This window comes from Apteryx mantelli, chromosome Z (assembly GCF_036417845.1).
Source record: "Apteryx mantelli isolate bAptMan1 chromosome Z, bAptMan1.hap1, whole genome shotgun sequence".
NCBI lineage: Eukaryota > Metazoa > Chordata > Aves > Apterygiformes > Apterygidae > Apteryx > Apteryx mantelli.
In genome coordinates, this window is record NC_090020.1 from 51034020 (window position 1) to 51156395 (window position 122376).

Genomic DNA, 122376 nt, shown 5'->3' on the forward strand with positions numbered 1-122376 from the left:
ATTGAAGTATAGATGCAAATAGATCATGTTAAACAGTGTCCTGTTAGGGTATCTGTTCTAATTTTTTATATGTTGTTTTAAAAGAAATTTTATTTAACTCTTAGGATTGATGCCTATGAGAAGCTTTCTTGAACACTAACCTAGAAATCTCATGCACAGTTGCTAGATTTTTCTGGAGCCGCTGATGCCTGCAGCAGTGGGTGCATTATAAGTGTATGAGGTTAAATGAGACTTGTAGGGTAGAGAGGTTGCTACTCAGTCAAGAATCTCCTTTGTGATTTCATGTGGGATACTATCGAAAGCTACATAAAGAATCTGACGGACATCTTTCCCCTTGCCTTCTTTTTTCTTCACTCCTCCCTCTTTAGGTACCGCTGCCAGACCACGCTCATGCAGCTCAGCCTTCCCTGCCCACCCTGCTATCAGCCCCACCACAGGGCTGCCTTCCCACTGACTGCTGCTGTCCTAGTGCTGCATGGAAAACTGGTATTGCCTGCTAGAGAGAGAGCCTAAATATTTCAAATCTGTCTAGTATATTCTTAAAAAGACACCTCTGGCATGTACAAAAAATATCTTTATCGCAAGTTCAGTGGCACCAACTCAGTGAAGCTTTCCTGAATACTCTACTTCTTGTAATATACTCCCCTCATTAGGATTTACTCACCAGTATGGTTCACCCATCAACACAATTATGTGTGTTTGCAATCTAAATTTTAGATTCTGGAAAACTATATATTATGTGCCATGAATATTACAGTAGACATTGGTGCCCTTTAGCAGTGATTTCTGAGGAGTCTTTAAGCCATTAAAGCATAGTGGTCTCGTCTTCCAACTGCAGATGTAGGCAAAAAGATTTCTGCTTTCCAGGCCCCCTGCTACACATATGCATTTTTCCTTCAGGGATCATTATTGTGTTGCTTAATGATTAGTTTGGCTGTGAAAAGGCAAAGCTGGGAACTGTTATTTTAAGGAGACTTTCTCAACCACAGTAAAATCAAACCCAGCATGGACGGAAGCAAATAGGGCGAGGTGTAGTCACCCAGATACCTGTTAAAAGAACATATTCTCTTCATGTTATATAAAATGACAGAAATACAGAGAAACCCCTGTGATGAATACATGGCTAAGGAATGATTGTTAGTAGCATAATATTTCAGAAGGCAGGTAATAGGATCTGGAGCTTTGCATGTCTGTATCCCCAGGTAAAATCTATTTTAAATCAGCCTGGCTGGGAAAAAAGGGGTTTTGGCTTCTGTCAAGTAAGATGGTGAAACTTGTCCCCTCTAATGGAAAAGCATGTAGATTTAAAGAAAATGCTGAAAGTAGATAAACTGTAAGCCCCTTTCCCCCTCCTATCCCCCCAGAACCCATCCTATCACATGCAGAGCTAGCATAGGCACATTTGGCAGAGCACCTTGCTTAAGCCACAGTCATAGCGTCTTCTGTAACTTTGCTATAATTGCAATTGTTACTTGGTGATGCAGGCCAAGAAAATATTTAAGACCTAATCTGAAGACTACCAAAGTAACTGGGAAGAATCACACTGATTTTAAGTTGCATATGGTCGAGGCCTTAGCAAGACAGATAAGCAGAGTAATGCTTTCTGTCAAGCTGTCTCATTTCCTGAAAAAAAAAAAAAGAAGATAAAATCCTCAGTGCACCTTGTGGTAAGAGCAACGGAATTAGAATTAGTACCAGAACAATTTGTTTGACAAATACAGACATTGTGAAAGAATTCAGATCAATAATCTGTTTTGAAAGCTGGATTTTGGTACAACAGGTTATTGGCACAAGAAGTTCACACTGTGCACACTCACTTAATAATAACCTATCATATTCTGTCTCATACTCATCTCTGTATAATACCAGAATCATTATTTACCAAAAATAAGCTCTGCATTTCTTGTGCAACTACAAGGTTGCTGTTGAGATCTCTGTAGGAATTTCTGTTTTTCAGATAGGAAAAATGTAAAATAAAATCTAAGTCTATATTTTTTCAGTAAAAGATTGAGAATACATGTGTTCTGTAATGCTACAAAATAAGGATCATTATTTGTAAGAAAATTACCAGCCACTTTGTCATAGGGATTTACTAGAGCAGTGCAAGATGACTCTTAGTTATCAATGTATATGTTCAGTTGAAGGCCACCCTTCATTCTACTAAGTGTTGAATGAAGCTTTTGAAAGATGAAGTCTAAACAAAATCAGATATTTCACTAAGAGAGATTGTCACAAAACACCAGCAGTGTTTGCACATATTGATCTCAGCAAATGATGAACTAAGTAATTTTATGTTCACTATCGCTGGTCATAGCAAAATTATTCATAAATATGATGGTGACATATATGTTTGCATTACTCCAGTTAAAGAGGGAAGTATTTTACTACTGAAGAACTAAAGAAAGACTGAAGGACTTTCCCAAAGTCATAAAGGAAGTTTAGGGCAGAGCAGAGAACTGAAGGTTAGCTGGCTCTCTGCTTAGTTCGTCTATCACTTTGACAGGGGACATTTTCCTTGACTGAGATTTGCTGCAAACCATCACATGTATGGTAGGTGATTGGCATCAGGCTCCTGCTCCTGCTCCCTGTCTCGTGTCACCCTTTTACTCCCGCAGTCTCCACAGCTCCTTTCCCATGTTGCACAACTTCTCCTCCATTCCAGTTCATTGTTTTTCCTCTGAAAGGGGGTGGAAGAATGAAAAAGGAAGGAGAAAAAATCAGTTGTTAATGTAATGAGCAAACCTGTTTTAAAACTTTTGGGGGTTAATTTCCTTCTCTATCTGTGATAACGAAGGAAGATGCTCATACAGAACCAGAACATTCAATTACATTAAAAGAATTAAACTGCCTTATGGAAGATTGTTGCAACGTTGCATCTGTTATGATATTAGATGGCTAGTGTAAAGTTAGGGTTTATGCTATTTTGCACTTACTACTTTGTATTGTCTTTATTACAAAGTGTATTCCCAGCAGATTGTGGAACTGTTTGTCAGTCTTTTCCAGTTTTTGGACTGCTGAACCTTGTGCAATGCTAGTGTGAAATTTTGTGTATATAAATTGCTGAATGGCATCTGTGAACTTCATACTGATTTCTAAGTTGCTATTCCTAGTCAACTTCTGTGGATCTCCGAGAAATACTCAAAGATTTGTGGGGGTTCATAGACAATGATCTTAAAACCAGCTTTCTATAACTTTGCCTGAATTAAGATTGAAGCATAAGTTGACTAACATATATGAGCACTTTCCTCAGTTTCTTCACTTTTCTCTGCAAAATGTAAGTGTGATGGACATGGAGGTGGGCAGACCCAAGTCAGCTTTAAACTTGTTAGTGCAGGGAAGAGTAACAATGAAAGCAGGACAGAAATAACTGGAGTACATGTCCCAGACAGACATATTTGCTTGTTACTCTATACTGATGTCAATGTTCCTCTGTCTTTCACTGAGAAAGATAGGGTGCCATGCTACATTTCCACCACAATTTGCCATGCAAACACAGCTTCAGATAGTACTAAAGATAAGGCTGTGTGTCCTGTAACACTTACTAAACTACTCCTGTTAAAATTTTATGGGAATCTAGGAAAGCATTCTGCAGGCCAAAACTGGATCATCTTGGTACTTGTTAAAGCTTTGTCTATGTTAGAATTTCAAAATGTGTTAGTTAGTAGATGTGCAAACAATGACATCTTCCATGCTAGAAAAAAAGCTTTATTTCTCTTTCTAAATATTAGCAGAGAAAACACATAGTGATTTTAGCTGCAGCATAGTTAGTTAAGGTAGCTAGCTAAGTTAGGAATAAGCTGGCAATGGCATCGAGGCGAAAATCCATTATTTCTTTTCTTCAGTATTTTATATCAAGACAAGTAACTTGATATAAAAAAGGTATTTAAAACAAATTAAACATTAAAATATCTTATTTTGCAATAAAAGTGAGGCATAAAGCATAGAATAAAATGTCTATAAGGGTCTTCTTTTTTAGAAAAATATATTTAAATCACAGTTACTTAAAAGTCATTGTTATGTTACTAATACTTTACCAGAAGGAATCTTGGTATGCTTGACTTTGCTGTAAGCAATAGTGGTTGGATTTGTCAGCTTATTTAATGTAGAAATATACTTGTTAGTAATTTTTTATTTATTTTTGAATTCTGCTGAAGTGTAGTGAGCCACAACTGTGCTTGCTTTAAGCACCTTCGTTCACTTTTAAGCCACATCAGCTTTTATTATAATGTATACATTCTTCCATTCTGATGCTAATCATTTCAAATTAGAGTAACTCTGAAAATGTTTTTGAATGAATCAAGCACTTCTGTTTGGGAAACAAATAGTGCTTATATCATTGAGTCTTTTACTGAATCATTCCTCTTGTTTCTGCGTAGTCACATCAGGAGATCCTTGACTTCTTTGCTTTTGGGGGGAGAAGGAGCATTTTCAGTTTTATCTCATCATTTTTTGAGTCAAGGGAAAAACTAGATGATACAAAGCATTCCAAAAAGAGTATCTCCTTTGATGGGGGAGCTATGTATGAAGTGTCAAGTTCAGGCCTCTCCTAGATGAAGAGTATCTGTTGGACATCAATTGCCTCTCCAGTAGCAATATATGTTTAATTAAACTGAAAGAATGCTCCCTTGCTCCTTTTTCTAAGCACTCATTTAAGTCTCTGTATCTACACACCACTGTGTTTGTGTTTTGTTTCATGCTGGTTTCATAGTCTTATCTGATGCTCTGGCTGGCTTGATTTCCTCCTTAGTAGCTATTGAACTCTTGGGCAAATTTTACAGCCAGATTTGACTATGAGGGAAAAGTCCTAATGTGGATAGGAAAACTGACTTGGTAGCTCTCTTTTGGTGTAATACTACAGGATGAAATACTTTGGGACAGAAGAGGTTGTTTTTCACCTCCCTAACCTTCTGTCCTAAAAGCCATACTGAGCTGGAGAAAAGCCAAAGCCTGTGAAGGGAGCAAGAGCCTTCAAATGCAATGGTATAGAGCTAACACTCAAAAAAGCTGTTTCTACATCCACTAATGAGGAGCACTAACAAGAGTCTAACAAGACAGATCACTGTAAATACATTTATATTAACTGGATGAAGTGCTTTTTGCAGTGCTGTCTTAAAAACTGCCTAGGTCTCCAGTGGTGTCTATGACTGGCTGTAAAGCATGCTTTTGACCTTGGCAGTTCGGTGAAATTTCCTCTTCACTAGTTCCCCTAGTTGCCTTTGTCCTTTCCAGAAACATGTTTGCCTCAGCCTGGGTAGGAGCCAAACTGTCTGTATCCTGGCACTGTCTGCCAGCCTCTTGGGCAGAAACACAGGCCAACTCCTTACTGAACACACGTGCATGGGGAGAAGGATGAACCAACTTGTTTTTCCCTTCTGTGTTTTTGTAATGATGCCTCAGCTTCTTGGGTTTGGCACAGAAGTAGCATCTGTCCTGGGATTATCCCTTCTGCCTTTTGTTTAACTTAGCCACGAAAAGATGTAGGCATTCCAGCGACCTTTGGAAAGATGAGACTGAGTTTATACCTCTCTCGATAGCTCAAGGGTATCCTGGATCTCCTGGTGTGACCATGCAGACCTGAAAAGACAGGTAGCAAGGTTACAGGGCCAGGGCCATTACAGCCACAGGAACATAAACCTTGGGTTCCTACCAAGTTTCAAATGAAAGATTATCTACTCAAGGAGAAGGCACTAAGGCAACCACAGAGGTCAACCCAAGACAATGCAAATTGGATTAGCTGGCTGAAATGGTGTAGTTCATCAAAATCCATGCTGACCTTATAGCAGCATACCCTGTTTTGAAAAAGAGTCCAAAGCAAATTCACTTCAATGAAACAAAACACAAGATTTGTGGGGGAGATGATCATTTGTGTGACAATACAAGATGGTTTATGTCCAAAATCATTAAGACAAGATTCAAGACACTTTTTGTGTAGAGAAGGTTTCACAGCTGGCTTAAAAGAAGTCTAGTCCATTTACTGAATTGCATCTGCATTTTAGCAAGCATAAATGTGGCCCTAGATGTGGTCAAGACTAGGCACTGCCTGAAATCCACATGGAAATTTCCATGTTTCAGTATGACAAATAAGCAGCTGAGTCTGATTCTAATTTTTTTAAATAGATTTAAAATTAAATGTTTATAATCAGATGTGCACTGAAGACAAGGCCTCCTACATTTTACAGCTGAATGAAGAGACAAGTTTCACAGTGAGTCATGCCACAGTGCTGGATATTTTCAATGACAAATTCTGAATGCCTAGAGTGCCACTCTTCCCATTATAGACTGGAACTCAGGTGTCTGATCAAGTCATAAGCACAGATTTGTCTCTCTGTTTGAGAAAAGCTGATTTCATCAGCAGCGATCTCAGCAGGATATATTTGGAAACTCAAAATCCATGCTGCCAGTGAATCGATTTCAGTCACAATTTGCTGTGGATTTGTCTTTCCAAAATTCTGAAGTGAGAACACAAAGTAATGAGGAAAGCAGGATAATAGACTCTTGAAATTTTGTGATTTACTGTTTCTGCCGGAAGTAAATAGCCTGTGCAAAGCCTTTTTTGTTTGTTTTTATTTTAATTTGAAAGAAGTAAAAATGAAACCCACAAATAAACATGTATAGTAGCATTAGTCATTATTTTTTATTATTATTTTGAAATTCTTCAGAAAACTGCTGTGATTTCACTTCCTGCCTTCATTACTCATAAGACTTTGTGAAATAATTTGGACAAATGATTTTCTGTTTCTGGGTTACTTACAAGCTGTTTATTTTAAGTATTTTCTATTCCTTCAGTATTGGCTATATAATATACTGTATTGCTTCTGCTCCCTTATTTAATAACGGACGTGCCTTATACAAGAAAATAATGTCTTGTGGTTTTCCCATCTGCATTTTCAATGAATATTAATTCATGCTATATATGTATTACACTGAGAATCTTAATATGTTTTCTTAAAATACTTGAGAATAAAGCTGGTGAGGAATTTTCCTTTCTGTAAGAAAGTGCACATTCTTTAAAAAAATGGCAGAAACAAAACAGCTTCAGCAAGGCCTATTCTGCAAGAGATTATTCAGTACGAACAGATCTTTTGGGGAAGGGAGAGGGAGAGGAAGGGCTCCCTGAAGTAAACAATGACTTGTGAGAGGGACGTTCATGTGGGATGTGGGAAAAGCAAGTCTGAGGAGCTGCTCTCCCTCATTGAGACAAGTTTTTTCTGTGCAAGACAGATACACCAAACATTTTACAAAAGGTCAGTAATTGTCTGTTTCTCATTTTTTGTGTGCCCAACCTGAGGTAAATAATCTTCCCGAGGCTTCTGTGTCATTCTCTGAGGCACTCGCCTCCACCATCATAAGCATGAGACAGAAATCAAGCAGAAAAAAACTGCTGTGAAATCAAGCAATGAAAGATTGTATCAATGCCCCCTTCTCACGCTCCTGGAAAAGTTAAAAATAGGATTTACCTAATGACAAAATAAAAATTAAGCAGCTTTCCCAGGAGAAAAACACCTGCCTGTGCATGTGATTCACTATACATTAGTAGCAGCATTGAGAATATTTCCTTTTGCACAAAATATTTATGGCTAAATTTTCAAAAGATGATGTTTTAAAATGAATTCTTAAATTCATATATACAGATACTGAAATATAAAGTCTAATCTTCAAAAGCATTCAGCAGCTTTTGTTACTTTTAGAAATTTTTGTTATTACTCTTTACTTGCATGTGTGATACAGAACATGCCTTTTATATGAATACTAGCTAAGCAATACATGAACAGAAGGTTAACTCTGGTCTTTGAATTCTCCCCATTTAAAAAGAGAGCTGGGGTCGTCATGAGAAAAAGTATTTTCCTCAGAGGTAAATTACATTCTGTTTAGAAATAAAGTTCAGAGACATATGATGAAAAAATTCTAGCAATATGGAACAGTTTCAGCAGCAGCAAAACATGGTAATCTTCTTCTCCTCTTAGGGACTGGGTAAACCAGATATGCAGTACATGATGATGTAAAAGTCAGTTGGGTTTCTTTACATTTTGCTTCTTTTAGCTGAAAATCAATTTTTTAAAAAACATGATGTGCAAAACAATGCCTATTTTAATCCAGTGTTCATATTTAAAAAGTAGAAAAACACACAGAAGTGAGAGGAATTCAGAAATGAGCTATCTTTCAATAACAAAAGCTGATCTACATTATGCATATGTAGTAGGTTACAAGATAGGAGACTGGAGTTCAGGACCTTTCTCACACTGATTCCATCTGCACTGCATTTCAAGCATGGGCCTGAGTCTGCCTTTGAGTCCAACGAATGCATTTGTATCTAGCACATCTAGTCTGCTGGAGATGTGTTGAAAATGTGATCACTGTTTACTCAACAGATCTTTGTGCCTTCTGCAGGAGCCAGAAAAAAAATTTGTCCTTCCCTCTCCTTGATGATCTTTTTTGTCTTCCTCTGCAGAACAGGAGGTGCTCCTCCAAGGAAAAATGTGATGATGCTCCAAATTAGTACATCTTGCCGTGTGCCCAGGATTGTTTGATAGTAGTCAGGAAGGCCTGGCCCTTCTCTGCCTCTCCCCAGGCAAACTGACGGCAGATATTTGGGAGATTTATTGTCTCCCGCTGAGAATTTCTGCTTGCTATTGAAAGTATTTGTGCCTTTGGCAGTGTCCTAATTTTCAGCTGTGGGACAACATAGTTAGAGCTTTTAACCTCTTCTCTAAGTTTTGCATGTATTTCATGACACTGGGCAGTGACCTGAAGCTTGTAGTGGATGAATGGCTGTGGCATAGATGCTCTGTAGTCCTTCTGAGCTAAACATCTGTTTCCTGCCCGTGAGAGGAGAGACTGGACCCACTGGTACGGGTAATCCCTTCAGTCTCTGTCCCTATCTGTCACCTTCGACCTTTGCATAACACAGTAGGTAGTATGACAATAAAGAACATATGTTGCACTCACCAGCTTGTTTTCACCACGTTTTTACTGATGCTTTCTAAAGTTGCAAGAAAGCTTGGCTAATTTTCTGCCAGTCTTTTACCCTTCCCTGTTTTGACTACAACTCTCTCTTCTAATGGCTACCAAACAAAAACAGAGCTGTCAAAGCAACCGAGCACATTCTTTTCATTTGACCTAATAAAAATTATCCTCCTCCCCATTAGTTTTATTTAAATATATCCTGACTATCCTGTCAACCCACTAAAAATTATCACACCTACATGAGCAAAGGTCTTGATATATCTAGAGCAATCTTAGAGACAGATTAAAGGAAGGTAGAAGTAAACACAGATTTAGATAAAGACAATTGGGATGACATTACAAGGCTGATGAATATGATTTTACCTCTTCGCTCTTCCTTAAAAGCAGCATAAAAGTACTGGATGATGGTGCACAACTCTTGGTTCCCTAATCTGCCAACGGAAAGAATGAGGATCTGGAAAATACATATTCTGTGTTTGCAATATTTTCTCAGATGAAGATGTCCTGTTTACTGATCCTTTTTAGCATTCTGCTCTGGATATTTGTGAGTCATTAGCTATGAATTTTCAAAGGACAGATGTTTAACAGAAGTTAATATGTATTAGCCAGTTCCTCAACTGATATAAGCTGAGGTATCCCTATTGAAGATTTTCCCAGGTCTCCCATGTGAAAACCATAAAGTGCTTTATAAATATGAAATAATTAAGCCTCAGGATCAGTCCTACAATGTCAAACCTATTTAAAGTCTAGCATATTTAGTCACAGAAGGATTAATATATCAGGCAAAAAATGTATTATGCCATTCAAAGGCTGAGCTGAGACAAAACCCCATAAAATCTTAGCATGCAGTTCTGCACTTTAAACCACTGAGTCACTGTAGGGTGAAAAAATTCTTACTGTGCTGTTGAGTCTTTCTGGCACAATCACTATGATTATGAACTGGTAAGGCAAGTATCCTCCTTTATGTAAGCAGTCACAGCCTTCTATCAGTAGCTACAAACTTTACAGTAGAAGGTAGAAGATGTTGGAATACAGCTTGCTAAGGCATCCTTTCACTGCTAGCCAGTCATTTAAAGACGATGACTGAGTTATTATCTTCCCATTTAAGCTATAAGTTATTAATCTTTCCAAGATTAATTCCAGTGTAACCTTTATGGTAACCACGGTGTAGTATATCCTACTGAGCTGGAATTTGTGTCAAATTGTACTTTTTCTGTTTTTTATCGTCTTATTTCATGTGGCAATTTTGTCATCCTGAAAAAGTACATTAGAAATCTTGTATTACTTGTCTCTCCTGATAGACTTTATAATGTGGGATCTTAACATACCTGCTTCCAAAAGAGAAAAATACCTTAAAATAGCTGAATTAGTCAAACTGCAGCTCAGATTAGCCTGGCGATGCTCACAGTATGACATCATTTCAGACCCTGACCCTCTGTGTGATATCATCCCACTAGTGAGGTGGGGTGGAGCACTGTGAGTCTTCTGGAAGACTGCTTGGAGGACTGTGAGGAAAGCTCCAATAACTCTTTGAGGAATGTATATACTGACAGTTTAATAAGGCCAACGTGGGAGGCAGACTTACAATGAACTGAATGCCCTGGGTGGAGATGTTCACAGTCCAATCCCAGGAGAAGATGCTTGAAGCACAAAGAGTTTCTATGACAGCAGGCTAATTTCAAAGGGTGATATTCCTGCTCCTATTGCAGGATAAAATGGTTGTCTGCTTGCTCTGATATCTTGGCTAGGAAAAAAACCCAGAGTTTCCAACAGAGGTTGCTGAAGAGCAGACATGTTTTCAGGCACTTAGATTAAAAGTCTAGTTTCAAAGAATGTTGATTTTGCTTACAACTTTGCCCTGTGCTTGCTTCAATTCACTTGGCAAATCACTCTAACTCTGTGTCTGTGTGTTTGTGACTTTCTGTGAAGAGGAGATAACATTTGCCTGCCTACCTGCCTGCCTGCCTGCCTGCCTGCCTCAAAAGTCAAATCTGTTCATTGGTCAACTGAGAAAAAATATCATACTTCCTTACACAAACCTAACTAGCTAAACAGGGAAGTTGGCATCAGTGAGGTGCTGAAGCTCCTTGTCTGATCCTGTGAGCCAGTGTGGTGACTCTGTGTCTTTTAAACAGCCACTGAACCCATGATAGGCAAATTCCTGAAGAGCTGGCTTAACTGTTCTCTGTAATCTACTTGATTTGATTTATTTTGAGTCAGTGCAGAGATCTTGTGCACAAGAGGTATAGAAGTTGCTCTGAGTATCTCTTGCCACAAGATACCCTTCACAAAAAAAACAAAAAACACAGGTACTATTAGAGTACTGGATGATCAGATGCTGAAAAAGATGAATGACTGTTGCCCCAATCATCTAAATCAGGTTGCTGAATTAGGCTAGACTCCTTCTTTAGTCAATGAAGTCTCTATAAAATGATTCAAAGGAATTCAGCTAGAAGATTACCTTTCCCCACTCACCAGCTACAGAGCATATGCTTCTTAGACACTTAAGCTAAACGTGTAAAGTTAGATAATGTAAATACCACACCTTTCCCAGTGTTAACATTGCTTCTTCCTGTCCATACTGAATATGAGTTATGTTGAACATAGTGTTAGTTTACGTGATTCCGTCCAATACAGTTCAAACATTGCCCCATTTTCTGAAGAGAAAGGCCTTAAGAGGTTTGAACAAGTTGTTAGACCTGGAATTCTCCCAGACTGATTTCCATGTGTAATATTCATATAAATAATTTGTTGATGCAGATGGAAGATGCTAGAAAACAGCAAGGGATTTCTTTTTTCTTCCTTGCTATTTCTCACATTTTGAGTTATGACTCAGATTCCGAGATCAGAGGTTCTGCTGTTTCAGATAGTTAGCCAACTAAATGAAGATGGCTTTCATCCCTCGCTCCTTGTGTCTGTCAGGCTTATTCCTGTAGGTGTGGCCCTGACAAAAAGCCCAGGTGAATGGGCATTGAGTCATCAGTTCTTATATCCAGTGGATGAATCAGAAAATGATTCCCTTAATCTACATTTGTGTTTAAATTATATGACTTGAAAGATGAACAAGGATTTGTGGCTCGCAAGGATTTAGCTTATGAGCGGAAGAACATAAAGAAATTTCCCTCTCTCATTTACATACCCAAATATTTTTCTTCAAATGTATTTGGAAGTGTCTGGGATGTGATTATATCATGGCTAAGTAAGGCATTTCTATAGGAAATGTGGAGGCGGGGTGTGATCAATTAGTAAAGTTCCCCTGTTGAGAAGGGGCCTATTTTTAGCTGGTCTTTTGTTTTCATGATTTTCTGCCCAGGGCTCGTTAAGTACCTCTTTCTCCTGTCACAAAGATATTCTTATCTTGTAGAAAGTATTCTGTCTGAAGTATGCCCCATGGACTCTGTACCGTGTTTAGGCAAAATATTTTACATTGCTTGTATCTCATATAAAATAATTGTCAGTGAGTAATGGGCAAGCTGCATGTACAGCAAAATACCTGCATGATGCACTGTATTTTACCAAGAGCTTTTGAATATTCCTTTGTTAGATGATGGAATGTGCATGATATTGCTGTATGCACATTATACAAATCTGAGATAAATCATAACTGATAAGGTGATATAATTCTACTGAAGTGACTTAAGCTGTGTTTAAAAGTAAATTGCTTATATCTTCATCGTTCCAGAGGATCTTCTCAATCTTAGTTCATTAAGAAATTGCTTTATCTTCCTAAACCTAAATTCTTCTATAATGTCTATTGGAAATTTATTCATTCTTTGTAACTGTAGGAAAGAATGGAATGAAAAAACTCTAAAGTTATCTCTCTTCCTGGATTTCCCTGAGTTGCCTGCCTTTTCTGGGTTTGCTTTTTTGCATAATGCTGTTCTAGGTTTCGGACACAGCCCAACACACTCTTGGCATTCAATAAATAAAGCTAAATCATCAGCTGAGGTAAACCATCGCCATTCCTCAGAGGTTGATGGGTTAACTATGCTAACTGAGGCTCTGATGCATACTAAATATTATCACCCTCTCCTTCCCCAGTAAAGAGCTATCTGCTATGAAAACTTCACCATTTTACGGACAGCACATAAATTACTACTTTTCATGTTAACAGTGGTGGTTTCCTATTATGCTGAGCCTATTTTAATATTACCCTTCACCAATGTGCTATTTACATAGGATGAATTCATTTAAAAGACTACAATTTGCCTCACTACAAAGAATCCTCTTATAAGCAGAAGGAATCCCAGGTTACTTAGGGAATATTAGTGAAATCTGAAGTTATGCATCGTTTAGCTGAAAACATTATATCATGTTTCAAGATGCAAGGTCAGTCTTTTGAGGCTTAGGCATTGGAGTCTAATTAAACAACTGTACCTCAGGCTGCTAAATTAAAAAAAAAAAAAATCAAAAGTGAGCATGGAGCAGAAGCTAAGATCTTGGTAGTTTAACCATCACTGCAAAACTAAGGCTAAGGCAACGATGTTAGAAAAAAAAAAAGTGTTAGTAGACCTTGTCCCCACATCTAGAACATGACGTTACTCCTCAATAGTAAAGAGTATTCTAGTAAGTTTACTTCCTTGCCATTACTAACAAATGACCTTACAATGGCTTGTTCAATGAGGTTTCTCTACAGGATGAAGAAGGTGGATGAAGAAATATTGGTAAAGAGGTTAAAAATATTTACAACTATAACACATTGGAAGTGTCCCAACTACTTGATTTTTCTGTTTTGTTTTTGTTTTTTGTTGTTCTTTTCTTGGTTTTGTTTGAAAGGGAGATTAGAAAAGGGCTTGTCTGGAAGTTGAGAAGTATGATGTAAAGAGGACTCACATCCTGATAAATACCCTGCAGACCTGTGATATTCACAGTCTTAACTGGCTACACTTCCAACTCTCATGCACCGCAGAGCTTCTATTCTCTCCATCTAAGTGGAGTAGCTAAGAGTTTCTAAGTACTCTCAGATCATTTAGTTTTTCAGTGCACCTCAGTATCCAGTCATGAGTAGAAACCCTGCACATTGTGCTGCCTGTAACATGAACTTGGGAGAATGTCACATGGTTGGCAGATTATTACATATTCACAGACAAAACCATTATTTAGCTTAAATTAAGATTGAAAGTGATACCCATATACATATATTACATATATATATTGTATATATATTCTATTGTCTACCATGAATATAAAATTAATCAATATTGTGTTAATTATATTCATTTGTACCTGTTCATACAAAGTTATGCTTTCTTCAGTGATTGCTGCTGAAGGTTCTGTCCTGCCCAAGATTCACAAATATACTCTCTCACAGCAGTTTGCAAATGTCAGCCACCATCTACCAGCATGCTTCCTGCACAACTTCAATGGTGTGGCAAGTTCCACAGCAGGCCCCTACCATCTCTAAGTACTACTGCTTTAGGACCGTAGTTTTCAACCTTTTTCAATTTGCAGATTCCTATAAGTGTTCTAGTGGTGCTATGGATCCCTGCTTTGCAAATTAAACCTACTAACAAGAGCCTTTCTTTCTTTCTTAGTGATATTTCACAAATCCATTAGAAGTAGTCCATTGGTCCCAGGAATCTGCTGAACAGGCACTGAATGGTCCTGCTTTAGAAAAAGGGATTTACTTTTGCACTTTTTCAATTTTTTCTACTTTTGCAGAATGGCATTTGGTAGGTAATCACTTGCTCAGAAAGTAATGGATGACATTTCTCATGTATTTCTTTCTGATTCCCAGAGGTGTGAGTAGTCCTGGCCTGTATCCAGAGATGGGACATTCCTCTGAAGATGCTGAAACATCATCATTTCGACTGCTTCTTCCCAGCTCACACAGCAGTCCCTTCTGGTGATAAATGTTCTTTGGTGAGGTCATCTGCAGAGCAGGGAAGAGGTAAGCAGAAAAGTATGATTTCTTTGTGGATGTGTAGGAGCCAACATTTACACAGGATGGGAACATCTTATTATGGTTTCCTTTTCTGTGGTTCTCTTCCTTGGGTCCTAAGATGCTAGTCAGAACAGCTGCCTCACTGCCTCAGTCCTCTCTCTCACTCAGGTTTAGTGTTTTCTGGATCTTGAGTTATTTCGTGCAGCATGTAAGCATGAATCTGTCCCTACTGAGTTCTGTAGTTTGTCTTCCACAGGAAATAAATGGAGCTGGTAATTTTCAAGAAGCTGTTTTAAAATCTGTGCTTCTTCCCTGATGATTGAAGGTCTGAAACACTGAATAATAAGAGATAAACAGCATAAAAGTGTTCTTTGTTCAGTTAAGGTGAACCAAATAAGCCTTTTTCTCTGAAACTGGAAGAAATAAAGTTTGCACACAGAAGTGTGCATCAAAGTTTACCTACACTGACTGAGTCCATGCGTTAGGTTAACTTGTTTGGCTTTCCTGAGAAGTGAAAGCCAGTTCAGAGGGTGCTACTCCTGGCCACATCGCTGTGCAATTAGGAACAGATTTCCACTTGGACTGCCTCACAAGCTAGTCTGTAGCTGTAACCGTGCAGCCAAGGTGAAGTGCTACTGCTTTAAGCAAATGCTCTGCTGGTTAAGTAGATATGTGGTCTCTTGTTTAGTCAGTTGAGAAAAGCAGCAGAGCGTAGTGCCTAATATATCCAAACGTCACAGATAGACAAGCTAATATGCCTTGCTAACAAGAGCTACTTGTGTTCAATCTGAAGGAAAGGCCTTCTGGTTCTTGTTGGGTAGTTCCTTTGCAGTATAACCTCATTAGCAGCTCCAGCTGCTATGTGTTCCTAAAAGATTAGTGTAGGCAACAGGAAACATCAGTGAAGGAAAATTAATGTTTTCATTATCCTTAAGGCCTAAACTGTATTTCACGTTTGAAAAACATTTACTCTCTATGTTTCTGTAGCCTTGTATATGAGGAAAGTTGCATATTAGGGATCAGATTCAAGTTACAAAATGTATTGCCCCCCTACTTGCAGTGAAGGAGGGCTTTTCTGTATTTTTTTTGTTTTTCTAAAATAATATTTCTCCCAGTTTAGCCTAATCACCAGAGATTTAACTGTTGTCTTTCTTGATCTGAACTTTATATCCCCTGCCCTCCTTCTCTGCAGTAGTGTCTGCACTGGAAAAGAAATCTAATTCAATTTCTTCTCTCTTCTGTCTCCTCTCCGTTCCTTCTCAGCCTCACAGACACTCACAAACAGGCAGAGACTATTTGTTCCCAAACGTTATATAACAGGATCTGGAACATAATATGGTGCTAATGTAGAGTGAGAACGATGAGTTAATTTCCGAATGGGGTGTCTCTTGCATCAAGCAATGAAGTGATTAAGTAAGAACTGTATTCATTTCACAGTTGTAGAATAGCAGGGATATGCATTGTCCTTAACTGTTTGTTTATTCTGTATTTAATCCTATTCACCTCTTTGCAATTCTTCATATCATAAATTTAAGAGAGAGATTTTGTTTCAAGTTGGTTCAAGTGGTGCTCTTGTAGTCTTAAAATTAAGAATAGCAAAGATGATAAAAGACAAGTCTAGAGATCCACAAAAACAGCATATTGTAGCAGTTTGTGTTTCTTGCACTCTTTAATTGTCCTCTGAAATAAGTTTAAGAAAAAATTTTGACCTTTGAGAACAATTTTGGTGTTTTTTTCAAAGAACTCCTCATTTTTATGTGATATTTACTGAATCTGTTTTAGGCAGGTAAAGGAGAGCTTTCTGATTTTAGGAATAATGCAGAAATTAATTCTGTTACTTTTCTGAACATTGGTTTTCTCAATGCTTACAGTTTAACCTTAGGTGATAGACTGTTGTTAAAACTGAACAAAACATCACAACTTCTTTTATTCCTTTCTTTTCCTGTTCTCATGTACTAAAGGTGAAATTTTGACTGTTCAAATAAATGTCAACAGAGCAGGGTTTGTCCTATGACAGGATATTCTCTCCATTTCCTTTAGAGTACCTGACTTGGATTCCATTTAAAGGAAATCAGATTCAGCCTATGATAAATGGAAGGATGCTGGGAGAGCAATTCAAAGTAGCTGAATAAGGTTTAAATAACTTTAATTAATATTCCCTTAAATGTTTATGTCTGGTAGCATATTTATCTTTTCTCCTTAAAAATAGTCTTTGCTGCATTCAGAAGGAAATGTTATTAAAATCCCATTTCTCTGCATATAGGATAGTGCAATGATAACAGAAAAAGGAAAGAATGCTTGTACCAATTTTCAGAAACCAAACAGAGGCAAAACTTCCGGGGACCAGAATGATTTGCTAGACACTTATCTCTGCTAAAGGCCAAGGATGAGGTGAAACAACAAGGTTTCATCACTGTGGTATGACAAATGTTACTCTCTGAGGGTCTCTCCCTCATATTTATACTTGCTATTCAAGCACACACAGATGGTTAATTTGGAGGCAGAGAACAGACTGCTGCGGAAAGAAATTTAGTCCCTGCTGTGATACAGCCTTTCAAATATTTTCCCTGAAATAGCCAACATGTAAGTCATAGTTATTTAAAACATAGTTTAGTATCAAAAGGAGCCACATAGCTGTTAAGGTAGTGTTCTGCTTTGCTTAACTCCTTTTACACCTGATTACAGTGCTGTAAAACTGGTACATCCAGGTTTAATTAGGAAGGGTGAATATTCAGTGGTCGGGATAGAGAGAATCCATCCAGGCCATTTGGAAAAAAGCTGAAGCATGTGGCATAAGTCTTTTTGCTTTCTAGGTCTTTAGGAACTGTTGGCATGTGGCAAAGATTAGAATAGCCTCTAAGCTGCTCTCACTGATACTATGACCAAGAGGTGGGAACTGGACAAAATATCATATAGATAATAAAACTGTTTAAGATCATGATTTTCAGAGCATAATCTGGATGAGGAGTCTGTGGCGTATCTGTGAAAGAATCTGCAGAATAGTGAAAAAAAGAAAATAATGGATCTGATCTACTATTTGTGAGTTTATTTTATTTCTCTTAGAATGTTCAGTTGACAACCATGGAAAAGTTTATCAATCCTGAAAGGTTCATATATTCATATTAGCATAGTTACTTACTATTTAGCTGTGGAACGGAAAGAGTACAACACTAACGACTCCATATCACAGCATCTTTATGGTGCTTGTATGGACCACCTAAGCCTCGTATTGATGTGCTTCCAGTTTATCTTCCGTATTTATTGTGAAAAAACAGATGTCTTCATATCTGCACTTTACAGATGAAGCATTGAAACACAAAGAGTACATCTATACTGCTGTTTAACAGTAGATTTAAAAGTGACTATGAGCATGGCACGGCATGGCACCTCTCACATTCATGGCTGTCTCTGGGACAGCCCATCCAGGGCTGTGCAGAGGTGTGCTAAAATACCCACCATGCTTGAGCAAGCAGGGTCTCATTGCTCTGAAAGGTGGCTGCCAGCTATGCTTGGCGATTTCACTGTGTAGACAGACAGTGAATCTGGTCTCAAAGAGTTCTCTGCATCTCTGTCAAAAAATGGCATAGGCATACTCTCACAGTCTAAATAATTTGTCAGATTCATGAAGAGGTTTGTTGTGAAGCAGGAGCATGAGTGATCCAGCGCTGAGCCCACAAACCCCTGCACCATCTTTCCTTTCTTCCTTTTAATAGTAAATAGTCAAATGAATGCTCACAAGCAGTGGGAAAAGTGCTTATATAAGCTCCCCAGAAAAGGCTTACAGCTGTAGAACACCTACTTCAGTCACTCGCTGGCCTATGAGAATATCTATCTTAAAAAAGCTAATTTTGAGTCAAGCTGTAGCACAGTTTCACAATGGATAGGTAGGCAAACACTAGACAAAACAAGCACTTAAGTACACGGTCAGTTTTGTTCCAAACCTGCCTGAACCACTAGCAATGGCTTTTGAAAACACTGAGCTCCAATTTGCAGCTCCAAATTTAACAAGAAATTCAGACACAGGCTTGCCAAATTTTAAGAGCTGAGTATCTGTGTAGTTTAGACCGGATCTATGAGCAAGCTGAGTATCTCTGATACAGGCTCAGTTGCACCTCCAGAATTTGGGGTGTCCACATCTGTGAGCTTGGTTCAAGTTCATTTCTAAATTATTTTAGTGATCTGTCCTGGCTATAGGCAGTTACAAAAAGATCCTCAGTGGCTGATTTTCTCATACATTTCATTTGTTAAATTACCGAAGTTCCTGGTATGTGGTTTAACGTGAATTAATTATTAAACATCCTGGCCAGAGCCTGAAGAATTTGCACCTCCGAGAGCCCACTGGCAAAGGCCGAAGGAATTCTCATGGACCTGTGAGGGGAAAATAGCTGTCGCAAATGAAAACAGGAAATGCCAGATCCCTGGAATGTGACCTTTTACACGCCGCAAAGACTTGTTTGCAGAGCATGAAGTCTATTAGCACACACAGAAAAAGTAGGTACAGTGACATCTGTGGAAGGCCATGTGAGAAATTACATGGTTCCAAGTCAATCTGAACTGCTTAGTAATGATGGACCAAAACTAAAACTCAGACAGTTAGGTCCAAACTTTAGGAAACTTGCAAGCTTTTCCCATACTTGAAAGCTAAAAACTAGAGCCATCTGGGAGTTGAAATCTATTTTCCTTCAGGCTTTTTCTGGTAAGACATCCTGAAATCAAGACTCTTTTCTCAGAGACTATCTCCTGCTAACAGGGACAGGTGACAACTGCTTTTTTTCTGCCTCGCCATTCACTGGGTAGACCTCCCTTCTCCCTTCTCCATCAGTTAGTTGCTTTCTTTCTCTCCCATGATTTGTCATTTTGACAAGGGGGTCATTGCTGAGGTCACCTAGGTGGGTTACTCGACACTCCCATAGCTACTGTTCTTCTGGAGAGGGAAGAGATTCAAGCATGTTCAAAATATATTTTATTAATCCCTTAAGAGGCTACTCTGATTATAAATGGTGACTAATATGATTTGGATCCATTATAGTGTTAGAAGCATTGTTTTATGAATGAAAATTAAAATTAGATTCTTTGATATTTCTTCTGAATGATGACAAACTTTTTTTATTAATCTTGCCTTTGGTTGTTTATTTGGTGGGTTTAGTGAATCAGACAGCTATGCTGCAGTGTCATTAGTTGTAGGTATTGAGGTAAGTTTCATGTCAGGCAGCTCCACTTCCAATTTTTTTTTTCCTCAAAAGAAGTGCCAGGAAAGATACATAATGAAGTGCTAGCTGAATAAATTTACTTTGAGAGATCAGTTCAACTAATTGAAAAATAAAACCTTGTACATATTTCTGCCTGGGAGGGAGAAATATCAAATAGTAGCCTAGCCAAGTCCTGCTTGTATTTCACTTGAACTTGCTACCCAGGTGTGCACCATTCTGACATAAGATTTATTTCTATCATTTCTGGTTCGTTGCACAGCCAGTGTTTCAGTCAGAAGGCCTGACTAGATAAAACACACAGGCAGCTTTACTTGTCCCAGCTAACTATTTCTTCAAGCAAGTTCCCAGTTATTCCAACTTGCAAAGATGGTTGTGGTAAAGAGATTAATGTCCCCAACACTGTAATGGAGACAGCACACATTGTTTCCTTCTACTGGAGGCATCAGCACAGACAATCATTTTCTATAAACTGACTGCATTGTCTTAGACATAGTTATACATTCAGCATCCACTAGTCTTGCTGGAAAGCTGTCCAAGAACCTCACTACACAGATGCTTGGAAACAGCTTCTAATTTCCAGGCTAAATTTATTCCTGTCAAGATCTTATCTACTTGTTCCTTTGGCTCAAATAGTTCTTCTCCCCTCCTGCTATGTACCCCCAACATATTTGTAGAAAACAAGCACAAGTCCTCACAGTCTTCCTTTTCCTAAGCAACACAAGCTAAACTCTTTTAGCCTCTTCTATTAAAGTGCCATGGTCAACTACCTAATGTGAATGGCGTTCGTTTACATTAAAATACAATATCTATAGCACTGACTATGAGAATTCATGGAAATAAAATGTAGTACATAGAAAACATGTTGCAGAGTTATGGGAAAAAGATGAAATGATGTCTCCTCATCATTTCATTCTGAAACAAACAGCAATATCTTTCTCTGAGGACTGGCTGTAACATAATATATTATCTCTTTTTATGGCTGGAAATCTGCTGATCTATTTCTTTTTCACAGTGAAAACTCAGCAGAGGTGCCACCTACTCAGCAAGTTCACAGGTCCAGATCAGATAAATCTACAAACTCAGATGCTTATCAATAATTTGTCCAAATTTAGCAACACTGTTTAGATCAAAAAAACAGTAGGAACTCTTGTGGGAACAAGTTCTTCAACAAATTTCCAGTAGTTGCCAGTTCCAGACAAGTTAGCATGCCCACGAAACAAAGCATATTCTAATAATTAAATCACAGGGCCAGTGTTATACTTATGGCTTTGCCATTCACTAGCTAACAATACATGAATTTGGGCACAACACTAATCTGCATTCACCATGGTCTCCTAACATGTTGACTAAGTAATGTAAAGAAAAAGGCTGCTGAATTCATGCATGTCTGGCATACATCAGCCTCATAGGACATTCTCATCTGAGGTCACTAATCATGAGATGCACAACCATGAGCTTTTCTGCACCAAATTTTTCATACCCTTCTGAATTCCCAATATCCCCTATTGGCATACACCATTGTTAGGATACAATTTGGGAAGAATTCCCTGAGAGTAATATGGTTCACGGTTATTCCCAATCAGATTAACAAAATGGAGGTGTTACCTCAAGACTTCAAATTTCGTGAAACAAGGAAGTTCAAAGAGAGAGGAGAAAATAAAGCCAAACAAGAACAAACATGCCTACACATACATTTGTAGAAGGATTCCTCACAGAGCCTTTCTCTGACCAGATCAGGGCTATCTATCTGATGAACAGTGCCTTGTACATCATCAGAGTGGCCTCCCACACTGTTAAAGTAGGTAAATGGACTTGAAGGAAAACCGAAAACTATATATTTGTTTGCCAGAAATCTGCATAAAGGCACCCTCCTTTTAGAGAACTCTCTGTCAAGAGGCAGAAAAGGCCACAAAAGACCACCACAGCTGAACAGCATTAGTCAATTGTTTTATATATCTCTGTTGTTGACTTCTTCTTCAAAGGCTCCCCAAATGACTTGAAAAGACACTTGCATGTGAATTGGTATCCTGCTTAAGGATATAGCTAAGGCCCACTGTTGCACAGTGGCTAGAGTCCCCAAAACAAGTAAGCAGTCGCAGCCTCAGACAGCAATGTATACCCTAAATCACACAGGGCCATTCAAGACAAATTCTCATTGTGACAGGCAGGCAACAGGTCTTACAGAAAGCAAAATAGGCCACCGCAGAACTGGCCAGATAATTTAAACAACCATTGTGTGTAGTCAGCTTTTGTGGTTTAGCTGACTTGCATCTATGTAAACACAGAGAGCTTGAAACAGTTCTCTTTTACACCAATATAAATCAGCACTGGCTCCAATGAAATCAGCAGAACTCTACATGTAAATCTTGTGTGTGTGAGGAAAGAATCAAACACATTAAGCACAAAGAAGTATATAGATATGCAAACTTTTCTCTCTATGGGAAATCCTAAACTTACTATTATTAGACACTTATTTAAGGTAGTACATTTTTTGTTACACTCATGTTAAACTTTTGTTACACTGGAACTGGCAACTACTGGAAATCTGTTGAAGAACTTGTTCCCACAGGAGTTCCTACTGTTTTTTGATCTAAACAGTGTTGTTAAATTTGGACAAATTATTGATAAGCATCTGAGTTTGTAAATTTATCTGATCAGGACCTGTCTACAAAAGTTCATGAGCACGGAATAACTCATATGATCAGAGCTCACCTGTAACCAGTCAAAAACCTTGACTTTACTTTAAAAATTTTGCAAAGAAAAGCAGGTAACATGCAGCTGCAGCCTAAACCATATTCTGACAGCTTTTGTTCTGCATAACTACTGTTTACAGCATAACAGCATACAAAACTGAGATCAGGAATACATTGTACTAGAAGCTGTATCTGTACCTGTGTATATGAAGAGACACACCTTGCCTCAAACAGCTCATTAATTAATAAGCAGAAGCACATCCATATTTTATATATAGGTAACTGAGACACAGAGCTCTGAAAATACTTGTTCAAGATCGCAATAGAAGTAGAGCTTGGAACAGAATGTCAATCTTGTGAGTCCAAAGTGGTATTTGAACTACCAGGTCTGCTCTCATTGCATCCCATGGTATGATCTGGTCCAGTCTTAAGGACAGTAGGAGTCTTTCCATCAAATGCAGTGTGGGCAACTGTGTTTGTGCAAAATTTCTATTGGCTGATCTCAGCAGATCACAGCCTTTGGAAATCCTGCTAATTAAAAATGAGTTTTCAGAAGTATGCAATGGAGAGAAACAACACCATGCACCTCCCTTTGCCAGTGCTTTTCTGATATTTGAAATAAGGCATGCACCATTTTTGAAGGAGAGTTAGAAGCTAATCCAACTATCAGTTAAATCTATGGGAATCTTCCCATTCTTTCCAGTGATCTCAGTAAAAGCTGGACAGGGCTCAAAGAGAAGCAAGAAAAGAAATATCTCGTATTTAAATAGTTCAAGAAAGGCATTTCTACCTTCAAGAAAGAAGGTAGAAATATTTCTCAGTTCATTTTTATCCTCTGGGGAAATTTCTCAGCCCTGTTCTGTAATACAGAGAAATTGTAAGTTAATGAAAAGTCTTGTCTTTCCTTCAGGTACATCTGAGATTGCTATACCCAAATTCTGCGTATCCCTGCCCCTTAAATCCTACTGACAAACCAGTTCCAGTTCAATCCAGCATCAGTTTAGAAGTGGTAGCAGCTGCAGTTACCTTACAGTTCTCTGCTATGATGTTTCCTGCACCCTTCTTAGAAGCAACTGACACTTGGTCGTAATGAGTAAAAGGAGACTGGATTTACTGTTTTATCCATCCTGGCAGTTTCTCTGTTTCTGTATAGATAATTTGTAGATTTATCAAATAAAATTCAATCTGTGGACTTCATTATAAATGATAAGTGTTATAAGATATACAAGGCAGCTTGTTAACCTGCAGCATGAGTTGTTACCAGTAAAATAGACGCCTGAAGCTGTACTTAATATATCATTATTAACATTCGGCTTCAATATCAGCTGCCATAATTTGTCATTGAAAAGAAGAGAAAGAAAACAGCAACAGACATATGGGCAGAGGAGATAAAAAGAGAGAGTGGGTTTGTGGGGGGAGGAAGTACATATGTATATATATATATCTATACACACACACACACACACACACACACACATATATCTCTTAACTATGCTAGGAAGAAGGAAGAGGCGGTGGAGAATGACATGTCCTGTTGTTCCCTGTTGGGAGAACAAGCTCCTGGAATACTGCCACACAGTTATATGAGTCCTGAGCCAGCGCCACCAATGTTTATCACCTCTCCCTGCCTCTCAGTTATTTTCCAGTTTATCACACCTAGAATTATGTCAGAGACAGGATTGTCACAATGTGTGAGGTGTCTTTTGGTAAGCCTAGAAATGGTTCCTTATATGTTCTTTGTTAGGTAAACATGGCTACGGCTCTTGTGTTTTAGTTAACAGATTGTGCAGACATGAAGGCAAAGAAGAAGGGGAGAGTGGATGTTCTTTAGCTGCCTAGTTTCCTTCCAAATGCCTTATTTTTCCAAGATTCTACTGGCTACAAGAGACACTTTAGTAAGAAGCATATGGCCACTAGGAAGATAAACTAGTCTGGAGAAGAGTAGTTCTCTTCAAGAGAAGAGAGTATAGGCATAGTGGTATATGAGCAGCAAGCAGGTCAGGAGAAATTATTTTAAAAAACAGAAAAGACAGGGCAGGTATACTGGGAAATTAGGAGAGTCAACATCAGAGACATTTATTTGCAGCTATTATTAAGGCACAGTTTACCACAGATGAATGTTTGTCTTTAGGGAGTCCTGTGGATTACAATAGTTTTGTGAGGCAGGCAACACCTACCAGAGTTGTACAGTGGTATGTCATCCAGACCCGGCACAGACAGGCTGAGAGCATGGCTCAAAGTCCAGTTTTACAGTCTTACAGAGGCTTAGCATCTACCACCTCCATGGCTCACAACTTACTGCCTTTGGGAGTGCAGATTCATATCAGAGGAATAAAAGAAAAAGAAAAAAATATCTGAACAACTTCAAATCAGTATGCTTTACCTGCTTTCACATTTCACTGGCAAATTGCTTGAAAAGCGAGAAACAGTTTTTGTCACAGAATTTTTTATTTTAAGCATTTTTATACTTTCAGAACCTAAATCTGCATGAGCGATCTATTTGTATGTTCATCCCATTCTCCAAAACCAGTGATATAGACAAGGCCTTGTGCCAGCTAAACTACTAATACAGCTGTGATTTCAAAGAACAGGTCATAAAGTCAATGAAAAACATTATTTTGAGCAGTATACTTATTCAAGAGAACTCAAAGCAGTCAGTGGTATCTGTCCTTCCCAGGAAGACTCATTGAGTGTTTCTATATTACTGGACACAAAGTGCTTTTAAGGTTTTGGGTCCAGTTGCATCCTTGCCATGCACAAACTCAATGTTAGTGCAAGAGTTAGGAGCACAGTATTTAAACTCTGGTTTAAGCTGTTTGAGAATGAAAGAAATTAAATTTCAGTGTGAATAGTATTATTTAAGAATCACAGATCATTATTTTGTAGCAACAATGACAAATGTAACACTAAACGTAGCTGCAGTGATAAGCAAATAATGGCCAAAGCAGACAGCAGTGCTTTTGAGTGCTTTGTTCTTCCAGGCGAATAGTACCATGCAGCTCAGCCTGTTTCCTTTAGCTTTATTTATTTTATTTTTTTTGTAGATTCCCAATTTAGCAAGCACATTCTGTTTTCCCTGGGTGTTGCTGTTGCCTACAGATGTAATACCTACTTGTAAATCCTTGATCTCCTGATGGCTCTTTTTGCAGAGGAGCCTAAGAAAAATGAGCAAGGAAAGTCCAAAAGCTAACACAAGGATACAAGGATGTATTTCTTCTAGAAGTGCTTCTTTATGCATAAGTCAGTGGCGCTTCCCTGAGAGCAGTGTGACGAGCGAGTAATAGTCACCTGTCTCCAGAAGCTCAAAGGAAAGGCATTATTACAAGGCCCAGTCTCTGTTCCTCTCATCTCCTGGGTGGCAGCTTTACATGAGAGAGAGGAAGACTAGTGCTGTGTGCTTGAGCATCCTCACTCCCTTGGGGAGTTTGACAACTGATAGCATTTTTAGACTCATATAGTTGTTATGCTTCCTTCAGTCCAGAGCCGAGGCTATAGATGGCTCTTCAGAAGCAGTAAGGTATATGGGCAAGACTCCTCACAGCCTCTCCTGTCCCTGAGTATCCCAAAAGGAGGACAACTGAGGTCTACTTAGTCCCACACTTTGCAAGTCCTACACTTCTCAGAAGGCTTCTGCAGACACAACACAGTAGGGAATCCTGAACCCAAAATGACCAAGATTCATCCACAGCTGTTTCATGTTCACATGTCTGCACTTTGTGCTCAGTTTTTTCTAATCAGCTTTAAACCACAAAGCTGTTTTATTGATCTGTATGTAAATTCTGGCTCACCAACATTTCACGGTTGTCCAGCAGAGCATGAAATGCAGAGTAAAGATGTTTGAAAATGTTTTCCTTTACTTCATGCTTCAGTAATCAGTCTTGTAGAAGTGGCAGTAAAATGCAAGCATTAGCTTGCCTGAAATAAGTGAGAAAAAGCAGACCTTGTGTTAAATGCTGTGTTAATTTTTGTTCTACTGTGTTTCCAGCTAAAAACCTGAGGATGCTGAAGATACTCTTTTCAGTTAGCTGTTGTTAGCGCTATGCGTTTAGGCTGAATCGTCCTCAGTTCCTGTTCTTTATATATTTGTGATGTTTTATGGCTTTTGGGGCACATGATGGCATTGAATTGGAAAGCACTGGAATTTCCTGTCTCACTCAGAGCTGTATGATCTTTAACCAATACAGCAATATTTTGCAATAGCAATGACTATTGGAAATACTCTAAAGAGGGTACTCCTAGAGACAACTACTCTACAGTTAGGGCAATTGACAGTGCTTATATCCCCTTTTAAAAGTTGCCAGAGATTTTACTCTATTATTTACTAAATAGAGGAAACTAGCACTGCTTTGCAAGATAGCGGTGGAGTCATTCTGCCAGCTTCAGGTTTTATGTCAAAATCAGCTATTAATAGCCCCAAATTTGGAGAGGTTTAGAGACCAGCTATATTTTAACACATAACCAGAGTGCCTGTCTTTGAAATTATGACCATTGCTATCTCCTTGCAAATCTTTGCATTTTCAAATAAGTTATTTTTAAGGAAATTTAAAAAATACCAAAATTGGAAAAATAACTCAGAAAGAAACTCCTCCAACAGTCAAGTCTGCCAGTCTTTGGGTAGTAGACATCTTAAAAGGCTGCGGGAAGGTGTGATTAGCTAGCTAATTCTAAGCAGAAGGTAAGAATAAAATCTGTTGAAGTTCAGAAAAGCCTTTGCATCCTAACGCACAGCGTATGTCAAACAGGTCAGCTTCCACTGACCTTGCGTGTGACTACCTGCACTAGCTTTCCCTTCAGAGCCAAAGTGTGCATATTCCATATGTTGTAACTGAGGTTTATCTCTCTTTTGGGAGTTCACTTGAATGGAGCATGGAGGTGATCTGTCGTTTACCTTCTCATGAAGCTCCAGAGCACTCAAAACTTGTGCAGTTACTTTATCAGGCAAGATATATTTTTTTTGACTCAAGATGTAAATTAGCTCATGGTCTAAGCACAAAAGTAGGACTCAGCTGCTTCTACCATAGCTTTCTAGTACATTTACTAATTAAATTGCTTTAAATCAGACACAGTATTTCACTAAAGTCAGGAATAGGGACTTTCCTATTGAAAATTCTAGGAAAGGACAATGTTTGTATGTATACAGCTTCTTGCTGGCAGTGGGCAAACAATACTTTTTAAATAGAGGAAATGTCAAGAATCATGAAGTAATACATTCTCGAGAGCCTTCTTTAAAAAAAGAATGGCAAAATGCCACAAACTTTGGACTATTCTCAGTAATGTTTTGCACACAGTCTGTACCCATTTTATGAGTGGGCTCCCATCCTCAGAAATTTAAGCTGACATGACAAAGAGAGAAAATGCTGGTACTTGTTAACTGCTCTTACTGAATTTGATAGGTCAGTGAAATGCTGATTCAGCAGAGTAAGCGGTTTAATCTGGAGGAATGTTTCTTTGCTAGAGCCATTTACTATCCTGAGTGAGTGTCATAATTGAAACATAACTGACTGAGGTGGTCCACAAGTCAGAATAAAATCAGAATAATTATTATTGTTTGGAGGCTAGATGTTTGGATCAATAATCTTTAGAAGCAGGTGAACTTTTGTATAGTGCTAACAATTTTTTATACCCTTGTTTATTGCAATCTGTGGAAGTCAGGCCAAAATGTGGTTTTACTTTGGTGGCACTAAGTCAAGGAATCTGCCAGTTTGGGCTTTGGCAAATGTTCATGGCCAGTTATAAAATATTGAAAAACACATTGTCCTCTCCGTCACATTTTCCATATGCATATACTTTCCATCTTAATTGCACTTTTATGGGAATTGCTTGATTTCTTTCTTTTGCAGTCCAGAGATGAAAAGTGGCTGAGAGTGATAGGGGACAAATACATGACGTAAGAGTCTTCCAGAAAAAATGTACAGAGTGTCACAGTGTTACTATGGAGCTGGGGAGAGATTTCTACATCTTGAAAAGAGAAAAAAATCCTCTAAACCAATAGCTGAATTTCTGGAAGATGAAAAGGAAGTAACAAACCACTCAATTGCTATTGCTCTTCTCTTAATTCTAATGCTCAGTCAGTTTTAATTTTAAATTAAAGGAAACAGAAAGACAAGAATGCTGGTGTGAGAGTACCCAATAAGAAACCCTATCATTGTGCTGCATTAATATTTTCACAGAGAAACAGCTGTCCGTAAATATGGCATTTCTCCTGTCTCCCAGGTGCAGAGGAACAGAGAAGAAAATACTGTTTTTTTAAAAAAAATCATAGCAACTAGCGGGGAAAGGAGAGTATGAAGCAGATATCACTTCTAGCAGCTATCAGAGTACTTCAGTGTTAGAGATATGATTTGACAGCCCCCCTGGAAACTGAGCAGAGAGGCAGACACTCGGAGGTGAACAGACCCAAATGTGAGGCAAACAGGGCCTCACTCCAGGACTGTGTTATCCCAGCTGTGTTTCAATAACTCTGCTGAACCAAAGCATTGCTGATTCCAGGATTACAAGTAGTTAAATGAACATAACAGTGGTGAATCAAGCCCACTGCATTCTGTTTTTTTTCTGGGGTTTTATTTGGCTTAAAGGTGTAACTGACACTCCTACTACAGTGTATTTGTCTTCGTAAAGGAAAACACTGGAGCTTGTAAGTAGTGTTTTGAGATAAGAGGAATAGTATCACCAAATAAGCTGTATTGCTTTCCTTTCAGTGAACTGCAGTCCAGGAGAGACTGAAACAATGTAAGGAAAAAAATAATAAACTAGCAGCAGGAAAGATCTCTGCTGTCATAAAAACAGCCCAAGTAACTGCATGATTTTTTCGGAAATGCGCACCTCAGAAAAGATTCAAAACTGCATATGAGCAGGTAATACCTTATAGGGGACATCCTTTCTTCTTTCCAAAACTGTTAACCATTTTTCTTTAATTTCTGCTTTAACTCTTTCTTTGTTTTAACTGAGGCATGGATGTACTGCAACAGAATCCACTAATTTGGCAAGAAGGGAAAACACAGGGAGCTGGTTTTTATTTTTATTTTTAATGCATCACACCTTTCCATGGAAACCCCACAAGCAAATTTGAATTGCACTTCTTTCTAAGATGTTTTCTAAATAATACTTCTTAAAATATGTAGAAAGCGAGTTATTATGAAGCCATCGTACTGTAGGGGGAATAGAAAGCCAACAGACAAACTGCAGCATGCCTTGCAACTCCCTTGGCCTGTAGTTTGCAAAGGGTTAGAGTGTAGATTCACAGCTGCAGATCAGTGGGTTCCCTGCAAAAGGAGGTAAGCAAAGGAAGAAGTCATTCCAAAGGCCATCTTATAACAGTTTCACTCTCAGACAATTTTAAGGTGATTCTGTTAGAATCTTCACATAAAACAAACAGCTGAAAGCAAAACCGTAGCGCACAGAGGGCTCCTAAATCACTTGGGAATTGAGAAGGATTTTTGAGAAGTGCTTTAAGACAAACTGCAGGACTAACCGTAAAGTTGTAAAGTAAAAACAGGAATCAAAAAATGCAGGGACTGACTCACAAGCCACTTAAGCAAATACAGATGCTGTAAAAATAAGCAGCAGAAGCCATGGCCACATGCTCAGTTCCAGCTTCGTTTTGGTCCTGGCTGCCTTGGCATGTTCCGTGCTCCTTCCTTGCGACCCCGCAGCATGACCCACCTCCCAGCGCTCCCCTTTGTTCCAAAGGAGAGAAAGAAAACTGGCAGCTCAGGAAGTGCAGAGGTCTTTCCTATCATGTCAGAACACTTCCCTTCCTTTTCTGACACCCCATCAACATAAACTCTTTCCAGGGTATTGAAATTATCCTTGGAATTTAGATCTGAGAGCTTTTCTCTTATTCCGGTATCAGCAGTTTTCTAACGTCCACGTGGAGTTCCTGTTATATCAACATCGTTTCTATGCAGTTCACTAAAAAGCTATAGAATGCTGCTTATGAAATACGTTTATTATTAGCTCTTGAAACACGTCTTCATATGGGTTAGTGCAGCACTAGCCACAGAGAAGTTCTGATTTGGATTTGTATCGCTGAACGCTGCTGTAGTATAAGTACACCTAATCCTTTTTGGGCAAAAGATCTCTTCCAGTAGGAAAGAAAGTTTTACAGTTATGAATAAAGTATACACACTTCACTTCTTTTTATCTGTGAATGAGACCTCCTGGAAGAGGTTCAATAATTTTTTGAATAAAGTTTAACTTACTGCAGCTGTATATTTGCCTTCAGATCCTTGTATCTTGCTTCATCTGCATGCTAGCTAACAAACGATGAAATCCCACTTGTAAATCTGCTGTAGGCATGTCTGGCACTAATAGCTTGCAGGTGTTTTTTACATAGTAGGAGTTTCAGCTGCACTGAAGTCATGCTTCATCCAGTTTAATGTTCAAAACAAATAAATTTGAAACATACACTTGTGCAGGTTTAGCCCCCTCCCCCAAAAGAAGAAACATTTGAAATACTGTAACTGGTAAATGCAGTGGAAAGTTTAAAAGGCTTTTTAAAGGAAAGTGTAATCTTAGTAAGTCTCTGACATTAACATTAAATGCTAACTAGCATCACAGTCTTCCCTTGCATGGTCTGTGGCCAGCTGTGCTTTTGAGAAGGAACAGTTAATACGTCTGTGATGCCAGAGCGCAATGACTTGTAGTGAGTATTGTGTCAGGGAGTGAGTACTTGAATCTCATGGGTCTTCAGATTGAAATGTATAAGAAAAAAATAACAGTCTTGAAATTATTTTTTTCAGATGCTTAAGTGGGAAACAAGAACAGAGGCTTCTATTTGGAGTGGTATCTATTCCTTTGGTAGCGTTTCAGCAGCAAGGGCTCACATTCACACAAACCTTCTGTATGTGACAAGCACCATCTTGGCCAGCAGAACTGAGTCACAGCCAGGGCTGGTCTAGCTGGGGCTCCATCAGCCTCTTATCTTTTGTGAAACAAGTGCAGAGGGCACCCAGAGTATATGCACGATAATTGCTTATCATGGGCAGAACAATAATGGCACATAAAGCCTGGGACTTAGTGAGGAATCTGAATAGGAGACTTCTTAGGCAGGAGGTCTTTTGGGGATACATTAAGAATGAAACCAGTATAATGTCAGAACTACTTCTGATACTCTGTAGATGGCTAGAAAGGATTAGTGGTTTATTAAAAGTATTCCTTTTTTATATCTTACATTGTTTCATCTAAAAAGACTCAGCCATGCTGATGGACACACTTAGTAGCAGGTCAGTGTAGCTGTGTGTTCCCTTCACTGTTTTCCTCACGCTTTTTCTCCCATTTCTTCCTGTTGTACTTCATTTTCAGTATTCCCCAGTTCTCTGACTGGCTCCTGCCCAGAAGCCAGCCCAGGAACAAACTGTAGGTGCAAGGCCATAGATATGAAACTGCCAGGAAAATATCTCTTATACTTCTGCAGTAACTGTAACACAGTGGGACTGTGTTGCTGGGCAGGTCTTCTGAATCCATTATAGTAATGACCACTACATTTCTAACTTTTTAAAGTTATGGTTCTATTTCCTTAAATAACAGAAGCTTTTGCATAGCCTACTTTTTAGTTATTCTCTTAGGAGAATCATTGTTACCAGCTTCTTTTCCGCCTGAGGCTGTTTGTTATTGATAGATCAAGTAGGCATAGTGTGTTCTCGGCATCCCTTAGAAGCCTTGTATTTCTTCAGACCTTCAGCTTCCTTTTTCACCTATTTTAAACTGGCTGGTTTACAGTTAGTGGAAGAACTCAGCAGGAGTTTTAATAAACATTTATCAGGATAAAATATTTTCCCATCTGTCTGCACACTGTTGTTGGGGTGTGCATTCCTTTATCTGTAATTTCAACATACTGCAGGAGATCTGGCTCTTTATCATGTTGTACCTTCTGTGGACATTTTGATCAGGACAAAGCAAGAGAAAATTCTGATACTTAAGCAGCTCCTGCCTCCTTATTCCCACTCTTCTGCTTCTCCTTACCTGTATCAGTGCAGCTGTTTGTAGGGTCATGTTATTAACTGATCAGTGTTAAAAATAACGGGGTTTACCAGTTTATTTTTAACCTGGGTCAGTTAGTTGACCTATTTTAACCTGCAGCCCATAAGCAATTGCACCTGCAAAACTGAAAGGCTGACATGGAGCAGGAACAACTGAAAGGCAAAAGATGAAGGAGGGAAGAGTCTCTTTAATCTGATTTTACTGCTGAAAGAAAAGTTCATCCACTTACAGGCTGAACACAAAGCAGAGCCATTTTGATGTGGTAGTACTCGCTCTCCCTTTGGTAGGTATAAATGCCATTACAGCTTCAGTATGTGCATTGCACTTTTGTATTGCAGTGAATAATCAGATTTGCAATTCATTATTTTTGAGTAAGGGTGGATCTATGACTGAAGGGGCTCCCAGTGCAATGATCTTTGAGATTATGAGCTCACTGGGGGTTATCCTGAGGCAAAATAGGGGTGAATATTCTGGACAAAAGCTGCCCTGTAGTAGTTTCCCCTGCACATGCTCTTGCACAGTAATCCAAGGTAACATACTCCCTAACTAAAAGAGGGATAAGCTCTCTCTTGTATAATGACAGGTAAGAGTAGGCCATAAGCAATTTTCACAGTGTATTTGATTTACTATAAATTCACACAGTAACTTATGTAACAATAAGCTATTCATGTGCCATTACCCTCACTGAGCAGCAGGCAGTATAGCCTGAGGGCATCTCTACACATGAAGGTCATTTTAGAATATGGCAGTGTGTGAAAATAAAGTAGAATAGCTACATCAGATTGATTCCACAGGTCCCTCTTGTTCCCAATAAATATGCTACTGACGTTGTTCACTGAAAAATGCATTAAGGTAAGACAGGACATTCGTTTTTCACATAAAGAATCCCAGAACAGAATTTTTCTGAATTACTATGCAAAATTATTTTTTCTGTGAAATAGCCTAAGTTTAAGGAGCTATCATGCTTTGCAAGCTTGTGAGCATATTGCAATATCACCTTTTAGAAGGGAGATAACAGACAGACTTCAGCCCTGAGATGAATCAGCCTGCTAGCTGTCTAGGAGTATTTGGAGGAAAGGGAAAATGAGAATGGATCTGACCCCATAAAGCTGTACTTTTCCCTTTTTTCATATCAGCTGAGTATAGATAGGCACTGAAAAAGTTAATTCACTGCTGAGATTTAAGGCAGACATAAACTATAAACATTTGGATACAACAGTGGTTAGACTTGAAATTCAAGACTGCTTTCTTTTTCTCTGTCAATGACCACAGCTGTCATTTCAACTTCAGATTGCTAAACAAACACTCTCTCCCTTTTACCTATTTAAAATCTAAAGCTTAATTGCTGTTCAACCTTATCTGCTAATTCCATTGCGAAGTACTGCAAAGTTTTGTTCACAAGTATTGTCTACTTTGCTCTCTGACTAGAAACTAGAAAATACATTTTTAATATCTAGACTGTGTGCTCATTAAGAGCAATTAGTCATCAAGAAGTCAGTGTTTAAACACAGGCCTCACAATGACATAATTACAAATAAGAAATCTGCCATTATAGAAAGACAGCATTTTTAGCATAACTTTTCCCAGCTAAGAACATCATGTCCTGTGCTACCGTACTTTCAGTTTAAAAGGTGATGGGGAATAGAGTTCACTGCAATTATTTCATGATTATCTTGTATTGTTAAACTTCTTAGATTCTTGGGTTAAAGAATGGTTCTTTCTACAGTATTCAATAGTGACTGCTCAAAAAGTGGCCCACATTTAGCAAGGACATTTTAATAGATCCAAAGAGCCTGAAAGCAAAAAGTAAAGAAATAATGTGGGAGCAAATTCTGATGATATGTAACAAGACTCCTGCGGTCAGTTAATCTTCTTCCCCATAGGACTCACTTTCACCAGAAAAAATACCTCCCTTAGGAGCTATGAATTAATGCACTTTTGATTGCAACCTGTCATTCAGAGGAGAAATGGGCAGGTTATTTTCATCATTATGTAGTTGATCCTGGCTAAACTCTACTTCCATAAGTTTATTCCCAGCATGTTAACTAGTAAAGGCCATTATCGCTGTCAGCAGCTGTGATTTCACCTGAAATTTAACTCCTTGTGAGTCATAACTTTTGATATTAATTAGCATCAAGTTTGAACAGTAGCACACCTTACAGATTTGTATCCTGTGCATTTAGCAAACACCTACTGGTGTTTAAGACATTGCGACTCACATTCCCTTCTGTTTCCACCCTCACGCTAGAATCCTCAAAACAGAATGCTTGTCTCTAGTGTGGCCAATTTCATACGTGTAGCGATTTAGCTTAAAAACTTCCTATGGAGGTAGGATTAAGTTAATCCAATGTATGTTGCCCTAGAGCAGTCGAGGGCTCTGATTCACGGTTCCTGTCCAATTTGGCCATAGTACCCACAGATTCACAGCCCTGAGCCACTGCAATTCCATGTGGATTTGGTAGATACTAGTCTATGCAGCACTAAGCTTTGAATGACCACAGTTCAGGATCAGACCTCTACAGGGCAGGGCAGACAGATGGGGCAGTAATCATTTAAATCACCCCAGTATGAACTGGCAAAGCTCACAAGCGAGGGCCCTAAGCCACAGGGACATGCATGGGACCAGCTCTGCTCTGCCAGCCATGCTGTGGGTGCGGGCCCTTCCAGGAAATGAGTGGGGCAGAGAGCTGGGAAGTTAGCCGCCTTAACCCCTGCAGCCACATTCCCTCGAGTTCATCTGGCAATGCCCCCTGCCACCCCACATCACAAGTAAGCAACCGCGCTGTGAGGTAATGGCAAACCACAAGCTGGCTTGTCTCTCCTCTCTCTCTCACTCTCTCTTTTTTCTTTCTTTTTGCTACCTCTGAATTTCTGCAGTGAATATTTACAGCTGTGATCGATGACAGCAATCAACTGATTCTTTGTAAGCCCTCAGAACTGTCCTTTCCTGCCATATCCTCGTGCTTCATCCCATGATCACAAACGATCAGCCTTCAGATAGCTCTATTCTCTGTTCAGCTTCTACCATTTCCAATCATCTTTGATATAGGAGCAAGAAGAATGCCTGTCAGGAAAATCATATATTAGTATGTAGCCAACTGGACAAACGTTGATAACAAAACTTAGTCAACAAACAATTGGGCCCAAGTAAGCAAAGCTCCCTGAGTTGAGCTGCATGACTAATACTGTTCAGAAGCTGTGCTGAGCAGGGGATTGACTGGACATGACCACAGTGGGCTGAAGCTGAGCTATGAGAACTGCTGAGCCAAAGATATTAGTTATAAGTCTAGCACATGCCCCATGACCTGTCTGCAAATCTTTATGTAGACCGCAAAGCATGGCTCCTTCTTGTCAGCCTGGACTCACCTGAGGAGCTGGAGTGGGCGCAGGCTCTGAGCCTGGCAGTGTGCAAGCACAGCTACCACGTCCAGATGAATACTCTGCACAGCACAGATCTCCTACCTCAGAGTTAGGCTGCAATGAAGACACAGCATCCCATATGCAGGCACTGAGAGTATGACAGCAAAAAACAGGGACAGCATGCTCAGTATTTTATTGTGGCCTGGTCTCCCTGCAAGTGTTAACAACAATCACTTAAATTAGGATGAAGCGTTTCAACTTATACACTGAATAAAAATTGTGGCTTACTATTCTAATTGAAATTTAGTCTCCTTTCCTAATTTAGATAAATTTTACAAGAGTCTCAAAAGTTAGCCATGGTCAACAAAAATATTTTTAATCACTGAGAGAGGATGCATGATCATAAAAACGTCCAAATTAAAACATGTTTTGAAGGGTATTTTAAAATGCTTAAATGTACTTCAGGCTGTCTAGTTAATGTGCAAGCCACTTCCTTGCTTCCTAAACTTTCTATTTGTGAACCTCTCTATAACATATAGCCTCCAACATATCTCCAGTGTCTTGGTTTCACAGCTCAGTACTGCCTGTCGGGTGGTAAATCAAATGGCAACATCATCATCATGGCCACGATTTCAGTTTACTCCTGCAAAACGTCCATTTTATCATAATATGGTCTGATTTATATCACAATATCTATTTGCATTCCAGTGTCATGGTATAAAATTCTGAGATGCTATGGAGACTGTATTGAAAAGAAAAACTTGTGGCATTCTATAAATTGTTTCTGGAGAACTTAAGATAAATCACTTAACATTGATTGGGCCAGTTTGGGGAATTATTATTAACCAACTGACCTATAGGCAGCATCAGAAAAAGAAAATCAGAAGTAGTATAGTTTAGGGGTGAAACACGTAAAGTAATTAATTCTGTTTTGCCATAAGGCAGATTTTTTTTAAGAGAGGACAGAAACTGAGTAATTTTAGAGCAATGATTCTCAAGCAGTGACTTGGAGCAAGTAAGTAATGGCCAATAGGGCTCTGACATATGCATAGACCTGTTTATATGCACTAATAGGGGTCTGAGTAACAAACCATTGGCTTTAGAAACAACTATTTACTAAATGTAATTCTCAGTGAGCAGAGCAATTAATTGCAAAGATTTGTCTCTAGTCACAGCTAAACTTACCTTTTAGTTTCCCCTCATTCTTTACTGATAATACTCAGTGAGCAACTATGCCATGGCTGGGGGATATCTTCATGGTGTCAGCAAGCTGGATGCAAATTAGAGAAAGAATAGTAAGAACTTAAGGTTGGAATTTTCAAAGAAGCCTCAGAAAGTGTGTGGAACAACTGATGTGCTTAGCATTTGTACAAATATAACTATCAGAGCTAGCAGAAAGATTTTTTAAAATTGTAATGCTGACATTTGTACAACACCTTGTTTGGCATATACAAATATTAGTATTCAAATTAGTATATATCTGTACTCAGTGTTGGGGGGAAAGGTCCCAGCATAGGACCTTTGGAAAAACAAAGCTTGGAAAAACAATCTGATATTCAGAATCATGGAATAATTTAGGTTGGAAGAGTCCCTTGGAGGTCATCTAGTCCAACCTTCTGCTCCAAAGCACGTCCAACAAAAGCAGGTTGCTCAGGCCCTTGTCCAGACTAGGACAGTTTACCCCTACACTAACAAAAAGAGAAAAAACAAATGCCAACATAGTCTCCTGAACTCCCAGGAAAGGCCGATGTGGTACAGTATTCATTCTACAGAGGTCTCTTTTGAACATTGCTTATGCTACCATAGCATGCTCTAAATATTGGGCTCTTCCAGACCTGCAGTTATATATTTAAACTAGATGGCTAAAGCTACTACTGCTCCTCCCTCTTTCCCATCCCACTGCTAGACAAGATGGGGACATCTCCTGATTTCATGAGTCAGCTCTTGAGCACCCTCCTCCTCTCCCCTGCTTTTAAGCTTAGCTTATAAAGATGAATCAAATCCTATTTGGGTTATTGCAATACCTCAAGCTGAAACCTGTCTATCAGAGAGATTGCCCCCAGATGGCTGGGGGCAATAACAGCTGCAGCTGTAGTTTTAACATACAGCTTCGTGTCTGTTCATATGCAAAGGCTATAGACCGAGGTCTTCTTTGGGCCCATTTGGACCAGTGGAAGGAGTTACTTCCTCAGCCTGTCCCCAGCCACTTAACACTCCACCACTGCTGGAGGGTGCCTATCTGTCAGATCCACAAGACTTTGTGCCTGGACTGCACCGTAACCCATCTCAGTAACATCTGCCAGAATAAGAAAATCCTACTGTTTTAACTCTCTAATCTATCTGTGGACAAACGGGACGGTTACTGTTTACTTACACTAAAATGATGAAAACAATACAGCTTTCTGTGTAGGTAAGGCCTAGAATACTACTTTTCCCTTAGTAATTCAAGCCCAACAGTATGAGTTAAGATGATTCTTGTCTAAAATTCCATCTTAGTTTCTGGACAATCCTGTCATTTCTTACCACTGTTTTAAATAACGTACCTGAACTGTCAAACACATTATTCACACTGTGTAAATTTATCATGAACACTGGACTTGTAACCTCTTGTCAAAATGACAAAAGCTGTTGTGATAGGAAATGGCAAAGGTTTTCAGTAACATTGCTAATGATCATCACGTGTTCTGGTTTTTCATGCATGGAAATAAAGCTACTAGTTTCTTCAGCTGGTGGATGAAGTATCACAGCATCTATTTAGTTTAACCCTTATATGTTGGTGCTATTTTTGTTCTCAGTGCTGTTGGAGTAAATGAAATTAAAATCTGGTCCTTAAGGCTGAAATACTTCTGTAAAATTTTATTCCATGACATTTTTGCAAGACCATGCCAGTTCAAGATAATGGAAACTTGTACGGAACAACTGGTTGCTCCACTCTTTCATGAAAGGAACAATTCTTTTGACTTAGAAATATTATCTTAAAACATATATGATCTCATTAAAGAGACATCATTTTCTTGACATCAGCCAAGGTATGTTTCACAGTTTTTACAAAATGTAGTTACCAAAACCAAAAGAAAAATTAGCTTATGTATGAGGATAGAGCATGGGGTGTCCTTTTATTCATTTTAGTGGAACAGCCACTGCTTTAACTGGTGACACTGAACTGCGCTCCTGTATTTATAGCAGCTGCTTTAGGTAACAAGTTCTTGAGCAATAATGACAGAATATGTTGCATGAACAGCTGAGCCCCAATTTATTTCTTTTTTAACATCTGAGATCAATAGAAAAACCTTTTCTGGATGTTTACTGTTCAAGCCGACCCAAAAGAAGACATAAATGAGTTTTTACTTTCTTATGATTTCCAGCTTAACTTTATCACAGCCAATTTAAATCCATTTGTTCTTTTGCCAACAATGCCCTTTAGCTTAAATAGTTCTTTTGCCTCCTGGACATTGACTCTGATCAACTTAGAGAGCGCAATCCCCTCGCACTGTCCATTCTGCTAAGCTAAGTAAGTGATGATTTCTTTCATATAGTTACCATTTCACTTCATAGAGATAACTGTCATTCCACACTGAACCTTTCCATGCATCTATTTTGATGTGACTTTTTTTTCTTTTATCATGGGTAATCAGATTTATACATAACATTCTGCATTAAGTCCCATTTCTATTGCTCAGGTCTTCAAATCCATCCATTTCATTGTGTATGGTATTCATAGTGATGCTCTCCAAAATGACTACAATTTTGCATCATCATCATCACCATCATCATCATCATCAAATTTCATTATTTCACTCTTCCTTTTTTGTGCCAAGATCATTAATGAAAGTGTTAAATAACACTGCTTCCAAAACCGATCTCTGTGCAACTTTGCTGGTGACAAAGCTTCAACTCAATAGTTCTTTCAGCACAAACCATGGTCATCCCTGTAGCCTGTTCCTTTCCCATTTTACAAGTTTATATACTAATCTTTGCAGTTGCCAGTTTATTATGTAATGATTTTTATTAGGTATGATTTTCAATGCATTGTGATAGGCAGTATTTTATTTAAGTCCAAGGAGATCAGATCTACTACACATCTTTTTCCTAAAACATTAACACTCTTATCAGAAAAGGATGGCATATAAGTTTGCCACAGTCTATGTCAGATAAAAAGCTATGCTGCTTATATAATTTTTCATTTACATCTATGCCTTATTATTCATTCCTTCAATTTTGTTCTAGGGTCCAGTATACTATTGGGATTGTATGAATGTAGTCTCTTGGATAACTAGACAGATACACTGTTTTCAATCACAAAGCACCACTCTCAATTTGATATCCATCTTAACAGCTTTGGCTACCAGTCCTGCAGTTTCATGTGCTAATTCTTCCACTGCTCTGGAATGCAGAGTGGTTTGACTTGTGATTTGAATATATTGTAACCTTTGAGTTTCATTTCCAACTTTGATATGGAGATTTTAAAGCGCTTTCTGGATATATATGAGGTCATAAGCCTGCTCATTCTCCAATTATATACATTTTCATGCAAAATAGACAAGGCCTGAGTCTCCAACTTAAGAATTTAAGCAAAGAAAGAGCTAAATTCACAAATATTTACATGTCTTCTTAGCAAAACATAAAAGCATGTTTTTTAACCTTTTTTTATCTTCCCTTCCCTTCCCTTCCCTTCCCTTCCCTTCCCTTCCCTTCCCTTCCCTTCCCTTCCCTTCCCTTCCCTTCCCTTCTCTTCCCCTCCCTTCCCTTCCCTTCCCCTCCCCTTAATCTACATAGTTAGTGGAAACTGAATAGACTGGGTGGAATCTGAGCCTGCTGAAGTCAAGAGCATTTTGTTATTGATATCAGTGGTCATCACTATAAACATCATCACTGCATCACCATATCACTTGGGTTTTCCTGCAGCAGTACAAACTTCCTTCATCCTTGTCCTCATCCCACTTTTTTCTGCAACAAAACATTGTTACATTGTTTACTTATGAAGAATTCCTTGGATATGTAAAAGCATAGTTGAATATTGTAAAACTAGAAACAAGTCCAGACACAACTCTCATATCTGACTATTCCCAAATTTAGAATCATCTCAGGTTCAGACAACATTCTTCGAGGCTCTTTAAATTACCAAAAAGAGCTGAACAGCTTTCCAAGAAATTGTTTTTTGAATGTAGGGTAAGATTATGATTATATGCACTATAAAAAGTATATGATAAAGGAATGTTGTTATTTAACACAGAGGTCAGTGTTCATCATGCAAACCAACACACAGAAAAAATAAACAAAATTAGTTAATAGAGCAGGCACTACTACAGTTCAAATACTGGCCTTAGGATATGTTTATACAAATCCAATTTCTTCAGCAGTATTTGTTTGAACGGATCTGAGGCAAAAATGGTTTGGAAAATAGGATGCTTTTAACTGAAAACTTTTCATTTGTGGTGAAAAACAAAATATTTCAATTTAAAAGCAAATGAGTTGATTTTGAACTGTTGCCATCATGAGTCACCAGAAGTAGTCTCATGTCTCTTGATTGTGTTCTCTCAGGGCCAAACTCCCTAATGGCTCTACCTCACCCATAATGTGCTATGACCTTAGTGCAAGAAATTTGGAAATCTTTGGTTTGGTACATCAGGGCAACTGGCTCCACTGAAAAGTAGAGACATGACGTATCTAGTAGCATATGCCAAATCAAAATATTTTGAGTGCTGTGTATTCAGTGCTTTGTTGAAAAATCAATATTTTTTCTAGAGAAAACTGTTTTGATGGAAAACTTTCAATTAGACCTCTTCTGAGGATAAAATTTCTCTTAAGACATCTAATTCTAGAATCCAGCTAAATAACTAAAGTTTCATCTGAAGAAAATACTTTGCATCACTGAAAAACTCTCCAGGCCAGTATAAGATTAGCCCTAACAGATTGTGAGAAGCTTTCCTGCCTTCTTCAGAACAATGAAATGCAAAACTTCTGAAGACAGTAAGCCAGAGGCAGACAGAAGAATCCTGAGCCTAACCTAGGAGATGTTATGTAAACAATGTCAAGGAAAAGTATGTGATCTAAGCAGGAATAATGTTGGTGAAGGATACTCTCCCAAGTACTAGAAACTGGTGGCTTCAGGGTATTTTCAGCTTTTATTGTTACAATTTCTCTCCTCTAGTGCATGTTCAAGGTCCTTGAGGATCCTTCCCTTTCCACATGAGCAGAAACATTATTTGAAGATAGTTTTATCTTTTATTCAGGCTTTTCTAGTAGTGCACTTGCAAGAGACCAAGATCAGTTGAGATTAGAAGGTACACAAGGAACCAGATTCTCACTAACCTCTTATATCCTTCCGTCACCTTTACTCCAAGAAGATGGTAGACAGATCAAAATATCAGTTTCAAAGGCTTTTGCCAATGTTACACTTCAAAATAATTCACTTCAGGCTCTAAAACTGCACAGCGATATGCAGACCAATTTCCCAATCCTTTATCAAGTCAGCTAGGCCTTGCATGAAAATACTAAGAAATTAAAGGGGGGAAAAAAGAGCAGGAAGATTTTCAGGCAGCTGGAAAAAACATCAGAGCATCTAGTTCACAGATCTTTGGTTTATCTGAACCTGAAAATTTTGCAACATATGACAGAGTAATTAATTAAACGAAGTTTTAAAGCTTGATTTAACTCTCCACTGTCAAGGGGCTAGTTGGGATGGAAAAATTAACCTTAAAAAGATTATCAGGTTTTTCATCGTGTTTAGAAACTCTGCTAACCTACTATGTAACTGCCAGTCATCTCAGAAACAACCAGAAAGGGTTGAACCTGCAGAACATCCCCAGAGATGGTTAATAAAAGAATGTGCATCTAATTTTATTTGAAAAAAAGAAAGAAAAGGAAAAGGACTTTTTTGTTCACCCTGGCACTTGAAAGACTGCTGGAAATGACAAGACTAAAAGTTGATTAGTTCAGAGGATAAAGAGTTTCAGTTACTGTTTTAATCTCATCCTTTTTTTCTGGCACTTATTAAGCTCCAGTATCTAATGAATTCTCTGGAAAAAGAGTGAGATAGAACAACAAAGAAAAAAGAACAAAGAATTATTTTTATTTGAGGACCTCATGCTCTCTTCAGTTATGGTGTAAAAGCCCACCGTTGCAGCTCTCAGACACACCTTTTCCCCCTACAGAGTTCTTCAGCAATATCAGGCAGGACTAAAACTGGTATTCTTCATACATTTGAGATTAAAAACAAGCTTAAAAGAAGTATTTCAAAATTTTTTGTAATACTAAAAAAGAGGAGCATAAAGCCCAATATTTTTAACCCTTATCCACAAGCAGTCTTAGAAGGATAAAATTTTAATTCTTATAGCAGTAAATGTGTGTAATACGGCATTTTGGAGGACTGACATTTCAAATCTGAGATATACTGGGGAGAAAGCGGCACAGTTTTATGTGCTGACACAGGCAACAGAAAACATTACACACATCTCAGGTTTCCCAGAGGAAAATGAGAAGGCCAGAGGGGAGAGAACCTGACAGATGCTTCTCTTTGGCCAAACTGGAGGGCTCCTTCCTTGGTGACTGGACTGCCAGGCCTGCTTCCAGGCACACTGGGCCTGCCTAGATGATGGAGAACTAAACATCCTTCTACAGAAGAGAAACAGAGAAAACAGGTTGCCCACACTCCCTTGAATAAATTGCAGCAGCAGAGCCCAATGCCAGATGCTAAAAGCCTCTGTCAGGACAATGCTGATGACCCTCCTGGAGTTACAGTTTTCAGAATTAAGATAATGATGCTGTTTGTTCTGCTTTCCACTTTATCATTTGTGTATACTCTTGGAGCCAAGGACTTCTCAATGTACTTTTAAATAGAGCCATTGTTTCGGTATACTTGCATGGCCATGCAGATATCAATTTGATGTTGTTAGGGTTGCTACCCATCTCAGGATTTCCTGTATTGCATTTTCAAATCCTATGTCTCTCATTTAATGTACACAGGATTTTAACGTGCCTGTCTTCTCTTAGCTCAACTGCTGTCATCTCCTCTGCCATGATCCTCACAGCTTCCTTTGGTTATTTGAAACTGCAGCTTCAGTGACTGAAGAGTCAGAAGAGGTTGCAAGGAGCAGGGGAAAGAAGAGGTGCTCACGGTGCTCCCACGAAGAACCCCACTGTCACTGCCTCCATAGCCTGCAATGCAGGAAGAAGCAGAGTCAAAAGAAGTTACAGGAAGGCTTCATCTACTTGTACCTTCTCCATCCAAGGATGGTATTATATTGGTGGAAGAGCACTGAATTTTTGTCTTAACCTAAAGCCTTCTTCAGCTGATACAGGCAATCTTACTTCCATAGAAGACTACACCAGTGTAAGTACACAAGTTTAAATGCATTTCTTGGCAATACAGGACAACTTTTCCATGCAGGCATCAGTTTATGCTCCATAAACATTTTCAAGCTTTTCTTCATGATGACTGACAACACATACTTTTATTATTTATTATTAATGAGACTGTAATCTCATAGTATGACCACAAGGATCTGGGGCCACAGGGGTTACTTCTATCTTTCTCCTGCTCTGGTCACACATTAAAAAAATAAGCTAAGCTTTCAGAAAATTCAGCGCAAATATTTGTGTTTGGGTTCTACTAAGAAGGAACAAGCACACAAAAAATTAAAGAACATTTTAAGTTAAAGTCTTCTAGATTAATTCATACAGCTGTCTTACTTTGTCCTATTTTCCCCTTCAGCTAAAGTGACAGAATATTCTGTGCAAATGGATTTCTGCATGAGAGCTTTGAATCATGAGAGTGGACAGATTCTCCTGGGTTAGCTTTTAGGTTTCACATTTCTGTGTTCTTCCACATCTTCCCGACATCTCCATGTCTCCACTCCTGCTGTGAGGATGACTCACCTGCAGCTACGGAAACAATGCAAATTACAGCCCAAGGAAAATCAAAATCAATTAATACTTTAGTCTGAAAACTACAGCAGTCCAGCTGCTGCTTCATGAGTAGCTAAGCTAATCCTCCAGCAACTAAGAGCAGGAACCACTTAAATTATCTTAAAGTAAGATACCCCCACTCCTGAATCAGAGTTCTAAGATTCTTGGGGAAAAAACAATTGGAAAAAGTATTTGTAATTTATGTTATAAAGCACAAAGAAAAAGAATATGCCTTTATTTGGTTTCTTGTCTGAACATATAGAATTATAATGTAGAAGCACCACCACACAATGAGGAATGTAACCTGCCACATGACCACATGATTATGAAGCAATAGCTGGATGAACTAAATCTGAATCGAAAGAATAACTTTCAGTTAGCCAAATGTGCTAATGTGCTAAGTCAAATGTTATGCACTGTAATATTTTCCAGTTTAATTCTAGTGTAGAAACTGCATTTAAATGCAGTTAAATGAAGGAAAAAGCCTTAATTTAATATGCCACGTAACGCACAGGTAATCCACTAACATTCCAACTCCATCAGCATTACCATTCTACCATGACTCAGAGTGCCACAGGCAGGTAAGCAGACTGTCAGATGCATGGAAAAATACTAATCTGTTGATCCTGTTTGCTGTAAATTCTCAGGTAGTATTTAACAGTGATCAAATGGCATCTCTCCGTTATATTTTTTCAGCTGGCAAACCAGCACAGTGAACTAACACCAGCTTGCTAGCTCAGAACAAGTCCTACATTCCACTTTACACTATGAGCAGGAAGCCTGATTTCAGTCTTTAAGGTATGTTGTCCTGTTAGATGATATAATAGAGCCTAACAGTCGATTTTGTCTGAAAAATCAAAATTTGCATTAAATAGTTTATTTTGTGTTTGGAAAGCAGATGTACATTCCTCTAGCAACTTTCCCCAGTTTAAGCAATAGAGTGAAATAATAAAACTAGGCATAAGTGAATAAAAACAGGAGGTTAGTTCATTTGCATGGACAAAGAATCACAGCAATATTTTTTTTGGATTGCTAGTTTTTTCTCTTCTCAAATACACATCATTATAGCTAATTATAATTCCCATTCTGTCTTCTTCTCACTGGAGCTGTTTCTCCATTCTCACAAACATGACTATGGAAGGATGGGGTGAGATGCACTGTTCCACCACAAAACAGAAAGCCTTACAACTATTAAAAGCATTTTAAAGGGATATAAAGAAAGAGAGTTTGGGTCTGTTTCCCTGCTATATCTGGAATCTGTGCAAGGCACAGCAAGGGCAACAGAAGCATCAGTCACAGCTCTTTGTGAATCTTTGTTTTGCTCTACCCATTTTCAGTCTCAGTTAGAAGGGGCCACATGCCAGTTTGGGAGAGCTGGACTGTGGTGTCCATGGCTACATCCTATTTCCACCATCAAAGAGAACCTCTCCTGACTGTACACCTTCTTCCCTGTGCTGGAGAAATCCAGCTTACAGAAGCACCATAAATGGTCTAGTCACAAATTAGTGCTTACATATTTAAAGGTCCTGGCAAAAATTAACACCAATATAAAAATTATCTCAGTGAACCCATCACCATTTTTCTTGCTGAAAGGAATAAAAATAGAAATAATTTTGCTTAAGCTTATATTTAGAGATGATTTCTTCCAGTGTGCTATCTGGTTGTTCATCAGCCTACAATACAGCTGCTATTTATCTCTTGGGCATATTGTGAAGCAAACTGAATAAGGATTTCTGAAGTGTTTGTTTTAACAGCAGCAACATATACTGCAGTCCAATACTTCATAAACAGCTGGAATAATTTACTATACACAGTATGTTTTAAAAAGATGATGTGCAAAATGGTTTAAAGCAACATGAGCCTTTAAAAAGCCAATCAAAACATTAACATAATATTTAATATTAATATTTTATACTTCTTCCAAATGAAACATAAATCACACTCATGATGAGGAATCAAACTAGCGCAATGGAAATATTTGCAAAAGCCTTAATATAACATTAAAACCATAACTAGCCCAGAAGTCAGGCTCTTTCTTTCCTTCTTTCTTTCTTTCTTGCTTTCTAAAAAGAGGCTGAAATTCCATCTTTAGCCCTGTGTGTCTAATTATTGCAGCACAAAGTATGTGGTATGTGAGATCGCCCACTGCTTGGAAACTACTGAAATCTCTATGCAAAACCAAATGAGTTAATCTTACCTCTCCATTTCCTGGCTTTTGTTGATTTAGATTAATCCACTAAAGTTATTTTAGCAAGCTTTTTATGTACATCTTCTTTCTCTTTTTTGATTTTTAAAGCCCATTCTAAAGCAACATTGCTGATGAATAAGCTCTAATGTGCTTGATTTAGCTCTGAAATACTTTTTTTGTCTTAAATTTTCTATACCCCACAATATTTCAAAAAATCTTTATTGTTTCTCCATGCTGTCTGCTCTTCTAAATGCTAAATCTACTTTTGATTTGCTTGTTTGTTTTGCATGTACTTTTGTACATGCAGACCCCACTCTTTCTCATTCTTACTCATATATTCACACCTCACATGATTAAGGATTGCAGGCTCAAAAGAGATACAGTCCATATATACAGTCTACAAACCCACTTGTAAATTAGTCGAATGTAATGACACACAGACATTTGCCTTGGCACTTCCAAGGTGAGGAGAGGGAAGACTACAGAAAAAATCCTGAGATTTTTACTAAAAGCTTTAAGTACACGCTCAAACAGGCACAGTTTAAGCAATTAACATTACTTATATCTGAAGATTTATTTCCTATTTTTAAAAATGAAACTCAGTATCAGTGTAAGTTCATCCATATTAGTGCATTGCATCACTTAACTATACCTGTTTAGTTACAGTGGTACAACTCACATTACAGAGGTGCTCTTACTATTCTGTGCAGCCTGGTACTTCCAAAAGCCATTAGCCTCAAATCTGACCTTTGACAAAGCTGCATTAGGCTCAGGCCAGGGTAAAGAGGAACAGGTTAAAGATACAGGTAGCCTTTTATCTCTGCCAGTGGCCTGATGCTAGAATAGCCAGGAATAGCACTGGTTCCTAGCAATGAACTGGGAAATATTTCAGTATTGCCATTCTCTCAGAGCCAGAACCAGCATTTTCCTCCTGCCATCATCTGAGGTTACCATCCCCTTAGATATCCCAGCGTGGCCACACTCTAAAGGAGATCTGTGGTGGTTAATATGACCTCCCACAACGTGATGGTGGAGGTTGACTCCCTCCTTTCCCTGGTCAGTGGGAGGGTACAGCTGCCCCCTTGGCCTTGCTGGGGAGGGGCTGAGAGGGGAAACCCTGAGCCGAGGGGGGGACAGCAGAAGCGAACAGAGAGGGCAGGGAGATGACCCGGTGTCAAGAAGGATTTAAACAGGACCTGAATGATCTGCTGGGGGAATAGTAATGGAGAACATGCCTTTGTGCGAGCTTCAGGGCTGTTCTGACATCCGCTTGGCTGCTTGCACAGCAGACTTCTGTGTTACTTGTACTGGAGAGCCAGGTAAAGCGTCCTAGCCCCATGGAGGCAGTTCTGCAGGAATCCTTGCACAGGGTTCTCCAGTCCTTGCCTCGTGCTTCCACACCCCATTGGAGACGCTGTGCCAGGGCCAAGGAGCTGGTCTAGCCACTTGTTCTCTCGCTTTTTTAAGAAGTCCTTTATTCTCAGACAGGCAAGTTTTAGCCATAGGCAAATTTTAACTATTGAGCTGCAAAGCTGTCAGAATAAGGCATAACAACAGAAACCGTGACAGATTTGTAGCTGCAGATACAGAAGTGTTTCTAGGATAATAAAATGAGTAATCATGAAATATCAGTGTAATATTATCTACTGGGAGGCAGTAAGGTTGCTTGAGGAATTTATTACTGTATGCTTATACTGCTGAACAATTTTTAAAAATATCATTTTTTCTAGTTAGCAGATTTGAGTACTACTACTTTATAACAATTTTGAATTACAGGTTAGATCACAAGACCTTATCTTCACGTATAAGGTATATGAGCCTCTGGCACATAGATCTCATTCATCTAGCATAGAAAAAAAGATGTGTGTATGAAATGAACTAATACCGCTGGACCAGATCCCACAATGTCAACTCCTGTATGAGAAAGCAGGCATGAGCTGGAAAGGTTTAGTGTGCTAGCTGGCTGTGGATCAGCCCATGGTTGGGTTAAAGAAGCCTCACACCCTCCTCGCATTGCCCCCTTTAAAGAACTTACTTGATTTCTAACCTGAGTTTACTTCATGGTAGAAGTAGTAGCACATTTGAAAGATACCTTACAGTTCTTCCCATTATTTAAAAACATTAAAATTAATTTATTGTAGCTTGTCTTTATAGTGTAAAAACTGTGGGCCAGGGCCATGGCTTGTTACACACTGGGAATATGCTAGTTGAATAATCCCTCAGCCGAGCTGCTAACACAATAGCTCTCAGCTATCACCAGTGGCAAGCAATATTCTCCCATAATTCAAATCATGCTGTAATAATGCAACACATTACTGGATAGGACAGTGGACTGGCAGCTAGGAAAACTGCCTTTGTTTGCCAGCTCTACCACAGATATTTGGGCAACTTTCTGTTGGAAGCCCTTCAGCTCTCAGCACCTCATCTGTCCTTGACAACAATGTAAACTGAAGCACTGTTATCTTTTGATCTGGCAATCAAACAGAATGAAACAACAACAGTAAATTGTGTGAATTTCTCCCGTACATGGAATTTTGGCTGTGAAGACTAATTATAACCATTTAATTGGCAATAATGTTAACTGTTTCACAGCACAACTTCATTCCAGAACTGGCATGCATTTGTTGCAGCTAGATATACTTGAGTGAATCATGCTGATCTTTTTGTTTGAAAGGGTATAAATATGCAGCTGCAGGTTTTATTGTAGGTTATAGGGAAAACAAAGGTGACAGGACTGTAAACTGAGGCATTCACTATTCTTCATTGTAAAGAGATTCAAGAACTCAAGATTCAGCAATTGTGTTGGACTTTATAGGATGCTGTGGGTTTGTTTACCCATGGCTTAGTGAGACAGAAGACATTCCTCTTCTCCTGCTTGGAGTGAATGTGTAAAGTAGTTGTGCTCTAATTCATATAAAGAAACTCTGATATTTCCTATAATGTGTAAATATTCAGAATTATCTCATTGCACTGCTCATTTCCACATTTGTTACCTAATGTATTATTTGAATTTATTTGAAATATCAAGAAATTAATGCCTTAACTTTTAACCCAGTAACTGGAGCACCACTAAACTAGTCTAGAATTTGCTATCAAAGTAACCTTTGATCTAGAGTCCAAAATTGAAAGAAAGGTTTTGTCTAACACTCAGATTTTTCACATTCAAATAAAGGCCCAACCTACAAATAATCATGCAGGAATATAATTTTAATATAGCTGCTATGAGCTCAGCTAAGTAGTAGCCAAAAAACAGTGTGGAAGCTATCCAATTATATCTTCATAAAGGTATGATTACAGTTTTTATTATCGTCCTCATCTTTGTTGATTTTCACAATGCAAACATTTTTAAATAGTCTATCCCACCACATGAGTTTGGAGCCTGCTGTAAATAGGATCTAATATCGATGCTAAATGGTTTTCTGATTTCTCTCTTTTCTTCCAATGTGAGCATATCAAAGGGAGTCCCTTACTCCCCTCACATGTCCAGGTCTAGTTCATCATCTGCTACTGTAGATTTCCAGGGAATAGCTATATTGACTTCACTCAGCTGTGATTATGCACCAGATCCCAAAAGGACGACTTTACAGTTGAAAAGCTCATAATCAAACTTACTTATATTATTTCCTGTATTGGCAAATGACAGCCCTTCTTTTTAATTAAACCTATATTTATATTCATTATTTTTATGAGATCACAATGTGCTGAATGCTCTCCACTTATAACGGAAGGAAGAGTCCATCATTTCACACAGGAATTAATCGTTAAAAATACCAAAAAAGAGTTGGCAATTTTTAGAGTCTGAGCATCTAGATGATTGAAGTTTCTAGAGAAAGACCACTGTCCTCATTAAAAATATTGCCAAGTTTTGCTGAATCATCCTCACACTTCACTTTAGCCCTGTCCTGAAACACTTTTTCTGCAATTAATCTTTCAAAGCTTAAGTAGCCAACAGAAATTTCCTATAGCTGCAAAACCCAATACCATATTACTAGCAATCTTTAGAAACTATTGCAAGCAATCAAATGGGTTGCCCTTTGGTGATGGGCTAGCAAGCGTCTAATTTTGTTATCATAGTAACCGCATTTGAGTTTGACATTTCCTGGGTTTTAGAGCAGAGGTGTTTCCAGAGGTTTGTCTGGAAACCTAGATGCCCACCTAGAGACTGCTGCAGTTTGGAGCAGAGGCAGCCAACATGTGGCTCTTGAGCTTCATGCAGCTCGTTAGTAGTTCAAATGGGGTCATGCCATGAGATCAGCAGGGATTGTTGGGTAAACCAAATCCCAGCTGTCGGAGGAAGTGAAGCAGCAGCAACAGCTTATTTCAGCATCAGTGATTACCTTCAGACTCAGTTGCACAGTCAACACAACCCCATCCCAGAATGGAGTAGGAACCAATTTTATCTCTTTCCTGTGAATTGCTCCCAGAGTTCCTCCTACAAACAGGTTTCTGGAATATGTAATATGTGTTTTGTGGCTCTTACACCTGCGAAAATATTCTATGAAAGCCTTAAGGGCAGTATTCCAAAATGATGGTCGCTCATTGGCTACAGTTAGCCATCTGCTAGAATACAACATACAATCTTTGAAACTGGTTTTACCAGTTCTTTTATAGGGGATCTCACACGAGTGATCACCTGAAAAGATAGTCAGCATCCACCAGATTTGTGCCAAAAGCATACCTCCGGGTAGCAATACAAAAGTTGTGGGGTTTTTTTGTTAACCTAGTTGTTGCCCTTACTGATTGCAATAGTAGTCAATGATTAACTGGATATAAGTTTACCAGAGTATCAGAAAAGGCTTTTGGCTCATAAGCCACTTTGCTTCAATGAGGTGTACTGCATCCAAACTCAAAGTGTTCTCTGCAAGCAATGTAGAACTTGCATGTTGCTGTCTCTACCACATCTTTTGCTATAGCTCCCTGATGCAAGTGCAGCTCCCTGAAGCAAGTGTACCTATCCACAGTTAGTATATTTTCACCAATTTCTATTTGTAGGCTTAATATGCTCCAACAGATGTTCCTGTTAGCTCTTTCATATACAAAGATCCATAGGGCTCTGCAAATACTGTTTTGCATTGTGCAAGCCTTGTGAATGCATTAGGCCTGGAAGCTCATGTTTGGGACATGGAGTGACATAACACAAGGAAGCAAAAGTGGAGGGAAATCACGGAAGAAAGTGAGAATCCTCAATCTCTTATGCTCATTACTGCACTCATTGCAAGTGCTGTAATTACTGTTCTTTATTTGCTTCTTTCTCTGGCTGAGACTTGTCAGTTACTTTAACCCTATCTAAATAAGGGCTACTAGTAAAGGGGATGAATGCATTTTCCTGCCTGGTCTCCAGCTGTGTATTCAAACCCTTTTACTTGTGCTTGCATCAGCGATCACTGGGGAGAAGGCGACAGGAGCAGTCAAGCAGCACGTCAGGAGCCCCTGGGTATGAACAAGTTGGCTTGACATGTGACAGAGCCAATGCTCTGAACTGTCAGAACTGTGACAGTACTGTCTGGAAAACTGTCTCTTTCCAATGACAGTATTTGAACAATTGCTCATGCTGCAGAAGAGTGACACCCATACAAAAAGTCCCAATAGCAGTTTACATGGCTCCTGTGCAGTTTGCAGAAGTGCATGGCTACACCAGATTTGTTGCAAGAATGGCAAGGTCTTTGGACAGCTGTTAGTGTATCAAACCGCTATAGAAAAATCAAGGTTCCAGAGAGTTCAATCTAAGTAAGCTACTGGCAAGAAGTCACAACATTCAGTTAACCATGGTTAGCTTTTCTCTGATACAATGTCTCTGACACATTATTAGGACAGCCCAAGTGAGGATAAACCCTTGTAACTGCTTATTCTGGCAGGGCTCTCTTTATAGTAGCCTTTTTAGGAGATGTTGAATGCTATCTAGAAAGAAAACTTTCTTATGGGGAGATTATGTAGGAGTAGGAACGATATTAATACTATTCGGAAAAAACATTTCTTATATTAAACATATATATACATATATATGCATATATACACAAATATATGTGCACACACACATATATACACATATATCGTGTGTATAAATATATAAAAAAATCTTTTATATCTATCTATATATATATACACATATAAAATTAGCAGTTCCTGGAGTCTGAACCCCTGCCTTCTCTGAAGAAAGAGCTAAACAGAGATTTGTCACCTGCCTGCTTGCACTGACAGGATGGTTGAGCAGCAACCCATCCTGCCTTATAAAAGGACTGGGAAGTTTGTCTATTCTACACAAGAAACTTTTAAATTGAAAAATTAGGCCATGAATGCCTGAAGGAACTACTGAGAGCTACAAGAGGAACCCCCTAGGAATATGGCTTCCTTTCCAAAGATTCCTTTAGAACAGAGTCTAGCAGTGTTTGTGTCCCCTAAATGCCAAGTGTCCTTGAAAGGTGAAGACATTAATTTTATCTTGTCAGTGAAGTCTTTGGTCCAGAGAAAGAGCTACAGGGCCCTTCTGGTTAACACCAAGAAGCTAATTAGATTTGCTTCTAACTTAATGAAATCCTGAGCAAAGTCATTAAGGATTTTGATGACACTAAGTGACTTAGAAAGATGCTAATGAGATTCCACAGGGACCTACTATGCAACTGAAGCTGTAAGATTTATTCCATGGGTGTCCTGGAAATAGAAAGCATATATATGGTGGCTCTTAAATGAAAGCCTGCAAGCCTGACATTTCTATACAAGGCCTTTTCAAGGAAGTGGTCCAGCACTGTTTGGAGGATTATGTCAGTCTAATAGTCTAACAAGGAATTTGCTTCGGGATGCTGAAGAAGAGCTAGCAGATAGAATGACTCAGTGTCATTTGTTTATTAATTTTCCTACACTGTTCATTTTGGCAATTTGCCAATTAGCTGCTTTTTAATTCCTACAGTGCTGCAGCAATGACATTCAGCAGTGCAAGATGCAGACTGATCTAAAAGGGATCTTTTATATCTTAATAGAAAAGGACATGTGCATTTTCCTTTCTTTGCAAAATTTTGCAAAATAAAACACCAGGCCACTCGTGAATGTCCCTTCCATAAGAAAGCAGCCCTCTCCCTGCCCCCACAACACACAGGGCAACAATAGTTCACTCAAGATTCGTATTGACATAAAGTCCCTTTCTAAAGGTTGGCCATTTCTTCGTGACCTTCTCACGGTGGCTTTCTAGCAATGAAACTTCTCTCAGAAATGAGAATTCACACATGAAAAGGTTTTCAGGATTAGGGCTAAATTAATTATTGTAATGTACAACAGTACAGTAAATACCAACCTATTGTTCTCTTCAGCTTAGCTTCATAATATAGCAGACATTTTATAATAAACATATTTTTGCATGTATAGGAAAACTTTCATTAGAGTAATTCAAGGCCAATGCAAAGGTAGGTAAATTACTATTATGTGCCAAGAAGCTGTGTTTCTTCTAAGCCACTGCCAGAAGAAGGAACAAGGTTCTACCATTTCTGTTATTGTATACTTGTATACCTGTAGCATATTCCAGCTCCTAGTCATAAGCCAGGTCTTCATATTGAGCATAATCAAAACTCTAGTCCCAAGTTAGATATTTTGATACTTTTGTCATCCAGTTAAATTGCCTTTGCCTCAATTTCTCCAAATCAGAAAGCGTTTTTATGGTGGATTGGGGTGTGGGAGCAGAAAAGATTGGAGAGTCAAGACAGCTGATTTTATCTTCTTTTGCCTTGTTCTGATGGTCCCTAGGATGAAATCCACATTCCTCTGAGGTCAACAGCAGCATTTCCAACAGTTTAAGTAGAATCACAGTTTTGCCCCTAATAGCAAATGATAGTGTTATTGGTATATGGGACCTTTTCCTTTCTTTCTTGTTTTTGAAGATTTGTTTTTACTTATACAACATAGTGTAATTAACTGTTGAATGCAGTGGATCACATCAAGTACCTGAATTTTCCACCAAAACTCATGTCTTCATTTCAAATGCATGACAGAAATTTAAAGACTGGAAACTAATGTGGAAGGCAAACATTGCAAGTCATATTTAACTGTTCTGGATGAATGAATAAGCTTTACAGAGCAAATGTAAACCAAAACCAACTGAACATAAATAAGCTGGTTTCAGCAATTCCAGCCTCTGTCTAAATTTAAACTTCCCTTCAACAAAGTAGAAAAACTCCAAGCTTACAATTAAAAGACAACAAAAAAAAAAGTTTGAAATACAGGAAAGAAAAAAATGAAATATTTTTAAAAATGCAATGGAAAAATGGAAAGGTGACTAGCTGACAATCACCCAATAGTATAAACAATAGCAAGTGGGAAGCACAATTCTAATTGTCAAAATTACAGCAACTGTGATATTTTGACAGAACTGAAGGCGTCTAAATGGTGACTGACTATTTCTAGCAAATAGGGTAAACAAATCTTATTACTATAGCAACAACAGTGCTATTTTGTAAAGAAAATCCAGTGCTGCCTGTCCCTATTTCAAGAGCTGTATCTAAACATCTGGGACAACTTTATTTTTAAGAATGGTGCAGGGAAGGAGAAGAAACCCAAATGTCTTGCTACATACTAAGTTACATATAAATTACAGGCTGCAAGTCTCAAAGAAATTATAGTCAAGAAAAACATGCCTCTAATTGGTTTAATGATTCTCCAATATAACAGAGGTTATAAGACATGTATTATATTGCAAAGAGATTGTATTTCTATTTATGGAATAAAATTACAATAAGGTCTAAAATTACAATAGGGACTCAATAATATATTTGAACGTGGAGCAAGTTTAGCAGCTGAACTCTTCCAATGAAAAGCACATCAAGTTTGATGTATTACAAATTATGCAAAAGTAGTGCAAAGTAAAAAATCCTTCATATTCATAATTTTTAATGTTGTATTCAAGCAACAAAACAAAAGATACCTGATATGATGTATGATAAAGAAGGTGTTATAAACAGAAACTTCAAGAAATCTGGAAGTTTTAATGGTTCTATAACTTCAAAATAAAGAGAAAAGTTTGAAGATCAGGTGTCATTCTCATAAGAAAAAAGTTTTACTTCTTACTCTACACTATTAAAGTCATATTTTCCCAGTTTTGGAAAAACTATACAACTCTAATCTCTTTAATCTCTAAAGCCAAAAGGAAGGAAAAAAAGCAAAATTCGTGTATTTTCTTCTAATAACATTTGGCTTGTACTCGGCTATTTACAGCAAGTATAATCACAAAGAGTTCATTCATATGAGAAACCAAGAGTATTACAGATTATTGCTCATATTTTAAAAGTGAATGGAAAGCAAGAGTTTAGGCCTGTCCTCTCTACTGCTTTTCATGACATAACAGGACTACTTCTGATTTAATTTTATGCCTATTTTTAAGTCTGGAAATACTAGATAGGATCCAAATACATTGGAAAGATGATCAGAGCGTTGTTGGTAAGACAGAGGACATGAATAGGCTGTAAGGTGACTTCTTCACTACTAAGGTCTTGTCTATAGGAAAACTTGTACCATGTAACTTAGTCCATGATTTTACATTCGTTAATACCAGCATCTGAGCATTAGTGGATAGTCTGATAGTACAAATCTGATCTGGATTAAGTATAGTCAAGAAAACACGTATCTCCTTTTTCATTTGACTGGATTAGTATTTAAACAATTCTCACTGCTCAGCCTGGAGTATCAAACAGGCTAGTTTATTTACTTTTTACTCACTGTGCAAGTGCTACAGTGCTGGCATAAAAGCACGATCACAGTTTTGACAGATTAGCTAGCAAACATCATGCTGTGCTTATACTGGCTTTATGTTAGTTGCTGGAGAACAGATACCTAAACCAGCAAACCTACCAAAAGAAAATTTACTCTTCAAAGTTTTCAGGCAGCCTTCAAACCATCACAATGATTTTATACAGGTTTAGTGTTTTTCATCATGGGGGCAAAGGGTTTTGGTCCAGAACTAGGCTTTCATGACTGACACTGTAAATGAACAACACTTAAAGAGAAACAGCATGTTAACATTAAGAATACCAGATTAATTAAGCTAAATTGTCAGGGCACAGAGCAAGTATTTGTTAATGTTTCTGCTTTAGATATGCATGATTTCAGTTTACCTTTTGTCCTGCAAGCACTTATATATGCACTGAACTACTGGCACATAAATAGAACCAGTCTTTTGGGATCATGGCTTAAAATACATTAGACTTAAATAAAACAGAGCAGCAACAATGACAAAAATCTTACAAACCTTTCTTTGAAGTAGACTTTCATTTTATTCAGCTTTTTCAAATATTACTATTATCATAAGTCAAACCATAAATTTCTTCCTGACTTAACTGTATTTTTGTTCTACCCAAAAATAAATTACCCCTATTTTATCACCTCTGTCTAACATTAAGCAATAATTTAGTTACAGATCCCAAGATAATTTCAGAAAACTATACAAATTCATCTTTTTGCAACTGAAACTACTCCTAATCAAAATTAGGAGATTTGCTTCAAAAGCATCTAATTATCATGGCATCATTACATTTGTATATAATTGATTGCAGAAGTGGATAATGTCTTTTTTGCCAAATAAATTACTGACTGGTTTTCCTACTTCTTCATCCAAACCTTGGTTACCTTAGCAACTTCCCATTATCCAGTGGAATTTAAAACATATCAAAGCTACAGAACTTCTGCTAAAACAAAGAAGGCAGGTTATGCTGTGTAAGGTAGGTGTTTTCTAATAGTTACCATGCCTATATGTAATGCTGTTAGTATACAGGACAGAGTTTAACCAACTGATTCTTTGTCTACCACATTTTAAGTTTTCCTTTGAGTAGAATAAAGAAAGGATTGTATTTAATGGCAGGAAAGCTTGTAGGAATCAAGAATAATTGCAGTGTACATTGTGCAGGTATGCTTCTGTTCTACAATTCTACTGATTCCCGGGGTGGGGGTGGGGGGGAATAACAGTGATGACTAGTATATTTACGCTCTCACAAAACAAATTCCAGTTCTTGTATTTTTTCAACAGACTTCTGAAAAAAGAAACCTTGCTTATGCTTTGATACACATATATATGCCACAGAAATAAACACCATACCATATATAAGTATATGCATATATAGGCACAACTACAGATTTAGTGCTGAGGGAAAACAACCATTAGTTTAAAACACTGCATAGAGAGTTGTGTATAAAGTAAAATAATTATACTTTCTAAATGCGTCTCAATCTTTCATGTGCATCATATAGACCACTAACATGCCTAAATGGTCCATTTGGGTAATTTAAAAATTACATGCCTCTCAGTTTCACAAAGTCAGTAAACAGCAGGAAAAATAATTTACAAGTGCCAAATTATGAAAGTCCAACCTTAGCACTGTACAGATTTACAAGGAAGCTCTACAAAGGACTAGGAATACATAGGAATTATGCATTTGGAGGCTACATGAGACTTGCTGTGGGCCATGCAAGTTCACAAAGAAGTAACACGGAGGCTTTATTTTTTGCTACGGTGATGAATGACCCCATATAGAACAGCCTTTAGGGATTACAGTGATAGTTATAAAAACACAGACTATCTATGTAATTCAGAATAGCTAACATGCTAGATAGTATTTAACTAACTTACACTGACATTTTACAAATACAGTTCAAGAACTATATAAGTGGTTAAGTAGACTAAAAAGTCAGTAATGCACTGAAATTTTAAAGCAGCATGTTCAGTTTCTTATTTTTATAACTAATTTACCACTGAAGATTACATAAAACTAAGTACAATCCTTTCTTATGTACATTGAAGGATCTCGTTTCCACTGTCAGTAGAAGAGTATTTCTTGGTAGAAGAGTATTTTTAACCTGTATAATGAGAAAATGGAGACTTTTGTTGGCAGACCACAAAATATGTCCACATCATTCACCACTCCACCAGCAGCATGAATTATCACCAAAGTCTCCATTGCTTCTAAACTATAAAGAGCTCATGGTGCATTAAAGATGGCGCAAATAATGCAATTGGCTGCTTTGAAGCAGTAATTGGCTGTTTCTCCCAACACTGTCTACTTTAATTTTTTTAAGTACATTCATTAGAATAAGTCCTAGCCAAAAGAACTTTAGGAATCCCGTTCATCCAAGTAGGCCACACGTTTCACTCTCCAGTGAGTTCTGAGTTCAAAGTAATCAAGTAACAATGAAAACAAACTACAAAAACTATTATTAAAAAAAAAAAAGGAAAAAAGTAAGGTGGCAAATGTACCTGGTGATACAGGGAGTACAGAGAAGGCAGCAGTATTTTCAATATTTGTTGTTTTTTTTTTCCCTCCTGATCTCAGTGGTTATGATTATGCACCATAATAAGAGTTCCCAGGACTGAAGCCCTTTAAACTTTGGTTATAGTAACTAACAATTACAAAAAAGAAAACAAAGGCACCCCAAAAAAACCACACACTGGGTCATGGCTACTACTTATTAGATATGATCCTACTGGCATAGAAGTGTGTGGAAGTCCTGCCATTGATCTTAATGAGAGGAAGATCACACTGAAAACTTTTAATTGTAAAAGTTCTTTGCAGTTACAGTTGTCTTTATCAGTCTGTCCAGGGTCCATGGTGCTTCAGTCTCTTAAGCCAGGGTGACTTTAGTGGTGCTTTTGTCCTGATAAAAACCCTCCTACTCACAAGTGCGGTACTCCAGAGGACCCCTTGCTATAAATGAAGAATTTCCAAAGCAGAACTATCTCCTTTCTCCCTTTCTGAACACAAAACAAAGCAACATGGATTTATGGTAACAGCGTCACAGAAACTACAGCCTGATTCTTACTGTCTGTGAAGTAAGCCAAACACTGCAGCACTGGGGAAGCTAACATGCCATGTGTCTTACAACTGCTGCTAATGCTTGCTCTTCAATATTTGTTTTTTGTGTAAATGAACTACAGTGTTGAAAAACTGTAAATCACTTTTGCTCATTTCAGTATTCAGTGAAATAAGGGGAAATCTCCAGAAGGAATGCAAGTAGTCTGTTTTTAATCCATCATTTCCCTTTGTTTTTTAAATCTTCTATCAGTATAATTATGCATCTCTGAATCACATCTGTTTTTTTCCACATTCCCCTCCCTCATCCTTTCTGCATATACGCTAGTCTGTCACACCTCAATAGGCAATAGATGAATGACTCCGTTGCCCAGCTACCAAGCTTCTTACTTTACAGTTCCTTTCTCCAAGCAGCTCTTCTTGGGCAAAACAGACGACAGAAGAGGAAATGATACACAAAAGTATCAGCATAATCACCCCCTTTCCTTCATATCCTCTCCTTTTCCACTTCAAACCACAATAACAAAAAATAACCAAATCTTACATAGTAACAGATATTGGCCTCTATTTACAGAAAGAAACCTTCAGAAAGAGACAAAATATTTTAAGCTTTTTAACTGAATTTAGATTTCTGACCTTGACATCTTCAGTATGCTGTCTGAAAAAAACTAGTTATTAGAAGAAGATATAGAAATTGCACAAATCTTAAAACTCATCTGAACATAGAACTTGCACTTCAAATGAGTGAAAAAAATGCCTTCTTTCAGATCCATCTGTGCTAGGAAAGGAGATTACCTACCATTTGTCACTAAAGCAGTTTGCATCAACATTTTTTAATTCACTTTTGCAAGATAAGCTTAAACAATTTACAGTGAAAGAAAACCTCTGTCGTTAGCCTACAGATGCCCACTTACAAAGCTGCACCAGTTTAAGTAGCTCAGCATGAAATCACACCTTTAATTAAACAGGTGCAACTTCATACATTGGCAAGACCACAGGTTCTTCTCTATATAGGTAAGCCCTAAAGAAACCAAAATCTGTGGCATTGAAAACTCAAGACAATTGACTTAAATGGGACACTATGCAGAGTTTTCTTCTGAGGCTGTTTTCAGGAATAGGCCCTACCATCTCACTTTACAAAACAAAAGAAAAAGCTTTGATAGAGTCATTAACCTGGTCCATTATTTTTATAAGTCTCCTATCAATCAGCTGCAGGTTTGTATCTTTATTCACTTTGATTCTGATAACAAACAGAAGCTGGACCAGCTCCTAAGTTAACTGAATGACCAGAAATGTTTCATTTCCTGCAAAAGATTACTTGTATGCTACATCTTCTCAGATACGAAAACTAACAGAAAAAAAAAATCTGAAAGTAAATTAAATAAGGATAAGATAGGCTTTGCTTTTGCAATTGCTGAACATGTTTTTCTCACCATAAACATTTGACACAGCCTATTTTATTATATCTCCTATTTCTATAGCTTACAGGCAAGGTTCTCATTGCTGTTCATAGGGCTGTTTGGGGAAAAAAATGTATCTGCTTTTTTGCCAGAGTTCCAGTAGTGAAGTGTTTGAGAGATGACTAAAGGGGGAACTGACAGAAAAGTCTCAAAGTCATAACCTGAAGCAGATTGCTCAGTTCTCAGTTTTTGGTTTTCTCAGTATCTGAAAATATTGAGGAAATGATTATACCACACACACACAAAGAAAAAAAAAAAAGGAAGGAAAGTAAAAAAGTATTCCCTAAAGGACTGAGAAATAACAGAATGTGTTAGGGAATAGAGAACTTGGATAAGGAGGATGAATGCACTGGTTTCTCAAGAGCTCGAACTCTCTTCAACCCCCTCAAACAAAATACTTTCCCTTCTACCTTCTCCTCTTTATTTTTGTACAGGCTTTGCATTACCACTTGCTGCATATAGTACGACATGATGAGATGTACCTTAGCGCCCAACTTCAAGACCTACACATTGAGTTGTTTTGAAGAAATCACTGAGGCCTGCTGTCTATATCCTATTGTTTCCTGTGACGTTATTTATATAATAACATAGTCATCTTAAGAAAGATTTACATTCCAGAGAAACAGTCTTGCAAAGAAATATATACAGGCAACGTTGATTTCAGCAGAGCACTGCACAGAGACACACCTATATGTATAATCTATATAGGAGTTACTTAAACCTTCCTTAAATAAGGAATGACACAATATGAATAGAACTACACATTATATGGTCAAAAGATTGTGATAGTTCTTCTATTATTATTATTATGCATTTTATTTGCTTAGTTTGGCCAGTAAATAATCATCATTAAAAAGAGAAGCTAAAGAGGTATATATACTGAGAAATAATCTGAAGAAAGGGGGTTGTATGACATACTATTGTCGCGTGAAAGGGAGGGACGGAAGGCCCTTCCTTATCTTTATAATTTACGTTTGCCTGCCAGAGCCCCCCTGTTTGAGGACTTTCCCTGGGTCAGTTTCGCAAAGTAAAAAGAATCTTTGTAATTTACCTTTGCCTGCCAGAGCCCCCCCTGTTTGAGGGCTTTCCCTGAGACAGTTTCGCAAAGTAAAAAAAAGAATAAGGTTTTATTAAAGCGACAGATACAACAGGTTCGGAATTGCCATTGATAAATGCACTTGCTGCTACAAATGTTCTTTCTATGAGCTCAAACTAACAATTAAGCGCTTTCAATAATAATATATTTTCCCGGGTAACGTCCAACGTTTGTCGGAGGCGCAAGTCTTACCAAAGAGGCGTCCCTGTTTGGGGGAGGGGAGAAGGAGGCTCACTCATCAGCAATCTCCGGTGAACAGGTCGGCGGTTCAGTTTTCTTCCCTTCCCAAAAACTTTAGTGAGCTATCCTCTGTTTTATAGTTGCTGAAGGTGGGATGTGGAAGCGCGGCAGACATACTTCATTGGCCAGATTGCCATTTGCGCGGTTGTTGGGGGTATGCCCCCCTTATGTACATATCGTTATGCAGCAAAGGGCGTGATTTTTAATATGGTAAGCAGGGATAATGAGGCTGGGGGTACTATAGGTCAACAGTTAGTCTGTGAGCAGCAATTATTTTTTGGGATGCAACCCTTTGTGGTCGGGGGCGGACCGTGATTCCTCCATATCGCTCCCTCCTCCGCCGTGCAGCTGGAACAAACTGTCTGGCCTTCACCAGCTAGTTCGTTACTCATGTTGCAAAAGGGTGATGTGCTTTGGCTGCCACGTACTGTTTTTCCCGTGTGCCCCCTTATCTTTCTCCCTGAATTCTCTTTTGTTCCCACAACTATGAGAAAAGATATTTTATTCTAGGGCAGTATAGAAGAAACAGCAACTACTACGAGAGAAAAAGAACAAAGCTGGTGGAGATGAAAGCTGAAATGGTAAATCAGAATCTGAAAGTGGCAGTCAGGTGAGGCCAGACCTGGACAGGGTCTTGAAGGTGAAGTCACGTTCTGAATTTCTGGCATGATGAAGGGTATCCTAAGTAGCTCCTCCCCTACAATAAAAAAAAAAGAGCTTTTGAAGATGATAGCAAACCTATTTTAACTAACATGCTTTAACTCTGTAAAGATTGGGCAAATTTTTTTTTGTTGTTCCTTTTTAGTGTCAGCTGATTGAGATGAATCGTAGAACAGGAGTAAGACTGGGAATGGGAGAAATGAAAGTAAAACTATTTCAAGCTCCCTACAAAATATTTTCCATGCATGTAAGTAACTTGAATGGCAACCTGCAGTCAGTAGAATTATCAGTGTATGATTTTGGTAAGTGCTAGACTAAATTGCTCTTTAATGTTAGCTCATCTTCCGCGAAGCACATGTAAGCTTTTGGATTCTGTTGGCTTTTCTCTTTTTGAAAATTGTGGGATGAGAGGAGACAAGTGGCCTGTGATCTTTTCTCTCCTTCCATTTTTTTTCCAAGAGGAATTAAATAGATGGCATTTAAATGATCCTCATGGGGCACCTGCATTAGTAGTTTCCAGGCTCCTTGCAGATTGACATACCCACCTAAGAATCAGGACTGGTCTGTGTTAGAAAAGCTATATATAATTGTTCTGGTTAGAAGGATTAAACTGCTGTTTTACATATGACATGATAAAGAGAAAAGTTTTCTAGAGAGGCAGTCAGTTATACTTGATTCAAACTATAAAGCCTCTTCAACAATTTGAATAGCTAGCATCTTCTTTTAAAAACAATAATTTGGCATAGTGGAGAAGCAGGTGCAAAGCTGGCAAAAATATACTAAAGTACTAACATCTTTTGTTAAAAGGTCGTATTTTTAAAACACGCTAGGCAATATATTTTCTGATGTTTCTGTACATGTTGGCTGTTTTTTAGGGCCAGTGTAGTCTGACATCTTGTATAACACAAGCCAGCGACTATAATTTGCTACATTCTACATCCAGTTCATATATACGCTCCATCTGACGTACAGCATACCTTTAGGATAGCAACCAGTCCTGCCCTGAGAGAGTGCAGGGGACAGAGGCCCCTCCCAACTGCTGAGTGGCACATAAAAATGTACACCTTATTTCTACCTGAACTTGCCTAACTTCAGATTCCAGCTGCTATTTCCAATGCCTTCTCTTCTAGGCTAAGAAGCTATTATCAGAGTGCTTTTCCTCATTTTAGGCAGCCTGCTGGTCCTGGTCAAGTCACTTCATAGCCTGCTTTTGGGTAAGAAATAAACATTTTAAACTTCTCCACAAGGCAAGTTAGCCAAACCTTTATTCTTGCATTTTTTTCCTCCAAATCTTTTCCCTTTTTATAAGAACACTTTTGATATGTCACCACATCTGAACATCTTTAGTAGCTTACTCTTACATTAATACAAAGGCAATACATTTTTACACCTTACTGATTTGATCCTCACATAGATACCTGTGCAGTGCCTTCACCCTTTGGTTACAGCATCAAACTAATAGCTTTTACCACTACTGTATACCAGGACACAGACCCCACCTCTTAGATGGGGTCTTTGTTCAGAGACACATGATCTTAAATGCACCTTGTTAATCAATTAACTCAAATTAGAAGATTCCAAACAAGGGAAACCAAGAGGAATATTTAATTGTGGAAGTGTGGGATGAAGGCAAATGAGGTGGTGATGTTTTAGAAAGACAGTGTGGTTATTAGCACCTACATTATTAGCACCTACATTATTTTGAAAAAGTCTAATTGGAGGCTAGCAGAGAAGTGCATTTGGTTTAAAGCAGAAGCAGCAGTAGTAACTTTGAACAGCCTGGGATATTGAAATGCAGGTTTACAGTACTATTTTGCCACTTCTTTGCTGCAGGTGTGAATATCCAGTATCTCCTGTGACAGGAGGGTGAGCCGAGAGGCTGCGCCAGCAGCGCACGTTTTCCAAGCAAAACAGATGAATAAAATGGAACCCAAGCACCAGTTTCGCATGGGGAAGGGCAGAGAAGAGCCCATGCAGTTTAGGTAGGTTGGGGACCCGCACCTGCCTCCTGTGGTAACACAGGTGTTTTCTAGGGACAAGTCTGGGCGGGTTTAAAAAAATTTCCTGGGGAATGCCTTTAAACGTGTTGTATTTGCTGTGCCCAGCGCTGAGATGGGCGCAGCCCCTCGCCCGGGAAACCCCCGGCGTCGGGCGCGGAGGGGCCGCGGCCGCGCACAGCCCGCCCGGCGCGCCGGGGCTGCCGCTGCCCAACCGTCTCCAACCACCCTCCCCCGCTGCGCGCGGAGACAATCACGTGACAGCCGCGGTCCCACTTACTAGGAACGTCAACAATGACATCAAACATGCTTAAACGCACTCTCTGCTGACGTCAGCCGCGCGCCCCTCCCCGCGCCCCTCTCCTCCCCCCGCCTCCCGCCGCTAACCTCCGGCGAGCCCCGCCCCTGCCGCCGGGGGCTCCTCCCCGCTCGGCCAATCGGCGCGGCGCGCCGGGCTGGTGGGCGGGCCCGCGGCGCGGCGGGGCGGGGCGCGGCGGCGGCTGCGCGGTGGCGGGGATGGCTGGGACGTCAGCGCCAGGATGGCTGTAGCTGCGGTGACGGCGGCAGCAGCAGGAGGTGGTGGCGGCGGCGCACGGCCCCGGCGGTGGCGGCGGCGGCGGCGGCGGCAGTAGCAGCGGGGCGGCGGCGGCGGAAGAGGGGAGCGTAAGATGGCGGCGCTGCGGGAGGGGGGCAGGTACGGCGTGTCCTGCGGGAGAGTCACGGCGGACAACATCACGGTGCTGCACGTCAAGCTGACCGAGACCGCCGTGCGGGCGCTGGAGAGCTACCAGGGCAGCAAGGTGAGGCGGGGGCCCGTCCCCCCCGCGGTGCCCGCCGCCCCCTCGCGGCAGCCCCCCGCGTCACGTAGGCACCGGTCGCGCCGGGCAGGCGCGGGGGGCGGGCGGCGCGGTTTGGCCCCGGGCGGCGGCTTCTCTCCCCTTCCCCTCCCCGCGGCCCCCGGCACCTTGCCCTATCCCCCCCCCCCCCGACGTGGCCCCGGGGCTCGCGGCGGTGCCGCGGGACAATGGCCTCTATGGCGGGGCTGTTACGCGTCTGGGGGGCCGCCAGGACCCCCCCCCCCCCCCGCTCCTGGGCCCCGGGGGCCGGGCCGCCCTCGCGGCTGTCACCGGGCAGGGCTCGCGCGGCGCCCGCAGAGGCGGCTGCGGGGCTCGGCGCCTCCCCGCAGGGGCGCGGGGTTAGCGAGGGACACCCGCCGGGACGTGAGGGGGCATCGCAGGCTCCCAGGAATGCGCTGCGAGAGAGAATTCGACTTTTTTATATTATGCTCTTTGACTTGATTTTTTTTTTTTTTCCCCGTCGGGGGTGACCTGACTGTGCTCACCTCTTTCAAAAAGATGATTGAGCGGTTTGAAATTCCTGATAGCGTTTGCCGAAACTAACTTTAAATCTTGTTCGCTGTTCAGAAGCGATGTACACTGGTGAGGTAGCTTCTGTAATTTCTCTCTCTCTTTTTTTTTTTTAAATTTTTTTAACGTAGCTTTCCGATAGAAATTTGAGACCTCAGTGCATTTAGTGGAGTTAAAAGTGGCTGTGTACTGCTGTGTGTTGTGAGGAGGTGAAAGATTAAGCTCTAATTAGCTTATATCTTTCTATTACTTCTCAAATACCTATTTCTTTTTTTTTCTTTATACTCTGCACTTTCTGTATAGTGTTGAATAGTGGGGTTTTGGGGAGTGGTGTGTTTTTCTTGGTAGTGTGCAGTGCAGGACCTGGGGAGAGAGAGGTGCTGATGTAGCATTTATTTTCTTTTCTTTTCTCTTTTTTCTTTCTGTGCCAGCAGGCTTTTATCCAAAAGGCCTTGCTTGTTGAATCAGCTTCTAGCAACACGTCTTAAAGATAGGAGAAAAGTTAAAAGTCATTGTGTTAAAATGAGACATAAAGCTCAATGGTGACTTGTTTGCAAGTAATAAGCTGTTGACTGACACCAGATTCTTTTCTCCGAACCCGGTTGCTCTTTTTTCTCTTTACATCCTACTTCACACTAAGGACTGACTCAGACTTGGGCTTCCCAGAACTGACCCCCAAATTGCTCCTTTTCCTATGACTAATAACTGCTTCTCCTTCCTCCATAATAAGTGGGTTACTTTAAAATAGAGCACTGAAGTGTGCTGCTCTGTCTCCTCTGTCCGGTGTGCTGGCATCCTCTGTTTGTTTTAACATGTTTGGCAGCTTACTTCCATGTTGCACTTAGATTTAGCAGTGTCTAGTTGGCCCCTGTTTCCCTGCTGCATAATTACACCACTGCTTGACTTCTTTCTCTTGCCTATCTGTGATTCTTACCAGTGGTAAAGCTGCCAGCTCCAGGGGAATCAAACTTTGATTTGCAGTTACTACCCTTTTTCTGAGTGGGGTTTTGCAGCTATTTCTGAGAAATGGTTAGTTTGGGAATTTGCTTCCCCCCACCCCCCCCTCCTTTCTCCTTCTCTGGGTGGATGTTGTGCTGGTGGAGTGCAGTGATTACTGCAGCCCTAAGCCTTAGCCATCCCTCCCACCCTTTCAGTCCCTTTGGGTCTTATGCATTATTCACGGTAGCGAGAGCTCAGATGCCAGAGCCAGCTCCAGAGAACCCCGGCTGGGCAGAGTTAGATGTCACTCATGCTTTGTAGGCTTTTAAAGACACAGCTGTTCTTGTGAACCAATGGCTTAAAGAAGATGGCTTTCAGGTCTTAAATGCCATGTAAAAGTTGTAAATTGCTGCATATTCTCCATATTGTGCCACTTAATTCATAAACTTTTAGCAGCTCTTCAATATGATTTCTGACTGAATTGATTAGTCTCATTAGTTATACAGTTAGAAAGCATTTCTTCACTGTCCTCTGAAAGTCATGGTGGGTTAAGTAATCATGTAAGATGGCTATGGAAGTGATTTTTGTCGCTATCAATGCTGTAAAAAGTTTAAAGTGAACTTATGTGTATACAGTGTTTAAAAGTGACTAAGGTATTTGATATTTGCAGTCGCAGCCATGTTTCAAGGTGTGAGGATCTTAAAGCATAAAGCTAATTTAAAGTAATTACTCAGGATGAACAAGTTCTATGGTCTTGAAAAAGGTTGCCTTCTTACAGGTAGTATAATACACATGAAACATACTTTTCAGACTGAGATATTTCCTTTGTGATTGGAGCCAAGCATCAAGGAGTCTAAATAATTCAACATTAGAAGTTAATGTTGTAATTTGGAGTTGATTTCTGAAAGATTTTCCACACACTATAAAAGTGGTATTTGTAATGTTGTAGTTTGAAACTGGACACTTTTGTATGTTAGCACATATGACAGCTTGGAAATTGTGCTGACTGCAATAACACGGTTTTCTTTACTGCAGGTAAATACTTCTTGGGAAAGGTTTAATTATTTGTAATTTATGAAACAACTTTGGTAAACTATTTCCCTGTCTTCTTTCTGAACAAAGATCAATTTCCAAGTTCATGTCATTTTATGTAAAAATGAGTATGCCTAGTCTTCAGCATATAATAAACTGAATAAAGGATTACTCGTGGTGATGATGATCAAGAAAATATTGAAATAATATTTCATATTTCACTATTTCTTCATCTCCATAACTGTAAATGAGACTCCAACTTTTCCCGCAGACCCACTTACCATAATCTGATACTACAGGAGCTAGAATGTGAGGGACAATGCAAATTGTTCCATTTGCATAGTGGTAAGTGAAAGAATAAATCTGTCATGTATAACTTTAAACTTTGTTTTAGCCACTGAAATGTTTGCTTTTAAAAATGGTCATTTTATAAATTGAGTCAAATGATCTTAATTTTTTGCACTGACAAAAAAAAACTTTTCAACACTATTCAAGAAGTGGTCCTCAGAGTTATTGCATTTGAGATACCTTTCAGTTGTGGCAAGGTTTTAGCATTTGAGGATATCTGCATTTTGGGAGGAAAATGGGGAGCTGAGAAGAAACACTATCCATTTAACTTTTAAATAGCTCCAGTTATAATCTACTAGTTTATACATCTCTGCAGTGCCTGAGGAGGACAGAATTTGTGGATCTGTAGTTGTACCTTTCTTTTAGTTTAATGCTCAGCTACATTGCTGACCTATTTCAATTCTCACTGTGCAATTGAAAAAATGTGTAATGAAGGCTTAAAGGCATTGCAGAGAACTGAAGAACGCTATAAAGTGAATGCAAAGAACAACCTACAGTTCTGTCATTGCCCCTGCTCTGCGTTGAAAGACCTTATCTACGTAATGCAAGCAATATTTCAAAAAGAGTGTAGAGGTGAGAATTCAGGATAACCCTCAAATGACCTACTTATCCCATCACTTGTAGAACCTAGGCAACATGTAATCAGGCTCTGTAATTGCTGAACATTGAAATTTAAATAGTTTGCATAAAGAATGATGCGCTTGCTCTGTATTGTTACCTTTGCTAAGGATCTGTTTAGCTTGTATGAAAATTAAAGAAAACTCAGGTTCTTGAATTCTTTTATGAAAAATCTAAGTTCCCCTTCCCCTCCACCTCCAACTTTAGAAATATAGATAAAGATCACATTTTCAGCAGGCCTGATCTGTTCAGCTTAGTATAGGTAGTGACAAATCCTGATTCCCTACCTAGCTTTATACACTCTGCTTTCAAGGCATAGGGTAGACTGAATTTGGATGACAGAGAATATTCTTGTTTAGAATCACTTGGATAGTATTGAGTAGCATGAGTAAAAATACTTGAGCATTATCTGTGACAGTATTAATTTAAAGCATGACTAATTGTTTTATAATGAAGTTCTGTTTAGCAGGAAGAAATACTTTGGCTCTAGATCACTGAAGTGCTGCATGTTGCCATCAGAAATCAGAACTGTAGAACTGTAGCAGTGTGTAGGAGCTGCTACCTGGGAGAACAAGAGAATAGTGAGAAATACAAGGTGACTTACAGGAATATGGTATATTTGTCCCATGTCTGAGGATATATAGGCACAATGTCAGCTCCATTTAGATGCAGATTCTGGGGTCTTCAGTTGGCAGATCTGAACTAAAAGTAGTGCTAAACCATGTACAACGCTCCTCAGAAGTAAATATACATGACATTGTAAGGATGGTGCTTTCTAGATCTGGCTGAGCCAGCTGAGGCTAGGGTAGGCAGGCCAAAAAGTACATGGTGTGAACAGTCCCTCATCTGCTTCAGGCCCAGCCATGAGGCTTAGCTCAGGTGTGCCTGCAGGTGAGGCCACACAGCAAGGCTTAGGTGGTTTGGCATCTCACTGTTGCCAAAAAAGACTTTCCTAGCCATGATGCATTTCCCTCCCCACCTAATCTCTTGCATACTACTCTGGTACTTGCTTGAACTATTTTATTTAGTTGCAGATTCATTTTTCTGTGAGTTTAGTGCTGGACTGACAAGCATGAGACCTGGCATAATGGAAGGGAGTAGAGAGTGTGTGTCTAGGATAAGAGGTGGGAGCAGAACCTGCCTTTTTCAGTGGCAGCTAACTGTTAGATTAGCTCAAGTCATAGCATGCAACTCTACCCTTGGTCCAGCAGAAGCTACAAAACTGTTTTTTACTGGCTTAGCTGTAAAGATGGCCTACTCTATGATCGTCAGAAGTAGTATAATGAGAACAGGTTCAAGAGAAATAGAATCATCTTCCTGTGGCGCACAGTGAGCGCCTAGGTTCTCACCGGTGGTGAGCTGACCTAACCTGACTACTTCTGAAGTAGATCGGGGAATACTGCATTGATCCTTGTCTGCAGAGTAATGGGGGCAGTACTGTCTTCAACTGTTACAGCTCTTTGCAAAACGAACATCTGTCACCAGTGAAGTTTCAGCTTTGATTTCCCATGTAAAAACAATTTGAATAGTAAGTCTTAATCTGCATGGGTTTAAAGCAAATGTTTTTGGCCTGTAAAATCTGAACTTTTCAGATCAGAGGATAATTGTGACTCTTGGGGCTTTGTGCCTTGTATTTGAGTACTTCAGTTCCAAATTGCTTTGAGTTTAGGTGAGTATTTATTCTTTAAGTAATCATTCAGATGTTCCAGCTGTAGAGATTCTAGAGTTAGTAAGTATATGAAGTGCAGTGTTTGCTCAAGTTGCCTGATGTTACTGTGTTCCAAGCAATTGAAATAGTCATAGGACTTTGCCATATTTCATTTAGCAGGGTTGAAATTCTCCATGACTAATATCTGCTGTAAACTGCTGGGTCTTGGGGTGGGTGGTTGAGAAACTTTTCTTAGTTTGAAAGGTTTGGCCTTTTGGAAAAGTCTGCCAATGTTCTGCTTTGAATGGGGGTGAGCTTCTGTTCATAGATGTGGGAATTTTCTTAGGTTTTGCATCTTGTTTGCCTATCAGTCTGCTCAGAAGTGGATGCATTGCTAGTTTTTTTTTTTTTTTAAAGCTGCAGCTGGCATATGCTAACAGCTATGCTGACATTTAGATGGAGTTATAAGGACTGGCTCTGGGACTTGGGAAAGGTGCAGGGGACCCTGAGAGCCTGCCACAGGGAGGAGCTACATCTAGATGAACAGCTTGGGAGTTAATGAGGTAGGAGGGACTCTCCTCTGAAGAGAAGAGAAGCCCTAGAAGACCAGGCTTAGGTAACTGGGACTGACTGAGAAGGCTGGGAGCCAGAATTGTTTGGAGCTCTGAGTGGGGAGCTGAGGTCAGTTCGTTCCCATTCCTCAGATTTCTAAGGGAAGAGACTGGTAGTGAAATGAGCTAGCACTGGACAAAAGCAGGGCAGGAATTATGTTAAGGAAAGAAACATAATTTCGGAATGGGAGTATGCAAAAGGGTCCCTTAACCACCCTGTGTTTCCAGAGCCTAGAGTAGAGCTAAGAATGCCCAAGTCACTCCCTTCTGCTGTCAGCAAATAAGTAAAAATCCACCACTAGTACATTTGCTACCACTACGTAAACTAGTCTTACAGGGGAGTAATACTCACTTCTATGCAAAAGAAGGGATGCCTTTGTGATGTCTCTGCATTTTGCTTCTAAGTTGCCAGTCTAATATACTGATTAAGAGTTGATGATGGGTTGTGTAATTTATTTTTTGTTTGATTTCTTGAAGTCCAAGACCGCATGTATCTTAAAATGATGCAGCTGATGCTGCAAAGTTGATTACTGATTTAAGCAATAAAAGTATTCATTATAAATGCATTTTCATCATTAATTGGCTGATCACAAGCTATTTTTAGCCTGGTTTCTTATGGTAACAAGGCCTGGGTGATGTTACTCTGCATGTTTTTGTGTCCTCACAAACTGTTAGTGGAAGAAATCTTAATTCCTGCAATTTCTATAAAACTAAATGGAGGAGAGGCACCATTTAACAGGTGAGTTAAGAAAAAGGCTGCAGCATGAGCTCACATCTTCATTAGAGACAACAGGCTCCACATGGGAGAGAAACAATTCAAATGACCGAGTCTGTTTAATCTGTGCCCACCCCTGAGCTCTTGTCTCTGCCCCCTTCTGTGAGCTGATGGATGTGTTACACAGCTGCACAGGCACCGTACTGGCTAATTGGTCTATATGAAAAATAATGCTGTATTTTGATACACATTTAAGCTGGCTCTGCTACAAAGAAGCCCAGAAGCCCTTCTTGCCATTTACTATCCTCTTTCTTTACTTTTTTACCCTTCTAGTGCAGTCTTTTTTTTGTGCAAAGATTTGACCAGCAGGAAACTGAATTGGGGGGAAGGGGGTCTGCATAGCTGAGTTAGAGCAGTGCTGCTGCCAAACCAACCAATCTACTGTGAGAGATACAACTCTAGAAAACAGATTTTTTTTTCTCCCAGTATTATTGATAGCATTATTTCCCTCCCCCCTTCCCTCTCCACACAGAAGCTTTACCTTGTTTGGTGTACCAGATGGCCTGTGCCCTGGACAGGAATCTAGTATGAAGGTGACTAAGATCACCTACCCTACTGTGGATGTCAGAAGACTGTAGTTAATGAGACATGGGACTGCAGGAAAACTTGAAACAATTAGACTATGTCCTAACTGACTGGATTGTTTCTGTCCCTGCCATGGAGTTACTTTAATGCTAGTCCTTTACCTGCACCCTGCACAGGTGTTCACTAAAGGCATAACTGAGCTGAATATTAGGAGTGAAATTGTGAGGTGGCTTGAACAGATCTGAGTTTTCATGGCCCCTGAAAGGGGGAAGTCCTAATTCTGGCTTTCCACTGCAGAAAACTGTTTTTTTGAAAGCTTTCTTCTGGTCAGTGAGTTGAATAAGTTTATGGAAGAGTTCTACAAATGCCAGAGGGGATGGGCTACCAGGAATACATGGAGAGAGGAGTGAGACCTTACTGTTCTAGCTATTAAGCTGTATGCCTGAGTTGATGTGACTCTACCCTTAGTTTGAGACTTGTTCATACATCAGTTAAGCTGAATTGTGTGTCGCTGTGAAAAGTAGTAGTCTTCTATACCCTCCAACACACACATGCACCCTTCTGTTGGTACTAGCAGTTGATGGCCATGCAGCATTAATACAACATTTTTTTCACAATACAACTAAGTAGATCTGATAGATTCCCTAGAAAAGGCAGTTCCACTTTGAGTCAGTACTTCTACCACTTTCCTTGTACCAAGGCTGCCTCTGTCTCACTCCACAGGTATAAAACCAGTGGTGTGGTTCCAGGAGATGCAGTGAGCTGATACAGTGCCCTCTCTTGCAGAAAGATCCATCCCCTTGCTTACAGCTGCACACTTGTTCTGCTTGTCTTGTCCCAGTACTGGTACCAGTACAGGCAGTCCAGATTTAGCACTGAGCAGTGGGAGAGCCTGTGTTGGCAGCAGTCTTCATTTGGACTGTGGTTTACCATAAGCTGGTCTGTGTTGCAGTGAAAGTAAGCAGGAGCTGTATGTAAGAACATCAAGTGCCAAAGAGTGTCAGTTAAAATTAGAACCTGGGTTTCTCAGAGTTGACACTCAAAGCTACCAGATAATACTGTTCATAATATTCTTGTCCTCCAGTTCTTTGTCTGTAAAATGGTAATAATAACCCTTATGGCAAATACGAGGATAAATGCGTTGATGTTTGTGAAGTACTCACAATATAATTGAGCACTTTGTCTTTAGGGTTTGTATAGCGTGTCGGAACCAAGTTGTGGAGGCATATGTTAAGTTTTCCCAGTATTTTGGGTTTTCCTGCTTACTGAGTACTGTCTGGATTGTGTGAAGACATTGTGTATGGAGAAAAACGCCTGTGGAATTCCAAGAATAATCAGAATGCATACACCAAAGAAGCCTAACTTAATGTTGTATCTCCATATCCATGTATTAAAATGGCTTTGTCACCTCACAGCATAGTGATTTCTATATATTAAATATTTGGAGATTAAAGTTAGCTATCTGAACTTCATTAGAAGGAAGCCTAGCTGGCTATTTTGGTGTTTTAACCCTTGCAGTAATTTGCAAGTGTGACCTGACTGAACTAATTGCTAGAATGTGTACATAAGAAATATCCCAGGTGGTAGTGATACAGTTTCTATAATAGTTTAATAGACTTAATCAGCATGTATAGTCTTTCTTTCCAGATGGTGCTGTGCTTTTTTTTTTTTTTTTGTGAGGCCTCTGTAAATTTCTCGGCACAAGTTGTGCTGATGTAAGGCCATGCTGTGAATTGAACAAGCAGCCTTTTACAGGCCCAGTGAGTGGTTGTAAGCCCTGAGGCAGGAATGAGAACCTGCTGAAAGGTTGAGGAGGGAAGGGAGGCGCTCCTTAGGTTGGCATCATTACTGAAGCACCTGTATCCTGGAACTGCATCTTGTCTTAACCTCCTTCTGCATGACAGCTCTTTAAAAGTTATCAAAACATATACAATTGTTATTATATGTCAGAATCTCTAATGTGCTGATTATAAAGTCATCTTCCATTCACTCTGAGTCACGTCGTCTGAAAAACAGTAAATAATTAGTCTTGTACACAAGGATGGTAGCTTATAAAAGCTGAGTTATTTATGAAGAACCAAATGTGTGCATCGATTTTGAGTCTTGCAAGCAGACATAGTCCCTGCCCAAAGATTATTGAATAACATAGTGAATGTGGAGAGAACAAGTTGGGTAGCCCCCCTTTTTTTTTTTTTAATTTATTTTTTTCTCCAAAATTAGAGATTGCAGATCTTAATATAGTACCTCCTCTTGGTAATTTTTTAAACCAGTCCTGTGTAGGAAAGTCTTTATCTTCAGATGCAAATAGTAATTACTTGAGTAAAATATGTGTAGAGCTGTTTGCAGCTTTGGTTTTTGGCTGAGTTGACATCTGATTATTACTACTCTTGCTTCAGTGAGGCGATACACTTCAGCTATTTGTTTAGGCTATTAGCAGTTCTTGCAGGATCGCTTCCTTTGATTGCTGGGCAGGATTCTAGAGTTTGTGCTCAGGCTGTAGGATCACAGGGGTTTTAAGTTTGCATTGTTACACAAGTCTTAGGTTGAACTGGTGAAGCTATGTGGTTTTCTCAGGGGGTGAGGACAGGGAGGAGGCAGAGGAGTGATCAGCTGGATGCAAGTTAAGTGAGAGTTAGTGTTAAATTGCTATCAAAGGAATGATATGAAGAAATAGGTAGGGCTTAGTGGTCACTCTTCAGGATAGAAACAAGTCAGCTTTAGTTTCCCAGGGATCAGTCCTGGAGCGTGTGTGTGTTTGTGGGTTCCCCCCCCACCCATGTCCAGTGGTGACCTGGAGAAGGTATTGACCAGTGAAATGTGCAAGCATGCAGATAATACTAAGTTTTTTCAGATGGTCAGAGGCTGATGTTGAGGAACTCCAAAAAGACCTCACAAACCTGAATGAGTGGAAAAAGGTGGCAGGTGACTTTCCAGCATAGATAGATATAAGGTAACACATTTATGGAAAATTAAATTATACATGACACTAGACTCCGGGGCAGTAGCGGCTGAAGAAAGAGATCTTAGAGTCATGATTTTTGGTCCTCTAAAATCATGAGCTTGATGTGCAGCAGCAGTCAGAAAAGACAGAAAAAACTAAGCATTGCCAGGAAGGGCATTAAGAAAGATTCAGAGGTGTAATTTCACTGCTGTTTAAAGCTCTGGTGCATCCAGGTCTCCAATCCTTAGTGAAACTGATTTGTGCGTCTGAAGAGGACTATAGGGGAGGGGAGCTGCCTCCTCTGCACCTTATCTAAAATGATCAAAGGTGTGGAGCAGCTGCCTTACAAGGAGACACTAGAAAGGCTGGACTCTTTAATTTGGAGAGGAGGATAGGACAGCTATGATTAAAGCTTAAGAAATTGTGGAATTGATAGATGATGTGGAGGTAGAGCTGATGTTTACCATATCTTGCAATGTTGGAACTAGAGGGCACTTGGTGAAACTAGTAGATAAATTTAAAATGAGGATTAGACACATTTCATAGAAAACAAGTACATAAATGGATTCCAAAAAGGACTATGCAACAATATACCCTCTACTACAGCTAACAAAAGTGTGGGTCATCAGAAAGTATGAGGTGAATGGGCATAGGAAAGAGGCATCCTGTGCACTGTCTCCCTAAAGAGCCTCTTGTGATGCCATGTCATCGTTTCTCCAAGACTTCACGTTCCTCCCTGTAAGAAAAGAAAATACAGAGGAAACTGAGTGACCTCAGGGGGCAAGAGATGAACTAAAGGAAATGGGTGTTTGGGCAAGAGATGAAAAGTGGAAAAAACAGGGAACTGGAAGGGAACACCAAACAGGATACTCATCTAACGTGTCTAGAGGGCCAGTGGCTTCTGCACAGTAGTGCTTTGTCAAGAGATAGGATAGGACGGGAGAGTGGAAACAGGCCCTGTGTTTGCTGGGATTCCACCTTTGCCATGTGTCTCTCCCACCCAAGTTCAAGATCCCTTCTTTTGGTGAGCTGAATGATGAGCTTGCCCAGCATTAGCCATCTGACTGCCTGGGTGGACCATTGGTCTGACCCAGGAGGACATTTGCTCTTCTCCAGTGATCATGCCGTAAGTTAAAGCTTAATGTGGGTCTCTGAAAGAAATGTTTGTTCAAGGTGGTAGGCTCATCAGGACTTGAAATAGAGACTAGTAGAATGTTTGGTTATGGGTAGTCCTCTTCCCTTCTCCCCACCATAAGGTCCAGTGCTACCGATAATGTGCTAGTGAGCAGGTGAAACCTTTTTGTTTCATAACCTGCTAAATTTAGACTTGTTATGGCATTTCTTCTAACTGAAGTAGGAAAGGTTGCTGGTTCAGCCACCATTCTTTCTCTGGATCAAAAACGAGCTTATGTTAAATTCTGTGAGCTATTGTAAAAGCACGATGGCTACCACATTAGCCTACACAATCATTGCATTACAATGTCTGACTCAGTGTTTTGTGAAGTACTTTCATACATAACTTTTTGTATAGAACATTAAATTTTACTTTGGAAAATTGAAGCTACAGATGAATATTAGGATTTGTAACTGAGTATGTTAGTATGTAAAAGTAAGGCATGTGTAACCCATCACATTTTTTTTAAGAGTTATTTTTTTTCTTGCTGGATAAACAGATGCATTAATAATTTGAAACTCAGCTCACTTTAAAAAATTTTCAGCTTTAAGTCAGAAGGTTTGTGAATGGGAAACCTCACCAGAAATAGATAAATCTGTAGCAAGCCATTTCAGGCCCTGCTGTGCTTAAGGTTGTATGTTTTGTTGGTTACTGTATAACACGAGATTTTGTGTGAATCTCCTACCATGAAAAGTAAACATGGTCACTTTTAATGACACTGTCCCCCCCCGTCCCTCCCTCCACCTCCCTTCTTCATCTGGGAACTTCACCTTTCTCTGTCCTGATGTGTATGATGGTGGTATTTCTGCTTGAGCTCTTCTGGATTTTCTAATGCTAGATGCTGCTCACAGGTGACACATTGAACACTGGCATAATATTCCATGCTTTCAGGCTCTACTGAACTTGAGTTAATTCTCCTTGCATATATGTGTCTTGTGGGCCCAGGTAGTGCTCAGTACCCAAACACAAGAAACCTCCCTGATGGTGATACCTCAGCATTGCTTAGGGTGAAGTTTTGAGACAGCTTGAGCTGATGTAATGGCTTGTTGCCTCTCAGAGTGGGACTCAGTTGTTAATCTTATACTCCTGCTACTTTTCCTGTGCTGGCTCTAACAGTTGTCAGACTCTTCCATGAACAGGTTCAGTTCATTAGCAAGCCTGAAGTGGATAGTTTTCTGTTGGGTTAGCAAGTTGAATTTTTATTGCAGAGGGATAAGGCAGCAGTGAGTAAAGAAGGAGGAACTTCTGGCTGGAAGCAGGAAAGGACAGAAGTAGGACCTAACTTCCCATTTTAGTGATGATGAGCTATTATATTTTTTAGGAGTAAAAAGTGTATCAATTTGGATTTCATACTTCAGTGTGACTCTTTCACTATGAAGATGTTTACAGTAGGCTAACTATAAAATCCAGTTGACAAAGCCTAGTAAATTGAGTTAGCCAAGGGTGTTTTTTTTTTTTTTTTTTTTCAGAAGTGTAATTTCAGAAGTCATTAAAGCTGAACAAAGTCAGCATTTCTGCTCAAAGGGGATATTCTTGTTAGTGGGCTCCTGCTGGCATTGGTGTTTTTGCTGTTACATGGTGAGATGCATCAAGGAGTTGATCTGACAACAAGCCAGCTTATGACAAAGAAAAGTAGTTTTCAACCAGACAAGCTTCCTGATTTTGCTCAACACTTATAAGTCTTCATGGACTGTAATGTCAGCACAGGAGAAGTGCAGGACATGTCCATCCTCAGTATTCAGGAATAGGCTGCACTCACTATTGTGAAATTATAGAGACAAGGCACAGGCAGCTCTTATGCTTTTTGGCTGCATTTCATATTTCTTTTGGCAGATATGTAGCTGAAGAAGACAGGGTTGTTTGGGGGAGCTCAGAGTTTATTGGAGCCTGCTTGATGATGTTGAATCTTTTTTCATCTTTAAAATGTATGCAAGCTGAGATGGTTAGCTTAGCTTAAGAGTGGTTAAGTTCAAAAGGGTGGTAATCCTCCCATTTCTGGGGAAAGCGGGGAGCCCTGTACTACTGAGAGCAGCATGAAAGTTCCATTGATGGGAAGTTTTGTTTGCAACATTTCAAATATTCTTCACAGTATTGGTGCACAGAATGTAAGTTAAAACCCCTGCTTCAAAATCTTGCTCTGCATGATACAGAACTCTCTGTTCTGTCAAAACCATGATCTTTGTATATATGGAGGGGTCTGGACAAAGTTGGTAGTTTGTCAAAGCTGGAAAGTAATAGAGGCATTAATGCTATCCTAGTGATTAAGGCCATGTTTTTTCATATCTTTCAAGTAGGCTACATTGTATAATTTTACCATTCAAGCTGATACCCAAAACTCAGGTACGCTTAAAAATGTAGTTAATGAATAGTCTCTTTAAAAACTAAACAAATACCAAACTGTAAGTGACCAGGACTTAAGGACAGAGTTTGTGAAGGGAAAAAAAAATCACCTTTTTTTTTTTTTGAACTCTCATGTTTAAGTAATATTTAGAGGAGAGAGGGAGTTTTTTCTTTCAGTGATAGCCGTACCAAGTATGCCCAAGTACAACTTTGGGCATCGTTTTTTTGGACTCTACACAGTGCCTAAGTGTCCTAGCTGAGAATGGCAAAACATCAGATCTCAAACTTCTGGGCGCTGAGTGGAACTGGCCAGAGCTGCCGGGAGCTTGGTTTTGCTGCTGGGGAGCGACTGACAGCAGCTTGGGTGTTTGCTCATGTGGAGGGTCTGCAGCATAGGAGGGCATTTGAAAAGTAGTCTAGTTGCGATCGGATCCATCATGTGTTCTATGCATGCGGCAAAATTTTTACTAAAGCATGGAAGTTTGTAATTTTGCTGTTAGCTTTCTAAAAACTTTTAGGTGGTTAAATGAGTAGCTAGTTTTTGAATATTTATTTTTTTGATTAGTACTGCTCAAAATCATTAACACTGCAACACGAACCCATTTTCTATTTTTAGTTGTTCGGTGGTCGTGGTACTATTAGGCAAAGTTATATTTGGTGGTCTTTTAGTGAAACTTAATTGTATTTTCAGTTTCCCATTCAAGGGGAATTCCCATTCCCATTCAATTCCCATATTTATTTCCCATTTGAGTTTTTATTTAAATTTTAATGTATAGAATGTTAGAGAGAGGTTTAATCTTTTTACATTTATTATGTAAATCTTAAGAAGGCTTGTTAAATCCAAAAGCTTTTCTGCTTCTTTTTTCCTGTACTAGTTAGTCTAATAAAACACCCTGCCCCCACACTTTTGTGTGTCCTTAGCAAAAATAATAATGTGCAATAGAAGATGCAGAGAATCTGTAAATTACCAATACTTATATCAAACTCTGACTACTTTATATATACTTTGGGGGTGAAGTTCAATATCAGTATATGCAAGAGTGTGAGAATTTTTGACATAATTTCTAACATATCTTTAGTGCAGAAACACATGATCATTGTATTTTATAATGATAAGTTTGGGTGGGAATGAAGCTACTTAAATTCCACTGCTTACTTTTTTTTTTTCTCCCATAGGATCTTATTTCATCTCGACCTTCAATTCAGTTTCAAGGACTCCAAGGGGTGAGTATTTTCTACTCTTGTTATGTTGGCAAATAAATGCAGCATAGATTAAATTTTTAAAAATCCTGTGAACCTTTTTCATGTGTTTTGGTCTGGAAGTTTCATTGTATATTTAGCTGAGAGTTATAGCTCAACATGGAAAAGAATTACGTTTGAAATGCACTTTTTTTTCTTGTTTGTATCACCTTTTAGCCTAAATTTGAAAGGAAAAGAAATAAATTGTAAGATAGTACTTCTGCCAGAAATACCTGAAACTGTGGTCTTGTTCCAGCATAAGTCTGACTGAATAGTAATCAGGTTTCTGGGAGAAGCATATCTGTAACAAAGCTATTTATATGGGCAAAATCCTGTTAATTCAGGAGTGCTTCTAAGAAAATCCTTTCTCAATATAGCTTATTCTCAATACAAACTATACTGGCAAAAGAATTTCCTTGCCAGAATAAATAACCATCTTGGCTAAGATGGTTAGCCAAAATAGCTGTACCAGAAACTGCTCGAGGATAGAGTGACTGGGAGTACAGTTCAGTTTGAATCCATGCTGCCATCAAAAGGGGAAGTCGTACTTGCTAGTTTGGCTGAAAAACAATCCAGTAGAACAAACCAACCCGCCCAGCTGATCAGCTTCCTGGTCTGCTCACTGTGGCAGCAGGGGTGCTAATGCTGCAAGGGGGGGAGTGGGAATGTGGACCTAAAACTGGCTCAAGCTTCTCATGAAATTGTGCTTTAGTTTAGGTAAGTAACCTTAGGCCACAGTTACAAAATTTCTGTAGTTCAGGGCTGGGCTGCTGGTGAGGGGAAAGTCCTGCCCTTATGCTCTGTCTTGGACCAGTGCTAATGGTTATGCAGCTCTGTAGTGAGCTGCATCAGGGAAGTGATCCTGCTGAAAAAAACACCTTTCCCTCACCTGGGTTGCTCTGTCTACCCAAATACCAGTGCTTACAAAGGGGGAGGCAGCAAGGAGAAATGCAGCAGCATCCCTTTAGGCACTAGTGTGGATTTTTCCTGTATTTCTATGGCCATGTAACCATTCTGAAGTGTGTTTTGTTTTATTTTTTTTTCTTGTTTCCAAAACCTAAAACATGTTATGGTTTTATTTCATTTGTTCAAAGTAAGTCCTCATCTTATAAATAATTAACCTGTCTATTGGCATGAAGTCCTGCAAGTATTGCATTGTAAAAGAAAAACTATCAGCACTCTTATCTACCCTGCACGCTCTCTTTCTCTGCAAAAGCTCATGTGCTTTTCTTATATTTTTCTCAAGTAACTACTTCAAAGGAGTAGCATAAGAGTTCTGAGGCATTGGTAGTCTGGAGGTGACTTTATTCCTAAACTGTAAAAATCTGAGGGTCTTGTTATAGTCCAATAGTTATTGGAGCTTTCGAGTTCACCGCATGTAAAATATGTGTGTGTCCCTAAGAATACTCTAATCGGAGCAGTTAGGATTGCTAGATCAGTATATCAGAGCATTCTGGAGCCTCAAACCATTACTGTACATGGGAGGGAAATGCTGAGCTTATATACTCGATGTCGGCACAGTTGCCTAAGTAATTCTGAGGATCTGAATTGGGAAGAAGTTTGAGTTGATGGGTTCTGGGTGGGATGATGTGGGGGTGACCTGCTTTACCTGATCCAGCTTCGCTTCTCCATGGGAAAGACGATGGCTACAGCGGACAGTGCTCCTTGTTTTCCTTCCCCTGTTTCTCCTCAGCTCCAGCAACGCTGGATCTGGGCTGGGGAGGGGGAGAGGCTCCCTGGTGTTCTGCTCCTTCTCCCCTTTCCTCCCGGTAGAGGTAGAAAGGTAGAAAATGAAGAATCTGAAGGAGGACGCTTACAACCACCTTGGACTCTGGTGGGCACAGGATGCTATAGAGTAAGATAGAATCAGAAAACATTTTCCTTCTCTCTCTTCCTTCATGGACTCATGCACACATCTGAAGTCATATCTGTATCTAACAAAAATGTGATCTACAGAAAGTTTTCAATGTTTTAATTACCTGAATTGACTTTTAGGAGGAAAGCAACACTACATTTAGTAACTTGCAGTGTTTATCAGCTTGTGTTCAAGTCAGCAAGAAATAATTGCTTTATTAGTTGCTAGTTTTTAAAGACAAAGGAACGCTTCCTGAGACTGATGAAGTGACATATGCTATTAACTAATAATGTTGTCATCCTTGTTTCTATTAGAAGTTAGTCAGGGTCTGAGTTTTTTCAAGAGCAAAATTCAACAGCAAAGTCTGCTCCCACACTGTGTGAAATGGAAATGTTTGCAAGGACTTAGATTTTGCTTCTATAGCAAGAAGTACTTACAGAACTTTTCAAATCTACTCATAATTAATGAAATTCAAACCAAGGAATTTATTGAAGGAGAATCCTACATCCTAAGTATCTGCAATAGGGACAGAAATTTAAGTTCGTTAAGGCAGGTGATTAAATGTTATGAAATAAATTTACTACTGTACATATAATAGGAGGAAAATCTTAAACTCATTCTTTCTGCATATTGTGTGGCCATGTTCTAAGTTTCCCAGAGTGCACAAAATTGCATGATAGGCTACCTGTCTTGCTGCTTTGGAAGGCTTTTGTTTGCTACCTATTTTACAGTTAGAGCTCCATGGGGTAAAGAGTGCTAGAAGTGCATTCTCCAGAATGTAGCCATTACTTAGGTGCCAATACATTGCAAGTTATCTGTGACGGCAAAAGTATCTTCCTTTCCCTGAAAATGTTTTTAAAAGCAAGTATTGATTTTATTTGTATTCAGTATCTTCAGAATAATTCCTTTGCAATTCAAGCAGCTATGTAACTCTCAGCAGAGTCTATAATACTAACATTAAAAAGAATTTCAAAAAATATTTCATTTCTAGTTACTGCACGTTCTAGTCTGCTTCCTCTCTGGGTGATCAGAAGGGCTTGAGTGGAGAAATAAAAGGGTTCTGCTTGGGGTGATCTAAAACTGTGTGAGATACAGGAATTGAAAGCTGAGCCTTGGAACAGGAGCCTTAAGTTGGAAGAGTTTTATTCACATCTTTGAATTAGAAGCTGAGACTGGTGTCAAATCAGTTTTCCGCAAATCTGGTTTCTTCTACCCCCATCTCAAAGGTAATTTCAAATCTGTGGACTCTGTCAGCTAATGCACTTATTGTTTTACGTGATCCATAGTAAGTGCTACTTATTTGAAATTTCAGTACTTAAGTTACCTCATATTCATTCTGTGATTGGTCTATGCTGTCAGTGTAGCAAGAGTGGCTGGACCAAAAAAGTAAAAGTTTAGATGAACGATTACATAAAGTGCCTTTTGAAATCTTGTCAACCTGTATGCTCAGAATATTCAAGAGGCAACTTGGTCACAGTCTGGTTTTTCAGATACCTTCAACCCCAACTAATTAGCTTACGTGGATTATGGAGTTCTTAATTGCTCAAATGTCACTGCAGCTGATACCTTAGTATTTCTGATGGTAACCTTGGAGTATTGTGAAAGTAGTTAAGAAAAAAAAATAACTTGAGAGATCTAGGTATCATGTCACACCAATAATTTACAATCATACAAATGTCATTCTTTACAGATACTCAAACTGCTGCTGACAGAGTCTGACATTGCAAAGACAGACTTTGTATCAGTGCATTTCCTAGTTTGAATGTCTGCCTTTTTGATTCCTGGGTCATGTCAAATACAAACACTTAAAAAGCAAGCTTTATTTTTTTTTCTGTTGTGGGATAGAATTGCTCTGAAGGGATCTGAAAAGGGGTGGAAGTATATTGGCAGCCTCAGAAAGTACAATAGAAAATCCAGTGATTCAGAAAGATGGTGTGCATGTGAAATGGAAGTGATCGGAAATCTGTATATGCAGCATAATTAGCCTCTAGATGCTTTTTCAATAAGATACCATTGAAACAGTATTAAAACAGTTTGAATAAGCATAGCTAGGAACTTTCAGTTGTTTGCAAATTAATAAAATACACGTGAGCATTAGAATAAACTTTTGCACCAGAGCACATATCAGCCCCTAAGAGGGGGGAACTTTTCTCCTGGAACATCTTGCTCGTAAACTATTTGGGCTATAACTTCTTGTATCTTCTGAGATAGCTGTAGGATGAAACTGCAAAAAATGGATCATTATCCTCTTCTAGATTCAGAGCAAGCACCTACAAAGTACAGAACAAGAACGGGAAATATGGAGGGATGGTTGTTTGCTTTCTGGAATACATGCACAACTTGACGCAGAATAATTTTTAAGAAATACTTTTTAATTAAAATTGCATTTTACATTATGTTAATCTGGAGAATATAGAAGCTTTGCTGTTTTAGATAAAATATTCCTGACTAATTTGAATATTGACAATTTATGCTTCATTATAACACAATAGGGATAAGTAAAGAAATCTGTTAAGTCCACTATACTGTCCATAGCGATACTCATTTTTAAACAAGTATGCTCTTCCCTCCTGTGTTTTCACTGTTGTGTTTTTAACTGTTTCTCTGCCATGTCCTGTAACTTGCTGATACCTTTTTTTTTACATAGGGAATTTAAAGACAAAATTGATGGAAAGTACACCATATCCCAGACTGGCAGCTTTCTTGATTTCTTTTTGTAATACATCTGCCTTCAGCATGTCTCTACTTTGGTTGCCATATGCATTTGGGGGAGTCACAGCAATGTTTATCTTTCTCCAGTAAGCTTATAAATTGAGTTGTCTAGTTTGAGGAATGGAGTATTATGCTGAAATTTGCTTGTAACTAGGTCAATTATTTCTTCTGCTCTGCAGAGTAAAACAACTTTTTCTGTGAAACACAGCTCATGACAATTTACAGGATAAATGGTTCTTAGGAGAATATTTGATTGCCTAAAAAAGGTCTAATTATGTTCCTTTGTATATCTGTTTCTAGACTAATGCTTACAGTATTCATCTTGTCAAATGCTACTTCATTTCATGCACATCGTGCCAGTTTGGTGCCTGAGTCCTAGTTTCCAGCTGACTTAATATTAAGGGAAATATTCTTGCTGTGAGATCAGTTACCTAAACAAAAACATTTATTTTCATCTAAGAGCTGAAGTGCTGCTAAACTGTCATGTCAAAACATGTAGTCAAACAATTTGAGATCAATCTTACTTGAATTTATACATGTCAACCTTTGGGGCTTTTAACAAGATGGTTACCTTCAATGCTTAACTGAGAAATACCAGCTCTAGTTACTTCTCTAAACACTGCTTACGTGTCTGGGGATGAGGCTTGCTCATGGGTAAGTGAACATGACACAGCAAGCAGGTGTTTTTGCAGGCTACGCAGTGCCTTGCATATGAACTTTCTGAGTTATTTTAGCTCTACCTGCGCCAGACTGCTGTCAGGCTTGTGGCTGAATGGGTGCTCCCTCTGCAATCGGTCAATGTTTCAACCAGGTTGGTTTGCAAAGCATTAGCTTTGCAAACCATTAGCTTTGCAGTTGCCAGCACCTTGATGGTAAGGCTAACAAAATGAACACAAAGGTGGTGGGTCTGCAGGGTGCCATGTGTAGAGATGGAGTGACTGGAGGTGTTACTACAGTTTGAGTCTCTGCAATGTCTACAGATTTATTGGGCAAAGACTGCTAGATGTTTCTTAGTAATAGCGTATAACCCTGTCACAGAGCAAAGCAGAATGTTATCAACTGTTGCTGATATCACTCCAGGGAAACAATTCTTTGACCCCAAATCTATTAATGATTTTTAACCAGAGCAAGAGAGTAGACATCTGAGAACTCTCTCAGTACCAATTTTGAGTATCAATGCATCCAGGGAATTAGCTGATGCCTAGCTGTGGAAAAAATCTTTGTATGGGCAGGAGCATGGGTATGTGTGGAAACAGCAAGGCTAAACTTGGTGATGGGGAGAGGGGAACATGCTTATTTCTGGAAACTACAGGCAGCCAGCTGACCCCCTGCAGAATTTTCATCACCTTTCTGGAAACTGAAGTCAGATACAGAGCATCTTAATTGTGCAGCTCCTTCCATAAATTTCTAAGTGGTATCTTGAACTGTTCAGGTTCAGCTATCCGTTACTGTTTAAACAAATCTTTTATACTTTTTCATATGTTGCAGGAATTATTGCTTATTCATTGATAATCTCATAAAAAGCCCTTCTGAAAACACAGAATATAAAATGCCATTGTTTTATAAGTTTTTATAATGTATTACTTGTGGCATTACAGATTAGAGTCAACGTGGTCATATTCTTACTTGCTCATTTTTACAAGGTGCTGAAACTTAGTGTCAGGCCCTAGTTTAAGGACAATTGTTACTTGTCTTATTCTCTGTTCCTGTGCAAGCTTTTGGTCTTCTCTCCCTGACTGTAATTACTTTCTGTGCAAATACTATTATCCCACTTCATGTTGCTTATGCATCTTGCCCTGACAAAAAAAGACCTCCAAGTGTTTATTACTAAATATCTACTACTGTGCTGTTTCTGGAGGATTAAATCCTCTTCACTGCTAGCCAGGAGTTTGTCCTCTTGGGAAGAAATGCAAAGCTGCCAGAAGGAGCCTTAACACTTCACAGGAAACAGTGCAAAAGGATAGCATAGACACAGCTACGCTATATAGTTTCACTGCAGCAAAAAGAATCTAATGGCCAACGTACGGCATCTTAAGCTGGTGGGCAGTGCAGCAGCGTAGGTGTCGGAGAGCACTGCTTCTAACCCTTGTGAAGAGAACTTTTCTGCAGAGGGTTTAGAAAGCTGATGAGGAATTCTTGTTGTGAGGCAATGAAAAAACAACACTGTTCTTAATTCTACAATTCATAAAGATAGCTGTATGAACTTTAAGAGAACAAGCAAATATTGCCAGTGGATAGAAGAGAGGCCAGAGAATTGAGAAAGGGAGGAGGAGTGGAGACTGAAGCTAGATGAAAGGCTTTTTTCCCTTTAGCATCCTCCAGTGGTCTACAGATCAGGATAATCAGTAAAATATATGCATCACAAAGGGATCTTGTGTAGGAAGATGTTTAAGTTTGTTTGCAAGGCAGCCACATGTAATCACGTTATTTCTGTAGAAAGGCTAAGGCATCTCAGTTTCCCTTTAGAAAGGGGCATTGACCATTTTTGAAGTTCTGTAGTGCAGCTTTAACAAAGGGGGAGGTTTGATACTTGAAGGAAACAGCATTTAGCAAATGAAATGATTGCTTATTTTAAAATGAAAAGAATATAAATTGGTGCTAAAGTATTTTTCTTGCACTTAAGTCTTTTGATGTTTCAAATTGGGCGTGCTGGTTTTTGGAGCACTTCTGTCCCCTTGAAGGTAAGGCTAGAGATCTGTGCTGACGCAAGAGAATGAGCAAAGTTTTGAGCTTGGGAGCAAGGGTCCTTGGGCAAAGCTACTGCAGTCAAGAGCCAAAGGCTGCTATGGTAAAATTTGTCCCTTTTGGAATTTGTAAAACTGGAAGGTATGTAAAATATAGAATGGCCCAGCTGAGGACAGTACTGCCCTTTTCCAGTAACAGGATTTTGCTGTGGATGTACATTTACTTGCCTCTTTACAAATAAAGTGTTGAGGAAAGGTACTGATTTACAAAATACGGACTTGCACTCTGATCTAAAAAAGCCGTTAGTAAATTTTGGCCTGTAGAGGGTTACTGACAGGGCTGCTGAGATGAACTGCCCGGCTCCAGACCTTGGAATCCGATTTTTGAGACCTGCAACTGTTTGTTGTTGTTGTTTCTTTTTTATGCAAGGAGGCTGTAAACCTATTGTAGATCTAGTAGAGGCTTATGGAGTGAGATGTGTATTTGTGTGGATGACTTGCATAGGGCAGTGAACAGATGTCAGTTTAGGCTTGTGAACTACCAAACATTGTGTTTTAAAGGTAAGTAAGGTTTAAAGGGGGAAAAATAGTGGTAAGAATGATGAAAAATAAGAGTGGCCTTACCTACTAAGCAGAAGCAGCTTAAAATAGAGCACTGTAAATACTCTCAACCTGTATGACATGCTACCATGGAAGAGCAAAAAGAGAATGGGCAGAGGTATTCAGAAAGGAAGATGAAGTGTTTCAGGCTTGGAAAGCAAAACATGTCTAGCCTTAATTAAGGACACTGTAACAGTATATGGTATTGCCAGAAGTGATGGAAAAGTATAGGACAAAAATTAAGAGAGCCTACAAGCTGGTGAAAGTGGAATCTTTGGTTATGAAAGGAGGGAGGCTGTGGAGAAGCATTAGGAGAAAATTCTAAAAACTATTCTTAAGTTAAAGAGTCAGTGAGGACAATATGACAGAGTAAAAGAGATTAATGATACATCTGGAAATTATTTATAAAGAGGCAGGGGACTGAAGTCAAGGGTCTGAGTTGTTCTAGTGGATATCCTCTGTTGTTAAATCCATTAGATTGTAAGAAATTGTTAATTAACTTGGGGATGTAGATTTTAAAAATAATATTTTATAATTAGACTGCAGAGGGTCACAAGAGCATTTGATGCTCATGCGCAAGTGCTCCAAGCTGGTAGTTTGTGAAACTAAGGCTGGGTCAGCAAAAGCACAGCATGTAGGTTGGAGTACACTTCAGACTGATATGATGATGCAAATAAAAGGTTCTGTAAGTATAGTTTTTGTAGGGAAAACTGTACCTATGAAAGGGGATAAAAAGGAGGCCAAAAAGGGTGCTTGTGTGCCAAAAGGCGCAGTTCTGTCAACGTAGTCGTCTGCCCAGCTTGTTTAAGGTCACGTGACCACTTAATCTGAGCTTTAGTCAGCTTTAAGTCTTGCCTTTTTGGTCACTTAAACATGGAAGCCTGTTTTCATTTTAGAAGATTTAAAAGTGTCTTGGTTGCATCCTTTTATTTTCAAACAGCTTGCAGAAAGCTTTACTGCTTTATCTGAAGTCTCAATTTCATAAAACATATGATTTTTTTTAAGATTAAACTCCTACAAAATGTTCATTCTCCCGTTTTGACTACTGTATTCTCAGCTAAAAGCTTTTGTTAATTCAAAAGGACCCTTTACCAACTCAGTTCTGTCCTACTGGGTTTTCCTTAAGCACATCCAAGCTGGCATCTCAATAGCTTTCATTGTGTATAAAAAAAATAGATCTGGTATCCCTACTGTCTTATGCACAGGTGTGCTTCACTTCTTTGCCCTTTGATGCTACCTCTTACTACAACACAGCCGTTGTTCTGTTTTTTTGTTTTCAGCTAGTGATGCACTAAGAAGACAAGGCCCTTCTGCAGGTAATGTCACTGTGCGATCACTGCAGTGAAAAGTAGTTCAGGAAGCTAGTCTTGTAGAAACCTACCTTCCTTCTGTAAGGTTCATTTTCTGCCAGGTTAGCTTTCTGAACCTGTGCAGTTGCTCTGTTTCTAGAACTTGAAAATAACTCTTCTGGACATGCTTCTGACCACCTTTTTTAGACTTTACCTTTGACATAGTCTATTAATCAATGGATTCACTAAAGAGCCAATTTTTTTAAGTAGGAAAGTATGAGGGTGAGGGAATAGATAAAATGGTGTGAGGAGGCAGTTCTGAAGTAAAGCTAAGAGGAAGTATGAGAGAGGAAGGGTTTGAAACAAACAGCTAAATCATTAGAGAGCAGAGAGTTCAGTCAAAGCTGTTGGAAAACTGTTAGTGTTCACCTGTCAATGCATAAACTGCATCTTCAGCTGCTTTTTCTTGTCTTCAGTCTCTGCATTATCCCTATGTAGTTTCCTGACAGTGCAGGAGAGTCAAGGTGTGGGGATACACCTTAGCCTCATCTTGATCCTAGGAATTGTAGGTGTGAACAGGCACTATTTTCTGTTTTGTAAATCCTTGTCTAGCAGAACTTGCCTGCATAAGTTATTTTCTGAAATAAGTACTCTGTTTTAAGACTATTACCAGTCTGTAGGTTGCAAGCTAGCTATAAGTTATCTCCTGAGACAAGTATTAAGACAGATCTGAGCTGAATGTTAGCAGAACTGGAGCTGCTTGCGTAGTAGAGGCTGTCCAGGGCCAAGGTGGCAGGCAGAAGCCACCTGTATGACTTGTATTTTTAATGTGAAATGATGTACAGGAGGATTGCAGTGATGCTTAGCACAGTTCGCTGTGTTGATGCATTCTTTGGTGGTGGGAAGAATATTCCATGTAATGGGCTCCTTGTAAAAGATGGGGAAGGTAGTATGCACGTGGATAAAAGCGTTTGGGCACATGAGGAAGAGGTGTGGGAGGAGAATGATGCCCTGCCTTCTTGAGCTGGGGCACATTCTGAAAAGTGTAATGGCTGCAGAATTATCACCTCAGACCTATTTGTAAAAATGCTTCAAATTAGAAGGGCAATATTAGGAGGAAGACACATGGTTCATTTTACTAGAACTGTGCCTAAACCAGGGAGAGAAGTCGTTTTGAAATGTGTTTATAAGAACTTGTTTTTGAGGTGGCTTGTTTCATTGTCTAGCCACAACCCAAGTGATTCTTTATGGGTAAGGTGTATATAGATGCAACTTCCCTTCAGAGGTTTCTACTTTCATTGCCTTTTGGTTGCCTGCTAGTAAGGATACAGTAGATCTAATGAAGGATCATAACAAGGACTTCACTGTTTCTAGAGGAGCGTAGATCAGCTCTAAGTAATGCGTTGTATCAGTTCTTATTGCTAGAGAAGGTGTTTGCTATTTAGAAATCTTTCTCTTTGCTGCAAGAGAATATAGCAAATTTCTTTTCAATATTAAGCAGCTTTTTAAAAACAAAAGTACTGACAACTGGCTTGTGGTGCTACTTCCTGATAACAGTAAAAATTTCTGTTCTGGACTAATACAGTTGCAGTGTTTGCTTTCCTAATTCAGGCTCCCTGAACTTCTGCTGAAAGTGTAGCTCAAATAGGAAAAACAAACTTTAGGTCACTATGCTTATCTCAAGTTGAATGCTATTCCTTAATTCTGATTAAATTGAAAGTCCTTGAACTACCTATTGAACTTCTAAGGACTATATAAATTTACAGTGTGAAAGAGGGACTGTGTATTCAAAATAGGAAGCTTATGTGCAGGGGTTGATGAATCTATAAACTGGTTTAAAGTGTTACTTGTTCACCATTTTTTCCCTTACTTTGCAAAAGATGTCAGCTGTGTCCAGACTTGTTCTTAAGGATTTGAAGTGACAGTAGGTCTGCTTTCTGCAAACCTAGATGTTGTCCAGGCTTATGTATTTATGCTAAAAATGAGTAAATAGCGTGGAACTCTAGCAAATATATTCCAGACTTCATATTGCCTAGGTAGAATTTATGCTTGTGCCTCTAAGAAAAGCTTACTCAGGTTAACAGGAGATGAGATCTTCCTTGTGAGGAAATGAAGAAAAAACCTGGAAGTCTGTTGAATTAAATTCTACGGTAGTGTGTGGCAGGAGTGCGTTTGGTAGAGTGCAGTGCCCCAGAGTTAGAACTTCCCCAGAGGGGCCCAGCGAGCCCTGTGTTACCTTGGAGAGATGGTATGTGACATGGATGTGAGGGGGCCAGAACTGCAAAAAGCAGCAGTAATCTCTGAAGAGCAAGAAGGCAGATCCAGAGAGGCAACGAAGAATGCTACTTAAGTGTGGGGAAAATGGGTGGATAGCGAAACAGAGTGACACTTTGGTGACATTGGAGGATTTTTGAATGCGTTTATTCTATAAAAATTAGGATTTGAAAGGATCTTACAAGGTTGTCTACTGTCCATTGCGTGGTGCACACTTTCTCTGTTCCGATCCGCTGGTTTCAGCAGCAGTTCTGTTACACAGGTCCACAGTTTGAGATATGTCTAGTTCTTCAGGAGATCTTTTATTCCGCCGTCATCTTGCCTCGGGGATGATACCAGCCATCACTGCAAATGGAGTCTTGCCATCCCACCGCACACACAGTGAGCAAACGAGACCCTTCTCCTCTGACACAGCTCTGTTTGGAGCCTGTTGTCAGACTGGTCCGTGTTTTCAGTTTGGGCTGGCCCACGGCTCCTGCCGTGGTGGTGCCCAGCTTTCTGGGGCTGTGCCTGCCCTTGTCCTTCTCCTGTGGGCTCTGTCTTCAGCTGTGGACCTAAGTAGGACTTAGTATTACAATAGAGACCTCTTCAGTGCTGAGAAGCACGTGCAATCTCGCATCATCTTGCTGCATGCAGTTCATGCTGTTCTTTCTTGTTGCTATATTCATGTTCGTACATTCTAGTATCACAAAAACATAATACTAGTAGCCTGTGTTCATTTTCTGTTTGACTGTAACCTGAAGATCATATGCTGTAGAACTGCCTCCCTAGTCAGTTGATCCCTATCTTCAAAGTACTTTACACTCTCTTTGAATAGTAGTATACTTTTATTTTCAGACCTCTTCTCCAATTTTTCAAGACTGCTTTGAATTTTAATTCTATCATATATTTTGTCCCTGCCAGCCTTGTGTTATCCGCAGATTTAATAATTATACTTCATTCCACTTCATAAATGTTTTGGCTTTCACTTTTGAACCATAATGTGGAAAATAGGCTTATCTGATTTAATTGGTGTAATATAATTTAAGATGCTTTTTTCACTCAGAGCTTTTGCAATGTTTTTTAAACTACGTTATCTGAATTATGATGGATTTTTCTTCAATACATTTGCTTGTATGAGGGACAGAGCTTTGACTCTGTGGATACTCTGAACATGTCCTTTTCCAGTGCTATGATAGCTACTGCTGGGTCCTTCATTCCACTGGATTCAGATACCCTTAGTGAGAAACACCACATCAACATCCCCTTTCTCCCACTATGCTCTTGTCTTTATTTGAGTTCTTCAAAAATGACTACTATTTCTAACTGTAAGAACTTTAAAAAAGGGCCTCCTCATTTTTATGAATGGAATTGTGCATTACAAATGAAATAATAGTTTTGCAATAAAACAGGCAACTGCATATCAATCTAGAATGATTAAGAATTTTTTCAATACTCCAGACCTAGTCAGAAACCTTCTCCATTATATCTCTTCCTTGCTCTATTAGAAGGTGGAAGTAACAATCTGATGGTTGAAATTGAAGATGAAAGGGTTAAATTTTTGTCATCAGATTAGTTGCTGTGCTACTTTTGAAGTCGTAAGTATAGCAGTAAACATCCCCCACAATTCTTCTTTCTGCTTTGTCCTGTTTAGTGAATGCCTGAGGAATGATTATGTAGTTCTAATGAAATTTTTGAAAAAGATATCCTAAAAATTTGAGAATAAAAGTAAATTGCTAGGTCATTTAATTGTCTAATAAAAAGCTATCTCGATGGCTGCAATAGTTGGTTCCCTCATCATCATCACTGTCTTATTTACAGATTTTTTTTTGTGCGTATTGGAGTGGTCTGAGAGTCCCGTTTCCTAAATCTTGGGAGTCGGGGGATTTGTCATAAAAGTTCAGGTCTTCCCTTTGAGTTTACTCCTGGTAAATCATTGTTGGTGATAAGCTTCATAGGCCTCTGTGTATTTTTGAATGTGCTCTTAGGCCAGCTTCTGTCTTTGCATTATCATATCAAAACACAGCCATTATATAACCTAATATTCACAGAAATTCTTTTAGATTTTAAATCTAAATATCAGAGTGTAAGTATTTCTGATGCTTTATGTGTTTGCATGCATATATAATCTTTAGGCTGCTCAACTGAAAATAGAGAAAGATTTATACAAAATAAGCTTTGAAAATAAAGTCCAAGCAACTTATGGCAACAGTTGTCTACTTCCCTATTTGCTTGTGTTTTTTGAGGGGCAGTCTTAGATTGATTGTAGTGCATATTTCTTGGTTTTCCAAAAGGTGTATCACATTAAAGCATTACTGCTTATTCATTGGGTTGAATTCTCTATCTTCTATTTATGGTGCTGTCGAATTCATAATACACACCTGTGGGGCATTTGCATACCTGCCAAATATATTGTAAAGTCAATATACTAAAACTTTCAATAAGTGATAACTAACTTTCTGGAACAAAAGTTTCATTTGGATGTCTGATTTTTTTAGATTGAAAGGATCTTACCTTCTAATTATTATGAAGTTTACAGTAAAGTTGCATACATAATCCAAAATTTTGTATTTGGTAACTTAACTGCTTTCTTTTCATTCTTATTTCAAATGCACAAATTGCTCTTTTTAAGAATGCTAATATTTTAAGCTTAGGTAACTGAATATGGTGGTCAGATAACTTGTCTGTCTTTTTTGTGCCTGTTCTTTGTCCCAAGCTGTTGCTAAGCTCTGCCAGTATTGATAATTTTAAATAGTAGTAGGATTTCTTAGTTTTATATTATTACTTCATGCAAATGACATTACATTTATGAAGATTGGCCAATTTAGCAAGCAAAAAGTTGAGAAGGATTTCTAAGTATTGAATATTGCTTATAAATATCTTCCTTTGTCCAGTGTATTTCCTAATCCATTCAAAGTTCAAGCAAAATTTGGAAGAACAGTTTTTTAGACTTATTGCAAGCTAATTACCTTCAGAATACAGTAGTTAGATGGCAGTAGTTTCTGTGCTTCAGTATTGCTTTTGTAAAGCAGCACATTGAAAAACGTACTGATGTCAATAAGCATTTTAATTATTTCTCATAATTTACATTTTCAAACTCCAGTAGAATACAGTATACCCTGTACTAAATGATCTATGCTACCAAGGAAAGCAACTTTTATTACATCTGACTAAATGTACCAAAAACTCTATACAATTTCCCTTTTTCACAAATAATTTGATTTAGAGGTGAGCAAAAGAAAAGATTTTAATGCCTTTTGGAGCTGAATTTCATCACTTATAGTTTAATAAGTTTTAGACTCGTAACTTGGTTATGGTCTCTTTCTTCCATTCCTGTTTTCTTATTTTATTTTCTATAACTGAATCCTGTATGACCTTCATTAGGACTGAATAAATTAAAAAGTCAAGGAAGTATCCTATAGGTTCTGTGTGAATTGCTCTAATCTGTCTTGTTAGCTGAACTTCGGTTCATTTGATTATACCCCGGCACTTGCGTTTAAAGTTAAGTACATGCATGTTAATTCCACTAAGTTTGAAAGGATTGTTTGCTGCTTTAAGAAATGCTTTGCTGAATTAGACCCTGAATGACTGCAGCTTTTCTAGTACGGTTACAAGTGTAAGACATAGCCAGTGTGGAGAATTATGCCAAAGCAGACTTTATAGTGATATGACTGAAATCATATAAAAACTTTTCTAAATACAGTTTGTCATTTTAAAATTAAATCTCCAGAAGACTTACAGTTCTAGTTTATTATGAGCAAAGGAGTGTAGACTGAAGTTTTTACATAAACTTTTTTCTCATTTTAGCTTGTTAAAATTCCCAAAGTTGATCTCCCAAATGAAGTACATCATTTTAACTTCTACTTGTCAAATGTTGGCAAAGATAATCCTCAGGGAAGCTTTGACTGTGTCCAGCAAACGGTCTCAAGGTAAGTCTTACTTAACATTTTCTTTCATAGCAAATTTAAGTAGATTCTGTGGCTTTGAACATATAGTGGAAAAGTTTACCAGAAGTGTTCTTAGTGAAGAGCTGCAGTAGAAGGTTAATTCCTAGCAATAGCATGATTTTTTGCTAATTATAAATACTTGCTTTTACATAGAACTTTTCTTGGTTTTGCTTTTTTTTTAATTAAAAAAAAAGTAACCTTTTGAGTCCTTTCTCACCTCTTGGTGCTATTTTTAAAAGTATTTGGAGTTAAGCATCATCCAAGGTAAACCAGATCTATTCTATGACCATATGTAAATATGATTATAGCTGGCAGCATGCTAGCATGCTGGCCACGATGGATAGTTGTCTTATTTTAAGAACCACATAAATCAAGGACCTCATCCATAATTGCATGACTATCGTGTTTCAGAACCCAAATGCAATACAGCAGTGCCTTGTCCTGGATCATTTAAATTAGTAACAAAATGAACAGTGTTAATGTCTACCTATTAGGCAAGAGAGTACCATGCTTTCACAATAAATCTTTCTTTAGCTCCTGGAATATGATATTTATCCCTAATGTAGATGGAGTTGGGTGCTGTAGAACAACTGCCTATCCCTCTTGACTAGTAGCAAATAGCAGGCAGGTCTTATGTATTAATCTGGGAAACTAATAGCAAACAGCGATGTCTTATGTGTATCTGTGAAAGATGCTGTTGAGGTCCTTGGTCACAGGAGAGCTGCTGCTCTCATTCTTGAAATAGGGATTTGTCTAGATGGAGAATTTTGAGAGCAGTAAGAGAATGAGCTGATTTAATAGCTCTCTGCTGCCTAAGGCAGGGAGGTCTTTGAATATCCTCATCTTCCTACTTTTCTTGCATCAGCTCACTTCTACTATAATACAGCCTTTTTGTGAACTGATTTAACTGATAGAAGTGGCAAAAAGCTGAATGGTTTTGTACCAGACTAGGGTATTTTTGGGGTGATGGTGGGGATTAAACTATCTGAAAGGGGTCAGACAGCTGCTGAGGCTGGCACAAAGTAAGGAGCCAGAGTGCATGCAGATGGTGAGAGAAGGTCCTGCTTCTTCTCTGTCTGATGAAGCAGTCCCAAAGGCCTGCTGCAGCAGCTGGTGTACTGAAACTCCCTGTTAGAAAACCTTTCAGTGGCCTTCAAGAGAACCATTGTGTAAGATGGCTCTTTCTTCTCAGAGAAATGGCATAAGCTACCATGTGTAGACAAGCCTAATGTATAGGGGTACTCAAGTCTGACTCAAGTGTTTCATTGAACTTCTGTGTGCACACTTTCTTGTTTGGGAAGTAGTTGCTTCAGTTAAGCTAAACTGAATTCATTGTGTAAGTGAAACTAAACCTAAGTCACTCTAATTCTCTGAAGAAAATGCCTATGTAGTTTTAACGTGGCTTTACTAATCTACTTCAAAATCTAATTCAGATTAGCCTTTGAGTTCCTCTGTAGTCAACTCTCTGTACAAAGTGTTTGCAAAGATAATGCAAGACTTGTGTTATAAGCTTATAGAATCATAGTTAGGTCAGGAAAGACCTCTGGAGGCTGTCTAGTCCAATTTTCTGCTCAAGGCAGGTCTGGTCTCAAAATTGTCTCAAAGTTTTGACCAGTCAAGTTTTTAAAATCTCCAGCCCAAGGAGGGAGATTACACAGCCTCTCTGGTCTTTGTCTCACGTCTAAGCTTTATCTGCCTTACTGAGCATTAACACTCATGTAGATGAACATGCTCTGTGCATTAGGGCGAGTTGGTTTAGGAGCTAATTCATGCTGTCGACTTCCCCAGTGGGGCCCTTTTTTCTCCTGCAACTTCACTTGGAGTCTGGCCACTGCGATCTTGGAAGTGATACCATGCCACGTATAGTTGAGCGATGTACAGTGCTTAAATGCTAGTTGATTTTTAAAATGTTGAATTTGAATGAAGTGCTAAGGCAGCAGCATTCAAGGAACTGGGCAATGGGTAGAATAGGTAAATGGGTAAATAGTATGACTTGAGGGCGAGAAATAATGTCTAATAGCCTCCATTTAGACAAATCATCGCTGTAAATTCTTTAAATACTGTGCAATATAAAGGCTTGGCTTGATCCAGCTTTTTGACTTTCTGAAATAACCTGGTGAGAAACTAGATGCCAAATCCTCCTGAACCTTTCTTTTTGGAACCCTAACTGGAGGGTTTTAGGGTTGTTAAAAATGCTTCAATTAGCTAAACCTGTTGTGCTTTCTCTGATCAGAGTTATTTGGATGTTGCAATGGCAAGTGCAGCACAAAAGATCTGTTGTGGCTATAATACTTGAGCCAGTTTAAATGAAGTCATTGTTTGACTGCTGAACGTGCTTTCTCAGCTGAGTACAGACATGCACTGTGGTATAACAATACATGTAAAACTGACCCAGAGGAAATGAGGGCACAAAATTCTGGGGAGAAACCCCCTCTCCGGGTCAGTAAAACCCAAACCCTCACCTTTTGGGAACGTCAGTCAGCAATTCTGTCCGTGAACCACTGCTGATATCTGCTGCCTATATGAATGCAAAGTATTCATTGACCCTTAAGAACCATATTCTTCAAGAAACTTGTCCTGAAATCTAGTGCCTGTATTGACTCTATCAAAGAGATACCACATCTGCCCTTGAATTCTTTCCAGTTGGGGGGGAGGAGGAGGAATTAAGTGTCTCTTATTAAATATAAATCCTCACAACAACAGATGGATTAACCATAAACATTCTTCAGTGCTATCAAATATACAAAATAAGCGAAGAGAAAAGAGAATCTTTCTGAAAGAAATAAATATGAAGAGAAACTCTGGATGGCAAAGTAACAAGTAAAAATTGCATTTTGCGGGGTGGCTGACTTAACCTTCTTCAACTGGAAGACAGACTACCTTTTGACAAGCAGAAGAAGCATGTGACTTTCAAATGTTTATTTCATCAAGAGTTGGACATTATTTGAAAAGCCCTTAGACATAATGTGTGTACAGTTAGGATTCCAATATAACTACTTCTGTTCAGATTTAATTTTTATTGCAGTAGTTATCAGTACGGTACAGCTACCAAGACTATCATGAAGTCGCCGTGCATATCTATATGAGAATTGTAGTTGTGTTGACAGGTAAAATCAGTACAATTTAAGTGTTCATGTAGAGAGGTTCTGAAACATTTGAAATATATTTACATGTTAGCTTGCAGTCAAGAATTGAAAAACACTTCTCTTTGCCTGTTAAGACAGGCTTTAAAGTTTCTAATGCAACCACCTCTCCAAACTTGAAATAGTGATTGGCCTCAGTTATTTTTTCAATGTTCTTATAGTTCCGGAGTCTCTCAACTCAGTTGCCTGGGATTTATACAGGATAAAATTACAGTATGTGCAACAAATGATTCCTATCAGATGACCAGAGAGCGCATGACCCAAGCAGAAGAGGAATCACGCAATCGAAGTGCAAAGGTTATTAAACCTGGTGGACCATTTGTAGGTATGGTTGTATTTAATTTTCTAATAGATGCCTGTAAGTTTTTTTTCTAATTCAGTAATTAATCTTGTCAGCTTATTGTTGGCAAAGTTATACATTCAAAGATCAAGTTTAGGTAGCTCACCTTCACATTATAGATTTAGAATCCTGTTGCTCCATTCAGATGTAACCTTTTTTCCCTAAAAGTCTGCCAGTCTTTTCTTCCTTATTCCCATATTGTTTGGCTGTTGGAAATCTTGTCCATTGACATGAGATTTTAACTTCCTGTACACTTAAATTCTCTTTAATAGCTAATGTTTTTGTAACAACACTTCTGAATACCTAAATATTGTGCTAAACTTTACCTTAACTTGTAACCTAAAAAAATTAATATTGGAAATTCTTGTAAACAAATTCGTAAGCTTAATAGTTGGAGAAAAACTTTGCTTTTCACACATGCTAATGCTTATGCTAATTAGAATTTATTTAGCAAGACTAGTTTTTAACAATGGTTTGGTGTTTAGCCTCTGATTCTCACTTCATCATCAATAAGCAACTGTTATTGTGAGGCCGTGACATTTTTTTTAAATAAAAATGTTAAGTAATGTTGGAGTCTTTCTGAGGACTTTGTAGCTTTCTGCAAAACAAAGAGTTTAGGTGACACTGTTATTGAACTGTTCGGTGCCCTGTTTCCCTGGGGAGTCTAAAGTCAGTTGGAAATAGGCCCAAGATGAGGGCTCTGCGTTCCAGGTACTCCACAGTAGAGGCAATGGCAGTCCTGCCTGCGGTGCTGAGCTGTACCCCCCCTTACAGGAGTTACCGCTCTGACTTGCAGAAAGTGTAAAGGCTAGACAGTTTCTATCCTCTCGGGCAAAACCAAAGGTGACCTGATGAAAGGCACTTCTTGCTGCCTACCCCACAGTTGGCGAGTCCCTTGCCATTTGTACATTACAAAGATTAATGAATACAAGAGTCCGGAGTATAGGACAAGCAGACTGTCACTTACAGCTTTAACTGTAGGGCCTCTGCTAGCACGAACGTTCATGCCAGTGATGTTGCAATGCTTGCTCAATATGCCTTGTCTCATTGCGTGGCATTTTAAGTAGGCACCTTCGTGGCTTTCTGGAATACAAAACTAAATGTTTGTGGCCTTGGCACTAATGGCATTGGACAAGGCATTCGTTAATGTTAGGATGCGAAATCAGATCTGCTTCCCATGTGTTATCTAAACTGGTCTTTAATAGCAATTTAAGATCTGCCACTTTATTTTAAAACTTGAGATGGGGTAGTCACTTGTCAGTTCTATTTTACATGCAAATCATTGCATAATTCTCAGTGGTTGTTTAAGCAGAACTTAAGTGAATATATTAAAGAAATAGGGTTTAAACACGCCAGTAACACTATGCAGTGTTCTGGGATACTTTGTTTCAGACTGGCATAGATGAAGCTCTGATACAAGACAGGTCTAGTTGCCGTTAGGGCATATGAGGGTTGCTTAAATGTTATAGTATGTTTAATACAGCATCAATTAGGAACCAGTGTTAACTGTTTAAGGTTTGGTTGCGTTTTAAGTTAACTTTTCTAAAGTGATTTACAGACATGGCAGTGTAAGTAGTATTCAAACACTTTCTTATCTGTTATGCCAGGGGTGCGTGTGTGTCTAAATAGAATTTAACTTGTCAAAATATTTGTAATTCATTCAGTTAAACAACTGACAAGTTCATACTGTGCTAAAAATGTAACCATGTAGGTTTACATGATTACATTTGTTCTTGAAAACCAGAAGGGCAAGGTCCAGGGAACATGCATGGTTCTGAAAAAGGTTATAAAGGTTTGGTCTGCACTGCAAAATGAAACAAATCTTTACTATTCCTGGGGATAAGAATACAAATACAGCTCAGCTGTATGTGTATTACTTCAGAAAATTCCTAAATTTCAAGCCTGTTTGATAGAGGTAGAGCTTCAGATTTTCTCACACACATTCATTAGTTTGTCATGTACAAAAAATACCAGTTGCTAGTTTGAAAAATTGCCTAGTTTGTCTCGCCTCTTCTATCAGATTGCAAGTAACTTTCACTGCAATAATTTTCTTTAATGCTTTGATAAATTTTGTTCTGCACTATAGCAAGTGTCATTAGAAATGGCTAGCAATGTAGAGAAGTTGTGACTTTTTCCAGAAAACTCAAATTCAGGGTAGACATTATTATGTATTTTGGATGTGTTGTTTACGGACTTGTCCCTCCAGTTGAGGGACACAGCTTTTTATAGAGTCTGAATCAAATGCTGTGCAGGCTTTGTTTTAAAAACTTCTCCGAACTCGGTCCCAAGAATTGTTAAATTTTTGATACATTGTTTCTGACAAACTTGATGCCATGTGCATGGGCGTATTGAGTAGTAGAGGTGAACACTTCAGTTTGGAATGTGGAGCAAATTGTAACTCAGGTGATTAATACCAAGCATTGGTTGTGTGTGTGTGTTTTGTTTTGTTTTTGTTTGATTTTTAGCAGTGATGCAATTATTTGTTTAGATTTGGGCTCTGTAGGCATTAGTGGGGAACTTTTTAATTATACAGAAGAGCTTTGCTTCATGCTTCAGAGAACTCTTTCTGAAGGTAGTCTGATTCTTTCGGTATTAAGGGTTTGAGACTCTAAACTGAAAAAATAATAAAAGCATCTATATGAAGATATTAGTAAAATCTTCCTACAAATATTGCTCATTTGCATGGTTTTTTTATGTTGATTATTTCATGGTTAATTCCTAGCTTGATGCATTTTTACTACTTCAATATGCTAATAGATCTTGATCTTAAAATGCGGAATAAATACAGCTTTTGCAATTTATCTGGCTTAGTAAGTTCTTTAACATTACCTTCCTTGTCTTTTCCTGACCTCTCATGTCACTTTTTTTTTTTGTTCTTACTTTAGGAAAAAGAGTACAGATAAGGAAAGCACCACAAAGCATTCCAGATGCTGTGCCTGAGAGGAAGAGGTCAACACCCATGAACCCAGCAAATACAATACGGAAGACTCATGTAAATAACACTGTTTCTCAGCGACCGTACAGGGACAGGGTGATTCACTTGCTCGCATTGAAGACTTACAAGAAACCAGAGTTGCTTGCTCGCTTGCAGAGAGATGGTGTTAACCAAAAGGACAAGAATTCCCTTGCAGCTGTCCTTCAACAGGTGAGACCGTTGAGTTCTTGACAGCTTTTTCTTCCCCTGCTGTTCTTCTAATCATAATTTTGAGGTATGTTGCTCCTGTATTTAAGCTAGAAACTGGTAAACACCTTATATGATACTCTTCTCATTTAACTTTTTCACGATCAACTTTGACTTGCAGTTTGAGGCATTTGTATAAAGTGAGGGAAGAAAGGAAAGGCTAAAAAAATTTGGGGGTGTTTTCATTTTGTTAGAATGTCAAGCAGTAACTAACTGTTTTTAGCTTGGCTCCTAATGCCTTTTTCCCCTCTTTCTGTTACTTTGGACTGCTCAGTGGGTGGCCATAGTTTCTCTCAATTGCTTAAAATAATTCATCATAGTGCTTTATATTTCTTATGCTGTCTTTATGGGGGAGAAGTTTGGTAATCAAATAGATTGGTATTTCATTTGAATGTATTGGTGGCCTCTAAGTGATACTTGACTTCTCTCTTCTCTCTGTGTAGAATTGCAATCCTATGAAGGCTATTTCGGCCTAACAATAAATGAAAAAAGTAGTGGTCAGTTTTTTTGAGCATAGGTTTTTCTTTGCTATCATGTGAATTCTGTTTTTATCTTGCTTGGAAGCTTTTTTTATTAAGTAGCTTTTCCACTGAGTTAATTCTCCTTTGAGTTAAGCTCCATTAATATTTATCATAGTCATCAAAATTGTTGGTAGGTTTGTAGCTTATATAGGTGAAACTCTTAAACTCTGTATTGAAGAGTATCACATTTAATTTTCTACTAAAACAGCTCTAAGAAGGTTTGTTAAGATATACGATTGTGGCTGCTCCCTTATTTCTTAATACTACCTGTTCCCATGTACTGTGACTGAACTAAGCATGTATTAATAATTTAAGGTAGGAATGTTTCCTATTTATCTAAGCAAGTGTTTTAAAAACAACTAAAGCAAGTAAAATTCAACATTTTTACAGTTTTGATTGATCTTGAATTAAATTTTAAGTTTTTGCTTGAATATGTTTAGCATTGCTGCTTTAAGTTTGCCTAGTGCAATGGTAGTTTGCTTGACCTTGAAGGTATTTACAATTTAGTGAAAGCCATGTTCTTACATGAATTGAAATACTCGATTTATACTTTAAATTGATAGAACATTTTAAAAGCTCAGTTCTCTGGAGGATGCAAATATTTCCTGTGTCCCTTTATTCTTGGCAATGTTTAAGAAAACTGTCTTGGAACCTTTTTCCAGTACACTGTGCAAAATACCTGGAGGTACTTGGTTTGCATTTGGAAGTTAACAGGATGGCTACAGTACACCAGCATTGTAGTCTTCTGCTTCTAGTTCATTGGTGAAATGGTCAAGCGCTGTACCATGAAAGGTCATGCTTACGTTTCTCTCATCTTCATAATCAATTTTTTCTGCAGAAATCTAAAGTTTGGAGCCTAAACTTGTTACGATCTAATATGCACACGTGCTTCTCTGGGAATACTGCTTTAACTCTGTTTTTGACAAATTGCTGTTTCTGGGTATCTTGTGTCTGCTTTTCTGCAGTGTATCGAATAAAATTAAAATCAGCTGTGAGAATGTCAGAAAATACATCAGAAGATAAAGCATGCTTTAATCCACTAGCACATATTGAAATCCTCCTTTGAGCATCTACGTTTACATTTTGAGCAAATATTTTGGAGGCAGAAAATAGTCAAAGCTACACAAAGCAATGGTTTTGTGTTGAAGAGTAACCTAGCTTTTTGTCTGGGGTAAACAGGCATAGACTGTTTTACTCCCAGGTTTTCTCTGAAACTCTGAACAGATCTCAGATGAGGAGGTTTAAAACAGCACTTTAGGTGTCAATGGTCATAAGCTTTTACTAGCTTATTTTAACATTTGGGTATACTTTTCTTAAGGAAAATGCAAAAATATCTAACTTTCAAGGAACAGCAAGCGTGCACATAACCATCTCATGAAATTGATTTGCTATAATGAACACTGTGTAAAAATGCAGCCTGGATCTGGGCTTGTACATCTCTGACTTTTAGCACTAAATTTTGTATTCAAAACATAGTTTGTTAGGTATATGAATGGAGTTACTTTTTTCTTCAGTAAATCTTTGATATGGCTTAAAACTAATGAGCTGGATGAATAATTCATCTTTATACTGGAAGAAAAAGTTTAGTTGCTAGTTAAGTAGTCACTTAGGACTTTCACTAGAAAGCTATAGTTTCTTGTGGCACCTTATGCATTGCATGTACTAAACTACATGACTTAATCACTTCAGAAAGAAAAGCCGTTTATTTATCAAAACAAATGATGTCAAATAAAGCTGCTGTTGCTTGTAGTACAGCACTTAATATGATGATGGAAAGCATACGTTGTTTCCAAGATTAGTTTGAGCTCTAGAATCATGTATGATAAGAGTATCCTGTTTACCCAGTATACCTGTATGAAACAAAAGAACAGGAGGCATCCTCCTGAAATTAAAAACTGAATTTGTATTTGGAAGTACATATTCGGGCATCTCAACATATTTAGTGCAGTGAAAACTGAAAATTTTGGTGTCATTTGTCTTGATTCTTAATATTGTATTAAAGACAAGAAAATACAGTTATGCGGTTCAGAGAGCTTTTTCACAGAATACACTTCATATATACACAGTAATTTTGGATTCACTTAAATTTTTAGATCCAAAATTGACCATGTTTTGAGAATCAGTGCCTATTAGATGAGAACTACCTTGATAAAAACAATCTAAAACCTGGAAAACTGTTGCTTGCTTTTATTTTCAGCTTATAGCTCTCCAGTATTAATCTTACTGCTGTAGTTTCTGAGTATAGAAATGTATTTATGTAATGTATTTAATGTATTAATGTATTTATTTACGTAATAAATGTATTTGCTTTTCAAATGTCTGCCTGTAGGTAGCCAACTTGAATCCCAAGGATAACTCTTACACTCTGAAGGATTATGTGTTTAAAGAGATTCAGAAAGACTGGCCTGGATACAACGAAATAGATAAACAGTCATTGGAGTTAATACTTGCTAGGTAAGTTCAGTTTTCAGGAGAAGGAAAGTAGCAATCTTTAAAAACTGTCTGCTGGAAAATGAGTGTATGTCTTCCCAAATAATGAAAAAATTATGACACAGACATTTTTGCCTTGTAACCTGAAATGTGGGTAATCCTTACAGAAAAGTAAATTCATCTCAGAATGCCACCAGCAGCAGTCATATGGAATCTTCAGTAACTTCTAATAAAGATGCTGCATCAACTTCTCCTTCCCAGGTATTTAATTTGTGGCTTTTTTAACATTACGTAGTGTATTAAGATTTAACACATTTTATATTGGTGTAAAAGCTGCAATGCGAGGCAGTAATACTTTCTTTAACATGTGAAAAATTGAAGCATTTATTTCTAATGGGATGATTACTTTTTTTAAATGTTCGCATTGTGGAAGACTTTAGGTTATGTGACCATAAGCTTTTAAGGACCACTATATTTAAAGTGTTCTGTATTTCGGATTATTTATTAAAATCTTCAAAAAAAATGATTCCTTTGTAGGCAGTATTTTGTAAATGCACATATAGCTTCTGACAGTGACTATCCCTGTAATGTTTGAACAGCTAACATGTCGACCTAGAACGTAACTATCAATAGTACGTTGACCTTACTGAAGCTTAAGCTCGTCTGTAGAAGCTTAACTTCTTAGTTACCCATTACTGTTACGCAATCATTTGCTTTCTGGTTAAGTACTTAAAATTGTATTGTATTGCCAAATGACTTGTTTATCTTTGTGTATAGGGAGTTCTTCTAAAGACAAGTGATACGTATTTTTGTTATACCATTACATATGTTCAAGGTTCTTTGTGATATGTTAGTTTTAATATGTCAAATGTGCACAGGCATTCTTGTGCTACTTTTAAGCACTGTTTAAATATAAAATTCAGAGAAGTCCAGAGTAAGCAACAAATGACAGTAGCATTCTGCTCCTTTGAGATATTGGTGGGATATTTCTTTTTCTATAGGCATTATTTAAATTCCTTTATGATTCAGAGTAGCCTAGGTGTTAAGACATCTGAGTCAATGGTTAGTACCTCAGTCTTCCCTCAGGCTTTTCAGACTTAAAAGACTTATGTCCTCTCTTCCTATCAATAAAACAGGACAATACAGACTTTTTAGAAGGAGCTTGAAAACCTTCATATAGAAGGCAGTACTTTGAGGAAAAGTATCACTGATACTTTCTGTGACTAAAACTGCACTTCAGTAAATGTAATTGAAATTTGAAAGTAGCGGGGGACACAAGAGCTTGTCTGTATAGAATGATGAACTAGTAAGTACTGAAAATATCTTACCCTCAAGGTGTTTCTGTTTTTAAAAAAAGAGGGGAGTGGATATCACATTCCTGCTTCTTGCTAATTTGCTGCCTGTCAGAAATGGTGAAATGGTGCAAGTCTCATGGACCTCTTCACATCTACTTTCGTATACACAGAATCTGGAATTATTTCAGCTGAGTAGTATAAAGCTGTGCCTGGCACTTCTGGGCAAAGCTGCTGCTTTGTACATCAACATAAGCAGTATATGCCTGTTAAACAAGAGGACACAAACTAGCTTTTCAGCTGGAGAAAAGCTAGAACCACAACTATAGCAAAACCTGACTTTTTACCTACTTTCTATCTGCTTTGCACTTTACATTTTCTGATAAGTACAGTGTCACATGCTACTTAGAACTGCTTTAATAAATAACATCATTTTGTGTCAGCAAATGTTTACTCTTGCCAGATATATCTGTACTGAAATTGATACCTAAACAATACTAACCTGACCTTATTTTAGTAAAGGCTTTGATAGAGCAGCTGAGTGGAGCATCTTTCTTCCAAAAGCCTTAGGTGTAGGACTGAAGAAGAACTTGCCATATCATAAGAAGTTAAAAACTAAATATGAAATAAGGCATATATTTAGCTGCAATAATTTTTCTGCTGGTTATTTTTAGATAAGAAAGATGTTTTCAGTAATTACCTGTTTGGAAATGTACCTTTCAGCATCGGAGCAAAACTAATTTTTTTTTTTTTTTTACAGAAACGGCTTTTGGATTCTGATTTTATTGATCCGTTAATGAATAAAAAACCAAGAATATCTCACCTTACCAACAGAGTTCAACCAACATTCAACGGTCACTTGCCTGCCTCCAGTGAGAAAACTGCTGCAGCCCCCCCGCCACCACCTCCCCCTGCAGCTGCTGCTACTCCCACTCCTCCACCGCTTCCCTCTACTCACCTTCCTGTTTCAAACCCTCCTCAGACTGTAAACTCTAACTCCAACTCCCCCAGCACTCCTGAAGGCCGGGGGACTCAAGATCTGCCTGTAGACAGCTTTAGTCAGAATGGCAGCAGCATCTATGAGGACCAGCAAGAAAAATATACCTCTAGGACTCCTTTGGAAATCCCAGCATCCACTGCAGTTCAGTTAGAGTGTCCAAAGTCCACAGGTGAGAAGCATTCAGTGTTGCACAAAAAATCCAAAAAGAAAGCAAAAAAGCATAAGGAGAAGGACCAAATCAAAAAGCATGATATTGTGAGTGTGGATGAAAAGGAGAAAGACCTTAGGAAAGAAGAAACTGCCAAGCTGAAAAGCTCCTCCAGTTTGGAGTCAAGTGAAGGTATTAATATGCTGCTTTTTCTACCTGTAACATGGGTAACCTTTATAATTTGATCAGTGAAACCGGGGACTGGAAATGGGAATGATCTAGTTCTCCCTTGCTGTAGTTACTAAAAGGATCACTATTAGATAGTAATTGGCTAAAAGGGAGGGCTAGATACTAGAAAAACACAAGTAATGGATTTTTTTCCCTTGATTTCCATTAAATTGGTAGCTCACTGAAAGCTACTCTGTTTCTTGAATCAGCAAGTTTTAAAACCTGCACACTCAAATTACATGATTAAAAGCTTTTCACACATACTTGTTGTTATTTACTTGTTTATTGAAACACATGGAACAGATGCAAACGTATTTCACCATATGCAAATGATCCTGGTACTCTGCCTTTATGACATAAATTGGCGTATGGTTTACTAGAGTTTTGGTTTGGACAGTGCTATAAACTTTTTCCTCTTGACTACAAGAACTTTTTACTTCAAAAAAAGAAGTAAAAAGATATAAACACTTTTAAAATGCCACTGCAAAGCTAAATGGAAACACGCAGATTATACTTCATTTCTTTTCTTTAAAAAAATCATCATAGTGCAGAGGTCAATTCCTTTGTTAAACCTGTGTGTTGTATTTTGGAGGTTTGGCTAACAACCTGGAAGTCAGATTCAGCCTTTACCTACAACAATCCCAGGGCTTATTTAGAGTATTTAGGGTGCCTCTCTGAAGTACTGTTGTGCTTGTAGATGAGGGTGCTTTGAGATAGTCTTTTCACATTTATCCTGGACATGTTACACAGTGTTCACATGCGACCTGCGATTGTCTTGAAAAATATTAACACTAAACTTATAAGCATGAGAACTTGTCTCCAGAGGCCACTAACAAAATTCTGAATGGCTGAAGCAGGGGGGAATCAATCTTATGCTTCAGGTTGGTGCTTGTATTGAAGTTCCTAAGTGTACCAAGTCATTCGAACAAATAACACTTGAGTTTCTGGAAATGAAATGTTCACAGCAAAACCATATTCACATAAGTTCTACTGTATATATGTACAACGAACAGTTGTACTGCTGTTTGCATTTATCTCTTAGAAATTTTGTTCCCACTTCCACCTTTTATACCACATAATGCTTTTATTATTAAAAGCAAAGGGATCAAGTAGAACATAGTATGATAGCTTTTTACTCTCCTTGACTTATGAGGCTCAGATAGCTTAGAGATTGGTAAGAATGTTTGAGCTTTAGCAGAAATACTGTGTTTAAACAGTGGCAATGTAAGATAATATATAGGATTGTGTGGGGCTTTTTAAAATTTCCCAGCAAACCCTAAATGAAAAGTAGAGATGTATTACCAAGATAGTGAACATTTCTTCCTGTTCCAGGTAACTTTTCCTTACAATAGGTATTTTTCTTATTTATCAAGAAGATAAGTGGTTCTCAAAATATTACTTTAAACAGAGGGATTAGGGTTTAAGTGCACTCTGCTTTCATAATGCCAACTCAAAGAGCAATTTACAAGTGCAAAAAACTGTATCAAACCCAGTATTGCTGCATTAACGAGGAGCAAATCTTTGTTGCATGTAATTGAAGCCTGAATGCCAGTTATTCCTATAGAGTGCTATTCTCTGTTTAGAAGAGTGCTGAAATTAAATCTAACTTTGCATATCTGTAATTGCCAGGGGAGGAGGGAAGGCAGGAGAAAAACGTTGCCTGAGAAGAACTTCAGCTTTCTACCCTATTTATTGCAGTCCTCTGGAACCTGGATGTTGGGGTGTGTGTGTGTGTGTGTGTATCAAGCTATCTTAAGTTGTTCAGCTACATCTGCTGCTGCATAACTTGAATTGCCGTGCAGATGCCGCATCAGGTCTTAAAATAAGAAAGGTTGACCTTGAGTTAATAATGTGTTACCTGTAGACTGAAGTAGCTGTGCCCTGCTTTTAAACTCTGGTACTGCCTACTATGGGGAAGGCTATGTGAGCTCTATTATTAAACTGTAGAGCTTATTCTTAATAATTTACTGTGAGAATAAAACTCTAAAGGATTTTTGCAGGACCATCAGATTGGTATTTGGCTATATTAAATCTGTTTCATGAATGTCAGGAAACCATTTATCATGAATGTCAAACTTCTGCTTTTCTATAGGAGTTAAAGAAACTTGCACTGCCTCCATGGATCCTCCTTCATCAACAAGTGAACTACCAGACTACTTCATGTGAGTAAAATAATGATCAAGAATCTCTCACCACTCACTGAAGCAGTTGAAAAATCACCTGTAAAAACTCCTGTTTAGCTGCAAAAAAGAAAATTTGCCAAAATAGATCTCTAGAATAATGACAAGTTCCTTTAATGTTAAATCAACCAGGAGCCTTATTTGAATACCTGCAAGTTTTGAACTCTGAGGTGGTCCTTAATTATTTTGAGCAAAAAATATTAAAACCAAGGTTTGGTTTTTTTATACACTTCAGAAGACTTAAGTCATTTAATCTCATCCTCCTCCTTCATAACAGCAGGACAGGAAAGGAATATCAACATGTGCTGCTTTCTTTTTAGAGGTGAGGCAACACAAGAGGACAGTTGAATATTAAAATACTGAATATGTGAAATTCAGGCATCTTTTTTGTGTTTTCACTACTTAAAGCATCTAAGCTGGGAAGGTGGAGGGGGGAAAATAGCAAACTCTAAAGTCCAGCATTATGAAACATATATAATAAAGTAGAAGGAGTTAACCGTCAAAGTTATTTTTAAAGCTTTGATGTCAGATGGCCACTGCTGAACTTGAAGGTACAGCAAAATACCCCATTTTGCTATACAATTGCAGATCAAGGAGCTAGAGAAAATAGAAAAACCTCAGCTCAAACTTTAAACTTTAGCTTCTAATGATAATTAAAGATAAAAATGCATTAAACTTTTATATGAAATACATACCTAGTGACTGGGGTGTTACAGTTGATAAACTTCAAAAAAAAAATAAAAAAATTACTTGCCAGTAAGTTTAATTTTAGCCCCTTAACTGTCACACACAAGATTATTTAACATGTCCAAAAGTTAAAATTTACCTGTTAAAAAGAATTTTCAACCATTGTTGCAGTAAGACAAGTATTAAAGAGTGAAATAGCTCTAATAGTAGAATCAATTGGTTGCCTAAATACCTTTTCTTATAATATTAAAGATCATTTTTACCAGAAGGATTTTTTTTTTTTACTGTTCTAACACTGCATACAGAAATAGCTTCTGCAAATACCCAGTGTGTGTGGGGGGGTTCCACTGTTTTATTGATGGCCTTTTTAAAAAATGTAAAAGTCAAATGACTGCTGTGCAATTATTGGAAGGCTTTGGTCACTACAACCTGAATTTCTAACAAAATACTGTGTGGGGAAGGGAAGGTGTCCAAAGCTCTTTCCTCACCTGGAAAGATGAGTTTGAGAAGGTTTTGATGGCTGTTGCAATGTTCCGAGCTGAATGAGCAACACAATCTGTCAGCCAGTGGGTGCTTGCAGCATTCTAGCAGTGCGATGACATGGTGTCGGCTGCAACGGCGATGCTGGGCCCTTGTTGTCACACTTGCAATGCAGAAGGGGACAGGCTGCTGTCCCTGTCTGTTAAGATACTGCTAATTGCCTGGATCTCCAACTTCTGTCGGAGGAAAAGATCAGTTAAACTAGTTGTTATGTCAGCAGTATTAAATAAGTGAGTTGAGGCCTCCCTACAGCCAAGCACTTGAACTTTGGTGCATCTTCTGTTTGTGTTAAAGGAGGCAGCACAGTAACGTGATGTATGTGATTATTTGATGCTATTTAATATTAAAGTTGGATGCCAATAGCATTGCTAATAAAATAAGAAAAAAAACTTTTCGGGTAAAATTTTTATAAAGTTGGTTTAGTTCTGACTGGGGATAAAAACTTTAATGATAGAATTTTCTGTGAAAGGAGCTAGTTTTAGAATAATCTTCCAGATAAGCTAGTGGCCTTGGCATCCTGGAAAGAAATTAAAGTATGACTGTTTCAAAAATCTGCTTGATCAATACAGAAATATTAAAACATGAAAGCACCCACAATATGATCCAGTTCAAAGGACTTTAATAGTTTATTCCAACTTCTCTGCCTGCCTCTAAGTACTATGTAATTCATGAGTGTAATCATGGCTTTAGTATAAAGATTCTTTCCATCTTAAGATAAAGGTTATGAGAGCAAAATAACATAATCTTTTTAAGCAAACTTAAAGCAAAAGCTATAAAAATAAATTCAGTTTCTCTCCCTTCTACTCTCACTTCTCTCTCTTTCACACTTACATTGCAACTGCTTTGCTGGGGCACTTGTGTCCTTTGCTAGGATGTGTTGCTGTGGTGTTGCTTGCCCATGTGAGGTACCTGTTTGTAGGCCAATATTCCACACTATCACTTTAGTGGTATCGCCTGAAAAGTTGAAGGGCATCTTTAGTAGTTATACAGTCTCTTAAATAAAACTAATCAGGTGCATCTAGACTAGGCTATACATCACTGCTAAAAGCTGTCATCTGTGTTAGTACAAAGTTTCAACCTGTTTGATTTTTGCAGCATGTTAAAATTAATCAAAGGGTGGTTTGAAGAACTCTTCTGCTTAGGAAAGGTGCCTGTGTCATCCAAAGAGAGTCTTTGGGCTAGGAGGACCTAAACCATTAGTGTGACTGAAAGAAAACAAAAACAAAAAATGCCACGATTGTATCTATTGCTTGCATTGCTGCCTTATATTGGATTTGTATAATGAGCTTGTTATATCCTCTTATGTTTATTTGGGGGAGAGAAGAATGAGGAAAGTGTGTCAATAGCATCAGTGACTTTAACCATTTATGTTGTGTTTCCCTAAGGAGGGAGGGGATGTGATTGTTTTTTCCAAGTTTCAGACTTACCTTGCAGTTTGCTGTATTCCAAGTATGATAGATGAATTGAACTTCTGTTTATCAAAATAATTAATATTATCAATAGCTATTATTTCTGTTAGTGGCACAAATCTAGCAAAAACCTAAACTGCATCCCAGTTCATAATTTTAGTCCCTCCCAAAAATGCAACAAAAAGAATTTTCAAAAGGAAATAAGACTAATCTGTCCCTTCACAGAACCAGACTATAATCTAAGTTACCCTTAGGTTGATGCATTAATTAGTCTTTCTAAATTTGAATGATTGTTTATGTTATGCAGGTATGCTACAGTTTGCACAACTTCTGAATGAAACCCTAAAAAGCAAAATATTACCAAGTCATTGCCATAAAAATACAGTAGATTTTTATGAAGATTATAATTACCTAAATATGTTCTCTCGCATCATATGCACTTACACCTAGAAAAGCCAAGTCAGTCAAATAGTTAACTGACCTAAAAGCAAGCTTGGGCAACTGTTTGATATTAACTAATTATGAAATGTCCTTGGTGTAAAAATTCAAGTTGTACACTTATTTTTTCCATTAGAAAGTACATAGCTATAGTCTCATATGAGCAACGCCAGAGTTACAAGGATGACTTCAATGCAGAGTATGATGAGTACAGGAATTTGCATGCTCGGATGGAGAATGTCACTAGGAGATTCATGAAACTTGATGCACAGCGGAAACTACTTTCTCCAGGATCCAAGGAATATCAGGTAAAGAAGAATAAATCTCTTCCAGATGTCCACATTTTCAGCATAGGCAGATGCTTCAACATATAAATCTATTAAATTATATTGATATAGTTTTAAAAGACTTGTCAAGTTCTTGCCTATAGTCATATAACTGGAGTTGTCAGATTACCTCAGGCTCTAATGAACATTTGGCAGTATCCTGGTGAGGTAGAGTGCCACTATACAGATGCAGAGGAAAAAAAGCACATGAAATCAAACGACCATAGTGCCAAGGCTTTCCTGAAACTCCATTCCCTTTGATTTTAGCAGGTATTATACACTTAACTAGACCTAGATTCACAAATGTATTTAGCTCCTAGGTGGCTGGCCCAAATATCAGCTGAAGTTTTTAGCAAAGTTTATTAAAACCTGGTATTCCTGCTTTCAAGCCTAGATTCCTAATATTTGGATGAATAAATCTCAAGTGTTCAGTACCAGAATTCTTCAGTTCTCTGTATATACTGTGGATTTTTGGCAACATCTGGCTTTTATAAATTTTTGGAGAGATGGCAAACATATTTGTGAACAGAAAGAATAATTTAAAATCCTAGGTACTGTACAATCTGAGAAATGAGAAAACCCTTCAGAACTCCCCTATAACTAGTAATTCCACAATGGCAGTGACAAGATACGTAGCTGTGCTGCTGCTGGTTACTCATGGCTGTGCTCTGACCCTACAAGGACTAAATGTGATTTTTGTAGCTTGTCAAAATCCTACACAAAGTTGTTTAGTCCTTAATTCAAGACTCCACCCACCTCTGAGCTGACTGTGAATGCAAGTATTTTACAGTGGCATTAAAGTGACTTCATAAAGGGAATCTTCAAACACATGCTGCTTTTGTTGCTTATTTACAGGTTTAATTGCAGTGCTTTTTTTTGGTAACATAGCAGGAATGGTGGCTTAGTAAAACTGTTCTTTTTTTTTTTTTTTTTTAAGGTTTTAAGTAGAGTTGCATTTTGTAGTAGTAGTGAAATGTTCTTCATGTTGTTTTCACTTTTTTTTTTTTTTTTCCTTGAAGAACCTTCACGAGGAAGTCCTAGAAGAGTATCGAAAGATAAAACAGGTATGTGCAACAACTTGATTTGTGGGAGGCGGAAAGAACCGAGTCTGGCTTGAGGCCATTTTTTAAGCAATGGACATGGAAAAATTAAACTCAGAAATATTTTCATGCCCTAATTTTCTTTTTTTCTTTACAGTCTAGCCCCAACTACCATGAAGAGAAGTATAGATGTGAATATCTTCATAACAAGCTGGCTCATATTAAAAGACTAATAGGTGAATTTGACCAACGGCAAGCAGAGTCATGGCACTAGTCTTCTGCTTGGACCAGGAGATGTGAATGAACCTAAGCTTATTTATTTAAAATTCCAAATGAGTTGCTCTAAGATTCTAAAAAGATTAAACTTTTGCATTACAAAAGTTTCAGTATTAGGAGACTTGAGTTACTACTTTTGTTGTTGTTGATGTTGCTTATATGCATATTTGAAGCTGCTTGTTCTGGTCCCTTCTTTTCTTCAAGACTTATGTTTGTCCATGGAAATCATTTTATCAGTAGACACTGGGGATCCAGTACATCTACTTTGAAGTTGTGCACATTTTAAGAAAATATTGTAGCAAATTGAAATGCTTTTGGATAAATATAAGGCTGTTTTCTGACCTTTCTTGTTAATGCAAACTCTTTGCCTTAAATGGTAGAAGGTTTAGAAATTTGCACAAAAATTAAAAAAAAAAACAAAAAACATTGTTTTGGAGGGTTAAGAGGCATGTATATAAATGCTATATACAGCCCATCTTTGTTACAACAGAAACTTACCCCTGCAACTTAACCCCCCCCCATTGCAATGATTGCCTTAAGGTGTTTGCTTGTGTATATTTAGTGTAGTTAAATTATTAGCTACACTGCTTCCCGCTTTCCTGGAGCACCTGGGAAGCACTACGTGGCCTACCAGTGTCTGAAAGTGTGTGCTTGTACTGTATGTGTGCAAGAATGTGTGGTGTGAGCATGCATGATGGGGGAAGGAAAAAAAGCTGCTACTCTCAAGTAGGCCAAATGCTCAGGTTAAAACAACTGATGAGTGTTGCTGTAGGTTTTTTCCTATAAAATTGCTACTTCTATTGTGGAAGATGAGAGCATTTCCATTTCAATAGTTTGTCAGCTTTATTAATGCTGGAAATTGATACTTTACAAAATTAAACAGACATATAGTTTTTGGGCAAGATTATAAAATTAAACATGTAGGTTACCTATTTATATACTGCTATAAAGTATTTTTTTGAAGAGAGATATGCAAAGAAGCTATTGCCTACATGAAATGTATATTTAAAGATTTTTGTCCTGGGTGCCAGGAGTATAACAAAGAACAGATGTATTTAACTATAAAATACTGTGATCACCAAACAGCACAAACTTTCATTTCATGCAGTTTTTTGGTTTAATTTGATTTAAACCATTGCTTACTTTATCATGTGGAACACAGGTTATTTGGTCAAAATTAAGCAAAATCTTTGTCTTATTGTATTTGTCTTTTCAAAGTGCTGCCAATTGAAAAGGGAAGCATTATGTTTACAGATTTGATTTTGAAATGTTTGCCAAAATTTTGGTAGTATCTCTAATAAACTTTGTCTCCAGCATCAAAAAACTGTTGTGTATCACTGTAAACCAGAAAATGTTGAAAATTGCCAGAAAACATGCATTCAGGTAAATGGGAGCATTGGAATTTTCACCTGAAATTTGTGTTCAAAAACGTTACGCTAATGAAGATGAAATAGTATGCACACTGTGTGGTGTGGTATGCCTTGCATTATAGCTATGTGTTATTACTTATTTGAGACCAAGTTGATTTTTGGGTCCCTCAGATCAGTGCAGTTGTTCTAAACTTCACATTTCAAATAGTAAAACAGAGTTCTTGCTTCCCATTAACAGTTGCATGCACGTGGATTTCGAGACTGAATTCAAGCCAGAGTGTACACACACAGCAATGCCCAAATAGAAGTGCAGGAGTTGTTAACCTCACTGCGGTTCTGGTGCAGCTGCACTGGATGGCTAGATTTCAATCTTAAAGTGGCTGTTAAGGTTAAAATAATGTGAAGTTCCTGATACTGGGACCAATTTAGGCAGCAAGTGGTTTTAGCTGGACTGTATGCACCAATCTGACATTGGCTGCCATAATGAACACACAACGCTGCTGCAACTGTCTAAATGTGTTGTTACCATTTATAGTACTATCACTGTATAGCTGAGACCCAGTGCAGTTAACTAATTTTTTTTCCTCCTCCTGTGTAGAAAAGTGACCTGTATTGGCATGCATCTTCTGGTTTACAGGCTGTGTATCTATTGCAGCTGGAGGCTAATACTACTTCAGAGGTCCAACACTGCGTATCATCACGAGACCTGACAAGCTACTGTAAAGGCCTTAATTGAAGATTTTGCCCATTTGCATTGGGCATTTCTTAAGCCTTGCAAGTATACCTAGCAGCCTATGTATTGCAAAATAGTGCTGTAAATCTACATATCTCGTTTCCCTTGAGTTGACATTCCTGTTCAGCAGATGCTGAGTGCCCATAAGTAGGGCCTCTAAAACTTCCTGTAAAACTGGCCTACTCGCTCAAAGAAACAAAAAGTGCAGATGGTGGCATCTTGGCTTGGGTTACACTACTATAAATCTGAAACAAAAGATTGATGTAGAGAAGGGGTAACAGTGCATGTCTCCTTTATGGAAACTGTGAATCTCACTGCAGTTTAAAAAAAGAAAAAAGAAAAAAAGAAAAACAGGGGTCAAAAGGGAGGCAATAGCCCTTTCCAGTTGGCTTAAAAAAAAAATCATAGGCTAGGACGATTGGTTTCCAATTATATTTTGGGGGGAGGAAAACCTGTGCTCAAAGTAAACTTTTTTTCTTAATTGTAGATGTGCTCTAAACTGTCACTTAAAGCTGCTCACTGTTGACTGCTTATAAGTCTTCAGTTGACCTTGTCAGTTAAAAAAAGAAAAAAAAATCAAATCTTTTGGAAGTGTTTTGTAAAAACACATAGATAAGTGTTGGAGGCAAGTTACTCTTAAACAGGATTCCAACAAAAGTTGGATTAAAGTGTTGATATTGTAACTTTGCTCATCCGATTAGCTTTTTTTTTTAATAGTAATGTTACAGCCAGTCTTTCTGAGTATGTAAATGTTGATTCATGCTGAGACCTATGGCTACTTTGAAGTATAATTAATTCTTTTCATAAGTTTTAATATAATTTGTTTGTGTACCTGAGGGGGGAGGGACGTGGCCAGCAATTCCATAACCTTCTTTCTTTAGGGAAGGGTATGAAATTGAATAAAGGAGAACAATATTTGGGAATATGAAGGCTTAAAACAGGGCTGTGAATCCCCCTTTCTGACTTGGAGACTATTTTAAAACTTTTTTCAATTTTTTCCATACAAACTGTATTAAAAATCTGTAAGTGAAACATCCTGGGGCGTTTTGTTAATGAACACCTGAGCCATTGTTGCCCCTCTGTTCTACATCAATTTAAGTTCAATAAAATATTAACTTTGCAATTCTGAGACTTGGGGGCTTTCTTGTTTGGAGGTGGGAAGGGGGGACTCCTGCACCTTTGCAATGGAGCACTGATTCTGTCATTAGGACTACTTACCGCCTTACCACTTCAGTGGTAAGGTCAATGCTGATCAGAGTACACCTCATGGCATAGTCTCATTATGGTATGCTACAACTAATTTATGAAGGGGACACCACTACAGTGCAGAAGTGCTGCTGTCAAGTGTAGATAGCAAAATGAGGAAGATGTGCATAAAAAGTGCCTCAGCCCATTTAATTTATCTTGTCAGTGAACAGAAGGTAATTTGTTCCAGCCTGTTGGACTGAAAAAATGCTGCTTTAGTTAGAGCTGAAAACTAAATACATACGTATTTTTTCCTTCAGGTTGTCCTCTTTTTCTGACTAACCAGTCTACTTTTTTTTGCTTGCAGTTTAATATCCTACCTCCTTCGCTTCCCTTTCCCATGCTGACAAGTGACCTGTGTTCCTTGTCTTCTGGTGCTGAGACAGATTTTTAACCTAAAACCAAAATGTTCATGTGCGAATTATTGCTTTTTTTATTTCCTGGTGTTTAAATTTTGAACTTACCTTCTGGCTCTGCTTCCTTATTACAAAGCACAGGATATAGTCCTGGCAAAACACTTTGAAATCCAGCAGACTTATTATCTGGGAAAGTGTCAATGGCAATAGGGTTTTTTTCCCTGCCAGTAGACATGCTACCAGCAGCACTATTATCTTAGGAAGGTCTAGCTGTTAGTTGAAACACTAGCGTTTTTGTTACAGAAATTGCTTATCTGTAACTGTTGGTACAACACTTGCCTCAGTTACAACAGTTGGTTATAAATGTGAAAACTGAAGCATGGATAAAGGTCTTGCAAGCAGAGATCCTGACTGTGGTTCGCATCTCACTGTGCCCCTGAATTGCTGTTAGAACGTGCAAGTTCCAGGTATTACTGGGCCTGGGCATTTCTGGCTATTGTCTTGCTCCAGAACCCTAAAGCCAAAACACTTAAAGTTTTCACCTATAAAAAAAAAAAATTACTGGTCCAGTAAGTTTTAGTTACCTGAAATGTGGAAAGCTGCTATACATCCCTGTTCAAAATTGGTCTAAAGGTACTAATAACTCTTATTAGAAAATCCATTCTACACCTGTGAATATTAGCTGCATTTGCACAAAAAGTCAATATGCTGGTTACAGCCCTCAGTAAACTACATAGAGCTTTGATCCAAATCTCTTCATGCTCCCTCATGCCAACTACTCTTCTAGCATGTATATTCCTATACAGCCCTAGTGTGCTTGGTACTGCATCGAGGAATTTAGATTCCTGCTCCTATTTCTTTACCGACTTAATGGTTAGCTGTGCATTTCCACTGTGCTGCGGAAGTGAATGTGCATCAGCTCTGAAGCCACCACAAAAGCATCTCCATTAATAATGCCATTTAAACCTGGTTTAAAAATGCAATATTAAGATCATAACATGAAATGATTTAATCATACTGCAAGATACCATTATGGTCAAAACCTTAGCCATTTTTATATGGTTAAACTTTTTAAACTCTGCTTTGCCATGGTGCTACTAGCCCAGAAACAAAGCAGGAACATTGCAGTCCCTCTGAAAGGCAGTAGGCTGCAGAGGCACCAAGGGGCTGGGAGCGTGACGACCCTGCTGGCATCATCAGGACATTGCGAGCAGCTCTGTGTCCCACGCCAGCCAGCCCTCAGCTGGGGTAACCAAGGCAGAAAAGAGAAGCAGGCTTCAGGCCCTGCACCACTACTGCTGATACTATGCTTATGACCAGCTTAGTCCATAGCTGCCTATTGCAGCCACCTGCAGCCTCACACTTGACCGGTCTTTAATTCTGCTCCCCTTAACAGTGAAGTTGGATTGACTACTACAGTTATTAAAGGCCAGCAGTGAGAAGAGGTCTGGAATATGTTCCTCAGATGCCAAACTTCACAGCCTGGTTTTGGAAACACAAACAGGTTGCAAGAACCTTAGATTTATCTTGGGGGTGGTACTGTCAGATACAGTTGTAGGACATACATAAAATTACCAGTAAGATGGTGGCTGTTCTGATAGCTTGAATAAGCACAGCCTCTACCATGTTCTGTTTAGTTCGCTGACTGCCTCAGCTTGCTACGTAGAAAGTAGTTATCACATCACAAAAGCAGCTAGCTTGTGGAACACCAGTAACAACACTTTCAGCATAGGAAAAAAGACAAAGACGGCATGTACAGAAATACGATCATCTTTAGAAGCTTCTCATGTATGAACTTGAGCTTAGCCCTTTGTAGATATGCGGCTGTCCTAAATCAGACTCCCTCCAACTATTTTTCACATTAACTGAGTGACTGAATGTTTAACAGAATTGATATAGTTATCAATTAGCCACTTAATGCCTACAACAAGCCTTAAAGTCTTTATTCTGAGCAAAGAATAGTAAGAACTTCCTCTATTCTGTGTTCATCTTCACCTTTAAATTCCCAGTTAAATTTCTAGATCACATGAAAAAGCTTTTAGATTGAGATGTCCAGCCTTCTTCCCCCAATCACAAAAGTAAAATTAAGAAAGACCCATTCAAATGGATTTTAAGCACCATTCCAACCTCTGCAAACACACCAATGATTTTTCTCTGCAAGTTTCAGATCGCAGCTTTATCCTGCAGGAGTGCTTACACTTACTGCACTGTTCAAAAAGCAAGACCCCCTCTTTGCCTTAAAGAAGGAGGCAGTAATGGCAAGAAGAGAAGTAGGTTTTCTCCTGCAGAGGACACACTCCTTGCCTGTCTATCGATAAGAGAATGAGGCAGCTTGCTTTTTCTGTTTTGTGAGGAGAGGTTTTTTTTTTGGGGGGGGGGGGGTTGTTTTTGGTTTTTTTTTTTGGGGGGGGGATCTCTGCCTAAGCAGTCCTTTCTACCACACAGTCTTTTATTATGGCTTGATCTTCAGTAGAGATGTTCATCACCTCTGCCTGTGCTCATGAACACACTTGGCAAAGTCTCACTTTCTTGACAGCCAAGTCTACCTTTCTGACCAGCAAAAGACTTAGACCAAGAGCCAGTACAAGATGGAGATGGATGCAGCAATAGTCCCATTAGTCTCAACAAACTTCCCAGGCATCATTTTTATCTCTGCTGCCCCAGTGTCCTGCAGATCACACCTCTACTTCTCCTCTTCCACGTTAAAAACCTTTCCATGTCTCTGTCCCCGTCAGTGCACCCTTGCAAATTGGCAGCTACAAATGTACATAAAGAAAAAGGGATCAAACCTCCTATCTCTAGCTTGAGCTAGAATTTACACATTTCCTCAGCCTATGCAGAAAACAAGGCATGCAGTCATACAAGGTGATGCGCTGTGCTGCTATTACGGACGGGAGCCTCCTCAGAGGAACGCCTTTCTCGGCAGAGCTACACACCACACTCGGTCTGGGCCCTTGGTGAGGCCCCAGGTGAATCCAACTCAACAACCTTTCAGATGCTCAGCCACGATCAGGAGAGTTGAGCAGACCTTCCAGCTTTCCCTGCCCTGCAGGGCTTCAAGGAGGAGACAGAACCAGAGGAGTACAGGGAAAAGGGAAGGTTTTTCAGATAAAAGCAATACCAGAGGAACTTTTTTTTCCTTCATCACTATGGCTCTTTTTAAATATGACACTCATGTCC

The 122376-nt window shown here is 38.7% G+C and overlaps 1 protein-coding gene across 3 annotated transcripts; it reads left to right on the forward strand.

Moving 5' to 3' along the window:
* The first annotated feature begins 66060 nt into the window (after positions 1-66060).
* ELL2 (elongation factor for RNA polymerase II 2) lies at positions 66061-118718 on the forward strand. Of its 3 annotated transcripts, none has more exons than XM_067315158.1 (12): positions 66061-66216; positions 80911-80958; positions 96174-96295; positions 99618-99781; positions 102682-102941; positions 105828-105952; positions 106096-106189; positions 107981-108560; positions 110689-110758; positions 113987-114158; positions 115196-115240; positions 115374-118718. In XM_067315158.1, exons 1-12 carry the CDS (start codon positions 66085-66087, stop codon positions 115488-115490), a joined length of 1929 nt encoding a protein of 642 aa, XP_067171259.1. In that variant the 5' UTR covers positions 66061-66084; the 3' UTR covers positions 115491-118718. The 3 variants fall into 3 exon arrangements, with proteins under 3 accessions (XP_067171259.1, XP_067171260.1, XP_067171261.1); XM_067315159.1 differs by having other exon boundaries at positions 107981-108389; XM_067315160.1 differs by lacking the exons at positions 110689-110758; positions 113987-114158; positions 115196-115240; positions 115374-118718 and adding an exon at positions 110226-110315.
* The last annotated feature ends 3658 nt before the right edge of the window (positions 118719-122376 follow it).

Coding starts and splice junctions, on each gene's coding strand:
- ELL2 (XM_067315158.1), top strand. CDS start 66,085: ATGGCGGCGCTGCGGGAGGGGGGCAGGTACGGCGTGTCCTGCGGGAGA. Junction 114,159..115,195: donor CAGGATCCAAGGAATATCAG/GTAAAGAAGAAT, acceptor TTTTCCTTGAAG/AACCTTCACGAGGAAGTCCT. Junction 115,241..115,373: donor AGTATCGAAAGATAAAACAG/GTATGTGCAACA, acceptor TTTTCTTTACAG/TCTAGCCCCAACTACCATGA.